General features: G+C 47.2%; 4 protein-coding genes and 1 long non-coding RNA gene across 11 annotated transcripts; 3 read left to right on the top strand and 2 right to left on the bottom strand.

Annotated features, from left to right (window-relative positions):
* The first annotated feature begins 7,750 nt into the window (after nucleotides 1–7,750).
* Nucleotides 7,751–10,176, top strand: LOC122380665 (cathepsin D-like). The gene is made up of 4 exons (XM_043364029.1): nucleotides 7,751–7,865; nucleotides 8,481–8,668; nucleotides 8,849–9,016; nucleotides 9,245–10,176. Exons 1-4 carry the CDS (start codon nucleotides 7,778–7,780, stop codon nucleotides 10,037–10,039), a joined length of 1,239 nt encoding a protein of 412 aa, XP_043219964.1. The 5' UTR covers nucleotides 7,751–7,777; the 3' UTR covers nucleotides 10,040–10,176.
* Nucleotides 10,177–30,686: 20,510 nt separating this feature from the next.
* Nucleotides 30,687–47,867, top strand: LOC122380674 (39S ribosomal protein L4, mitochondrial-like). Of its 6 annotated transcripts, none has more exons than XM_043364045.1 (9): nucleotides 30,687–30,749; nucleotides 34,441–34,574; nucleotides 35,987–36,038; nucleotides 38,344–38,435; nucleotides 39,511–39,648; nucleotides 40,226–40,339; nucleotides 40,572–40,792; nucleotides 45,916–45,989; nucleotides 47,351–47,867. In XM_043364045.1, exons 2-9 carry the CDS (start codon nucleotides 34,476–34,478, stop codon nucleotides 47,494–47,496), a joined length of 936 nt encoding a protein of 311 aa, XP_043219980.1. In that variant the 5' UTR covers nucleotides 30,687–30,749; nucleotides 34,441–34,475; the 3' UTR covers nucleotides 47,497–47,867. The 6 variants fall into 6 exon arrangements, with proteins under 6 accessions (XP_043219980.1, XP_043219978.1, XP_043219979.1 ...); XM_043364043.1 differs by lacking the exon at nucleotides 30,687–30,749 and adding an exon at nucleotides 30,846–30,878; XM_043364044.1 differs by lacking the exon at nucleotides 30,687–30,749 and adding an exon at nucleotides 30,875–31,021.
* Nucleotides 47,868–52,420: 4,553 nt separating this feature from the next.
* LOC122380672 (bone morphogenetic protein 7-like) lies at nucleotides 52,421–87,824 on the bottom strand. The gene is made up of 7 exons (XM_043364038.1): nucleotides 87,452–87,824; nucleotides 82,973–83,138; nucleotides 82,216–82,346; nucleotides 77,918–78,072; nucleotides 76,507–76,673; nucleotides 76,133–76,288; nucleotides 52,421–53,118 (listed from the first exon to the last, which is right to left on the bottom strand). Exons 1-7 carry the CDS (start codon nucleotides 87,714–87,716, stop codon nucleotides 52,881–52,883), a joined length of 1,278 nt encoding a protein of 425 aa, XP_043219973.1. The 5' UTR covers nucleotides 87,717–87,824; the 3' UTR covers nucleotides 52,421–52,880.
* On the top strand, nucleotides 59,270–61,702 carry LOC122380673. Its single transcript, XR_006256364.1, has 2 exons — nucleotides 59,270–59,756; nucleotides 60,252–61,702. It is a non-coding gene; the product is annotated as an uncharacterized LOC122380673 (long non-coding RNA).
* Nucleotides 87,825–90,548: 2,724 nt separating the features above from the next.
* Nucleotides 90,549–95,996, bottom strand: LOC122380691 (NF-X1-type zinc finger protein NFXL1-like). 2 transcript variants are annotated; one of them, XM_043364069.1, is made up of 11 exons: nucleotides 95,909–95,996; nucleotides 95,197–95,319; nucleotides 94,673–94,795; nucleotides 94,140–94,244; nucleotides 93,156–93,254; nucleotides 92,926–93,036; nucleotides 92,582–92,686; nucleotides 92,360–92,467; nucleotides 91,615–91,728; nucleotides 91,206–91,313; nucleotides 90,549–90,843 (listed from the first exon to the last, which is right to left on the bottom strand). In XM_043364069.1, the coding sequence occupies exons 1-11, from the start codon at nucleotides 95,961–95,963 to the stop codon at nucleotides 90,743–90,745; spliced, it is 1,152 nt and encodes a 383-aa protein (XP_043220004.1). In that variant the 5' UTR covers nucleotides 95,964–95,996; the 3' UTR covers nucleotides 90,549–90,742. The 2 variants fall into 2 exon arrangements, with proteins under 2 accessions (XP_043220004.1, XP_043220005.1); XM_043364070.1 differs by having other exon boundaries at nucleotides 94,673–94,789.
* Nucleotides 95,997–140,273: the final 44,277 nt, after the last annotated feature.

Below are 140,273 nucleotides of genomic sequence, written 5' to 3'. Positions count from 1 at the left end.
GAGAGAGAGAGAGGAAAACTTGCCCTTCGAGGTCGAACATGTCATGCTTCATGACCTCCTTTCATGGCAGTTGCATGCAGTGTCCCTTTGGTCGCCGAAATGCGCGTTCTGTTTATTTAGGGCAGCATCGAGCACAATCCATTTTCATCGATTTAAATTATCTCTTAGTATCTATATATTGATGACTAAACCGGTCGTATAATTCATAAATGGCGAATGCTTTTCGAATTAAGTTTTGATGGCGAGATCAATCAACATTCATTACACTGGCCTGCGTTTCAATACTTTTTTCAAAAGGTCGGAGGTTTCTCAGCTGTTTTTATACAAGTTTTGTGTGCTGAATCCGAAAAAGCTGTCCATTTTTCTCGATTAGCTCGAGTTTTCAAACTATGCCAAGGATAAAAGTTCACACACTGATGCATTAATATGCACATTGGAGTGGGCATGCTGATATATTTTCCCAAAGGTTGGATATTTCTCAACTATTCTAATACAAGTTCCGTGTGCTGAATTCAAAAAAGCTATCCATTTTTCTAGATGAGTTCGAGTTTTCACACTATGTCAATGATAAAAGCTCACACACTGATGTATTAATATGCATCTTGGAGTGGGCATACTGATACATTGTTCCCCAAAGTTGGATATTTCTCAGCTGTTCTATAATACAAGTTTCGTGTGCTGAATCCAAAAAAGCTATCCATTTTTTCTCGATTAGCTCCAGTTTACACACTATGTCAAGGATAACAGCTCACACACTGATATATTAATTATTAATATGTATATTGGAGTGGGCATGCTGACACATTTTCCCCAAGATTGAAGATTTCTCAACTGTTCTAATGCAAGTTTTGTGTGCCGAATTCGGAAAAGGTATCCATTTTTTCTCGATTAGCTCGAGTTTCCACACTATGTCAAGGATACACACCGATGCATTAATATGCACATTGGAGTGGGCATACTGATACACTTTGAACTTTTTTAGGTCCCATCTCGATTGTTTCCCAGAAAACTAGTGATTATAGTGAAGGGCAGGTAGAATGTTTCCACAAAGACATACGTTTGATGGAAAAAACGGTACGAGGGTCGGTGGGACGTCAACTTCCTGGCGGACTATTGCTGGTGCTTGAAGAGGGACGTCCCATGTGCTCAACACAGTTGGAAATCCGTGAAAAGCCCATTTGCGTCGCAGCAGTGCGTGTGTACTGTGATCGGAATTCACTTATAGTGGGTCAGTTTGCAGTTTAAACATATATATGTTTCTGTGTGATTAACTATACTAAGCCAATCAGCATGGCTTTGTTTATATGGGCAAAACAATATATCTTAAAAATCGAGCTAATCGAGCAAAACGGATTCCATTTCCGGAATCAGCGTGAAAAACTGACCTATAAACAGTTGAGAAACCATTGACCTTATAAATCACGCAGACCAGTGTTATGGGTTTCTACGCTGAATATTATAAACATTTTTACCCGTAATAGATATTAGATACCTCAATCATTTCAAACAAATTGAATCATCATAACTGGCATGCGTGTAGTTAGGGTCTACTTATAGACAATCTAAATAAATCATTTATTGTGAAACATCGGCTAAGGATCGGGTAACTATATAGGCATGTAATCTGGTTTCCTTGGAAGAATATTAGTGTTAATTGGCAATTGCTGCGGCTTGATGAGATGCTATTAATCCTGACTGGCCAATAGCCTTTATTTTGTGACCGCACACATGTTAGATGTCTGTCATTTATTTGCGGAATGGATAGCTCTCGGACATGTCAAAGCTTGTTTCTCGACGTCGATGTCATAAAAAACTCCGGTGATATAATTGTGGTGGACGAATTTGCAGTTTGTTAGTATAGCGTAGTTTTGTGCAAGTTCAACCACCAAGGGCAGCTTTGGCCCACGCCTGAAATATTATTTTGTTTTGCTGTAACTTTTAACACTTAGGAGAAAGTGGGTTAAGACGGTCAGGCTTAGCCTCCAAGAGGGTAAAAACTATCAAAATTAGGCATTTTTTGCGATAATCGTTTTCCGTAACAACTTCTCACACCTAGCTTGTATTACGTTGATTTTACCGGCATCGCGTTTCCCTCGTCGAGACGCATCGAATGAGCTATGATGGAAGATCGCGCATTCGATAGCACCGGGCCGTCGCGATTTAAAGACCGGTGTGGGGGCCCTCAGAGAATTTAGCGTCCCCCGCGCCCCACTGGGGTCTGCGTATAACGCGCCCTACTGTGGGGGGTGGGGGGCATTCATAGCTCCCCCTCCTAATTCCGAAAGTACTAGGCCGATCGTTAAAATTCAAACGGCGTCTGATAGCCCCGAAAAACTGTCGAGCGAAACCAAGTTTCATTGACCTCGGAGTCCCGATGACGTCACGGGTCAGGTCAAAGTAAAAAGCATCGAAAAATGGCTTTTTCACATTTTGGGCTCTGGCCTCCGTCTTACAAGTCAGATCGGGCTCATTTTACACACTCTTGAGCAGATGCTTTAGATACCCTGAGGGTACCAAACTTGTTCTTTGATTTTCAGGTCAGGGTCAGGTCATCACAGGTCAGGGAAATCTTATGTCATGCATCGGTCACGTGACACATGTTTTATGGTCCATTTAGGCCATATATTTCTAATTCGATGACGTTTATGTCATGCGAGGTCATTTTGAGTTGAATTTAGCTTAGGTCAGGCCATTTTCAGGTCAAAAAGGTCAAATTTTATAGTTGAAATTTTTGACAAAAAAATAGATGTCTATCGGAGGCAGTTTGAGCTCAGGAACACGATGGTGCTATTTATATTGGTGTATAGTCGACTACAGAATGATGTTCCACCCCTCAGAACCTATCAGTTGACCGGAGCGCTAAGTTGTGCCGTTTATGGCGCTATTAAGCGTGTCGATTGTGAGCATTGGGACAAAGCTATAATTTGTGAACTCAGCCCGTGTGATGCGGCACAGCCTACCAATCCAGGCAAATAATTGCCTGTGAAAAGTGGAACGTCATTCTGTAGTCGACTATACAATGTCAAATACGTACTGAAAAATTGGTTTGAAAAAAATTATAATAGTGAAATTCTTGCTATAATGCGTACCTATAACTTAGCCATTTTTAAAGATATCTGGCTAAAACTTGCTAGAGTAAGTCATAAGCATGTGTTCTATCACATATATTCCGGTTTTCTTCGAAAAGCCAAAAACGTTTTGAAAAAAAAAATGAAATATAAGTTTAAACTTTAACATAAATACTTTTCCAACTTTTCACAATTTTGAAATTCCGAGATGGCAGTTGGATAGCACAGTCTATTCTGAGTCCTCTCATGCAAAGAAATTGGATCTAGCTTAAAAACTGAGCTGTTGGGAGCGATTGCCGTGGTTCAATGTTTTGCGTCGATATGGGCCGAACAATGAACATGACGTCACTCTGACGTCATTTCCGGCCGACCTATGGTAGCTACGAAGTTCATATTTTGACACAAGGTGTCAAACTGATGCAGCCGAAAGTACTGAAACTTGAAAGCTTGGCGTCGATACGTCAAGCGGTTTAGAAGTTATTGCAGAAAAACGGGAGGGGTGCTATGAATAGCCCCCCCCCCCCGAGCGCGGCGCGGGTTAAAGGGCTCTAGCCATGGGAACATCACTGACCAATATGGGCATTCAGGGAACATCACGCCCCCTTTCCATTAAAAACATTAATTTTGCATGCCTAAAGGTCTGAACAATGACATGTTACTGCCGTTATTTAGGCAAGCACGGTATGTGGTTAGGGACTGTGTCTCTGGCTGATTTCATAGTGACGTGATTCCGGGATGTTTAATACAGGCTCGGTTTTACCGATAGGACGCGTAACAACATCACATCTCACTTATCTGCACTCCGCTACAGGCCGGACAGAACCACTTGTGTGTATATTTCTAGAGCATTATCAGTGTAGAGGATACCGTTATCTGACCTGTTTACGTAATTCAAGCTGTTTGACTTTTCCAATGACGTTAATAGCTCCTATGCTCTCTACAGCTGGCTAAGCCCGTAATGGCCATTTCCCAGCGTATCTAACTTATAGGGGGGGGGGACGTTGGACCCCACCCCTGCCTTTCGGCCCCCGATCGAGCTAGGGCTTCGCGGAAAAAACGAGCGCGTCGCCCATGACAAGAGGACGCCTGATACCAATTTCAAAGTCCTAGATCATTGGTTGACCATCCAGGTCAGGTCAACGACCCGAAGTCGGGAAGATCGGGTCCTGCTAGAACTTCGTAAAGTGAGGTTGCTTTAGGGTTTTTTCGGGATGCTAATCTCGAGTTCCACGAAGAAGTGCGATGGTTGATTACAGTAGCCATCGTGAAGCAGGCTATCAAAGCTGATGTGCATGGACGATGAGGAGTTTATAGAAATACCTAACCCGGTCGCTCGTCCACCGCCCGCGGGCCGGACCGAGCGGTTCCGCTGACCCTACCTGACCTGAGCCCGGCGCGATATGGGACAGGCATAGTTATATCTCTCCCAAAACCGGGGGCCATTTTTCGTCGGGGGGGGGGGGCGAATATAAGCCATAGCTCTCAAGCGTTGAGGGATAGGAAAGCAAAACTTCCAGAACCTTTTCTTCATCAATTTAGCATCTTCTGAAGTAAAAAAGGACCTAGCCTCTTTGATGACATCATAGGGTTGATTTTTCTTGATCCCTGCACTGCACAGCAAACTTTGGCGTCACAGACGTGAACTTCAAATAGTTGCCAAAAATAGAGTTTTGGGAATAAAAGCAAAGTTCTAGCACGTTGTAGCGTTTGGCATAGGGAAAAATACAAGGATAGTTTTGGCGACCTAAGGTCAGAGGTCAGGTCAATGGCCCTGAGCTGGGGTCTTAGTTTTTCGGAAATAACTTCAACAAAAGTGGTCCTAGAGCTACACGGCAGTTGTACCTACCAACGCTTTCTTCATGTCAAACCACGTCGAATGACATATATTTTGTTTGGAAACGGTCAAGTTTTATATTGACCTCATGCGACCTAGATTGACCTTTGATTGACCATGACACATGAAAAGTCGTATATGATGGATTCGTAGTTGCTGATATCACGAATCAGGCCTTTAGAGTCTCAGCTGATTGCGCAAAATTGTCTTCATTGCTATGACTGACTCGAATCAGTGAGATAGCCTCGAACAGGAATACGCTTCCATGACCTTGACCTTGCAGCAGCCTTGTGTCGTAAGATGAACACAAATACAGGGGTGTGCGCTAGAATCCGGAAAAAAAAACAAGGGAAAGAACTGAAGGGTTTATTTGGTATCGCAAGGCTTCATTTCAAAATTTTTACTTTTATAGCGAAGACTGATCCCTCCTGTATGTATGTATGTATGTATTGACGATCAAGAGCAATCCACAATCGGCGTGGCGATTACACCTGTACTATCGTTTGACTCAACTCCCTCCAGCTCCAATCACAGCCTCAACAGGACGCCGGAACCTGCCGCAGGCGCTGGTGACCTGCTCCCGGGTTAAGTTGGTCACGGCCTGGATAATAGCGGTCCTCAGGGAGTCGAAAGTGTTGTGAGTTCCTTTGTTGGACTCTCTCTCAAGGACGCCCCACAGCTAGTGGTCGACCGGACACAGAAGATCTTCTCGTAGAGAAAGAAGCGGATCCGGCCGGCAGCTCTGTGCTTCAAAGAAGTGATGAGCAGCTCACATCTCCGAGTCTCCTGGTCTTTATGACTTCTGAGAGGATCTGCCTCACCTCGAGAACGTAGCTCATGATATCGGAGATCCTCGTGAATGGCACGAAGAACTGTTGCCCTGCGCAGATTGAGCCTCGAAGTCACCTTCTGCATGGGCAGGCTCGGACCTTCTCCAATAATGGCCTCGGGCTGCTCCAAGAAGTACTTATTCCGCTTCCGAACCTCGAATTGGCCCTGTTCCTTCCTCTTGGGAGTCAGAGACTCACTCATCGTCTCTTCAGACTCTTTGAGCAACTTCGCAAAGTCGTACGCGGTCAATTTCGGGAACTGAAAGATGTCCAAAATTTCCTTGGGCGCGCGGCCGCAGCGGAGGGCCACAAAAATCGCGGTGCGGCGCTCTAACTCAGAGGACATTTCTACTTATTTTGCTTCCGATCGAAGGCGACTCAAGTCACAAAACTATGAGGAAAAGAAGAGTGATATATTTAAAAAAGTTTATATGATACACCAAGTTAAAGTTTTTCCGGATAGGTGCCTAGTGATTTTGAGCCGGTCCCGTAGCTCAGTTGGTTAGAGCGTTGGACTCCGCGTGGTGAGAGCACGCGTTCCCGGTTATGACAGTCCGGGTTCGAAGCGCGACGGGCGCTCGACATTTATGGGCCTCCTGACAGGTATGGTTGCGGTTGGTGGCAGGCCGTAGCCAGGCGAAGTCAGCGAGGGGACCGGCCGTGCGCGGCTTTGTGCGCACGTTAAACTTTGGACTCTAAATTCTGCCATAGAATCGGAATTGCGCGATCGGAGGGTAGAGGGCAGGGTCATCGCAACAAGCTTCGCTTAGCGGTGGCTCTGTCCTTGTGAATCCTTCCCATCAAAAGGTTCGGACTAAATTTATATAAAAAAGTGATAAAGCTCAAAACATTTCAAAGCATCTTGGAAGTTTTTTTCCCTGTTTGCTGTTTATTCATGATTATGGGCATGGACAATGGACAGAAATAAAGTTGAATTGGTGCAAAAGCATAAACTTATTACGAGGCACCTCTTCAACAAAACAAAACGAAACAGAGCATCACCGATATATACACACACACACACACCAGGTCCCACGCGCAACCCCGCCGCCCCGACAGACCTTCCGACCACTACAGCTGGACCACACGCGCTCCGCCAGCCTGCGGCCTCCTCCCTGACTTTGTACTACGGCGGCCCGTCTGGCCAGACCGAGACGGTGCCGTTACAGCTTGGAAGTTAGTATAAAAGACATACGCAAAAGGACAAAGCTTGAGTTCAATTTTGAGCATGACTTTGACGAATTGACCTCCAATAATATGCACATCGTTAAAATTTTCGGTTTTATGCATCTTACCGTCCTCTAGAACACACTATATCTACATGTGCCGTTGTTTACCTTAAACTTGACCTCTGACCTTAAAAATCGACCTGAGGTAAAAGAAAATTAGGTGCCTTATAATCGTCACGTAAAGGCGTTTCGTTTGGTACTACTTGTGTTTCCGTAGCTCCCTTATTTATGGAGTTAGACAACGGAGCGAAAAAAAAGACCCCCCCCCCCCCGCCCGGTCTGCGGTAGAAGGGATTAATTACCCCCGGATCGGGCCGGGATATCGCACCGGAAAATCAGACTGTCAATACCAAAAATTGTCTCAGAAACTGTAGAGGCCAACCCTGGCGGTTTCACATGACAGAAGAATGCATACCTACTACCGATGAGAAAATGATCAAAACCGGCTCAGGCACCCTTCCATGTAAGATTGGACACCATCACGCATGCGTCAAATCACACACGAGCCTGGTATGAGCACAAAATGATAACAGCTACAGGGATTGATGCTCATCGATACGCCAATCTGAATGAGATCGGTTATTTAAAGAGCTTAAAATTTCCTTCTTCAGTCTTCCAATCGATTTGACGTCATCTTGATTTCACGTGCTGCGTGGTATTTACGCCATTTGTGCTTGACGTGGTGCGTGGTATTTACGTCATTCATTCACATCTTTGTGGAACGAAGTCCTCACGCTGTGCCTAGTTTGAATTGAAGTGCCCTATTCAATTGCGTCACAAGGCTGTCGTTGACGTCGCCGATAAGAGACGTTTAAAATGGCGGGGCTCAGCATCGGCGACTATCAGTGTGCATCTGGTGCTCTTGGAGCGGACTTCGTTTTCGTGATACTCACTCACGAATCAGGTCAGTATATATACATCATCGGTGTGAACTGTGAACTAGCAATAGAAAGCAGCTGGCAGGATGGTGCTTTACAACGTGCCTAAAGCAGTGCATTTATTGATCTAGTGTCAAAAAGGAAACGTTGAACAAGCTTAGTCCGTTCTATTTAAGGTGGGTATAAGGAATAAGTATCATAGTTTAACATGATACTTACATAGTAAATGTAAGTATCATACATACCCTATCATAAGTATCATTACATACCCTACATAGTAAATGTAGGGACAATTACACATAAAAAAGACACTCAAATGGGTAGGGGGTATTTTGTCCGGGACCTTCCGGTGTAATAGGCCGTATTAATATCACAAGAATAATGCGTCCTTTGAATGCTACTTTATTTTAGAAACCGGTCTTGATTGATGTGAAATGTTTAAATCAGGTTTTCACCTTACTGACATCGGGTAGTGCATCTGAATAGCCACCAGGCAAATGGCGTAATCTGAGCGCGAAGCGCTGACTGAACATAACATTCCAGCTGCACAAATTTCTTGCGCTGCGCGTTGAAGACCAGTTGACATGTGGTGGCCTGATGGGACATCCATAGCTAACGATATCGCCGCCCCCTTTCTCCAGCCGAGATGCTGCGTCTTGTGACGGTGCTGGCCTGTCTAGGCGCCCTGGAGGCGGCCGTGGTGGCCGTGCCGCACGTGCAGCTGGACGTGCCGGCCCCCGTGCAGCCCGTGATCGGCGCCGTGCTGGCGCAGAGGAAGACCGCCGAGCCAGCCACCGTCTCCCTGCCGCTCACCAAGGTGGATGCAAACGTGAGTAGCCTGCCAATGCCGACAGGTGTCGTCATGTGAGATAAGATCGTTTGGTCACTCAGAACTTTGGCATGCTTGCAATTAATCATTTGAGACTGCTTTTCACTGTTACCGTTTTTACCTGAGCTGCACCATTTTGCGGATGTCACTCTTTACTTCATAACTGCGGTGTATTTGTAGGGCCAGCGATACTTCCTCGGGGAGATGTCGGTGGGCACGCCCGGCCAGGCCATGACAGTGACCGTGGACATCACCGGCCCGCTCTCGTACGTGCCCTCCGTCAACTGCAGCGACCCGTTCTGCACGAGCCACAAGCAGTACGACTCGGCCGCCTCCTCCACCTACGAGGTAAGCCACAAGAGGCTGGGGCCCTAAACAATGCATACACATTACACATACCACATTAATATCCAGAATAAGTTAACGATGCTTATCTGACAGGCACTTTCATGAAACTCTTCTCGTTATAATTACTCCTAAGTTTCAAGTAACCTATGTCAAACCTATGTCAAATTATGATCTGCCTCTCTTCATGTTTCCAACTAATGCCTTTCTGAAGTCGTTGTGCCTCCTCAGGCGGACGGCACTCCGTTCGAGCTGCCGTACGGACAGAACGCCAGCGGCGTGCTCTCCAAGGACGCGATCAGCGTGGCGGGCGCCACCGTGAGCGGCCAGACGTTCGGAGAGGCCACGGCCGTCTGGAACAGCTACTCGGTGCAGGCGCCCAACGACGGCGTGCTCGGACTGGGCTTCGGCTTCAACGCTGGTGAGCAGGGCGTGCCGACGATCGTGGAGTCGATGGTCGAGCAGGGCCTGATCGGACAGTGGCTGGCCGGACTCTGGCTGGGCCGCGGCGACGCCGGAGGTGAGCTGACCCTGGGCGGTCTCAACGACGCCCGTCACAGCGGCGAGCTGACCTGGGCGCCCATCGTGCTCAACCCAGAGGGCTGGGCGGCCTCCGTGGAGAGCCTCGCTGTCGGGGAGACCAGCATCTGCTCGGAGAACTGCTTAGTCACCGCGCTGAGCACCACGCCCTACTTCTTCATGTCCATGGATGCGGCCAAGGCGGTCAACGACGCCCTGGGCGGCTTCGACATCGGCCAGCCGGGCGTGGCCGGCCTGGACTGCAGCACTCTGTACACGCTGCCCACTCTGCAGGTCGATGTGGCCGGACGCATCCTGGAGATGAGCCCGCTCGAGTACACCTTCATCTACCCATTCGGAGGTGGCGTCGAGATGTGCCTCTCGGGCTTTGTCGGTATGCATGACTTTGACGAAAATGTGACCGTGCTGGGCTCCCTCTTCATGCAGAAGTTCTACACTGCCTACGACATGCAGAATATGCGCGTGGGCTTTGCTGACAGTGCCTGATACACCACTCTCCGTGTAATGGAAGCCTGCAAGAGGTCTATGACGAAATCTTCAAGTGATGATTGTTTAGGAAAGTAGCTTGTGTTGTGGAATTGATTTTTGATCATTCTTATCAAATAAAACTTATTGCAAAGTCACATTGCACTGACTAGTTTGTTGTATCAAGAGTAATTCGATGCAGCAGTCTATGGTCAATATCAACGCGCAAACCAAGGCACGAGCACAGTACACGAGAAACGCACTTCGGACACAATGGAAGCAGGCTAAAACGGTATGACGCGTTACGCTCGTAGCAAATGCACATGATAAAGTGGTAAAAATGACATTTTAGAGTGTACGAGTACATGGCTAAATGTGGTTACACTGTCTCGATGCGCCCCAATGTGGAAGCGTTGCACCGCAGGCCCATGTCCATCTATGACAATGGGATAAAGATACCGCTGCTGGCATCCGAATGTCGGTGCAGAAGGGATGAGGCTGAACAGCAAAGAAAATCGCTCGGCAAAGGTATGCATGGTTGGGAAGATATCGAACGGGCTCATTTTTGAGCTCGCTCGGATTTCACCCCGAGGCGTTTCACTGGTTTTGCTAGCGAGTGGGCGTTGCTATAAAGGTTTCCGAGTAGGATCTAGATCCGGACTGGACAGTGGGAAAGGACACGCTCAGGCGCATCCGAATCCTCTCCAGATGACGCACCTGCCCGTCAGCTGGATGGTCTTTCAATGTTGTGCTCAGGGCGTGTTCTTGATAAGCGACCTTCACTCTCCCGTCAGTGCCCGATGCCGACTCTCCGGCCAGCGATGGGTGGCTGCGGCTCTGGACGATTACATAGTTAGAGCCCTTGCTTCTTTTGCCATAGAATCCGCTCTCTCATTGTCATCTCTTTTCAAAGTGCACCAGGATTCTCTAGGTAGGTCGCCTCTTGCCAGGACCACTACCTACCTGTTACGAACTTGCTCTGCTAAGGGGGAGACCACGAGGGATCCAACGTCCAGCCGAATGGACAATGGTGATGCCGGCTGCCGGTGTTCCCAGAGCTGGGTGTCTCCGTGGCCAATATCGCCTCAACGACCGGAGATTGCCCCTGCTTGCGCCCACACGGCTCATCCAAGGCCTTTCACTTCACCCAAAGACCCACTTCATTCGTCTGGAGGCTATGGCCTCAGTATCTTCAGGCAGCGGGCTTTTCTTGGAAAGTGAGTGCGCGCTCTCTATCAGGTATTTTACCTTCGTCGCCAGTTATTGTATTGTATTGTATTGTATTGTATTGACAATTAAGACACTGTCCATATTAAAATGGCCATTCTGAGTGTCGCGTCTGAGTTAAAAGAGGAAAACGAGTTAAAATGCACCCAAATCACAGCACTCAGTAAACATTTCGAACCATTCACTCATCCCTAAAAACGTAAAAACAACTCGGAAACAGAGCGCTTAAAACTTCCCATAGACAGGCTCCTTAAATCATGGGGCAGGCGATTATATAATTGGGCGATGCTGTAGAGCAGACGGCGCCTCCCTGCTTCGGTCCTCACGCGTGGGAGAGCCGGATCAGTGTCCCGCCTTGTCGAGCGTGAGCGCAGGGAAGAGTTGGTCAGGATTTGAGAGGATATAGTCTCCGGCTCTCCAGTGCAGCGTATTTTGTGAAAGGAAATTGAGTGAGTGGATTTCGAACAGCTGACGGGCGGTGGGCCAACCAAGTTCCTCTCGCACGTCCGATATGTGGTCAAATTTTCTTCGGCCAGACACAACGCGCAGCGCAAAATTGATAACTTTTTGGAGACGTTGTATGTTTTTGTCCGAGCCGTTTCCGTAAACGGAGAGACAATATCGGACGTGTGAGAGGACCAAGGCGCTGACCACAGTAGGCAGATCACTAGGGATGTGGTGACGCACGTGGGACAGCCCGATGAGAATACCGTTGCATTTTTGGACGAGGGCCGATACGTGAGAGTCCAAGGTGAGGTGCTTGTCGAAAATCACGCCACTGGCCGTTTTCACGACGGAACTTTATCGGTGGAACCTGTTTGATACCTGGAAAGTACCAACCCTTTAAGGCCTTAGAATTCTTACAACTCAAGTCTTTTGCCTTCAAAATATTTTTAAGAGTTGTAATCCAAGCGATTTTGGCCATCAAATCGCTTATTTATTTACAAACAAGTCAATTTCCGGTTCTAGTAGCCCGCCTTTCAACTATGAGGGATCAAATCAGCCTGGCAACTAGATACCCGGCTTCTGTTTCACCGGCCCGACGCTGCGCGCGCCATGGTGGTGACCGGGCGCAACAAATCCGCCGCCACCTTAGCAGTGGCATTGACTTCCGTCGTCTGCTGGCAGTCTGCTGCGGTTCCAAAGTCAAGCCAGCGTGGAATTGGGAGAGCTCGGTCAGCCATGGTGGTGCACGGGCGCATCAAATCCGCCGCCGCCTGAGCAGTGACTTTGACTTCCGCCGTCTGCTGCGGCTCCAAAGCCAAGCCAGCGTGGAATTGGGAGAGCTCGGTCACCCGCAGCTGGCAGCTCAGTATATTTCCTTATCGTTGTACTCTTTATATAGATATGCTAATTTCATAAACGTGCTTACGGTTTAGGTTTACGTGAGGCATCAAAGGAAACTACTAAAATTCCTGAGGTAGGTATCAAAGGACCAAACAGGCATCTATTAGGTAGAAGGTACCCGCTATTCCGTCGTAAAAACGGCTACTATGCATCAAATATATATCAAATCAAATATGCCCTTTGGCCTTTTGTTCCATTCTCAACATGCAAAAACTATGTCCGACTGACAACCAGCTTGCCAAAAACCAAAGCACACACGAGCAGACATCGTGCAGAAAAGACCGTGATAAAAACTCTGGGAAAGGTTTGAAGCGAAATGTTAACACTGAATCATACGCTTGAAAGATCCACAGATCCAGTGCAATTTACCAAATTTACAAATCGAGCGTGCCTGTAACCTGTAAAACCTGTAACCTGTAAAAGACTCATGAATGTTTGGTCACAAATGTGACCAACGGGCTCTAATGGGATTTATTATGAACAAGGACGCAGCCCACCCTGTTACAGACTTTCCCTGTCTGGCCGCGATTATCGCCACTAACCACACAGATTAGGACTCCCGAAAACCAATAGCGTGAGCCGAAACAAAGTTGAACAGGGCTCGCGCCGTCTCCGGCTCTCTCAGGAGACAGAAACTCTCTCCAATGAGTTAAAAAAACTGTTGGCCAGTGCTATAATTTTACGAAAAACAAAGCAAAGTGCATCTTCAACTATTTTTAATGATCTCACTGGGGCCCACACGTGATAAATTTTGTTTAACTGAATGCAGACACATTTATTTGTATGATACAGATGACAAAACCGAATATTAAGAGGCCTAAAATCGATGAGGAAAACATATTTGAGGTAACTTACCTTGGCTTCCATTCCAGCTATAGCCGGCCTACTCGTGACCCGGCCTGTGATGTCCCCTAGTTAAAATTCCTTAGACGAGACCCTGACTCAAACCAATATGACCTTTGCGGGATCCTCAGAAGTCGGCGTAGGGCCATGAGAGGCTGGTTTTGGAGACGGACCTGAAGTTATTAGGGGGTTAGGGGGTGTTGCGTGGTGTGCGGGCGCTCAGCTAGGGGTCGTCTGAAACCACTTCGTCTTTCGAGCCTCTTGGGAATTCACAAAGGACCAGCCCATAAATCTACATTGGGGGGGGGGGGTGCATTACACATTTACTCACTGAATGAGCCTCGGTAGGAGACATCGCCCTGATGCCCTCTGTCCTGTGATTGCCAACGAAATTGATGTTGTATTTGACCATGGATTTTCTGTCATTTTGTGTCTATCTTTGTCGACACTCCGAATCGCTCGAACTGGGTCTCGGCAAGCCAGACAACAAATTTACCCTCACATGTGTGCGGCGTTTGCCAGCTTCTAACGTGTAGGGGGGAGGGGGTCGGTTGGACCCCCTTGCCGTTCGGACCCTGATCGAGCTAGAGCTTCGCGAAAAAAAAAACGAGCGCACTGCCCGTGATGACAGGAAGCCGATGATACACAATATTAAGGCCCTAGGCCATTGGTTGACCTTCGAGGTCAGGTCAATGACCCAAAAGTCGGAAAAATCGGAACCTGCTAGAACTTCATAAAATAAAGCTGTTATGGTTTTCGGGGTGCCGATCACGAATTTCATGTTAGTTTTGATATCAAAGATCATGAAGTCTTTATCCATTTAGGCCAGGTCGGGTCAGGACTCAGATCATGATCAGGTCAGGTCAACCATTAGGCGTCCTGCCGGCTATACATAGTAGGTGTCAACTACCACTGATGGCGTCGTAACATGTTACGAAGGCACTAAAACTACTTCGTAAATGTTCAAATGGATGTTAAATTCGAAATCAACCCGAAAAACTACCCCATGGAAACATGTAACACTCGAAAAAGTGACCCGAGGTCATCAAAGGTAAATGACCTGACCTGACCTTAGATGACCTTGACACCCACCGTAATGCATGAGACGAACATCATTTCACATGTTTGGACGTCTATAATCACAAAAACACTGAAAATGCGCGGATAATGTGAGCTGACATACGCTGAATCGCGATTGCGGGCAAACATGGCCTCGAGAAATAGGCCACAGGTCAAATTTCATTTGGTGTTCAGGGTCATGTAATTTTCAGAATATGTGTAAAATTGATCAACTCGAGGGAACTGAAAGTTTCGTCGCGATCGGCCGCTTTTTGCCCGAGTTATTCGCGAAAAACCATGGGGGGGGATCCATCCGACCCCCCTACACATGCGAGGGTTAATATGTTCTGGTAAAGGTCAGGTCAAGGTCAGGTCCAATTAGGTCAAATTTCAAGCTTGATATTTTTGCATAAAATGACTACCTATCAATTCGATGCAGCTCGTCACGGGGAGTCTGATGGTGGTCTTTGTTTTGAGCTACGTCTAGAATGGCTAAAATTTTGAGTTCAAAAATTTGATGTCTTAAATTTTGAAGTTTTTTCGCTATAACTTGGCCAAAAAAGAGGTATTGATCTAAAATTTGGTGTGTAGATTGAAGAGCGCAGGAACTATCATATAGGTATGTTCCGTTAATTTTTTGAAATTCGAAAAATTGGGACTTTTTGCTCTTTCATAAAAAGCATATATATTTTCGGGCCTGGGGGGTCAAAATCACAAAACTGTGAAAATCCGAGATAGCAGTTTTGTAGCGCTGTCTTTTCTCTACACGACCACATAAAGATCTTTGAAATTGCATGTGAATTGTAACTTTTGTGAGCGTTTAACGATTTCAAGTTTTTTGCTCATTTTTGCTCGAACATGATCTCAGTTTGACCTCAATAACTCCTGATCTAAGGCAACCTAACCCGCGCGGGCTGGGGGGGGTAAATTTTACCCCCCTCGCGAATTTTTGCAATATCTCAAAAACGGCGACGTGCAGCGCCGCCAAACTTTCAGCACCTTTTCTTACATCAATTTGACACGTTCCCTGAGAATTTGAGCGAAATCCTTCGGATTTTTTCTTTGAGAAAATGACGTTTTAGTGACGTCATGTTCGCCATTTCCGCCTCAAAAACGGCAAAATTTCAAACGCCGCTAACATCTTCATTTTTAAAGGAATCAAGACGTAGCAAAAAAGTTTATACGTGATTCTACTTTTTCTATCAAATGGCTATCTCGGTTTTTTGAAAATTCTTGATCTTAGCCCAATTTTTTTTTTTCAAAAAACTGACTTGTTTGGGAAAATAATTATGAAATCCAAAATTTTGCGTGTATCGAAAAAACCGGAATATATGTCAGAGAAGTGGTCCATGTGCACCTATGTACATACCAATTTTTAGAAGAATCGGTTCAAAAATGTGGGAGTTATTCAAAATTTTATGACGTCACGACAAACAATTTTTTGAAAAAAAAAATGATTTTTTTTTGAAGTTCTAGACCTCGTACGGAAACAAAAATAGCTCCATTCGATTCGCCGTGAAATACTGCATCACATAGACACCTTTTTAGGCCTTAACAACCAACTTCAAAATTTGACCTCACTTGACCTGACCTTGACCTGACCTCGACCTGAAATTCATCCAGATGTGTTCCATATCACCTATTGAGTGTGCCTATTGAATTCTATGAATAAAATGACCCATAAAACATGTGTCGCACATGCCCTTTTCTATATTTTGTTTTTGGTGACCTGACCTTGACCTTGACCTTTGAATGACATTGTATGCAACGAATATTGTCTTGGTAGTCTAAGAACACGTTTTGGGCAATCAGTCTCAGTCCATTCTTCGGCAACCACGGTGCAAGCTCGATATGGTAGGGTGGGGTAATTTGAACATGTGGGGCAATTTGAACATAGTGTGAATAATACAAAATTACGGAAAATCCATAAGTGGCATGACAATAAGACCAATGAGAGAAATTATCGTAACTAAAAGGGCTATCATATGAACGGGGTTTAAAGTTTCAGGGAATAAAGATGTTGACGCACAGTGTAAAAAATCAATTTCGCAAGGATAAACGCCTAACAACACGTCATTGCAACTTCATTGCAGCGCAAAATCTTGCATTGCTAGCGCCTAATACGCAACGGCTTTTGTTGTACAATGACCTAATCAGTGCCTTCAATCCAAGAAATTTGCTTTTGAACCCTGTTTTTAAGAATTGCAAAATAACTTTTAGCGTGGGGTAATTTGAACATAGTGTGATGAGAATTTCAATGAAGACAGGGATAGCTCCGAAAAAACAACGCTCCCAGTTTTTTTTTTGCCAATATTTTTGACCCAAAGCGGTAGCAGATAAGTGATGCCAGTTTTAGAAAATTTACGTCTAATTTCCGTCTAATGTCTGGCATTTTCGTTGATTTTCCGTCCAAAAATGTTAAAGTCAACTATTTGTCCAAATATGTCCGAAAATTATGCAGCTATCAACACTCAAAACCGTCATTTATATTGCTTATCATGTAATTTTACCAGCCGAAAAGTGTTCATTATATTGAGAGCTTAACAAGCTTTCCATTCGCCAATCAATGCTACGCCCGATTACTTGATAAAAATGCTTAAGTGTGGCAGGCCATCGTCCAACGTTGTCCAGACTTCTATACCTTTGTGCAATCAATTCTGAATTGGACATTATAAAGAATCGGAACTCCGAATGTCCAGGTTCCGATTGGCACCACTATAACAGATGAAGTAAGGTTTGGTAGAGTTTTTTATCGAACGGAGATGATAGACGTTCTGTTAAAGGAAAAGGGCCACCTTCGTGAAATATGAAGATATCGTTGTTTTTCATTTTGACATTATTATTTTTCATTTTCTTTTTAAAACTGGTGCCAGAAGTGCACAATTCGCGAAAAAGTATTTAAAACTATTTAACATATTGGTACTATGTTGATACTCTCTACGGCACCTACTGTATGATGGCATAGCGATGACGTCACACTCAAGCCAATCAGCGTTCAGAAGACAGACTCGTCGGATTGTGTCAGATAAGCTGATTGGTTAAAGCTGAGCTGGTTGGAGCTGATTGGTAAAAAACCAAAGCCTCGCCGCGGGTGGCTGTATTGTCGGATAAGAACGCATTCCTGGGATAAGAACGCATTCCTGGCGTATTTTCTTTTAAAATTGCCGATAACTACGAATGGAGGCCGAAATCGGCCGTAAGGAGGTAGACAGTTAGGTTTTCGGACACGGGCTACAAGATGGCTATCTCAGTTTCAATCCCCATGTTAAAGGTGGCCCTTTTCCTTTAATTGAAGAGAGGCGAATTCTGTCAACTGACCGGTATGCAGCGTGCAGATATTGATACTAATATAATTATTTGACAGATGTGTAAAAATACAACACATCTGTCAAACATAGTGCCGCGCTAACATAGTGCCGATATTCCAAAAAGGAGACAAAAAGTCGGCCGAAAACTACAGAAGTGTTCAGGGCGTATTTTAACATGTTAACTGGGTCGGCAATTGCCGACCCAGTCACGGAGAATGCCGACCCAGTGACAGCCGTTTGCCGACCCAGTTGCCGCCCCCTCTAGGATGCAGCACGCACATGCAGGCTAGGTGCCGTCATTCATAGTGAGGCTGCTGCCCTCCGAAATGATAATGCCGCCTCTTAAAGTGAAGCAGCCGTCTATAGAAAGTGATGATCCCGCAACTCAATGTGACAGTGCCGCCCCTAAACCTGTTAGTAACCCCACTCAATGTAATGGTGCCGCCCTTCTAAGCATCTATGGAGCCCCTCAATGTGATGATACCGCCCCACAAGAAGATGATGCCGCCCCTTTCAGTATCGGTGGCGCCCCTGAATGTGATGGTGCCGCCCTCAAAGTGCCGTTGGCGCCCCTGAATGTGATGGTGCTGCCCGCCAACGAGTCGGTGGCGCCCCTCAAAATGATGCTGCCGCCCCTTAAAGTGTTGGCGCCGCCCCTCTAGGTGTCCACATAGCCCCTCATTGTGATGGAGCCGCCCCTCAAGCAGATGATGCCGCCCCTCAAGAAGATGATGCCGCCCCTGAATGTGATGGTGCTGCCCGCCAACGAGTCGGTTGCGCCCCTGAAAATGATGCTGCCGCCCCTTAAAGTGTTAGTGCCGCCCCTTATAGTGTCAGTGACGCTCTTCGAAGTGTCAGAGGAACCCACCAATATAATGGTGCCGCCCCTCTAGGTATCCACATAGCCCCTCATTGTGATGGAGCTGCCCCTCAAGCAGATGATGCCGCCCCTTTCAGTATCGGTGGCGCCCCTCAATGTGATGATGCCTCCCTCAAAGTGCCAGTGACGCCCCTAAATGTGATGGTGTCTCCTGTCAACGAGTCGGTGGCGGCCTTCAAAATGATGCTGCCGCCCCTAAAAGTGCTGGTGCCGCCCCTGACAGTGTCAGTGGCTCCTTCAGAGTTTTGGAGAAACTCATCAATACAATGTTGCCGCCCTCTAACTTTCTGTAGCGTCCCTCCATATAAATACATAATGGTGCCGCTTCTCAAACCATCCGAGACGCCCCTCAAAGTGATGGTGCCGCCCCTTAGAGTGTCGGTGGTGATCTCCTCAAAAGTCAAGGCGCCGCCTCTCAAAGATATACTGGTGTCCCTCGAAGTGTCGGAGGCGCTCCTCAATGTCATGTTGCCGCCCCTCAAACCTTCCGTAACGCCCCTCCACGTCATGGTGCCGCCCCCCAATATGCTCACGGCGCCCTTAAATGTGATAGAAGCGCCGGTCAAAGTGATGACTGTGCTCCTGGCAGTGTCGGTGGCGCCCCTTATAGCGTCGATGGCGCCCCGAACAGTATCGGCGGTGCCCTTCAAAGTGATGATGTCACCCTCAAGGCTCAAACAAACGGTGGCGCCTTTCGAAGTATCGGAGTCCCTAAATATCATACCTATTGCCGCCCATTAACGATCTGTAGCGCCCCTCCATATGATGGAGCCGCCCCTTAACCCGGCAGTTGCTGGGGTATTTCGCCACCCACCGTTTGCTGGGGGGGGGGGGCGTTAAACGCCCCCAGCCGATAACTGGAGAACCAATAGGCGCAGCGAACTGCACGAGGCGGCAAACGACGAAAAAACGCGACGAGACGCTTCAGATGAGTACTTTAAAGTTGAATTTTGAAGTCACAGATCGGGTCAAGGTCAGGTCAAACACCTAAAATCGGGCTTTCAGTAGCATGGACTTCAGGACTTCGCAATGGGCGCCTCTCGTCATAAACTCTATCAAAACGGTGCACAAGCCATCAAATAAGGTCTACAAGAGTGTCAGCTCCATGTAGGGGTCAGTCAAGCATAGGTCAGGGTCAACGTCAGGTCAACCGGGTAGGCACATACCCCCGAAAATCTAAACTGATATTCGCAGCCTGTGACACATGTTTTATGGGTAATTTGGGGCGTAGAACACGATGGTGACATTCATTTTGTCATATGTGTACGTGTTTGGCTCAAAAAGTTCAATTTAAGAAATGCATGTATCATGGTCGTGAAGAAGTCACGAGAAATTGCCAAGGTTCAGTTCAAGATTTTGGAAAATGCGGAACGATAATCAATAATCGAAGATAGCTATTTCATTGTTCTAGGTATTGACAGTCTAATGGCGTTTACGACATGTCTGTATGTCTATTTTGTGATTTTATATGATTTTTTGAACATATGCCGTTTTTGGTCATAAACTCATAAATCATCGCGTCACTAAAACCTCGATATCTCAAAAATTTTCCAACCGAGTTTTTTTGAAACTTTTCAAAATGACCTTCAATCAATTCCCTACAGGTACCCAAAATTTGGCGCGCCTGCGACCCGCCGTTTTTATGCTATGCCCCGGCGAAAAAAGTGGGGGCGTTCAACGCCCCCCCCCCCCAGCAACTCGCGGGTTAAAGTATCCGCGGTGGTCCTTAAAGTTACAGTGCCGCCCCTTACAATGTGGTGGTGTCCTCAAAATAAAAGTGATGTTGCCCCCCGAGTAATGTTGGCGTCTCTTCTTTAAGTATCGGAGGCCCTCCTCATTGTCATTTTGCCCCACATCACTACGCACATGGCGCCCCCCAATGTAATGTTGCCACCCCCAACGCTCAAAGAGATAATTGCGCTTCTCACAGTGTCGGTGGTGCCCCTCAAAGTGGTTTAAGTGCCCTAAAAAAGTTGGTGGCGCGCCTCAAAATGATGCTGTCGTCCCTTAGCATATCTGCAGCGCCCCCAAAATGATGGTGCCCTTCCCTTAACCGGCGCCGGGCTGAGGCTGTTTGAACCCCCCTCCCGACCCCTATAACTTGGCTACTGGGCCACGTAGCGACACGCGGTAAGCGGCATTCGAAAGAGTGTCAAAAACTACTTCGGTTAGTTGGTTAACCGTACTTTGGTTAGGTCAAGTCAAATGTCAAATATCAGGTGACCAGAGGTCATCAAAGGTGAAATGTGGGTGAAATGTTGTCTGTTTCAACATTTATTGACAAACTGGCGTATAATTCGGGGAAGAATAGAACTACAGCACCGCGAAAAAAGCGCATTCGATAGCTCTTCAACGTTTCTATAAAGTCCTCAGAGTTGACCTAACATCAACGGCTTAACCTCCAGAGCACAACTAGTTTAACCCTCGCATGTGTGCGGCGTTTTCCAGCTTCTAATGTGTAGGGGGGGGGGGGTCGGTTGGACCCCCCTTGCCGTTTGGCCCCTGATCGAGCTAGAGCTTCGCGAAAAAAAAACGAGCGTGTTGCCCGTGACGAGAGGAAGCCGATGATACCCAATTTTAAGGTCCTAGGTCATTGGTTGACCTTCCAGGTCAGGTCAATGACCCAAAGTCGGGAAAATCGGGACCTATTAGAAAGTCGTAAAGTGTGGCTGCTAAGGGGTTTTTCGGGGTGCTGATCACGAATATCGTGTTAGTTTTGATCACAGATGATGTCTTTAAGCATTTAGACCAAGTCGGGTCAGGTCAGGTCAGGTCAACCAGTAGGCGGCGTGACGGGTATTCGTAGTACGTGTCAACCGCCTCTGACAGCTTCGTAACATGTTACAAAAGCACCAAAACTACTTTGTAAATGTTCAAATGGTTGCTAAATTCGAATTCAGTCCAAAAACTAGCCTAGAAACATGTAAAACTCGAAAAAGTGAACCGAGGTCACCCGAGGTCACCAAAGGTCAATGACCTGACCTGACCTTCAGGTGACCTTGACACCCACCCTAATGCATGGGAGCAACATCAAATCACTTGTTTGAACGTTTGAAACCACGAAAAGCTTGCAAACGCGCGGCTAATGCGAGCCGACCTACGCCGAATCGCGATTCCGGCCAAACATGGTCTCGGAAAAGAGGTCACAGGTCAAAGGTCATTTGGGTCAGGGTCATGAAATTTTCAGGGTAGGTGTAAAATTGATCATTGCGAGGGTACTGAAAGTTTCGTTGCGATCGGCCGCTTTTTACGCGAGTTATTCGCGAAAAACCATGGGGGGGTCCATCCGACCCCCCCTACACATGCGAGGGTTAACCCGTGCCGGGCCGGGGAGGGTTGGAGTGGACAGTGGACCCCCCTCCACCCCTCTGCTGAGCTGTTTTAACCCTATTAGTGGCAGGCTCCTGGCTACCCCCTATTAGTGGCAGGGGGGGGGGGCTGTTTACGACCCCCCCTTGATATCTCGAGATCTAACGGGCCGATTTTTAAAATTCAAACGGCATTCGATTTCGCTCAACGTAATCTACATTTCTAAAAAATAAAAATTTAAAAAATGTCAATAGGGGGGGTAGAGGGGGGTAAAAACGGGCAAATTGCAGATACATTTTAGACTGTTTATCACGGCCAGGTTTCTGAACCAATCTTAACGCAACTTTTGCCGATCGATAGAGAATGAACCAGGAATTCACATGGATCCTAAAAATATGCATTTTCAAAAATCATAGGCGGATACAGATCATTGAGATTGGGGGTACACAAAAAGTATAGTAAATAAGGTTTTTGTTGGTACTCTTTCTAAAAAGGGTGGTAATGGTCTTGTTATGTTATAATTTTCTTATGAGAGAACGACTAAAATTGTATTGGTAATGCATAGGCGGTGTCAGGGCACCTATGTTGGGAGGTAAAACATAACCCCCCTTTTTGGACGCCTGGATCCGCCTATTATAGCAAAAACGTGTCAAAAGAGGATGCACAATAACTGTATATGTTATCACATGATACCTTTTATTCAATGTTCGTAAAACTGGTGCAGCATCGTGATCTTCGCCCAAATGACTCGCTTCACGAATAGGACCCCCCAATTCCCAGTGCTCTGGAGCCGCCCCTGGTAAAGTTATGAACTTGAAATTATCAGGGAATGTGCCCAATTTAGTTTTAGGAAAAGTCAGACAATTTCAGCATCGTAGCTTCAGCGGTTTCGGAGATATTCCCGAAAAACCTGAGGGGTGGATAAAAACAACCCCCCCCCCCTGCCACTAATAGGGTTAATGAAGAACCTTTTTACTGTAATAATTATTACAGTAAATAATAATAATAATTATTATTATTATAATTATTGACTCACGAAAGTTATGACATTGTTTTTTTTTTCAGTACTGTGCTACTCTCGTCGAGATGCGTCGAATGAACTATAATTTGACATTCAAATGTCATTTGGGAAATTTGAGCTCAGGTCCAGGTCATGACCTGACTGGTAAAGGTCATGTTGCATATCAGTCGATTTGTATCGTCAAACTGAAATCATCTAAGGTGTTTTTCATCGCTCAGGCATGTCGCATGTCTCTATCAGAAGTTATTGAAAAAACTGCTGGAGGCCTTCCATGACCTGACATGACCTCAAGGACATAACGAGGGGTCGTGGTCGTGGGTGGCAATTTTCCGATTAAGTGTGTCATTTTTAATTGTTTTATGGTGTTTAAATTCGTTAACTTTGTCTTTGACATTTCTCTACCTATAAAAGAGGCACATGCCCTGATTTTCTCCCATTTCCTTATACCTAATGGAAGGGTCGCAAAATTGTCCTTACCTTTGGTCAAAGACATAGCAATTTCGAGACTTACATTTTATTACGGAGCGAGCGAGGCGAGCGTAGTCTTTCCTTAGATTAACGGAAATTTCTGAGTATGGCCGGCCGTGGTCACGCTTTTGCGAGGCTTATATCTCAGCAACCACTTGACCGATTTACACGCGGTAATTTTTGTAGGGTAGCTTCATTCCTTCTACCAAGTAATGGACTATTCCTGATGCATGTGGGTGACCCCTTATGCACGTGCCACGTGCAAAAAGAAGAGGTGTCTGTTTTGTAATTGTTGCAATATCTCGGTAACTACTTGGCCGATTGCGCTGAAAGTTGGCATGTAGGTAGGCACCCACTTGGCACTGCATATCCATGTGCCAGAGTTGGGGTGCTACTGCGCGTGCGCACGTGCAGGGGTCGTTTCCAGATCTCGAGAACGGCTCGACCGATTGCGCTCAAATGTGGTACGCAGTTAGGGACCGGTTAGTAGGGTGCCGTGCACAAGTCAGTTGGGACCCATTTTGCACGTGCGCACGTGCAGGGTGCCGCTTCCAGATCTCGAGAACGGCTGGGCCGATTGTGCCCAAATTTGGCACGTCGCTAGAGACCGGTTAGTAGGGTGCCGTGCACAAGTCAGTTGGAGGTACCCCCTTGCAATTTCGCACGTGCAAGGCCCACCCTCTCGCTCGCTCCGTTAGTCGCCCCAAAAGGCGTTATACTGGTATATACAGTTACACACTGTTTGTCTATCAATCGCTGACGTTATAAAGGGATCGTTCAGTCGGTGTATCTATGGTGAGCATTTGCCTGTTCCGTAGCTCAGTTGGTAGAGCACCGGACTCCCCGCATTGTCTTCGCTTGCGTTTTGTCCGCCGGCCGAGCCGGAGAGAAAGTTACCGAGTGAAGTTCATTCGAATTTCAAAAACTCAATGAAAATGTCACTGGGGTCACGAAAATATTTGAGTAGGTAGGCATACCATTCATTAACGTGGGGGGGGGGTGAACGTATCGTTGCAATACGCTGTTCATCACGCGAGTAACTAATAAATAAAAAATGTATGAGTGCATCCTTACTCCACCCGCTCTCCCTCTCCATAAAAAAGAGTTAATTGTGTTGCATTTTATTTATATGCAGAAACATAGATGCGTCAAAGGGTATGGCCGAATATCAGCGACCCTTGCTGTGTAAGCAATGGGGTATGATTAGTGGGGGTAATGGCCCCGTCCAGCGCCCATAAAGTGGACACCACTCGTGCGACCTGCCGACCACTGTTCTATGGATAGATAGAGCCATAAAACACCGTGAATGTTTTAAGCTTGACGATACGAATCGACTGGTATGCAACATGTTTTATTTCTGGTGAGGTCATGAACTTGACCTCAGGTAAAAATTTTAAATTAATATTTGTAAAGTCAAATTATAGTTCATTTATCGCATTATGACGAGAGAAATACTATATCCCGGAAAATAAACATAACACCGCTGAGCTTAGGTTGAATCTGAAATCGTTACTTAGAAAGAGCTATAAAAGAACCGTCGAACGTTTCTTTTTTGGTCATTAAATATCAGTAGGTATGCCGCCCCCCTCAGATGCCAAGTGCCGCCCCTATGAGTGCAAAATGCCGCCCCTAATTGTGATTGCCGACCCAGTGAAAATCCATTAAAATACGCCCTGGAAGTGTTGCTGCCTCTCTTCGCAAAGATTTTAGAAAAAGTGGTTTATGACCAGCTTTACCGGCACGTGGCACCGGCACTCTGCAACGAGCAGCACGGCTTTGTGCCGGGTAGATCATGTACCAGCAACTTGGCCGTCTTTCTGACCTCGGCGTGGGAGGCCATATCGGAGGGGTACCAGACAGACACGATATACACCGACTTCACAGCGGCCTTTCAAAGTGTAAATCATGGTTACTTGATCCACAAACTAAAAAATTCGTACCACGTTCACGGCTCGGCTCTCATGTGGTTTGTCTCGTACCTCTCCGATAGGCGCCAAAGAGTCACACTGAACGGCAAAACGTCGGAATGGACTAGTGTCATTTCGGGAACTCCAGAGGGGTCATTGATTGCTCCGATCCTATTTTCTATTTTTATCAATGACCTCCCTTCCGATCTAGACTCAGAATGTTTACTCTACGCAGACGATGCTAAAATCTTCAGGAAAATCACGACGCGCCAGGATGCTGCCACTCTGCAGACGGACATCGACCGGCTGAGCTCCTGGTCGGCCACATGGGGTCTGTCTCTAAACCCAGCCAAATGTAAAGCATTCAGTGTGACTCTGCGGCGCGCTCCCGTTCGGACCACCTACCGTATTGGCAGCGCTGTTCTGGAGAGCGTAGACGAGATCAAAGATCTTGGCGTCACAATTGACAGCAAGCTCTGTCATTTTCGGCGCACGTGTCCCGGATTGTATGCCAGGCAAACAGGGCCCTAGGCCTGATGATCAGAACCTTTCAGGCCGGGACTAAGAGATCGAAATTAAAAAAACATACGTTACTCGTTACTTACTATGCCAATGTTCGTTCAATTTTGGAATACGGTTGCGTGGTCTGGGCGGGAGCGGCCAAATCCCACACAGAGCGGGTTGATCGTGTGCAGCACAAATTCTTGTTGTGGTTGAATAGCCACACATCCTCGCCATGTTCCTCTCTGTCCTATCCTTCTCTTCTGCATCATTTTGGTATTACATCACTGTCTGTCCGTAGAAACCAACACGACCTGCTCTTCCTGAGGAATATCCTGGCCGGTAAAATCCGTTCTTCTAACCTCCTTGGTAGATTTCCGCTCCATGTGCCGCCGCGATCAACCCGCTCACAGCGGCTCTTCGCCGAGCTTCCCTGGCGCGTACGGACCGTCGGGGATGGTTTTCTGCGCCGACTACCGAGGGCCATGAACGTGTTTTTAACTAGAAGTCCCGCTGATGTTTTTAGCGATAGTTTCTACACTTTTAGAGGACACGTTTTAAACTATGTGAAAGGGCTGGAAGCGGCGTGATCGCATCCGCTGTGCTTTTAGTGTTTCTTGTTTACTAGGCTTTTTAGGCTATTATTTATTTATTTACATCTCCTGTGTTTATAACCCTACGTGTTTTTATCTTCAGTGTGTGTGTGTGTATGTAGGTGTGTGTGTGTTGTGTGTGTGGGTGTGTGCTGTTTTACTGTCTCTTTGACTTCGCCTTTTAAGTGGACTTATTGTCTGTTGGCGATTTTAAATATACAAATACAAATACAAATACAAATACAAGTGTCAGCAAGGCCGTTCCGTCGCTCACTACGTTGTAAAAAACACTTTAACTCCCGACGTTTCGCTGTTTACTGCTTAGTCATGGGAATGCAGAACACATAGCCAACAAAATAAGAAACACATTTTTGAATATTTTGTTACAATGCATATCACACTTTTTGGTCAAGACCACTTTTGTTCAGAACGAATCGAAAATCGCTCGAATGAGTTTCGTTACGTGATGCGTCGTCTCGTTATGCCTTCTTCTTTTATCTTCTGTGCTACCACCTTGTGCAGTTTGAAGAAGCCCGTTGATATGTTGGTAGCGTCTTCTGTTTGGATGTAGGCCGCCTCTAACATCCACCTCTGGGTCTTGCTCAAGTCGCTGTGTAGAACTTCTGCTGCGTTCCAGTTCGGAAGGTGGCCTTGTTCGTCGATGTGTATCACAAGAGCGTTCGTTGTTCGGTGATTTCGTACGTCGTTTCTATGTTCTCTGATTCTTGTTTGAAGTCCCCTACCCGTTTCTCCAAAATAGGCCTTGTCGCACCTGCCACATGGGATTTTGTATACGGCACTGTTCCTGTTTTCTGTCTTTTGATTTGACTTCTTTGTGTGCTGTCCGATCTTCTTTCCTGACGTCGTGACCAGACTTAGATGTGGTGTCATCTGCCTCCGTACTGTGTCCGTGTGTGTGCTGTATGGTACGACTAACACTGTTTTACTACGACGTGTATCTTGTGACTGCTCGCTGTCCATGGCTCTTCTTCTGATCTGTTTCGCCTTTCCTTGTAGAGTGAGCAGCAGTGCTTCTGGAAATTTAAGCTTTTTGAATGCCTCTCTTATATACAGTAGCTCTTGCTCCAAAAACTCTGCCGAGCAAATTCTGTACGCCCTAAGAAAAAAGCCAATGACCACTCCCCGTTTTGTTCGCTCGCTGTGGGCTGAGAGTAGTAATGAATAAAATCGTCCTTATTGGTCGGCTTGCGGTAGACTGAAAAGCGCAGTTCTCGTGCATTTTTAGATATTGATACTCTGCAACTCTTATTTTTGTTGTTGTGTTGATTTTTCAAATGATGGTATTTTTAGAATTGCTCTGCCTATTTGTTTATGGGTCAAACAACATCGGTGCTGGCGAGACTATCTTTTTTATGGCAGGTAAAGACAGTATGTTCAAATTACCCCACGGTGGGGCAATTTGAACACACCGTGACTTGGTGGAAAAGTGATGCTGTGCTATTCAAGGTATGCTCGGCTCGTCCAAAAATGAGGCTTGCATAGTGAAAGCAAGTGACACATGCGCTACTGAAACAGTTTTTCTTCATCCAGGGTTGAGCTGGAATTTGGTACAACGGAGAAGACGTAAAAATATGCTCAAATTACCCCACACTACCCTACTGTAGAAACTTGCATTTTGTACCCTTGACCTGACCTTGACCTGACCTCTGACCTACTTAAGCAAAAAAATGGGTTCTTAAGATCCGCCTTGTTGAGAGCTTTCGATTGCCGTTTTCCCCGTCTTTCTACGACCATCGGTTCGGAAGGTAGACAGGGGGGGCAGAATCTGCCCCCCCCCCCCAGCAGGGCGCGTATGGCTGAATAGCCCAGCGGGGCGCAGGTTAATAAAATGGGTAACATATGCAAGGAATATTGTCTTGGTAGCCTAAGAACACGTTTTGGGCAATCAGTCTCAGTCCATGACTCCATTCTTCGGCAACTACGGTGCAAGGCCGATACTGTAGAAACTTGCAATTTGTACCCTTGACCTGACCTTGACCTTGACCTAAAACTTTAAATTAAGTACATGTCTTTAGTTGTTCGTGATGAGATCTTTCGATTGGCGTTTGAATTTTCCAATTCAGACCATTGGTTCGGCCTTCGGGAGATAGCAGGGGGGGTAAAATTTACCCCCCCCCCCCAGCCCCGCGTGTTCGGCTGGAGACCCCAGACCCGCGCGGGCTAAGACTGGAAATTTTGTGTGAAGGCATTAGCGTCGCCACGGGGGGGCAAGCGGGGCAGCTTGCCCCCCCCCCCAACCTCGGACGGGGCACCCCCTGAGATCGATACAGATCCGATGAGATTTTGGAGTCGGGAAAAAATGGGGGTACCTTTCTGAGAATGCCTGTGAGGTCAGACTCGTTCAAGCCAGAGTCGGAGTCGCAGTCGCCAACATCGTCAAAACACCGACTCCAGACTCGGAAGTGTCAATACTGTGATTCATTTCATGTTCCTCGTTGGTTTTTTATTACATTTTATAGCTGATTTTCATAAGTTTTGAAGTGCTGATACAAAATTTGCGTTCAAAGCGTGTCACTGAATCTTCGGGCCTTTCTCAACTCTCGTCAAATGTCTGCGACAGACTCAAGTACCGTTCAAGTGCCACAGGGCTCATGACTGCTTGCTTTTCACACAGGCTCCGAAGGAGCTCCACTGAGCTCTAAGAAGCCTTCAGAGGGCCCAAACCGGCCTCTGAGAGTCCCACTGGTGTTCATATTCTCTGAGGGCCCATACAGGAATCTTTGAGGACCTTACACATGCGTAGACCTCTGAAGGGCCACACGGATCTTTGAGGATACTTTTAAATATTTCTGAGAACCTTAGGCCTCTGATAGCTCAGCCGAGCTTTTGAGGCGACAGATTTTGCTGAGCCTAAGCCTGCAGTTTAGGGGTCACGACTCGGGTGTGCCTCTGAGGGTCCCAGCACATGTTTCTTATGTCCCTATGTAGGGTCCTTAGGGATTCGACACAGACCTCCAGGGTTCACACTGCTATTTGATATCACACTGCTTCACTGCACACTGCCTGCTCACCCTGGGCCTGGTCTCTTAGCGCCCGCCGCCGGCGCCGCCCACACTGGCTTCTGAGGGTCCCACCTTGGGCTCGGAAAGCCCTAAAGCACCACATATGTACACGTAACTATTTGGGGTGACCAGCGCCGATTTTCAGGATCCTAAGCAGGCTTCTGAGAGCCCACACTGACCCTGAGTGGCCTAAAATGGCCTGGAAGTCCCAAGCCTATCGCTAAAGGATCCCTTGCCGCTATGCCGTGCGAAATTTTGGTTCCGTTAAACGTCTTTTCTTCGCGTTTGCAGCCCTTCCCTACACACGAAAAACGAGAAACTTTTTGTTCACACTACACCTCCTCTCACTGGAGCAAAGATGAATTACTTCCGATTCACACTTCCGACATTCACTCTCCGCTGAAAGCCCTACTTAGCTTCAATCGGCGGCTGGGATAAGCCCTATGCATTTTACGTAGAACCTCTGCATGCATGCGTGAATGAAAGTTTCGGCAAGGTGATTCGCTTAAGCTGAGCGTTTAACCTTTTTATGATCATGAGCGACGAGCGTCTGCACAGGGGCTCTCCAGAGTGCGTCGGCAAGCGCAGCCATTGTGATTCTACCGGTCGTTTTTTGTTCAAAAATTTAAAAAAATTAAATTTTCTGTAAAAAAATGGCAAGTCATAGCTACAAGGAAAACCTTGTCACCATCGTATTCCTCGCACCATTGCGCGTTGAATGATATGTAAAATGAATGAGTAACGACTGGAGGAAGGCAAGATTTAACACAAAAGTTGATTTTGCCCCCCCAACCGAAAATCTCTGGCGACGCCTATGTGTGAAGGTGTCAAATTGATGTCCGGGCTGGTATTGATAATTTGGCGCCGCTGCGCGCCACCGCGTTCCTACTATCCAGGAAAAACCACAGGGGAACATTTGGCCCCCCGCCCCCACCCCAAACGGCCAATGGTACGAGGCAGACCCTAAAGTATTCCGAATGTCTTTTGTGATGTTTTTTGACGTTTTGATTTTGATTTTAGCATAAAATCTAAATTTTCACAAGACCCTTTACTGACTCTTCATAGACAACTCCTTATAAAGGGAACAGTTTGTGTGGAGAATATGGAAGCTCAATATGGAACAAGAAAACTTACATGAGAACGGCGCATTTGATTCGAATGATCAACTCCGAAATTCTGTTCGGTGCAGGAAATTGTTGCGTCCACTAACAGCGTGCCCAAAGTGCGCCCCTGTAAAATAATACGGTACGAATGCGTTGCCATGGTAAGTTGGATGCAGACGCATTCAGCTTTTCACAATTTGAGCACCTTCTTAGACTTTTCCAAGATTCTTACAGACAAGGCCGTATAGTATAATTAGGTTACAGGTTACAGGTTACACGCTACACGATGGCTAACAGATAGACTTTTCAGCGTGTCGCTATTAGCTCGTGGGTGATAGGCCTTGGATAGGCGTTTTTTTACAATTATCTGGAAGTGTAATTTTTAATTGGGCTTGTCCAAGTTGGCGAGATAAGGTAACGTAGAAACCAAAAGCTTACTCATAGGTGTTCATAATACAATACCTATCATATGATTGTGCTTTTATCAAAGTCCGAAGATAGTGTAAACTGAAACTGCTGAGGTGTTTTGCCAGCAAATTTTGTAGTGATGCAACTGCTGTGCAGCTGTATTGTAGCATATATTAAAGGGACACTCCCACCTTAACATTAGTTTTGAGTTGAGATAGCCAAATTGGTGGCCATGGCCTGCAAATACCGGTTTGGGCACTCACAACATCGAAAAATGCTTTAATTCAAAGATATGGAATTTCAAACTTGCAGTTTTCGGATTCTAAGGGGCTAATGCATTGGAATGCCCCCTTAGAATATGTGACGTCAGCGGAGATCTAACGAGTATTAAATCTTAGACTAAATTCATCGTTAACACGTGGTGGTATACGCTGCTTTGCGTGCAACGTCTGCCGCACTTTAAGGCTGCCAAATTATTGCTTCCAAATAAAGTCGCTAGTAACAGGGGAGATCCCAAAAAGTAAACAAAAGTAAAAGCCTAATATCTTGAAAACCAGTGAATATTTTTCGGTGAAATTTGGTAGATATTTGTTTTCGCTCTTTCTGAACCAAGGGACATCACTTTCATGCCAATTCATTAACTTTTTTGAAGGTGGGAGGGTCCCTTTAAAGTCCAGTACCTATAAAAAGTTAGTCCACTGGAAAAAAAGGCCAAAGATGGTAAGCTGTAAGGCAATTAAGTAAGGTTAGGTTGGATTAGGTCTGGTCAGTTTTGGGCATTTTAAGGACCATGCCTGTCCCATAGCTCAGTTGATGGAGCGTTAGATTCCAGGTAGTGAGAGCCCAGGTTTGAGTCGCTCTGGCGCTTGTTATTTGAGGCTCCTGACGGGGAAGGCCTGCGGTTGGTGGGAGCAGCCGCAGCCAGTTGAAGCCAGTTGAGTGGGACAGGGCATGTCCGGTTTTGAAAGGCACATTCAACTTCAGCACCCAAATTCTCCTGTTACCCAGAATTGCGCAATCAGATGGTAGGGTTCAGGCCAGGGTCTATGCAACAAGCTCTGCTTAGCATAGGTTCCAGCTCTGCCAATCAGTCCATTCAAACATTCAATCTAATAAAATGAAAATGTTCCTTATGCCAGATTTCATTGTGCAAGTTTTGTGCTTTTCCATTGATGTTGCAACCAGTTTGTGGGCTTTCAAAATTAGGCTGATTTCATCCCAGCTTTCTTTTTCTTTATGTTCTAGAAATCTTAAAATTAGATATTAATGATTCAAAAGGGATGCCGGTGAAAACAGGGCGCCGGAGGCCCAGAGGGCATGTTTGGTCACGTGTGACGTGACTACTGAGAAGTTCTCCTGCTCTCGAAGCCTTCTACACAGTGATTGTCATGTGGTTTGTGCGAGTAATTTTCAAGAGCCTTGATGAAATCGCCCCAGGCGCCCTGTTTTCACCGTCGTCTTTCAAAAGTGATGTTTTGCTAATAAAAAGGGCAAATTAAACCATTACAATAGCTGTGCTGATTGCAGGAAAGTCACATTTTTTGGACAAAAAAAAAAAACTGCAGTAGGTGTTTGAATATAAATTAGATTGCATCTCCATTGGATAGACAGTCAATTTGATGTCACTCTTAAAAGTTTACACTTAACCCACTGGTGGATCCAGATCTAGTCTAGACTCTCAAGGCTGCAAAGCTTGGCATCTTGAATGTTGATGAGATTTCTTATGTGTAGGAACTGAAGGGACACCTGACCAGTGAATGGTGATATGGATTTACTGTGATGTGGTGCAGCTTTTGTGTGGAGTGCTGCAGCAGAACCCAACTTAGAATTTGGGACTGCAAACTGGCTGCTGCAGGACTGTCCAGGGAAATTATGCACATGAGATACCTGCAACAAATTGGCCAGGGAATGATTGCCCTTTAATTGTAGTTTTCTTCATCACAAATAAGGATTTCTCACTTGAATGGTAAAATGTATTGGCTTTCATCATTTGCACCCATGCTGGTGCACATTTCGAGCCTGGTGGGCATGGGCTGGTGCAGTCTGGCAGTCTATGCTGTCATTCTTTGCAGTCTGACCCAGACTTGCTATCAGAGTTTCAGAGTCAAGAGCTAGGACACCCATAGTTTGGGCAACGAGCCAGTATAAGGAGTCAGCTTCAGAATGAGTAAAGCTGTTAGCTGACTTAACTTTGTCTTCTTAACATTTGTTAGATTCTTGGACATCATTGCCAAATGCCAAATAGTCAAGGACGATGATACAGACACAGTTTTGGCGAACAGTCGACACTCGGCAGTCCTTTTGTGTGCGTTGTAATTTGCATGATTGTGTAGACTGTAGACTGTAGTGTGTAGTGCATACTATTCCCACTGGCAACAGGAGTTAATATTATGTCAACGACAGTGCATTCGCCCAGGTTCCGCAGTCGGAGTCGGAACAACGCCACCGCGAGTCCCAACCCCTGTGTGTATGCTGGGACCAAGGAAGGTGTGTTTTGTTGTTGACAAGTTTTGACGCAATTAAGGCCGTGCGTTTAGAGTTCTCCGAAATGACTGAACTTTGCCAACTACCACAATGCTCATTATGCCACCGACTTGTTGCGACCACATTGGTGATTTCAGTTGTGCGTAAACGGCTTATTATTGGAATGAAACGGAACCCTCTCAAACTCCTAATGAGCATAATTGTGAGGAAAGCTAGGCCCGTTTGGGAAAATGTTATGGATTTGACGAGCGCCTGATGCTTTGGCCGTTTTGTGCCCTATGTATCCGCGTGTCGGGCCCTCTCAGCGCGGTAGGTAATGGACGTCCGGCGCGGCGCGGCCGGCCGGAGAAGGTCGGGGGTCGGCTGCGTCCGGCGCCGTGTTCCGGGACGCTTCATTCTGCAGCGTGTAGCGCGGCCCGGCGCCGCGGAACCAGGAAGAACCGACCCGGAAATGGAGCGTCGCTGACACGCGGCCGTCATCCGGCCGAGCGGCACGAACACAGCGCCAGCTAGAAGAGGAAGAATTTAATTCAGTAGCATTTGCCTTGTTATTACCCGCGATAAACTAAGAAGAGAAAAAGATATGTTGGAGAAATGATAGGCTTTAGGCATATGCACTTGTTGCCTGTTGGTCGTGGGAAGCTTCAGTGACATTGATTCCGACCAATGCTCAATGCTCATTTGCGATTGAACTTCGGGCCGCAAACTGCACTGATCATGCTAATACATTCCGAGAATTCCCTGAGGTCCCGGGCCCACGCCATTTGTATAGTATCAATATCGTGCGTTATTACCGACAGAGCCATAGAAGTGGCTTTGCTCTGCACCATATGTTCCAAATGACGAGTAGAACATGTTTTATAGCATACCGCCAGTCAATATAATATTCCTTCCGTTTCTAGAAGCATTGTTCTCTAATATGTCTGACATTTTGTTTCCAGGGCTAATCCTGAGAAGACATCATAACTGCGGCAATATGACAACCAAAATGCACTTGCTATTGCGGTCTGCTTCGTTTCTTCAGCAAAATCTACGTCAGCCAGGAAGTCCGAAATGTCTCCTCCGAGCCACACAGGTAAATCAAATTTTCACCTTATGAGATGTGGGATTGCCATAAATGCAATTTTAACATGACAAAAATATGCCTGATAGGTCACAAAAAGCTATTTAGTTTATTTTTTGTGTGAAAGATTGAGAATATTTTGTCATGGTCGGATGTTGTGGGAGTGGACCCGCGGCAGTGCCGGACGTTGCGGGAATGCCCCAAATCACCCCCTCCCCTCCCCCTTGGATACACTTGTATGAAAGCTCACCCACACCTGTCGTAAAATGGACCACGTTCTCGTCCCCTCTCAAACTCTGCCGCCGTACTGGCAGCAATGATACAGTCAGCTTTCCGGAAATTTAATCTCACGAGCGAAAACGTTCATTGAGTTCTCGCACTGATTCCCCAGCTGGGACGTAACATTTGAGAGCGGTCTATCTGGGGTGACGGCGCCCTGACTCGACACAGCCCCTCACTTAGCCTCGGCCAGCGTCCCGTCGCCATGGACAGCCACAGCCAGCGACAGCGGCCATCGAAACGACCTGAGCTGTCCTGGGACTGCCCCGACAACTGGACAATGACCTAGTGGCCTGGCGACTGAACACTGAGTGGTCCTCGACCTGACTCTGAAATACCCACCAGCTAACACTGGCCAAACTCCTGTCGCGCCAGCCGCCGTCGAACTAACCGGACCAGCCTCCCTAGAGAGAGGATCCACTTCGCTTCCTGGTACTCTGCTGACAGCGGACACGGCCCCTCTCCTGGCAGTGTGTCCCAGCCTGTGCAGCTCCCCCCTCTCCGCCCCCCCCATATCTGTCATCCCCAGGGCCCAATTAGTTTGAATGCTGCGGCCGGCGGCGGATCCTCAGCCATTAGTCTGCACAAGTACGCTACGCAAGCGCATAACTTTGCGAATCTTAATGAGCGCCGAAAACTTTGCAGTGTTCTCCGCATGCAGGCTCTCAAGATTTGACTAGTTCCAGCGAACGTATCAAACCCACAGCGCAGGCTAGGTTTTATTCGTTCTGTAAATTGTCTGGTGTTCAATGGTTAGTAGCTTTTAATTCACATATGATGTCTCGTTTTTCCGTAAGATAATAAGACAAGTCCAGGCGTTTTGCCACCATTTTATGCCAGCCAATCGTGTCCGCGTCTCCTCAGGTCGTGCCTCCTGTGTACTACGATGGCACCATCTAGTCAAGCTTGCTGCGTGAAAATCAACCACACGATGGTCGCGTTTTATTTGCGGAAAAAATATTTATTCTTCCGTCGACAAGCACTTTTCAAAGTGACGTCTGATTTCCCGCATTTATGTGAATGACAAGAGCAATTTGGGGACCGTTCTTATATTGTTGCTTTTAAGTACATTTAGTTTCGTTTATTCTGAGTTGTTGACGCCATGTCGTAAACTGTTGACAATCGCTTTGATGTTTTTTCTTCAGATGGTTCGTCTTTGTAGTACTCAGGCCGGAAAGGTCCACGACACAGCACCAGGTGAGTACTGAGTAGTCACTAGTCTGTCCACGTGTCTGCCTGCCGCCATTCTGCCCGTGCTCCCTCCTTCCTTCCCTCCCTCCTTCCCTCCTTCCCTCCCTCCCTCCCTCCCTCCCTCACTCACTCACTCACTCACTCACTCACTCACTCACTCACTCACTCTCACCCACTCACTCACTCACTCACTCACTCACTCACTCACTCACTCACTCACTCACTCACTCACTCACTCACTCACTCTCACTCTCTCTCTCTCTCTCTCTCTCTCTCTCTCTCTCTCTCTCTCTCTCTCTCTCTCTCTCTCTCTCTCTCTCTCTCTCTCTCTCTCTCTCTCTCTCTCTCTCTCTCTCTCTCTCTGTCTCTCTGTCTCTCTGTCTCTCTGTCTCTGTCTCTGTCTCTGTCTCTGTCTGTCTCTCTCTGTCTCTCTCTGTCTCTCTGTCTCTCTCTCTCTCTCTCTCTCTCTCTCTCTCTCTCTCTCTCTCTCTCTCTCTCTCTCTCTCTCTCTCTCTCTCTCTCTCTCTCTCTCTCTCTCTCTCTCTCTCTCTCTCTCTCTCTCTCTCTCTCTCTCTCTCTCTCTTTCATATCCTGTAATCGTCTCCTAGTCCTGTCATTGTGCTCCGTTTTCCTCCCTAGACCCTAGACTCACGTCTGAGCCTCCGTAGTGCAATATTTCAACTCAGCGTAGTTGCAGAAGGGCACCTTTAAAGTTACTTGTTTCATATGTGCTGTAAATTGACTTACTCTTCACATTTGCTAGCTGCATTTCCAATTTGGATGGTCCATTCAGAAACCAGCACTGATTGCGAGACGATTGGCCGACGCATGCTTTCATCAATGTTACCAATATAGGATCTATATATTGTATAACGCAATGAAACATAGTCTTTATATATAGCGTTCATCGCTCCTTTTCGGATATTAAAAAGTCAAAGGAGGGTTTTTCTTAGCCCGCGCCCTGCTGGGGTGGGGGGTGTTTGAACACCCCCCTTGTGGTTTTTCGCGAATATCTCAAAAACGGCGGCGCGGAGCGCCGCCGTTTTTGGCACACCTTATCATACATCAATTTCTACACATGTTGTAAAAATTTCAGACCAAGGTCATTCAAGGTCAGGTCACCAGGTCACTTGAAGTGACCTCACCTCATAAAAAGTTTCAATGTCTGTCATAGCTACACCGAGTGACCGATCGCTTTGAAACTTTCAGCGATTGCTAAGAGCAATAGCATGTACAAAATGTATATCTCAGAATTTTGATATCGATGACCTAAGGTCAGGTCAATTTTGCGACCTCTCCATTATAAGTCAATGGGAGAAAATTGAAATGCGCCTCTTTTGGACGAAAGACATTATAAACACTCCCAAACACCGAATTACAAGTGGTTTAGAGTAGACACACTGAACATGAAAATGGTGTCCATGACCCTTGTTTATGCCCTGAGGTCATCTTAGATCACGAATGGTATCTAACAGTTTTTCGCAAATAACTTTTGATAGAGGCATGCTAGAGCGATTAAAACGCCTTAGATGTGTTCAGTTCGACGATACGGATCGACTGGTATGCAACATGACCCTTTCCGGTCAGGTCATGACCTTGACCTGAGGTCAAATTTTCAAGTTGACCTTTCAAGGTCAAGTTATAGTTCATTCGATGCGTCTTGACGAGAGGAACACGATGCCGGCAAAAGTAAGCTCGTACAAGGCTTGGGTCAAAAGTTATTGCAGAAAAACTGTTTCCGAAAAAATCGGCTATTTTTGCAGTTTTTGCCCCCTGCAGGCAAAACCGTTGACGTTAGGTCAAATCTGAGAAAATTTTCAGAAAGGGCGTTAATAGGGCTATCGAATGCGCTTTTCCGCGGCGCTGTAGCTCTATTGGTTCCCGAGTTATGCGTTGGCTTCTTGGAAATTGTCGACATTCGACCTGGAAATCGGCGAAATTTTGCCTTCAATGGCCTCTGGTGACCTGACCTTTGACCTGACCAAAAAATTGACCGAAGTGATTTCCTCATTATTTTTGACGCTATTTCGAACGCCGCCTTCCGCGTATCGCTACGTGGCCCAGGAGCCGAGTTAGAAGGGGGGGGGGGGTGTTCAGACACCCCCCCCCCCCAGCAGGGCGTGGAAATCCAGGACCCCCAGCCGGGCGCGTGTTAAACTTAATAGTGGGCTGCTACTGTGACAATCTGTGGCGTCGTGACACACTATAACTACATAGTAATCGTTTTACGTTATAGACCCTTGATATGCCTCTGTTCCATATCGCCTGCTGTTGTTTTTTATACAATTACAAACCACTACCTTTCTTCCAGCGTTGCCGGTGGCGGCGGCCGAGTCGGACGCTCCGGCTCTTCTGAGGCCACTGACAGAGACGGTGGCCCCCTCCGCCGCTGCGGTGAGGCAGGTGAGGACACCACAGTCTGGGTCAAAGTGCCATGGGTACCTAGTATGTAGGTAGTGTGCTCGCCGGGCGGAGTGACAGCGGCTCGGCTGTAGGCGCCCTGCCGATCGATACCTGACTGAAGTGTTGCCGGGCAGGTGATGGTAATTAGCGGAGAGTGGAGACACGCGATGACGAAGCTATGATGTGTCGCTCCACGAATATGGAATACTCGTCATTGAGCGAGGCGTTCATCAGAAGCGGTCGGCGCCCTCTCGAACTCCGGGTCATTGCTGTGTGCTGAGTGCAGTGAAAGCCTCCATATGCCATGCAGTGATGGCGACTGGGCTGTTCAAACAGCTAAGCTGTCCTTTCAGTCGGCTCGGCAGATCCGTGAGGGTTGAACGGTTCATTGATGGCACCCAGAGCTGTGCCAGATCATGGCAATTTTTCCACTTGCCCAGCGTTGCGCTAGTACGTAATGTTTTTGGGGCCGACTTTGGTAATGATAAGCCTCATCAAGTTCTCATGTGTGCGTCACTGGCACAGTGTGCGTAGTTTGTCGTAATCGGCGACCTTTAATGCGTAGGTAGGTATTATGTGTAGTATCGACCGTTTGTACAGCTTCCTGGAGCTGTTGAAAGGCGAGTCAAGAGCCAAAAGGCGGTGTGAGCGTATGTGATGCGTAGTTAGAAGCTATCGGTGACGAAGGCTGTCGATAGCTATATTATTTTCTCGTTCGTAACGCACATCTTGCCCTGCTTCTTGTACGTGAAACATGATTGTAAGGGCTGACGCTAACAGGCTACAATTAATTGTTCAACTGAATTGCTATTCCGATAATTTTTAAGTCTATTCGTATTAAACTGCTCTCACAGCTGAAGCGATATTCTGTTGTGGAGCTTCCTTCCGCCAGTGAAGGTGAACAAGTTTCTTATATTTTCATATGCCCTTGGTTGGTGTTTTGACATCTCCCATCCCTCTAGCCATGACCACGCTCCGTTCTTTTTTTTTTCGCGTCTAGTTGTAACTCAGTCTCCGCGTGCACCAGCCCTCCCGCCCGTGCCCTACCCTCACTGTTGTCTTCCTATACCGCCAGGTTTGGGTCGAGAACATGGACTCTGCCGATGAGCGTAAGCTCGGTCTGCTGGAGCTGCACCCGGAGGTGTTTGCCGCCTTCCCCAAGCTGCACCTGATCCACGACAACGTGCGCTGGCAGCGCATGTACCGCCAGGTGGTGAGTGCGGATCGTTGAGCGCGGACAGCGCGCTCGTCTTTGTCACTGACGGTGGGTAGGTGAATTAAAAACCGGTGCGCTCGGTCAGGTGGGAGGGTATTGTCGGGGAGCGGATGACAGTCTCTGATGCCTTGTGTAATGGACTGAGGAGACATGTAATGTTTCCTGTCAGCGGGGCTGGACCTGACGTTAGTCTGCTGGATGTCGGTGTACATTAGGTTGCATTTATGTGGGGTGTTTCTGAATGGAAAGCTCACAAGAACGGTAGTCGGTAAGGGAACGCCGCGCTCATCTTTTTTGATTGACGCGTTTGTTTAGTGTTACGCCTTTCGCCATTTCTATTATTTATACATTAATTCATATTTTCCTATTCATTCACGGCCAGACTTATCATTATTTCACGTCAGCACAACGGAGTGCTCAATTATTTGATACATTGTGATGCCTTTTCGTTATGCATATGAACTTTTCATTGCAAACCCAACAAGTAAGAATCCCGTTGTCAACTGTTGTCTGATGTGCACCGCCGTCCTGCCTGTGGGATTTGTGCCCACCACTCGTGTCCGCTCCTCCGCAGGACTACGCGGCCACGAAGACCCGAGCCGAGGTGCGGGGCGGCGGTCGGAAGCCCCACCCGCAGAAGGGAGGCGGCAGGGCGCGGGCCGGAAGCATCCGGTCACCCCTCTGGAAGGTGAGCAGCGACCGTGGATCGGGGCGAGGGTGGAGGTTTCTCGTGTGAAGGTGGATGGTTGCATGGTGTATGTGTGGAAAGACGCTGCTAAAATGGAGATTTTCTTGCTTAGTTCGTATACCTAGGTTTTAAAAACGTCAGAATGTGGCAATGTTTCGTTGGCAAATAATTCCGTTGTCAACTGTATCTGCCAGGTATCTGACCCGTCCGACACCCTCCCCTCTCTCGGCAGGGTGGCGGCGTGTCCCACGGGCCGCGCGGACCCAAGACACACTTCTACATGCTGTCTCACAGCGCCCGCGTCGGCGGCCTGTGCGCCACACTGAGCGTCAAGCTGGCGCAGAATGATCTGCACGTGGTGCGGGACCTGGAGCTGCCCTCTGCCGACCCGGGCCTCCTGCAGGAGCTGGTCGAGCGACGCTACTGGGGACCCAGCGTGCTCTTCGTTGATGAGTGAGTTCTGTGGTTTTATTGCTGCGTGTAGGAGATGCTCGTGGAGAGGAGGGGAGAGGAGGAAGATTTCGAACTCGTTTGATGCAAAGAGAGTAGAGTGTGATGGATACCTAAAATGATTTATCAGCGCCAGGATATAGAGCTATACACTACCAGCATACGCTCTTATGCTGTTAGACAAGCTATTGCTATTGTGGAAAGTGTAGTAGAGGTAATAAATAATAATGGACCTCATAGATTTACACAAGATATTTTTAATAACATAAGGTGGATGACTGATGGCCGTAGTAATAGAAAACAGACCTTCGGTCACTGATGAATGAAATTAGGAGCTGGGCTTAAACTTCATTTATTTCAAAGAAATAATTGGAGTAGGTGTTAAGAGTAAGGTAATCTTAGGTGTTAAGGTGAGGCTGGTGTATCAATGTCAGGCCTTCTTGGTCTTTCATCTTTAGCAGCACGTTCTAGTCTCCCCTGTAGACGTCCCCGACCTCTGCGAAAATTGGTGCCTGCTTCACTGGCTTAAGTTGTTGTGATAACAAAATGAGTAGACTGGAGTGTGCGGACTTTGTTCCGTCGTTTTTTGTTGCCAGTGTATTCACCGGTTTTATGCCTGTGAAGTTTGAAGGACTCAACTTCCTGAAAGCTAGTGTCGACTGTCGTATCCCGGGTAACGAAGGCCAAGCAGAAAACAGCCTTTGCTGTCGTCAAACTTTGTCGCCATCGATTTTAAGTCAAAGTATTGGGACTTGTATGAGACAGGATTTCAGCCCTGCGGTGGGGGGAGTGGAGGAGGGGGGGGGGGGGGTCGACCGTGTGAGTTGGCAGGTGGCTTCGATAGTCAGCTATAAAATACGCTCATATTTAAATGTGCTTTGTGTCCACACATTTTTAACTCGGCCTGTGCGTACAGAACCGAGTGATGGGCAGTAATGTAACGGCCCATTTGACCTGACTGAGGTTGAGGAGCAGCTGCAAGATTAAACTGATTAATGACTAAGCTTGGCGGTACGGAAATGGACGTTGAAAGCCATACATGTTAATTATTATTTGGATACTAATTGTACCCGCATCTACTATTGTGAGAGACTCAACATCTGCTCACTGTTTACAGATTAGTGTCACGGCTGCTTTATTATGCACTTTCCATGCATTTTTTAACTTTTGGTCTAATTTGACCTGGCTCACCGATTTTTTTTCATTCCTTTCTAAATACACTGGAGGAACAAATGAAGCTTAGGTATTCAACAATGTAAATTTGCTGAAACCCGATTTAGGTCTGTCAAATAGAGGCCTCATTCAGATCTCCTATTATTTTGGCGTACTTGTTTATTTTATATGGGACTTGAAACGTGCATTTTGTTATATTTTGTAGGTTTGAATTTCGATGTAGCGACTAGTTCAGGTCCCCTTTGATCGTTGTGTGCCGGTGAACCGACGGCGTTTCTGTTTTCCAGGAGCACTTCGCAAATGTCATCAGTTTATTTTATTTATTTACCTTTGTCCGGATGCTGATAAGATGAACTGTGACGCGAATCGCTAGAACAAAGCACTCGGCTCCTCAGCGGGCAACGCTCGGGATCTTTACGGCTCCCCCGGGGGTTCTCTGCACTGGAATAGCTGTTTGATCGCGGACCACTTTTTGTAACAGTTTGCCAATTCCTCAGAGCACCTCAGTGCTGCAGTTAGTGATTGCACAGTATCAAGGCCTCTGTTCTTGGTATTGTATCAGAGACAACTATAGTTCGCCGATTAGATTTGAGGCTTTTAAACCTGTTCCTGTGACGTATGAAATAACTTAAGTAGATGGTCTGTTGCCAGGCGAAGGTCGTTGGCGCTGGTAAGTTGTATTAGGTTCCATCAACTAATGAAGGCAACAACCAAGATTCTCCCTTTTTTGCACGGCTATGCTCTTGTTGCTCTTTCGGTAGTGCGCCGATCTATTGTTTGATTTGCCCTTATTTATGGATGCCAACTTGCCTTGAAGGTGTCGACTGCTTATTCGATATTCTATGGTAGATATTATTCGACCGTTTCTTGATTAACGTAGACAAATCTTTTACCTACTCAATGGAGGCTGTTGCATTATTGTTATGCTTTTTTTCGTTCGGTTTTCGAAATAATGCAAAGGTTGGGCACGCCACCAAACCCAATGATCATCATCATCATCGAAATAATGCAACCAGACAGACTAATTACGAAAAACTTTGCATTTGCTTGCATATGCTTTATGCATTTATTCGATCAAGCAGAAGCCTGTCGCCGTATTGACGACCTCCGGGCTGGCTTTGGGTGACCTCCTAGTCGTATTATGGGTGGACGAGTACGTCGGTTTGTCGCTGGCAGCTGTCCCGGTTCCTGCTGTTCCGTTGGGACAGGTCCTCTTCGATCGGATAAGTTTGGTCGGGGACAGGCAGTGCTGGCAGGAGCCGCGGTGGAACTTCCGTTGCCCGTATCGCGTTGTGACAAGGTTTCAGCTGCAAACGTGACGCTCACCACAGCACTCGCTTCTGAGGAGTGAGGAGTCAGGGTCGTGGTGGCACGCATGGGACTGAACTGGCAGATGGGGCACCAGAACAAGTAGCACTGGGACAAACTAGTACTAGCAAGTGCCTCGCGTGGCTCTTGACCATTCGGGCTGACGAAAGTTTGGTCGTAGGCCGCCCCGAGCGTTGGCTGTTGCCCGGCCCCTGTTTCAGCGTATTGACGCTACCTGACACTACCGCCATTGGCGCTCGGTTTTCACAGAAATGTAAGCAGAATTGGCCATTTTTGCTTACGTTTCCATAGAGACTGAGTGCCAATACCGGTAGCGTCATGCACTGGAACTGAGCCCTGGGGTCCCGGCGCTTGGACGACTACTTTGAAAGTTGTGAGTAGATTTTGATTCCGCTGATGCTTCCGTTGATTTCAGATTCCGTTTGTAGGCTCATCCTTCTTTGGAGTTTTAAATCCATACAAGACCAGCCCGGTGTTAAATCCCAATGCGCAATCTTCGTGGCAACACCGTGCTGCATTCCCACTTTAATGAGTGGTATGCCGGCTGACATCCCATTGTTATCTCCGAGGTCCTGACCGAACGTCAGACTGGTTGCGAGGCGACTGTACAGTGTACACTGTACAGTATGGTATTCACAATGTCAATGTGCAATGTGCATTGATTTCTCGATTTTTGGTACGCTTATCCGGACCGATGTTATAGGTCTGCCCTTAACGCAGCGGATACCTAAGTAGTGTTTTTGTAGCGGTAGGCAGATGATGGCTGGTTATTTTGTCATTGAGCGGTCACCAGCCATACCAGCACAGCTGTACATAGAAATCAGTGGACGCTTACCGTATGTAGTGTGGCACACACCTTGGCTAAAGTGGCCTTTTCTAATGGTTGTTTTCAACAGCTTATTTTCAGTAGCGGCAGAACACCTTCAATTAAGGGGGGGGGGGGGGCACTGCCGACTTTTGGTCCCATTCTTTCCATGCAACGCCCATAGAGCTAATGTTAAAGGGACAGTATCACCATTTTGATGAAATTTGACATTGCTTAGGCCCCACCTTTCTGGTTCGGGAACTGAAGACCGATCCTCGAAGCTCCACACCGTTATCCCGCTATCGCCGCTCAAAGTACGAAAGGTGTACCACACTTTGAATCGTGCTTCACTATCTTCACTGTTTAAATTAATGTTTGCGCCGTTTTGAATTGACCGCCAGTAATAAAACTTTTACCCTGGTCATTTCATCAAATTTTATAAAGCCAAAACGTTTTTCGCACTTATTCATCACCGTTAAATTCATTAAATAGTCGTAGGCAATTTCCGCTGTTTCCTTCGGATTCTAGCGGCTCAACAAAGGAATTCCTCCAGCTTGAATCACAATCTCCCTCCAATGTATGACGTTTATCACGTGATTGTCACGTGATATTTTCTCCCATTGTCAATTGTCACGTCCAATTGTCACTCCCTCCAATTGTCACGTTATATTTTTATAGGCAATACCTAAGGCTACCTCTCCCTAAGGACAACTCAATCAGAAGAACGACCGCGTAAGCGTAGCGTCAATAATGTATTATCTGCGCCAGTTCTGTAGTAATTTTGCATGCTTCCAAACTGGCGGCCATGCTTGTATAGTGGTGGTTCGCTCATGAAAATGAATCATGAAAATGAAATGTGGTTGCAATATTTTTCACCGAGTTCGTTCCTCAAACTATGTTTTTCTGATTCAGAAAAATAAGAAATGCTAGTAAAAAAAAATCAGCTCCATACATGGATTTTTTTTCGATGATACTGTCCCTTTAAAATGCCAAAATCAAAGGGGGCACGGTGCCCCGGTGCCCTCCCCGTTCCGCCGCCTATGCTTATTTTTATATTAGTTTTACTTGTGACATTTTTTTGTTGAGTTGGCAGCTAATGATACTTTTTAACTACGCTTTATGATATTAGGGCATGGAACTTTGAAGTGACAGAGCCAACTTCAGACAAACAAGATTCACGCGTATTTGATCTCGGTCGTAGGGAATTACTGCCGTCTACCGTATTTTATTTTCTTAATAAGAACGCTCTTTCTACAGAATCCTACATGTAATGTGGTCAGCGGCTTCTTGGTGTGAAAGCTTTGTTGCCTTGATAATTGTTCACGGGTATAGTATGCGACACTAATTGAAAACTCGTTCTCTACCCTTTTATTATTATATAACAATTCTATTTGTTTTTTTTTCTATCTCGTGACTGGTAGGTTTCCAGTATCGATGTGTTTGTTAGCATACGTACATATTTGGCGTATTTTGCTGTGTGAATGCATAATAAATGTTTCAATGATTGCTTCTTATGGACTTTTTGCCGACGTTCGCTACTTTTTGTTGACTGTTTATTGCTTACCGTGACCGTCCGTGACTATTCGCGATTCTGTGAGTTATCATCACGCCCTTCCTTCTTCTGTCAACGACTTGCTGTGGCCCGAATCACACTGACCTGAGATATAGAAGACGCTGACGCTAATATCTTGTTTCGTGATTTCGTTTCACCGTCTGTGGCTATCCTGTCACTTCCTGGCGTTCCATGACGATGGAACTCGCTGTCACTTACGATAAATGCCCGTAATTGACCGGCGTATGTTATATTTGTGTGTTTCAGCACTGACGAGATGCCCGAAAATCTGGTGAGAGCCGCTGACCAGGTGCCACACTACAACCTCCTACCGGTGTATGGTGAGTAGCCCTTCCTGTGTTTGGTGAGTGTCCCCTTTCTCACCGGTCTATGGCGACTGGTGAGAGCTCTTCAGAACCATCCAGTCTCCCCGCCACAGTCCTAGGAAATGGGCACACGACGGAGCGAATATGGCAGGCAGCATTATACATAGTAGGTACCCAAAAAAGACATTGTCCCTTCGGCTGTGAAAATGATAATTCATCACCCTTTCTATATATATATGAAATAATAATTATCCAGTGATAAAACTCATTCGCTACCCGGCAATCCGTTTATCTTTCACATGTGAAATCGAAATTATTGATTTAAATTCTGAAGACCTTCCAAGCACAGCGCTGCTCAGATGATGCTCATAGATGGAGATTGGAGGGGCTCAGTCGCCTCGGCATTTATAAGAAAATATGAACTTGGAGCTCATTGGCTTCCAATTCTCAAGGATTGGTCGATGCCGAATTTCGTGTTATCTGTAGACAAATGTTCCGCGTTGGCTTCATTGCTTTATGAAGCGTGTCGTGGACGCGTTAGATGATATTATTGTTACCGCCCCCTGTTGTCGGCCAATATTTCGCCCGGTGCATTCTAATGTAAGGTGCATCCGCAATGTGAGGGGCGAGGGCTATTCCAGACTGTCTCGTATCGTTACAAAACTCTTAAGACAAAGGTGTGGGAGTCGACTGCAATCATCGGACTGTCCAGCGCCCACAGTGCGTGGGTCGTGGTCCCACATACGCATACCAAAAAACAAATAATAAATAAGAATAAAATAATATGATAAAATAACTAACTTGCGAAGTTATTGGATTCCGAATCGCGAATCGCGATCACTTCTGCAGTCCGAGCGCCAAAAAGCCTTAATTATAGCCATCTTTATCATGGAATAAGTATGCTTTCGTCAGGTTTATAACGTAAAATGTAATTGTCATTGCAATCAGCATACAAATTGCTATCATTTGGCACGAACACCCAGAAGGTGTAATTAAGATGAAGGCTATTTGCCGGGATGAGAAAGGACTTTGCATGCTTATTCCGCTAGTTTTCTGGATTTAGTTTGGAGAATGGGTTATAAATGTTAATGAGGGGTGCTATGTGGCGTCTACGGGTGGAACAATGATCGATTTAGAACTAGGGATGGAACAATAATCGTCATGGGTCTCGGCAACCAGGTTTGAGCGTTGTCTCAAAGGTGGTGATTTCTTCCTTTTCCCGGTCTGTAAGATATCGATAATCCAGCAATCGCTGAGCTATGTCATGTGAGACGACACCTCTTTTATTGTTGGAAATTATTATTCGACGGCAGTTCGTTGTCCGGAAGTCCGCGGATCATAGGTTGTCTGGTTCTGACGATCGGCTTTCTCAACAGGTCTGAATGTGTTTACGATGCTGAAGCACGATACACTGGTTCTCACGGTTGCTGCTGTGGAAAGAGTACAGGAGCGGCTCCTCCGTGCACTCTCCATCCATAATTCTATGGCTGTCAAACACACGGACGCGTCATTACTTCGGTGAGCCCGCTGGCGCCGCCCGGTGGCGAATGCATAACGTGTGGTTGATAAATCTGCCGCTAGGTGGCAGATGAATAGTTGCTGGTGCGCGGCCTCCCGCAGTGCTTTTGGGTGATTCTGTCCGCGAAAGACGGTTGTGTTGTAACTTCAGCACGGTCTAGCTCGCCTGATAAATGTGGCCTGGATTGCAGACATAGGTCCTAAGAATTTGTTGCATTTTTTTTGTCCCCGAAGTGTGTGAGAAAGACTGTGGAGCGTATGGGGTGCTGACGTGTAAAATGTTGGTATTCGCTCCCCATTTGGCTAAAATACAAAGCTGTGTCTACATTTGAGTTATGTGGTGTTCATTTATTGAAATAGAAAATAATTTTAGAATAGTAATGTTTAATCATACCTGCCATTTTTGGAAAATATTTGTCTGTCCCAAGTCCCAACTCCCAACCTGTCCCAACAGTCTGTCTTCAACACTGAATACTGATCCAATGATGGAGCCTATCCACATCCAGTGCACTGTTCAGTGAGCAGTGACTGGTATCAAGCAAGACTGTAATGAACTTTTAAATGAGACTATGAGGATAGCAAGGTTATTTGCATTACAGCTGTTCTTGTGAACGAAGTCGATAGACGCCATTTCTGCTTACCATCACTGATTGTATTTGTGCTTATGTACACGCGAATTTCATCAATAGTGGCCGCGCAGGTCCTGGTTCGATGTTTTGCTTTGCCGTGTTTCTCATGTAACGAGCCCCACTATGAAAAGGTGGCCGGACCTGTACAACTGTACCTACATACTAGGAACCGGGACGGTCATATCGCTTTGTCGCTGGCGAACCATTCTGTGAGCCTTTATTCATCCCGTTCACTGCTCATTGAGTATTCTGAGAAATCGCCTTTGCAGTTATCCAATTGGTCTGGTCCTGTCGCCTTTTGACCCATTTATTCGGAGGTGTTACATACGAATGTTTTGAAGATTTCAGTGAGTTAGCTCACCATAAAACCTCGTTCGCTGCACAAATGGCTATTCAGCCCGCACTCGCGGATACAGTAGCCAGAAGTCACGGGCTTTGGTCAGCCATTCTTCTAACACAAACGTCAGCGGATCGGAAACTCGTGGCCAAACACGTGAGTGCCGACGTTCCGCGCTAATTTACCGTGTACTATGGCACAGGTTAGTTCCGGATAAGGGCTGTCATCACCTTTCTTGATAGGTCAAACGGTATCACATCGCTTCTATCGTGGGCGATGACGCAAAGCGAGTGGGTTATGCTCTTTCCTCTTGATGAGATACCGAGGTACCGTGGGAACAATAGGTAGGTTAAAAAGCTGGCGGACGGTAGTGTTTCGGTGAAGATGATGCCACTTTTCGCTGCCCCTTTTTAAGCAGGTAAGACTACACCATCGTTTCTTGACCGCTGTTTATTGGGGAGGAGTAAAAATTAAATAATGCTCATATTATCGGCGGTGTTTGTTCTGAGACTGGTCAATTTTACTCACCTGGTGCTCTTAGAAAACAATGATGATTAATGCAAAAATACACTAATAATAAATATAATTTGATGACTTCATGAAGGTAACCAAGGTCATGTATGATTTCTCGTCGACTTTCGAAGTTTGTTATGTTTTGGAGTGTTCTTGCGTTTCTGCATCCGCAACAGGGCCTTGGTTCTCACGGGACTCGGAGTGCGGCCCCAAATGCTGACATTCCATTCTAGTATATATTTCAATGGTGATCCGATTCGAGTGAAACCAGTGCTAGAACTAGAAAGCCCTGACAATTAGTCAGCGTCTTCAGTGTAGGCATTATCGGGCTGCTGACCGTCCATGTATTTTTTTTTTTCAACAAACTGCAGCGATGCCTATTGATGCCAGAGGACATAGCAGCATCCCTCCCGCCACGTGGCCCCGACCGTCGCTCATTCCAATCCATCGCGTGCTGATTTTCCTCACGCTCGCCAAAATAAGAGCCGACCAACGCTACAGCGGGGCGCATCACCAGGTGCCGGCTGAGGAAGGTGCGGCTTATGCCCCCCCCCCCCTCCCATCCCTCCCCGCCCGGCGCCGAGCCGTCTGCGGGTGCGGCTGACCTTCCCCCTCCCCACCCCTCCCCTCCGGGGATAGTGATGGGGCCTGGTGCTGGGTGAGAGACGAGACCGCCAGGCAGGCGCGTAACCACCACTGGGGACACTGGGGACCGGTCCCCAGTAGCTTTTGGGTTACTGGGGACCGTCCCCAGTAAAACCGACGACCTCCTCAATTTGCTTAAATAGCCAAATATTGTCTCTAAATCGACGTGAAGAGTAATATGTAGTCAACGGAAGACAAAGCTGGATGTTTTGTTTAGCCCTCGCCCGGGTGGGCCTTTCAGCCAGCTTCGCTATGGGGGGAGGGGGCTTTTTGGCCACACTGCAGATCATCTCGGAAAGTAAGCAGTTTAGAAAGACGCAGTAAAAAGCAATAGATAGCTCGCTGCGTATGTTTCAGAATTACACTTATTTTTGATTAGGTCATCGCTGAGGTCACTGGAGGTCACCAAAGGTAAAATTTTCACGATCTTTTGTTCCCAATTTTGACAGCTTTTCACAAATCGGCGCATAAGTCGGGAACCAATAGAGCTTCAATGCGGCGGGGAAGCGCATTCGATAGCTCTTTCAAAGGCCTTTCTGATCAATGTCCTCAGATTTGACCTAAGGTCAACGGTTTAGCCTCCAGGTTGGCGTTTTTGCGGAATAGGTTTTTGTATCATAACTTTAAACTTTTGCCTCCAAACTTGTATGACGCTGATTTTACGGCATCGCGTTCGTCTCGTTGAGACGCGTCGAATAAATTATAAGTCTGGAAATATTGAACTCTGGTCATGGTCACGGAAAAGGTCATGTTGCATGTCATTCGATTAGTATTGTTGAGCTGAACACATTCATCGTGTTTTCAGCGCTCTACTAGCATATTTCTACCTAAAGTTATGGTAAAAAACTCATGGAGATGTTTCATGACCTGAGATGACCTCAAGGGCATACAAGGGGTCACAGTTGCAATTAACCGGTTCAGTGTGCCATTTTTACCTGTGTCACGGTGTTTCAATGTGTTTTCGGCCTTAAGAAGATCATTTCAATTTTCTCCCATTGACTTATGGGAGAAAATTGGAAAATTGGAAAATGGAGGGTTCGCAAAATAGTGACCTGACTTTAGGCCACCGATGTGAAAACTTTAGAGATATGCGAATTGTTCACACTGATTTCCTCATGCAAAAGCTCGAGTTTCAAACTTTTGGGATGTTTACTGTAGGAATGACAGACGCATAGTTTTTTAGAGGCATGGTTACTTTACTTGACCTGGTGACCTGACCTCAGGTGACCTGGGGTCAAAATCTTAACACGTGATGCGAAATTGAGGTATAATAAGCTATTCCAAGTTTCGCGGCGGTGCGAGCGGCGGTTTCCCTTAAAGGGACCCTCCCACCTTAACATAAGATTTGAGTTGAGATAGCGAAAATGGGGTCCCTGGCTCACAATTACCGGTTTCGGCACTCACAACATCGAGAAATGCCTTAAATAGGAAATATTGAATTTCAAAATTGCAGCATTTTGATTCAGAGGGGCTAATGCATAGGAATACCCCTCTGAATGTGTGACGTCAGCGCAGATATCTAACGATTTTTAAATGTTTGACTAAAACGTTTTGTAGCACGCGGTGGTATATGCTGCTTTGCGCGCAACAAGTGCCGCACTTTCAGCTGCCAAACTATTGCTTCCAAATAAAGTTGCTAGGAACAGCGTAGATCCCAAAAAGTAAACAGAAGTAAAAGTCTAATATCTTGAAAACCGGTGAATATTTTTCGGTGAAATTTGGTAGATATTCGTTTTCGCTCTTTCTGAACCAAGCGACATCACTTTCATGCCAATTCATAAACTTTTTTGAAGGTGGGAGGGTCCCTTTAAACGCGCAAAAAATGGCAGGTGTGTCCAAAAACGCCCCCCCCCCCTCCCCCCACTCGGGCGAAGGCTGATCCTGAAATATGAAATTTGGTCTTCGCAGCCCTCCATGTGGTCCCCAGTGACTTCGGACTCGTGGTTACGTCCTGCGGTTTAGCGTCAGGTCAGACATTGGTCTTGTCAAGACTGTTTCGGTTGGCAACCAGTATTGGCCAACGACGTTGTGGATTGCTTGCATATGCCCGAAGTTTGAACTTACAGCCTTCTTTTGCTTACTCGGCCAGGCGGCTAGGACATGAGGTATCGACGCTCGGCATTTGAAAAATGATATGTGACACGTAGTCGCATGTCAAACAGGACATTTATTATCATCCGCAACACTGGTAAAGTCGTCACGAAAGCCCCACTTCGCTTTGTGACGGTTGATCAGCACGGCACGTTCGCACTCCTAGCGTTACTGGATTAATAGGCCTGTGGTCCATAGCGTCACTGGGACCGTATGCAGCAGTGCTTCGGACATATTGCAGGGTAGCAGCACACATTTTCACTGCCACATACCATAGGTAGATCTATCTTCAGCGACGGCAAACTGCATACGCCGGGTCCGGCACATACACTTGAACGCACATTTTACAATCGCTTAGCAGATGGCGACAATATGAAAGTGCCACCTGTAAAATACATTGACAGTGAAGATGGTTAAAATAGAGCAAATTGACGAATCCTGCACCTCATTGCTTCTGGTAAACAGCAGAACTGTTGTTTACCAGAAGCAATGAGGTGGGAACTTTCCCACCTTCTTGTTTGAAGTCTTGATAAAAGCGTCATCCAATATGGCGTTTCCGTACCGAGACTACTGCGTCTTGTTGCTAACTATGAACTAACATTATTTACCTTCAGGGCGGATGCTGTTTACATTTCATCCGATCGGGTGTGTCACCTTTTCACGGTATTCTACCACGATTGTCAGATGTCACACTTAAGGTCACATGGCACAGCTGAATAGACTGCCGTCTCGTGCATTTCACGCACGTGGCACTACAAACGGACAGCGCACACCTAACATAGCGCCCAATCGCCGGCAGAGCGATAAGGCGACGCACGCCAGAGTAACACAGAATGGCCACATTTGATCTCAATGCTCTCAATCGCCCAATATCTCTCTCCTATCGCTACTGAATGGGCTCAACCTAGCCACTTCCCCGAAGTCCAGTGGCCATCGCTTCCGCTACCAGCTTCTTTCATTCTCGTCCTTCTGCCATATTTGGCCACAGACAGAGTCGAATCGGGCCATCGAGCGGGCCATCCTTTTGATCAATCCGATCCACACCCCTCGAGCCCACCACATACCTCCAAGACACCTTGCGGGCTACCCAAGCCCGGCACCAGCGTCGGCCCCAGCGCGGTGGTCGCTGCGACTTCGACAGACTCTTCCACACGCTCTCCGTCTGTCTCAGTCTCAGTGGCATCCGCAGCTGGTGGCCACCATCTTGCTGTACTTGCGCAGGTTGACGTTCTGCTTGTCGTCGAAGTAGAGGACGCTGATGCTGTTGAGTTTGGTGGGCGCGCACGACGGCTTGGGGTAGAGGAAGGGCTCCAGCAGGTGCGTCAGCGTCTGCACGATGGCGTGGTTTGTGGCGTTCATCTGGGAGTTGATCGGGAACGAGCAGATGCCCATGCAGAAGAAGGCGGCGTACCTGCGGACAGCATGAGCGTGGTCAGGGTGATGTGAGGTGACTTTAGGTGGGGTGAGTTATAGTGAGTGTATACGAACTGAGGTGATGAGGTCAAGGTGAGTTAACCCGCGCCCCAGTGGCGGTCTCAGCCAACTTCGCCCTAGTGGGGGGGGGGGGGGCATATGTTACCACCCACCTCTAACTCAAAAACTAAGAGGGCTAGAAAGACACGGCAAAAAGCAATCGATAGCTCTCAATGCGTACGTTTGAAAGTATTTCAGTCGTTTTTCATCTTAGAGCAATATTGGGGTCACTGGAGGTCATCAAAGGTCAAAATTTGCCAAACGTCATTATATTTTTCAGAAAACATGCATTTATCTCAAGAACTATGATAGCTAGATAAATGCATGGAAAAGCAATCGGTAGCTCTTGAACTCTTCTTTCGATAAGGTCATCATCAAAATTGACCTCAGGTCAACGGTTTAGCCTCCAGAGGGCAAAAACTCGAAAAATAGCTGTTTCTACGAAAAGTGTTTTTTGTTTTGACAATAACTTTTGACTAAAAAAAGCCACGACCATAGACCTCTGTATACCTGGACTGGACACAGAAAATCTGGCCATGACCACAATGGCCCTAAAAGTAAACGCTTATAACTTGAGTGTCAGGTTACATACGACGTCCATTTTTTCACCGCCGCATAGCCCCATTCATTGAAAATGATGAGGACCATCCGCCGAACCGATGCGGTGTGACGGGGGAGGCCCTGCACGTGGCGCGTGAGAGATGTTTATGAAAATGGCAAGACGGTATCTCGGGAACGGCTGGGCCGAATGAGTCCAGATTCGGAACACAGCTAGGTATAACAAATTGGTCAATAACGTAGGGCCCAATTTTGAGGTACCAATGCACGTGCGCACGTGAGCACCCCTTTTCTGTATCTTAGAAACTACTCGTCCGATTTTGCTGAAATTTGATATATAGCCAGACACTCAGCAACCAATACTGGTGTACACCTCAAATATGAGGTGCAGCTGCACGTGCGCACGTGCACACCCATTTTCTGTATCTCAGAAACTACTCGTCCGATTTTGCTGAAATTTGATATTAGCCAGACACTCAGCAACCAATACTGGTGCACACCTCAAATATGAGGTGCAGCTGCACGTGCGCACGTGCACACCTCTTTTCTATATCTTGGAAACTAGCGGTTCGATTTTGCTGAAATTAACTATGCAGCAAGATACTAAGCAATATTGCTGGTGCATATCTCAAATATGATGCACAGCAGCATGTGTGCACGTGCATACCCCTCTTTTGTAGGTCAGAAGCTAGCTTTCCTATTTGGATACCTGTTGCAATAAGACGGTCTATGCGAAAAAAGAAACATCGGCGGCGCTTGGTGTTCGCTGTGTAAAAAGCGGTGCAATTTACGTTGCAGGTACAATTAATTATCCTAGGTCCTAGGTCAACGGTTGACCTTCCAGGTCAGGTCAATGACCCAAAAGTCGGGAAAATTGGGACCTGTTAGAAAGTCGTAAAGCGTGGCTGCTGTGGGGTTTTTCGGGGTGCTGATCACGAATATCATGTTAGTTTTGATCACAGATGATGTCTTCATGCATTTAGGCCAGGTCGGGTCAGCTCAGGTCAGGTCAACCAGTAAGGGTATTCGTAGTAGGTGGCAATCGCCTCTGACAGCTTCGTAACATGTTACGAAGGTGCCAAAACTACTTCGTAAATGTTCATATGGTTGCTAAATTCGAATTCAGCTCCAAAAACTGGCCTAGAAACATGCAAAACTCGAAAAAGTGAACCGAGTTCATCAAAGGTCAATGACCTGACCTGACCTTCCGGTGACCTTGACACCCACCCTAATGCATGGAAGCAACATCATATCCCATGTTTGAACGCTTAAAACCACGAAAAGACTGCAAACGCGCGGCTAATGCGAGCCGACATACGCCGAATCGCGATTCTGGCCAAACATGGTCTCGAAAAGTAGGTCACAGGCCAAAGGTCATTAGGGTCAGGGTCATGAAAATTTCAGGGTAGGTGTAAAATTGATAAACGCGAGGGTACTAAAAGTTTCGTCGCGATCGGCCGCTTTTTACGCGAGTTGTTCGCGAAAAACCGAGGGGGAGTCCGTTCGACCCCCCCCCCACCCCTATACGGGCGAGGGTTACGTTTTCAAACTAGGGTTACAGATCAAAAGTACCTACCTAATCATTTAAGACAACAGGTGTCATTTAATAGGGCATCACCTAAACTAACGGAAAATACAGTTCATTTGCTAAAGTTAGTCGTTTCCCGATCTGCTTTTTTGTTATTACAGGAATTTATTTTTGCTATTTCTGAGGTGAGTTCTGTTGTTTATTGTATACATTGACCAACTGATTGACAATTTCTCAATCTGTGTGCATCATCCTACATGTAGATTGGCTTCCCGGAGGCCTGAATCCTGATATGTCCTCGCCTGGTCAGTGAATTACTCGGGCTGGTCATAGTATGCTGGTATTCTTATGACTTAATTTAAAAATTGTTAACTGTCAATCTGAACTTATTTTTCCTTTTCACATCTTTTCTAGTTATCATGGCACCAACACAGAAAGAGCAGATAGAAAAACTAGCTGCTGAAAATTCTGAACTTAAAGGTCAAGTTGCGGCTCTCACTGAAAGGTTAGTCAAACTTGAGGGATGCTTTGAGGCACTGTCTCTAAATCAGACTGAGACAGTCACGAGGCTGGAGGGTGTCGAGGACAACCTCTGTCAAGTGACTGCAGAGCAGCTTGAACTCCAGAGAGACCAGGCGGACCTAGCCGTCAGACTTGAGGGACAACAAATGTACTCAAGGAAGCAAACGCTGCTGATTACTGGCCAAGCAGTGGATCTGCCAACCAGAGGTGAAAACGTCCGTCAATACGTGATCACCCTGCTCAAAGAGCACCTGGGGATCAGTAACATCGAGCAGAGAGATATCTGTGCCTGCCATAGGCTACGCAATCCAAAGGTGATCCTGGTTCGTTTTGCATCCCTGGATGATGCAGACAGGGTATACAGAGCAAGAACAAAACCAAAAAAGAGAGGGCTCCTGGTGTTTGAATCCCTGACGTCCGAAAGGCTGGCTACTATAGCAGTCCTCCGTGACCTCAAGCAGGCTGGAGACAATCCTGTCTTGTCGTACTTCACACAGGGTGGCAAGATGTTTGTCAAAATATCAGAAAACAAGGATGTTCGTCCGACTGAGATTCCCTTCGGGGCATCCAAGGACCAAATCAAGGATATTTGCAATGGCAAAAAGGTATCCATCTCTCATGTAGACATCCGTGACCACATTCGTCAGGTACACGGAACATCCAACAAGTCGGGTGCTGATGGAAAGCCTGAGGGCAGGTCCGGGGGTCCTTCTGGTAGCAACACTAACTGGCAGAGAGTGACTCACAAGAAGAAGACGGGTGCGGGCGGCTCTGCTGCTGGGGCGCAGGCAGCTGCCACAGTCAGTTCGGAGATTCCCAGCAGTGGCTAGTTCGGCTTTGCTGAACACTGTGTAGTGAGACTGAGCAATAATAACCATCTCGTGAACACTTGTGCTAATTACTTGCTGAACATGTTTTCTTTTCAAGAAAAATTGTTTGCTGGTATGCTTTGACTAGCCCAAACCAGCTTTGGTCTCTTGTTTCTGTATTTTTGTTTTCTTGTTCTTTCTTTTTTCATTCTCTTGTTTGTTCTCTCATCATTGCTGCAGATAATGGTCAGGTAAATTACTCGACTATTACTGAAGATGGAACTCTGAGACTGGTTCTAGATGAATCACCTATTATTGGATATGATAATTTTGCTATTCCTAACCTTGCTGATGTTGTTCAAAACTGTAAACTTTACCCACCTTCCGAATCAGGGAAGTTTTTTGGCTGTGACTTGTCCGTACTTCACATTAATGCTAGATCAATCCATCAAAGTCATCATGAGGTGGTGACCCTAGTGACCACCAACAATCATGCTGCAAACTTCGTGCTATTGTCGGAAACGTGGCTTCATCCTGACTTGATAAGCGGGTATGCAATCCCTGGGTACGAACTGCTTCATTCAATACCAGAGCATAATGTACTAGGCAAAGGATGTGCTATTTATATCAGGGATGATATATTTCCTCATTGTTCGAAACTTGACCATCTTTGTGCTAATGAAAATGAATTCCAAAGTATTATTGTGCAGGTTACTTGTCCAGGTACTGCGGGGTTTATCATAGGTGCCACATACAGATCTCCATCATACCCTTTGACGTCATTCCTACCATACCTTGAGGCCACACTGAATGATTTAAATAGGCGTCATCAACCTTGTTTTTGGGGCGGTGACTGGAATGTCAACCTTTTTGAATATAACAGTAAAAATGATGTTAAATCTTTCTTGGACTGCCCAAATGCATTTGGATTCTTTCCTACCATATCTATCCCAACTCGTGTAACCACTATCCCTCCATTCACAGAGACTCTTATTGATAATATATTCACTAATTCCTTAAGTACAGTTTTACATAGTGGCACGATCTGTTGTGGCATAGCAGATCACTTAGCGGTATTCTGCACGACTAATTTGCTGCAAAGTGGTCAACGTAATACTGGACCGCCAGGTGTCAAAAAGTTTAACTTTTCTAAACTAGATGAATTTAAGGTGAATATCTCGAATAGACTAGCTGAATTTAATAGGATTGATTGTCCAGAGCAAGCATGTGATGTATTTGTATCAACTCTTACAGATGAAATTGAACATTTTTCCTCATTTCCATCTAGAAGAAACACACCTATCCAGCCCTGGATAACTCCAGCTATCTTGCGAAGTATGGACAATAGGAGTAAATTGTTAAAGAACTTTTTGAGAAACCGCAGTGCGGAAAATGAACTAAAGTACAAAAAATACAGAAACACTCTCAGACTGACCATACGTCATTCTAAGAAGCATTACTTTCACAAGCAGTTTGCTAAAAATAAGCATAATCCAAAGTTACTGTGGAAAGATTTATTGGAGGCTGTTCAGAAACCTAAGGTAAAACCAAGACCCGCTTCAAAATTTGAAGTCAATGGTGCTTTCATTACTGACCAGCGGCCAATAGCCGAGTCTTTCAATGACTTTTTCAGTAAAGTTGCGCCTAATCTTGACTCCGCCCTAGGACCATGTGATACTGACCCACTTGCCCATATGGATGATTTAGCTGTCCCTGTGTCTCTGACCTTTAGTCCTGTCACCGAGGAACAAGTTCTGCCAATTGTACTCAGTCTGAAAGATGCCGGGGCGGGTTTTGATGGTCTTAACGCGAAGTTACTTAAGAAAATTATCCCTGCTGTAATATCACAGCTTACTCATTTGCTTAACCTGTGCATTAACAGCCATACGTTTCCTTCCCCTTTGAAGATGGCCGTGATCACGCCTGTCTTCAAAAGTGGTTCACGTACTCAATTTAGCAACTATAGACCCATCTCCGTTTTGCCAGTCATCTCAAAGGTTTTAGAAATTATAATGTTTAATCAACTTGTTGCATTCATTAAGGATCATAATATTCTGTATGATTTTCAGTTTGGATTTAGGTCTAACCACTCTACTTATATGCCCATTTCGATCTTACATGACCTTATTACAGATAATTTGATTTCAAATAAAATTACTGTGGGCATTTATTTGGATCTAGCTCGTGCATTTGATACTGTCAATACTGACATATTACTTAGTAAACTAAATATTTATGGCATATCTGGCAATGCCCTTAGTTTCTTGACCTCTTACTTAACTGATAGAACTCATCGAGTAAAATTTGATAATACCATATCTAGTCCCAAAAAGGTCACTTGTGGAGTCCCTCAGGGCTCTGTGCTAGGGCCAATTCTCTTTTTGCTTTATATTAATGATCTCCAAAAAGTCTGCCCCATTGCTAAGTTTTTGCTTTTTGCAGATGATACTGCAATTTTTTACTCGGCGTCTTCTAAAGATGAATTAGAAAGTATAATAAATCAATCGTTTCCAAAAATAGTCGTATGGTTGCATGCAAATAGGCTCTCCTTGTCTATTCATAAAACTACTTATCAAGTGTATTCAGGTAACAATGCTGATAAAAATATTTGCATCCCGGTATCTAATGGTACTATTTTGCATGCTGATACAGTTAAATATTTAGGCGTTTTGATAGACGAGAACCTCAAATTTAAGTCTCATATCAGCAAGGTTTCTGGTGTAATTAGTAGGCAGATTGGCATCATGGGCAGAGCTAGATATCTCCTCAACGCACAGTTATTAATGTTACTGTACAATTCCATGATCTTGCCATATCTCACTTACTGTGTGAGTATCTGGGGTTCCAATTATCCTACGACTATCCAACCGATCATTGTTGCCCAGAAGCGGGCAGCCCGCATGATTGCTGGCGCACCCGCTATGGCACACACCTCTCCTATATTCCGAGAACTGAGGATTCTTAAATTCAGTGACCTTGTAAAATACCAACTCCTAAATGTGCTTCACGACTTTCTACATGATAGGCTCCCCGAGCCCATTGCTGCCAAATTCACCCTTAGTAACCCGGTGCGTGTCACCAGAATTTCTCAGCATTTTAGTGAGCAAGCCCGATCCTCATCAGGTCGTGCGATTCCTAATTACAAGCTTCACAACTACCGTGAGTTCACCCTATTCGCTAGAGCCCCAAAGGTGTGGAATGCTGTAATAGCAAGCCGAATACCTGATATCCAGGACGTTCCATTTAGTAAATCATTTTTCAAAAAAGTTGTCAAAATTATTTTCCTCGACCAGTATTAATGTCTCATTAACTCATCCAAAAATCCACCATGCTCATTGCTATTAATCTTTTAACTTTCTGTTGGTGCTGGAGGGCGGGCCTCAGGAATCTCGTAGCCCTATACCCTGCCCTCCAGACACCAGAATGGCATAGTTTTATTCTGAACATTGCCTTGTTTAATTAAACGCTGTCTCATTTTCTTTCAACAAGTTTGTTTCTCTATGTTTATGTAGTTCAGTCTCGTTGTGAATTTGCACTTTGTCTCGTCACGTACTTCTTAAGTGGCCAATCGGTCTCGCTGCCCACCAATGCCCCCCTCGCGGCCCCCCCTCCGCCCATCGTACGGACCTAGTTAACCCTGCTCATTATCCGCAGCATATGCCGGCGCCACAGCTCTGACGTAGTCGCATCAACCGGGACCTGGCTTCTACTTGCACCAGAGCGTGCGCACAGCTCGAGCGCTGCGTGATGCCGCCTGGATTTCTGGCTGTGTCCTGTTCCACTGGAGGCATGGGCGCCGTACCTGAGGCAGGCGGTCCCGCTGGACTCGACCGCTGAGGATCTATCACTGGAGTGGATCGACGGTGTGATGGACGATCGGCGGGGCTGGACGTTGGCGCCTCCTGTCTGAACACCTCAGCGGCGCCGCTAATCAACCATGACAACAGCACCAAGATCTGGGTCATGCTTGCGCTGGAGCAGGTGCACGGCTCCTGCATCGAGAGGCGGACTGTGCACCTCATTCGCTGTCGATCGAACACCTCTAGCCGCGCTCCGCTGGGCGCGTGTGCTGTGGTCTCGGGGCGGACGGTCGCGTTGGTGGCTTGACGCTGGATGTCCCTGCGGCGGGGGGGGGGGGGGCGGCGGCGGTTGGGGGGTCGACTCAGCTGGCGCCCTCTGGCTGGACCCTGTATCACGCGTCTAAATCTGACAAGATCCGCTCCTACTGGCACCAGAGTGCACAAGGAGCTCAAACGCCGCGGACATGCGATGAGGACGTACGCGCCGTGCTCTCGGATGCGACTGATGAGGATGGTGATGAGGATGGAGGATCACTGATTGAATGGATGCGGACGATGCTGCTGGTGACTAGGACATCGGACCCGCCGTGTTCGGGTCATCGCTGCATCGGTGGTCATGTGATGAGCGGCGGGTGTGTGCTCGCTAGCGGCGATTGTGTAACAGTGAACGGCGAGGTTATGCCGGCGGGCGGCGTGTGCCGGTGGGTGGCATGTGCCGATGGTCGGCGAGTGGCGTGTGCCGGTGGGTGGCATGTGCCAGTGGACGGCGAGTGGCGTGTACCGATGGACGGCGAGTGGCAGATGTGCAACAGGTGCGTAACGGCAGCCTGCGGGTGAGAACTGGAGATGCTGCTTCGCCATCGGTGAGCCCGTGAAGCGGCGCTGCTCGCCGCCGGTCTGCCTCATCGCCGCTGCGTGTAGACGGCGACACCGGGCGCTGCTGCGGCCGAGGACGGTGTAATGTGAGGTCGTCAGCCCCGGACCTCAGCCGAGGGCTGACACATGTACTGCGAGACCGTGTCGTGGTGGTTGATGGTATGACGCGGTTTGTTGTTTGTTGGAACGCCAGCGGCGTGATCTGACGCGGGAGATTGATTTGTCGTCTTATATGTGCACTCGTTTACTTGTGTGGCGCTACCGAGACCCCTCCCTAACATTAACAACTAACAACGCTTAAACACACTAACATAACTAACTGTCGTTCATCCTACCATCCTAAAGTTCCCAGCCTGTCGGCAGCGCCATCTATTTTTATGCGTACGAATCTGATTTACTTCTGTTTGTCTATGCCATTTATTTATTAATTTATTTATTTTGTTATTCATCAGGAATACACCGCCGGTGGGAAACCGGACAGAGAGAAAAAAAATTGCTTTGGCACAGCAACTGAAGTAGATATTTACTGCAAATGAAGGTGAGCCTATTTATATACACTGTGGTGAGCCGAATAATTCTGCTTACTCTATATTGCTTATCAATGCAAGTATTTTGGAAATACTGCGTCAGGTATTTCGTTGTTTGTTATGATTTTATTGAATTTTACTGTGTACCTATAGATTCGAAAAAATGAAATCGTGTTTCCCGCAATGAAAGAGGGCAATTAGAAATTTAACTCCCACGTTACTTAGGACGTCGTATTTATACAAAACAGTAAAATCACGTGAGTTTCAGTAAAACAACAAAATTTAGCTGAAATAGACACAAATGTGGTTGTGTTTATTTTGAGAAAATGGTAATGCCTATACCTATAGGTAAAATGTAGTAGGTATAGGGACTTTAAACATTTTTGAAATTGAGTGAATATGTATTTTGTATCATTTATCGTGCATTTTCTTGTTGATTTACCTTTTTAAGTGCAGGATGGTTAAGTGTGCCGCTCCTTTATGTCGTTCAGGCTACGCGCTTACAAAGGCAGAGAAGGCAAACAAGCTAGTTCAGCGTACTATTTCTTTGTTTACCTTTCCGAATGACAAAGAGTTACGCGCTCGCTGGGTGCAGGCGATAGGACGTAATGACTCAGCTTGGAACCCAGATCACTGTGGTGTCTGTGAGCTCCATTTCCGTGAGGAAGACTTTCATCAAACAACCAGAAGAAAGAACGAACGTAAAAGAAAATCCTTGAAGAGCGGCGCCGTTCCGTCAGTCTTCGAATCACACGCATGGTGAGTAGGAGCCTTTAGGTACTCATAGCGTTTGTTTTAGAACATGTGCCGTGTGATATAATGATATAAAACATGTTTCTCACGACCTTTACATGTCACACATGCATCCCTTGGCGCCTCGCTCAGGCGCGTCGAATGATATACCTTGTTGTTTGGGTGAGGTCAACTTAGGGTGTTGACCTCGGAGGACGGGTAAACGGATGCGATGTTGACCTCGAATCGCATATCATGCGATTCGGCAGGTCTTCCTGAGTCCATTGGTGGCTTTCCCGACTCGCTAGCTTAATTTGATCGGGAGTTATTAACGAAAAACTGATATGACCCTAATGACGTCATAAATGACGTCATGCGACGTCGCGCGAGGTCCACATTGCAAAACTGACGCATCGAACCTTGCAAGCAGTGCATGAAATCACGATTCTGTGTGCTTGGGATAGTTGCAGATCGTTCCCGGCGCCAGAATAGCAGTTTTCATTTTTCCCCATTGATAATGTTGAGGTCAGTGGTCACGAAAATGACCTGACTTCAAATGACCTTTCATGTGACGTTCGATAGAGCGTCAAAAATAACAAAATTAATAAATAAATCGGTCAAGGCCAAGGTCAAGCCTCAGGTCAAGGTCATGACCTGACAGGAGTGGTTAACGGAAAGGTCACTTTTTACCTTAACGTGAGGTTAAGGTAAAAAGTGAGGTTAACATTTTTCACGTACTGTTGCCTTTATCAATTGCTGAAAATGTCAGCAATTAATTTTCAAACAGTTTTCAAACGGTGTTCAAACACCGTTGGCCTGAGGTTAATTATAGGTATTTTGAAATGGTGTCAAAATTTCATTACGGAATGCAATCTTATATGCTATGAGCTAGAGATAAAGTGAATTAAGTTACACCGAGTGGATGAGAAAACTGGTTTCTTCATTTCTGACTTATTTTCTCTTCATTTCTTTCAGTCCTGTCCCGCTCAACGATGCCCAGCGGCAGCGTACGACAGTGCTGGCAACAGCATCATCGAGACGCCAAGTTGCCGAGGAGCAGCTGCAACAACAGTGCGTCGACATGATGGAGGCGGAGAAGTTCTCCACTCTGAAGGAAATGTATGCCAAGCTTGAGAACGAAAAGCTTCCTTCAGGGTATACGGCAGTGAAGATGTCACACTCAGACGGAGTCGAGTTTGTACTGAGCGTCCGATTAGAGCAGCTTGATGAGAAGTCAGGGCACCCAGTCATCACCAGAACCCTAACGGTATATGAAGATCTTCACTTTCGGACGCACGTAACAGGAGTTGAAATTCCTGTCCACCAATTTGCTGGATTAACTGCGAGAGCTGGACTATTCCAAAGCACCACAGAGGTCCTGAACGTGCTTGCTCGCCTGAAGTCGTTCACCATCAGTGCTAAGGACTTGATGGCCTCTGCTGCCAGCGTTGTGGATCTAGCAGCGGAAGCCGACAGTGGTGATGAGTTCACCATCTGTCAGTTCGTCGCGGAGCAGCTGCGCTTGGCTTCGGTCCCAGCGAACAGACGGCGATATAGTCAAGCGCTGATGAGTTTGGCTGTGGTGTGGGACAGAACCAGCCCGAAGTTATACGAAGAGCTGTGTAGCTGCTCTGTTCTGTTCCTGCCGCACAAGAAAACCCTCCGACGCCTCACATCCGCGCTCAGCGTGAGAGAGGGTTTGGAGATCGGCACAGTTAAGTATCTCCAAATGAGGATCGAAAAACTGACCAAGAGAGAGAGAGACTAGTCAATCTGGCAATGGATGAAGTGTACACCGCACGAACAGTTGAAGTGGCTGGAGGGCGCGTCTTTGGCGAGAGCGGAGACGGTGTCGCCAGTACTATCTTCTGTACCCTCATCTCCTCTGTGGCTGGCACCTACGAGGACACCATCTCAATGTCACCGGTATGCAGCATCACCACTGAAGACATTCGCGCCATATTCTTCACGGTGCTGAAGACCCTGACGGAAGTAGGGTTTACGGTCGTATCATGCACCACCGACGGACACCGGACAAACCAAGCTTTCCACAACTCGCTCGGTGAAGACGGGCGTCATCCGGAGTTCATCGTGAATCCCTTCAACTCTCAAACAAGAGTTTACACGATGTACGACAGCGTGCACCTCTACAAGAACTTCTTTTTCAACCTAATGAACAAGAAGACTCTCGTCTGTACACTTCCAGGCCTCGAGACGACCGTGCAGGCCCAGTTCAAGCACCTGCAACAGCTGCACAAGCTGGAGATGGGAGAAGAGGTCAAAATGGCCTACAAACTGACAGACAGGGTGCTTAACCCCACGAGCATCGAGCGTGTCAACGTTCAGCTGGCTGTGGCAGCCACCCACGAGTCAACTGTGGCAGCACTGAGGTACTACAGCCAGAAGGACGCGTACCGCGACTTTGGACAGACGGCCGACTTCCTCGAGATGCTGAGGAGGTGGTTCAGTGTTGTGAATGTCAAGACGGCATTCACGCACGTGCGCCTGCGAGACCCTCTCAGGGCCCCACCCAGGAATGAGGAAAGCTGCATGGGTCTGGACTTCCTCACTGCCTTTGCAGCTATGCTTCGAGTCTGGCAGGGCAGGAAAGGAGGTGGAAAGATGTCGATCGACACATCGCAGGCCGCCATCTACACCTGCAGAGGTCTAGTCGGTGTGGCTAGGTACCTGCTGGAAGAGCACGGTGACATGATCGATTATGTCCTTCTAGGAAAAATACAGTCGGACAGAATCGAAGGCCGCTTCGGCTACCTAAGGAAGTTGGCTGGCGGAAACTTCTGGGCGAGCGTCAGACAGTTCTTCAAAGGAGAAGCAGTCATCCGGGTCAAAAGTCTTGTTTGGCTATCGGGCTACAGTCTCGGTACAGTGGCTGCTGTCATGGCAGAGGCGCGTCAACAGCGACAGCAGGACGACGCCGAGGTGGCTGAGACCCTGGTGGAGTACGCTGCCAGCGCGTAGCACGAGCCTCTATCCGAGGGAGCAGAACAGGCCATCACACACGTGGCTGGCTACCTTGCCCGCTCAGCGCTGAAGAGGAGGCAGTGTCATGCATGCCACGCTCTCTTGGTCAACAAGGAGCTGAACCAGGTTCAAGAAGTGCGAGTCGATGCGGAGGACAGCCAACCAGAAACAGCATCCGAACTAACAGAAGCCGTGAAGTCATTTACTGCTCTTCTGAACCGGGGAGGCCTGCTCTGCCCTTCAGAGCTCACCGTGGACTTGTCGATGAACATCTGCCACGCTTATAGGTAATCACCATCACCCAGTTCGTTTACATACCTAATTTGTTTGAATAAGTTCAACCTTTTGGTCACTTTCGTGTCAAATATTAGGGACTTTGTGTACTGGTTTGGCAGAAAGAACCCGTGTATTAGCTAGTTTCAGAACAAGTCTGTTGATTGGAGACAGCGCTTTGGTACGAAATTGTTATCTCAATTGAACTTGCAGTATTTGTAGCATTTAGTATAAACCTGCATTATGATTGCATTTCAGTGTTCATCGGATACGCTTCAATTTTGCTGTGCAAAGGCAAAAACGATTACGTCAGGTCAGAGGTCATTACGTCAGGTCAGAGGTCACCCGAACGTATATGGTTTTTGCCTTTGCACGGCAGAGTTATGAAAATCAATAATCATATGCATACGAGGTGTGGCTAGAAAGAAACCGGACTGCTCGTGCTGACCATAAAGTAGGGGGCCCGAAAACTAGCGAGACACTGGACATTAATTTTTATCATATTGTCGTGATGTGTGCCATACGGCACCTCGATATCGCTATTATTCTCCTTTCCACAGCTCTTTGTTTTATTGATGACGCTGACGCTGGTCACTCCGGTCTGGATGTCCTCGACTGATTGAAAATGGGTTTCCTTGACGACGTTTTTCATTTCAGGGAACAGCCAAAAGTCACAGGGAGGGAGGTTTGGCAAATAAGGGGGTGCTTGAGCACCGCGACCTGCTTTTCGGCAACGAACTGCTGGACGCTAATGGCAGATTGCGCGGGAGCGTTGTCGTGATGGAGCACCCAGTTCTTGGCTTCCCAGAAACTCCACTTGGTGCGCCTGACTCGTGAAATGAGGCGTCCCAGGTCTTCCTTGTAGAAGTGGCTGGTCGACTGTGTTACACCTCCAGCACGAACTGGCGGTGAACGAATCCCCGATGATCGAAAAAGACGATCAATGTCATCTCCACTCTCGACTTCGACATGCGCGCGGACGTTGATGGACCTCCAGACCTTGGGGTCATCACCGACATCCTCACGACCAGTGCTGAACCTCGTATGCCATTCAAACACTTGCATGTAACACATGACTTGCTCCCCATTAACAGCCTTGAACAGATTCAGCGTCTCTGTTGGACTTTTCTCCAGTCTGGCAAGGAACGTGATGTTCCCTCTTTTTTTCGAAGTTCATTGTAGAAGCCTGGCGATGACAAGGCCGCCGAACATCGATAAAACAAAGAGCTGTAGAAAAGAGAATAATTGCGACATCGAGATGCCGTTTGGCACACATCACGACAATATGCTGAAGATTAATGCCAAGTGTCTCGCTAGTCTTCGGGTCCCCTAGTTTATGGCCAGCACGAGCAGTCCGGTTTCTTTTTAGCCACACCTCGTAGACCCCTGTATACCACAGAATTCTCGGTATGCAGAGGTCTATGTAATATACCATATGTCAGTTCAATATTTTCTCTTGTATTTCACAGGTCGCTGATGCAGGATGAGGCATCGAGGCGCGCCCTTCTCGGCTGTTCTGAGCCGCGCTCAACTTTTGAGCAAGTCTCGATTTCCATCGCTCAGCAGGACAGCCGGCTGATAAGCCTCCAGTGCGCCAGAGGCCACAGCTTTCTTACATTATATGGACAGATGGCGCGCGCACTCTTCAACGTCTTCACGTCCAATTACGCTTCAGAAGTGAACAGCGCTATTCACTCAAGCAAAAGGCGTACGACAAGTCCAGTAGTGATGCGTCGACGTGATCAGACTGAAAACAAAGTGAGAAAGCTGAGCGGCGCAAAGTAACAGAAGTCTGTGGTGTGTGGTGCTCGAGAGAGGAGTCGCTATCGTACACTTACATATGTGTGTGTAAATTGTCCCGTCGTCAGCGGGCAGGTCATGTCAACCGCTTCCCGCTCTTGACAGAAGCTGCGACGCACGTGACTCCCACTGTCGCCGCCACCGCGCGTCGGCTCTTCGTGCGGATGCATTTGCAGTGCCCCTCATTAGTCGACCGGCGCGCGTCTGTCTTTAACGTCCGCCCCTCGCGAAGGCCGTTCCTGGGTCGAGTCGCGAGCGCTGCGGCCCTACCATGCGATGCCTCCAGGGGTGGGAAAAGGCGTATTGTGTGAAGTCTACTCGTGAATTATGGCCTATTGTCCCTAAGAGATGTTGTTCACATGTTACCTGTTATTGTTATATGATATTTGTTTCCACACCACGCCCCGATGACTGTACATCGCCGGGGGTCGCCTCTTATAAGGCTTTGTCCTGGTGCAGGACAGAGGCAGTCGTATGAGTGAGCACTTCTTTTGTCACCGGAACAGACATTTCGACAATACAGCTCTTCAACATTTACACTACAATCTTTACAACACTCGATGGAATTGAACTGAAATGGCGATACAAATTAAGAGCATATCACAAAATACAGTACCAGAAATATAGAACTCTGTTTTACAAACCTTCCATTAAACCTTAACCCGCGCCCCGCTGGGCTATTCAGCCATACGCGCCCTGCTGGGGGGGGGGCAGATTCTGCCCCCCCCCCCTGTGTAACTTCCGAACCGATGGTCGTAGAAAGACGGGGAAAACGGCAATCGAAAGCTCTCAACAAGGCGGATCTTAAGAGCCCAAATTTTTTTGCTTAAGTAGGTCAGAGGTCAGGTCAAGGTCAGGTCAAGGGTACAAAATGCAAGTTTCTACAGTATCGGCCTTGCACCGTAGTTGCCGAAGAATGGACTGAGACTGATTGCCCAAAACGTGTTCTTAGACTACCAAGACAATATTCGTTGCATAAAATGTCATTCAAAGGTCAAGGTCAAGGTCAGGTCAGGTCAGGTCACCAAAAACAAAATATAGAAAAGGGCATGTGCGACACATGTTTTATGGTTCATTTTACTCATAGAATTCAATAGGCACACTCCATAAGTGATATGGACCACCTCTGGATGAATTTCAGGTCGAGGTCAGGTCAAGGTCAGGTCAAGTGAGGTCAAATTTGTAAGTTGGTTGTTAAGGCCCAAAAAGGTGTCTATCTGATGCAGTTTTTCACGGCGAATCGAATGGTGCTATTTTTGTTTCCGTACGAGGTCTAGAACTTCCAAAAAAATCATTTTTCAAAAATTTTGTGTGTCGTGACGTCATAAAATTTTGAATAACTCCCACATTTTTGAACCGATTCTTCTGAAAATTGGTATGTAGATGCACATTGACCACTTCTCTGACATATATTCCGGTTTTTTCGATACACTCAAAATTTTGGATTTTATAACTATTTTAAAAAAAAATCAGTTTTTTGAAAAATTTTGGGCCAAAATCCAAAATTTTCAAAAAACCGAGATAGCCATTTGATAGACAACGTGGAATCACGTATAACCTTTTTGTTACGTCTTGATTCCTTTAAAAATGAAGATGTTAGCGGCGTTTGAAATTTTGCCGTTTTTGAGGCGAAAATGGCGAACATGACGTCACTAAAACGTCAATTTCTCAAAAATTTTCCGACGGATTTCGTTCAAATTTTCAGAGAACGTGTCAAATTGATGTATGATAAGGTACTGAAGGTGTGACGTCGCTGGCGTAACGCGTTTAGAAGTTATTGGCGAAAAACGGGTGGGGGGCAGATTCTGCCCCCCCCCCCCCAGCGGGGCGCGGGTTAACAACAAGAACCTGGCTTAAGGTGACTATTTTCCTGTGCTCCCGTGCCTCTAGCAGACCCGTTGAACGTAAAAAATAAGCGATCAGTGTCTCAGACTATCAATTAAGGCGACTAAAAGCATGAGCGAGGACGCTCAGTTTCCGAGGCACAACAAAGAGTGTGCACACTGCACATGCCCACGTGCTGCTGCATCCCAAATTTAAGATGTAGGGGAAGGAGGGTGAATTGCGCCACCTTAAGAAAAAACGCTAATTGTAAGAAAACCGCTGGAGATATAAGCATGCACTGGTAACCACTTCAAAGAGGAACTCATTAGCTACGATTTAAGAGCCTCCCGATCAATTAAGAATGTTTCGTTTGCTTCCGACAGCTGCTTTTTCAGAAACATGCAAAAGGGCGCATTTACCGACAACTGCTGTAAATTGCGCCAGGGGGATGGCGCAATTAGAATCCAATTGCGCCCTATACTTAAACATGGCTAAGCGAATGAGACGGAATGCATACACCCCGGCAGTGTAATGTCATTGCGGCTTACTTAAACATCTATAATGTTAATCAGGCTGGGTAAATAATAAATGTAGATATAAATCGCGATGTTTTTTTGCCCAGGTAAATAACTTTACATGTGTCCGTATGTTTGTAAAAGTGCAACGAAAACGTTTTATGTAACCGACGAGATATATGTGAAAGTATGCACCTATACGGTTAAATTTTCAATCGTTTCTCTCAAAATTATTCATTTTCATCGTTTCGACAACTTGTTGACATCAGTTTTTACTTTTTGATCATAGCTGTCACCCCTCACGCCCGAGTCAATGTTGAAAATGCCATATTTTGTCAATTATACCACAAGTTCGCAGCCTAAATGGCAGCTGCATTATAAGTTTGACGAGAGAAATAATTTGCGGACTGGCGACAGCGGGCTGCTCCCCTGCCTGGCATTAAACTTCTTCTTTATTGCAATCAGTTAATGATGCATTCATACTGTCGTGATACAATAGCTACACCATTATTCTATTTGCGCCCCCATGGCGCAATTGCCATGGACGCAATTAGAATTGAGGTACTTTTTAATAAAAGCGTAGAAGTTTTCATAAATATGCTGAAGGAAGTTTACTGTTTAAGTGAAATATAATGAAAAAATGGTCTTTCTTTCTAAATATCACTCTGAAAATCACACACGTATAACATATTTTTATAGCCAACGGTTCAAAATACTGCAAGAAAGCTAAGAAAACGCCGTAATATCTTTGATGGCGTAATTGAGCCCTGCTGATTGGCTTCGTCGGAGAGCTTGGGCCATAAAATGAACTATCAGGTGATGAAAATGTTGTTTTCGAACACAAAATTATAAACATGCCATTGAATTCGTGGGAATGTTGGTGGGCGCAATTGGTTAGGAGGGCGCAATACACCCACTTTCCCCTAGGTACACCTAACACCAGCATCATCATTGCTGAGCATTATTATTCCAGCGTCATTGCTTAGTATCTTGCTGCATAGTTAATTTCAGCAAAATTGAGCCGCTAGTTTCCGAGACATAGAAGAGTGGTGTGTACGTGCGCATGTGCTGCTGCACCTCATATTTGAGGTGTGCACCAGCAATATTGCTTAGTGCCTATCTTGCTGCATAGTTAATTTCAGCAAAATCGAACCGCTAGTTTCCAAGATATAGAAAAGGGGTGTGCACGTGCGCACGTGCAGCTGCACCTCATATTTGAGGTGTGCACCAGTATTGGTTGCTGAGTGTCTGGCTATATAGCAAATTTCAGCAATATCGGACGAGTAGTTTCTGAGATACAGAAAAGGGGTGTGCACGTGCGCACGTGCAGCTGCACCTCATATTTGAGGTGTGCACCCGTATTGGTTGCTGAGTGTCTGGCTATATATCAAATTTCAGCAAAATCGGACGAGTAGTTTCTAAGATACAGAAAAGGGGTGCTCACGTGCGCACGTGCATTGGTACCTCAAAATTGGGCCCTACGTTATTGACCAATTTGTTATACCTAGCTGTGTTCCAAATCTGGACTCATTCGGCCCAGCCGTTCCCGAGATACCGTCTTGCCATTTTCATAAACATCTCTCACGCGCCACGTGCAGGACCTCCCCCATCACACCGCATCGGTTCGGCGGATGGTCCTCATCATTTTCAATGAATGGGGCTATGCGACGGTGAAAAAATGGACGTCGTATGTAACCTGACACTCAAGTTATAAGCGTTTACTTTTAGGGCCATTGTGGTCATGGCCAGATTTTCTGTGTCCAGTCCAGGTATACAGAGGTCTATGCCACGACATATCTATTGCCAGAATCGTGTTCCTCTCGCCGATACGCATCGAATGAACTATAATTTGACCTTGAAAGGTCAACTTGAAAATTTGACCTCAGGTCAGGGTCATGACCTGACCGGAAAAGGTCATGTTGCATATCAGTCGATGCGTCTCGGCAATACAAACACAATGAGACCATCCCCAGCGTTCTATCTCTTTCCAATCGAGAGTTATTGGCAAACATCTGTTTGTAGCCTCAAATGACCTCGGATGACCTTTCTAGAGCTTATCAGCAAAAAAGACACATTGGTCGTCACGGGTGGTCCAAATCATTGTGATTCTGAAATATTTGGACTGTTCCTATGCGTACACACGGATCTAGAGGCTTTTTCATTTTTCTCCATTGACTTATAATGGTAAGGTCACGCCACTGGCCTGACCTTAGGGCACGGATATAAAAAATCCGAGATATACAAATTATAGGCGCCCATTACATCATGCAATCCACCAAGTTTAAAACCTTTCTGTCAAACACTGCAGGCTGGACATGTTTGCAAACTTTTTTAGGCTTGCTCAGTTAAATTGACCTGGTGACCTGACCTGACATGACCTGGGGTCAAAAATTTCACACATTGTCCAAAATTGATGTACAAAAGCTACCCCAAGCGGCGCGGCGCTACGCACTGCGGTTTTTTATTCACACGCAAAAAACGCGACAGGGTGGTAACATATGCCCCCCCCCCCCCACTGGGGTGAAGGTTAAAAGTCTGGTATGTTGTGGCATGTTGAGGGTGAAGTAACATCTCATGTGAGCGGCGTTCTACATAAATTTGTGCGCCACTGTGTTCCGGACAAGTTTAGTGTGCCGTGACATTGTCACTGTCTGTGTCGGTGGAAAGGTCAGTGATAGGTCAGCTGGGGACAAACTCGCTGGCACTGAGCTCCCAGGTGGGGTAGGGCTGAGCAATTACTGCTCCAGGGTGGTACTTCTGGCTAAGACGTCGCGCGAGATCAAAGACTTGTGAGTGAGGACGGGACTAGACGGGACTGCCCTCAGAGGTCAGGCGAAATGTCAGGCCAGATGATATATCGTCACGGAGCAGTCGGAAGCGGACGCGACATTTGTATGATAAGTAGAAAGCATGAGTAGTCTAGCACAGATTTCCGGTGTTGATGTCGCGCGTCATTGATGCGTATTTTGTAACGAACGGCGACGGAGTCGTGCGATAGTCAGCGTCGCAGAAGGCGACCTTTGTCACGTGTCTTGCTATTGAGAATGCAGTGGATGTGTTGCCTGAAGGTTGTTGTTGTTGTTGTAGTCCCTCCGCTCAGTCGAGCGTAGCCGAACGGCTCTGGAGGGACCTGGCAGCGGCCGCCAGGGCCGCCACCACGTCGTCGTCCCGCAGGTCCCTCAGATGTGGGTGTATAGTCCCCAGCACGCGCATGCGGGTTCCCATCAGGGCCGGGCAGCGCGCCAGGACATGTCTCGGTGTGTCCGCCTCTTCTTTGCAGATGATGCACCGCGCCGCCGGGCACCTGAGGCTACTGCATTGTTCGCAGCGCCCGCCAGGGTTTCTTCCAATCCTGTGTAGATATTGTGCCGACGCCGACCAGTGACCGGCTCGTAACTGGTGGACATCGGCCGCCCTCGTACGGTCCAGGCCGGCCACCGGCGGCGGGGGGCGCGAACCCATGAGGTCCCGGTACCATCCCTCGGGCCACCGCGCCGTCGCTCGCGCCCGCGCCGATCTTGCCGCCGCTCGGTGGACCGTCTGAACGTCCAGTGGGGCTGATTCCTGCGGCAGCTGTGCCGCCTCCTTAGCCAGGATGTCCGCGCGTTCGTTACCCTCCAGCCCGCAGTGGGAGGGAACCCACTGTAGATGGGCCCGGCGGCCCCGCTCCGCCAGCATAAGCAGGGCCTGCCATATTGTGGCACCCAGCCGTGATCGCTGGGCCGCCGGTCCCGCGCGCAGGGCCGATAGAGCCGACTGGCTGTCGGTGCACAGTATCACCGGGTCGCCCGGGTCCTCCTCTGGGTGGTCCAGCAGCCAGCTCAGCGCCGTGGCCAGAGCCACCATCTCGGCCCGGTAACTGGAACACAGCCGGCCCGCCGGAGCTCGCAGTTCCTGCTCCTCTCCTCCCGGGCGAACCACCAGCGCGCCAGCGCCTCCATTGTCCACTCCGCCCTCCGCCGAGCCGTCCGTCCAGATCCAGGTCGCGCACTGGGTTAGGCCTCCCAGGCACCTCTCCGCCGCCCGTCTTCTGTCCGCCGCCGACGCGCCCAGCGGCAGTTCGCCGACATCCAGGGCCAGCGAGACACCAGCCGCACCCGTCCACGGCGGGGGGCGGCGGGAGATCATCGGCTCGATGGGGCCCGCAACACCGGCCGCCGTCCAGACTTCCCGGCCCAGAGAGCGCCATCCCCCGGTACTCTTCAGGCGTACGGTGGGACAGGCCTCCGCTACTCTCCTCAGAGGGTCTTCCGGGGGTAGAGCCAGTGCTTTGGCCAGGAATCTCGCCGCTAGGGACTCCCTTCTAGCTGCGACTGGCACTAGGCCCGCTTCCGCCATCACCGCGTGGGCCGGAGTGGAGATTGGGCATGCGGCGATGATACGCGCCACCGCCCTCATCTCTCTCTCCAACAGCTCCACGTGCGAGGGGGGCGTCGCCGGGAGCCACGCTGCTGCCGCGTGCTCCATGGCCCCACGGATGTACCCCTGGGCCACCACACGGAGCTGGCGCTCTTCCAGGCCCCAGCTGCGGCCGGACAGCTTTTTGAGTTGCCTGAAGGTCGCAGACCCGGAGGTACGCAGCGTAATTAAATACCGACGACATGGTGATAATCTCAGGTACCCACAGTGCCTCAGGACTTTCATTAGATTACAAGTTTCGCCGGATGAGAAATTAAAGCGGCTAAACGCACGGCAACAAGGTTTACCCCTGACTTCGTATGTAAGTAGTCCAGTAACATGAACGCTAATTAAAATTACTAGCACGCTTAACCCGGCAGGCGGTGGGCCTACCAGCCAACTTCCGCGCGGTGTGGGGGGGGGGCACTTTTTTGCCCCCCCCCCGTATCTCCGAAACTACTGGACGGATCCGGAAAATTCAAACGGCGTTCGATAGCCCTGTCAAATTTGTTGAGGGAAACCAAATTTCATTGACCTCGGGGTCACCGATGACGTCACAGGTCAGGTCAAAGATAAAATGTTTCACCGTTCACGGGGCTTCTAGGGAAAGCGCTATAACACCGAGTAAAACGCATTTTGTCGAAAATCAGCGATAAGGCGTCAGTTGTCTAGTATATATGTTGCTATTAGAGGTCACTGTTCATACAAGGTCAGGTCACAGGTCAGGTCACCAAAGGTCACCAAGGGTCACCACATGAGCCCAACTTTACTAAGGTTATGCGATGCATGTTTTATGGCCAGTTTTTCATTTCCAACTCAATGGTGTTGGTTATAAGACCATCAGGTACGGTTTAGGTCACTTTCTGGTGGAGGTCAGGTCAAGGTCAGGTCAAAAAAGGTCAAATTTCAAAGTTGATATTTTTGCATAAAATGGGTATCGATTCGATGCAGCTTGCCACGGGGAGTCTAATGGTGGTCTTTGTTTTGCGCTACGAGGTCTAGAATTGCTAAAAATTGAGTTTGAAAATTTGACGTCATCAATTTTGAACAGTTTTTCGCTATAACTTGGCTAAAAAAAGAGGTATCGATCTCAAATTTGGTATGTAGGTAGAAGGCGGTAGGGGCTATCACATATATTCCGTTTTTTTTTTCGAAATTCAAAAAACTTTTTGGATTTTTTGGCTATTATATTCAAAAAATCTATTTTTTGATTTTTGGGGGTCAAAATCCAAAAAAATCGAAAAACCGAAATAGCAGTTTTGTAGCCCTTTTGATTCTACACCTTTTATGTCTGAAACATTTTTCTATACCTCTAAAGCTGTAGGCCCGACAGCTCTTCCCGCGAAACCTTTTTTTGGGTCGAAAATGGCAAAAATGACGTCACTCTGACGTCATTAGCGGCCAACCTATCATAGCCTTTGGAAAAATTTTTGGTCACCATGTGCGCTAGCTGCTCCCGGGAGGGTACCGAAAGTTTGGTGACGATCGGCGCAGCGGTTCTCGAGATATATCGAAAAAACTAAAGGGGGGCAAAAAAATGCCCCCCCCCCCACCGCCTGGAAGGTAAAACTGCCTAGGTATGGAAGAGCAGACCATGCATACAGTCCGTATCCGTTTAGCCCTACTGATAATTTTTACTTTGACAAGCTCAACGCGCAATAGTAATAAGAATGTTAGGTTTCAGCGACATTTTTTTCTTAGCAAGAATTCCGATGTATTGACTCGCTAAAATGTTTTCTGATAAAGATTAGGATGCATGTGAATATGTAAAATAAACTTTCATAGCCAACATGACCAATACCACTTACCCGTCGGGTGCAATGATCCAGTCCTGCCAGCCGAGGTCCCGGAAGCTGACGTACAGGTTGCGTTTCTGGCAGACGCTGAACTCCTGTTTTTGTATGTAGTCCTTCAGACTGGACGAACTCGTCTGGGAGTTGCTGCGATTGCGCTTCTTCTTGCCCCTGAAAAGCCGCAGACGGGGGTTGATGCATTGTTTGTTTATTGGGGTTTTTGGGCGTGCCGACTGCTGCACTAATCATACCAACATGCTGGCCTTACCTGAGCTGGTCAATGCTGGCCGGTCGCATTATTGAAAAGGGACTGGCCTGACGAGTGTTAATGGACCAATCAGCCCGTTTCTTCACCGCCTGACCGACTCAAGGGCGCTCCCAGTACTGACCGTTTTCCGTTCGGGGACCGTTTGAAGCGGGAGAGACGCGGCAGCGGACGCTTCAACTGCTGCTGCTTGAAGAACGCAGTCATGAACGGCTGGCGCGCCTGCTCTCCGTAGGCGTCCACCAGTCCGACCTGACCCGGTACCAGCTGCTCTCCGCCCTCGGAGGTCACCTGGGGACATCCGGGTCAACAGAGGTCGGATGAGAGGCGTTAGGGCCCTCGGAGGTTACCTGGGGACACATGGGTCACCAGAGGTCAGCTGAGGTCAGATGAGACACGTTAGAGTCCTTGGAGCTCGCCTGGGGACACCTAGGTCACCAGAGGCTAGCAAAGGTCAGATGAGAGGTGTTAGAGGCTAGGGCCCTCGGGGATCATCCGGAGACACCCAGCTCAACAGAGGTCACCAAAGGTCATAAAGCGAGACGGCTTTGCAGCTTTAAGTGTCTGTAAACATCTTCGTTCACGGACGATTGTGGAAGCTGGACACCGTATACAGAACAGCTAAGCTGTTGGTAAAGGTCAGCACTCAGCAACTTGCCTGTTTTAAAAACATGATAAGCATTTTGTAGAATTCAGCATAGCTGATGATCGTCACTGAAGTGATCTCTCTTCATCTTTTTTTTTTGTTTAATTCATTAGCATAAGGCTATGTTTTAGATTTTAGTGGGGACTAGTAATTACAGTTTTTTTTGCATTGCATATTACCTGTGCTTGGTTCAACGAAGCGTTTTGGGAGGATGAGGTCAAATTAATTATTTTAATTTTTAAAGGTCGCTGAGGTCGTTAGCCGGCAGGGTCTTATAATCGTTGGTGGAAGATTCAGAATTTTATGCTCGAATACCCGCACATTAATTCGTTCTCCTGCGTGGCCCATCTGGAATTTCCCCGAGTTCAGGCAGCAGCATCGTCACTGCCATTATCGAGGATCATCCAGCAGATCCTAGTTGTTCTCGCAATGGTAATACCATACCACCGCGAAAAAGCCACAAGCCGGCCTTAGCCGGATCGCTACAAAGAGCCCTCGATAAAAATACCATTCATCTTGTTTCTCATCTGTACGTCTTCTGCCATATTATTTGATTGACACTCAACTCAATTGCAGAGGCGCACTGAAGGGGCGTCAGCGTCAAGCTTCAGACTAAGGCGGTTCCGTGTGTCTTCTCAGAGGAGCCATTTTTGGCCAAGTCCCGGTTGTGCTATAGCTTCAGGCTGTGCCTGAGGCTAATCCGTACCATGGATCAGGCACTAAACGGACGGCGAGTCCTGCCAATCAACTAGCGACTGATCTGCTGTCGTCGGAAAGAGTCATATCAATACCCATTTATTGCTGAATAGCTATCCCTCAGCGAGACCCTTCCCAATCCACTTTGTGTACCTATATATTTGTAATTGTAAGATCGGCCTGCAGCACTGACCTCCATGAAGAGACCGAGGTTGGAGTGGGGGAACATGCGCCACAGGTCTGCGGCGCTGGACACGTTGAACGTCAGCCAGCCGACGTAGCCGGGCTCCAGCACCCTGGCGCCCACCTCCTTCAGCTGGATGTCGTCCGGGCGCGTCTCGCCCTCGCCTGGGCGGAGGTGCACGGCGTTAGACAGACATATACTGGGTGGAAGGTAGATAATCAGGTTATGTTCAACTAAATAAATACAGACAGCGGAGATAGACGGATGAAGTCAATCATTCAATTAGGCAGACAGGCAGAAAATCTGATAAATATAACCCGCGCGGTGAGAGGTCGATATATCGGCACCTCAAACATGCACTCAATGTAGAGCCTTATGAAATGTTGCATTACGCATACGAACCTAACAGGCCAGACAGACAGATGTGCCGATCACTTTGTCAGGAATAACGCTGCAAGTTGCACCTGTCGCCTACGGTATCTTGTGATTAAAAGCCAATGCGATTAAACAACAAAAATTGCTGTATTTGTGCCTGCACATAAAGTAATGTCAGAAGAAAATGTCATCAGAAACCGCAATTCGGAATTATTTCATCTAAAATTGTGCCGGTATTATTCCGTCCTTTGTTGATTTTAGCCATTGTTTGGTAAGTGTGCGTCAATAGACTAGAACCAGCAAGGTCAGAGGCGCTCAACTACCAGCGTGTTTGGTCTACTGCCGTGTCGGCAGAATTGGGCAAGTTGCAAGGCACATACTGAATATTATATGAGCTTTTGTGTAATGTACATACGTTCACAATTCCAAAGGCACTTTGAAACGACGCTAACAATAAGAAATGATAATGGATGACGCACAGTAGGTGATTCTAAAGCAAATATTATGTTTTACAGGGCAGAACATTTGTCCTTTGAATACGGTTCGCTTCAAGGATAAATGCTTTTAATCAAAGACACGTACGGCTCTCGCGAGGTTAAGCGGTAGGTTTTGCACCTTTACATTTTCGGTCATATCTCAGAAACTAATCGATCTACGATGAAGCCATTTTACGCGATCAAGGCCGGCTTATGAACCAACAAGTCGATCGCATCTTCAACACTTAAAAGCTTAAGACGAGAAGATACAGTCTGAAGTACGTACACTAAATTTTCTAGGTGCAAAACCTACCGCTAAAACCCGTGAGACCTGTGCCTTTGTACATGCTGGAGAAAAAAATGCAATGGTCTCCTAGTGGCTATTTTTTCTGAATTGTGTATCAGAAACTAAGTCTGAATAATTGAGCTGCTGGCTGTGGTTCTCGATGCCCGCCAAGGACCCGCCCAGCCAGCAATTCGTCCGGGATGCGGTTGGGGACGGTCGGGATAGGCTCCGGATGTCCCGACTTGTCCCTACAGGGTTGGGTAGGCTTGGGTTGTCCCAATCGATACCGGACCTCGATGGCCGGCGGTAGGGGCGACTCGGGATTTCCGGACCGCATGCTTAATCGGTTGGGACGCGGTACGGATAGCCCAATCGAATCCAATGTTTAGACAGGCTTGTGATTTACGTTGTTATCCCAACCGATCTGAGAAGGCGCTTCGGGCACCATATCCGGTGGCCCAGAAAGCCTGGAAAAGCAATCAGATGGGCCGCGTGCAGGCAGACGCGTCCTCTGAGCGCAGCGGCCAGTCTAGCTGCCGCGTTGGTCAAGTGTCGATCCCTCCTTTGAGCTGCTGCCTCAGGATATTGCTTTTGAACTGGCTCTAGCAAGCGGTCGGTTCAACTGTTGTCGTTGCAGAGAAATCAGTCCGTATTTGAGAACAGGGTGAGTATAGTGCACACTTCATCCGTGATGTAGGGAGCGGGAAAGCTATAGGTAATAGAAATTGTTATGTTCGTTGTGGTTGTACGGCATGTGAACTACACTCGTGCTGTCGCATGTTTGATCAGTTATCATGGACAGAAGATGTTTGGTCTCATTGTCAAGTGTCGTTAATGGTTGCATTGTAGGTTTGAAACCTGAATTACCAGGCATACCATGTGAAATGTCAGATGTGGGTTATTTCTTAGTGATTTTTAGTGTGTCCCAGACTTTGATTAATAACCTCTTGGTCATTTTCAGATGCTCTCTTCGCACAGTGGTGAACCGCCCGACCAGATGCCAACCGTCTAGTTTCGCGGTGGCTCTCTGAAGCTCGTGACGGCAGACGGACACACTGTCCGCAGAGGAGCCGACACGAACAAGGCGCAGGCCTGCTATAATGACTGTGAACACCGGAAGTGAGTCCGCTGTGCCAGCGCCTTGCAGCGGCGCTAAGATGATGGCCGACGCCACGAATGTGCTGGCCAGGCTGTGAATTTGTGAAAATTTGACCTGTGTGCAACCAGTAAATTTGTGAATATATTTCAGTGTCCAATGTAATTCATTTTGTCGTGCAGGCATTATAAAGGTTGAGTTGGAGAATAATGAAGAGGCGAGGGGGTTGCGGTGGCGCAAGCAAAGTGGTCGCATCTGCATAACAACAATCTGGGGTTATAAGACTGCGGTTAATATGTCAGATGCCTGCGGTATTCCCAAACCGGCCGTGCGGGCCGAGTTGGGACATCCCGATCGGGATCGGAGTTCATCGCTTGTTAACCCTCGCACGACCAGGCCATTTCTCATAACACGAACGACCAGGGGGGGGGGTTGTTACGACCCCCCCCCCCCCTGGCGTTTCGAAACGGAAGGTCGTAGAGCTTAGCGGAAAAAACCAACGGATTGCTCTCAACGAGATCTCGCGATTGGTGGTATATTTTTTGGTCCTAGGTCAACATTTGACCTACTTATGACCGGTCAAAGGTCAAATTTTCGGAAAAATCTAACTTTTTCAGATTTCCGCGCCGATTGCGGCAAAACGGTAAGAGATATCGACTTGAAACTTTCACTATCGTGATCCTTGATCAATTCTCTATCGTTTGGTGCGTATTTCGATGTCATAACTCTAAAAATGATGCGTTGGGAGCATCGGAAGTCTGCAAGGTCATTTGTGCATTGGGTCACGTCAGGCGTGTGACGTCACTGACCTGACCCTGACCCAAAATGAACTACAAGAAACAACCGACGATGCCTGAAATGGATAGCAAATTCGAATTCAGGGCATCAAAATACCCCGAAAAGGCATACAAGTGCAAGAAGTCATTACAGGTCAACCGAGGTCACTGACCTGACCTTGACCTTTAGTAACCTTGAAAAGGTCAACGGACATTGTGCCAATGTCAAATCAGCCAGTTATGGTTCTAAAACAATCCATCAGTGTGTCAGGTCAGTCGGCATTTATACCAATGTGAAGCAATCTCCAATTTAGCGTAAATCTGGCCGGAGGTTGTTCCCTTTATGACGTCATAACTCCGTGACCTGACATGACCCGATCAATTTTTTTTCGGCAAAAGATGCGCAAAGGTTGCCCCAGAGGGTATTGAAAATTTCAGCCCGCTACGACAAGCCGTTTAGCGTGCACTTCGAAAAAACCTCAGGGGGGGTTGATACAACCCCCCCCCCTAGGCGTTCTAGGGTTAAAATGCCATAAGGCGGTCCGGATGCGTGCGGGATTTTCGAACCGGTTGTACGGGGAGATTTGGGGAATCCCGATCGGGATCGGAGTTCAGCGCTTGTTAAAACGTCATAAGGCGGTCCGGATACGTGCGGGATCTCCCAACCGGCCGTGCGGGATAGGTTGGGATATCCGGACCGTTCCAGCCCGTACAAAGTGTCTCATTTCCCAATCCCGTCCCACTCCGGTCCCGATCGGGGTGGTGCGGGCTGAGTCCAAAAATCCCGATCGGGAACGGAGTGGGATTGCTGGCTGGGCGCCACCTACCATTCTTCGCCAGCTCCACTTTCAGTGGTAAGATTTTGTTGAACATAAATTTGAGTCGTTGAAAAATGGTGATATGGGATGTTGAGTACCGAGCAGCCTACACCCGGCAGGTGCTATGTCGCTAACCTAGCGAATACCGGCCGGCGGCCAAGACACTAGCATAGCACCCTTCCGCATCCTCGGAACGTACGTACCAACTGCTACTATAAATAGCCAATGCCATTGTACGGGTCGGGCATTTTGCCCTTCCTTCAGTTGTTAGCCTAACACATGTTTATTTTATGCAACCCGTTCCACGTCTACATGCCATCAACTAGGAGTGAGTGAAGAGTGAAGTGAAGAGTGAAGAGTTAGAGTTAAGAATAACGTATGCAAACACAACAGCAGCAGTAGCAACAACTACAAAGACAACAACAACAACGACGGCGGCGCCGACGACGACGACAACAACGACGACAATCGTCCGCTCACCTCCGATCAGCTGGAATATCCTGAGCGTCACCGATTGGTAGTCGAACAGGGCGTCCTCGGCGTACCCCTGGTACACCCGTAGACTGGTGTCCAGCTGGTTTTCGTCCATCGGTACCTCAGTTAGGTCGAACCTGGACAAAGACAAGCTGCGATCAGGGCCTCGTTTCATGAAGCGAGTCCGTAACTTACGCCGGTTTTTGGTCTTGTATTGCAAGTGCATGTGAAGCGAATATGACGACAGTTTGAATCGTTGAATTTATTTATCTTGCAAGCAAGAACAGAAGGGAGAAGGTGAAATAAGTTTATCGTTTAACATGCACTTGCAATACAAGCCCAAAAACTAGCGTAAGTTACGGACTCGCTTTATGAAACGAGGCCCAGGTCACACTGAGGGCTTGAGGGGTCGTTTGTTTAAAGGTGCGTACGGTACACATGAAGAGATATCTTTGCTCATCGAAATTCATATGCTTGAAAGTGATTCAAAAGTTTTACAAGTAAACCACCATGGATGGTTGAATCGTGCATCCGATCGATGGGCTGAACGTATGATTTTGGTGTACCTAAGCGTTATATCATGTCTGCGCTGAGTTCTGAACGCCGTATAATCCCAAACCATCGTAAGATGGTTGGTCCTGAGGATAGAACCGGATGCTCTCAGGTTCAAATTGATCTGAAGTGGAACAACGCTGTGCACTGAGCAGCCGTTCTGGAACGGCTGATTTGTTTTCTAAGGGCGTTGACCCGCCGACGGACTGACCAGAGCAGCTGGCTCCGCGGCAGCTCCAGCTCCTTGAACAGCTTGCTGCCGTGGTTGATGAAGCTCATGATGAGGTCGCTCTCGTCGATGACCTGTTTGTCGACAGTGGTGATGTTGAAGTCCTTCCAGGCACTGCCGACGCCCTCTGGGTCCAGCTTGAGGTCACCTGGCGGTCGGTGGGTGAACTGTTAGTTCGTGGCTCAGTCATGAGCGTCCTTAGTCTTGGCGAAGGGCCAGGCCTGGCCAGCACCACAACAAAAACTGACACATAATGGAACCGAGACAAACTCCTGGGTCCGAGACAATGGCGTGGGACGAGACGACAGTGTGACAGCGACATCGACGCCCATACAGAGACCGTGACCGATTCGAGACTGATTTCTGGTGCACTAACCAGGCAAACACAAACAGAAGTTCTGCACCTTTTTACGCCCAATTCAGGCGGCAGTGCACATATTTCAGTAATAGAGCAGGCGATTTCGACATTACGGCATAGTGCATTCGTATATTGAATCGCGGCACCATTTCGCGGTAGTGCAGGTAAAAGTGGCCCAAATTCAGGCATATTAGACATAGTGCACATTATTCGTCAGGTCGTTTCAATTTCGGGGTGCTGCATGTATGTAATTTAGGCACTGTTCGGTACGTCCGGCATTGCATTAATAAGCAATAACATTTTTAGACATTTCACGCTACCTAAGCCTCCAATGGCATTCGTAGACGGTCAGCGACGCAAAAAAAGTCACATAACCAGCTGCACTGTTCTTGATGCAAAAGGTAGAGGGTATTTGATGTTTCATATGGTTTCAAACATATAGGTAACACATAGTGCACATTATTGGTCGGGTGCTTTAAAGTTCGGCGTGAGCAATAGGTATTGTTTCGCAGGGTTTGGTGTTTGTATATTTGTTCATGAACAGTTCGTGAACAATGTTTGTTTGTTTATCTGATAGTTTACGAATTTTGGCATTCAAGGTCATATGTTCACCAACCATTCTCTGTTCACGAACAGTTCGTGAACGTTCGTGAACGTTCATGAACAAGTCATCATTTCTGATATCTTTCGAGCAATTGTTATCATACGGTGCAGACATGACTGCAGGCATGTTTTACATGCGAAAAATGCACCAGTCATATCTCAAGCACAGGGAATCGTGATTCATAATTATTCTTGCAACGCTGAGGCTTAAATTGTGCATTTCAGACCTTGCATGACGTCATATAGGACGCCAATAAGGTTGTTAGGTGCAGTAGGAGCTTTTCGCTAATAACTTCCGATCAAATTGAGCTAGCGAGTCGGTTGAGCCTTCAATGGACTCAGAAAGAACTGCCAAATCGATTGATATGCAGCATGACATCCTTCATGGAGCTTTGTGACCCGAGGGGCTTTGACCTGGCCTTGACCTGAGGGCAACATCCTAAAAAGACCTAATCCAAACAAAAAGTATATCATTCGAAGCGCCTGGCCACGACGAGCACGATGGTGCCACAATCGCGGCTCTGCCACTATTTGTGGAGAAGTTATTTACCAAAAACCAAACCCATACTTTGTGACACTTGACCTGACCTCAGGGGTCATCGGTTGGTGTAAGACCTTGAAATCGGATGCCAATCGCTGTGGTTCGTACTGACGCACACGCTGGCTTTTTCCGCAAGGTTCTATCTCAATTAGGAGCGAAATGGCTAAGGAGGGGGTCTTATCTACCCCCTCTTTACCGTGTTCGCGAACAGTTCATGAACGTTCGCGAACTGTTCGTTGTTTGTTTACCAAAATTTGACCGATGACGTCACTTGTTCGCGAACACATTTGTTCGTGAACAGTTTGTTTATGTTTGTTTATTTGAAAAATTAAACAAACACCAAACCCTGTGTTTCGGCTTCGCTCAGTTAAATTCCCCACGATACTGAAAGGCGATAACAAAAATCTATAGCATTCCTGATCTTTTTGAACCAGCAACGAAGTTATGGAGCCGATTCAGAAGCCCTGAATGCCACGTGACCGTGTCACCGAGTTCTTGAGTGAGATTTACGATAAGATAAATTCCTGAGAGCTTAGGCTGCATTTCGGCAGCTCTTTGACCAGGTTTCGTGCTGCTCTTGACACACCGATAGGGGGCTTTCAAAATATTTTCCCAATCCAGCAGAGAATTCACTTGAACATCGCCTAAATTGCTTTGCGGGACGCCAAATATCATGTCACATGACAAAACCGTGCACTCTGGCGAAATTGAGCCTACGGTCCACTGAATTTAAACGCACTATCTTCTAAATTGATTGCTCTGTTTGGAAACGTGTGCACTATTACTGAATATCATGCATTCGGCCGAATTAGCAGTGCACTATGCCCAACCGTCGAAATCGCTTGCACTGTTTCTGAACTGTGTGCACTAACTATATTTGGTTATTTCCATATTTGGCCGTGAAAAGGTGTATTTCTGAATGTAGCGTGATCGAGACCTGACACACTTTAACCCTCGCCCGTAATTGGTGTTTTTCCAGCCGCGAACGTATGGGGGGGGGGGGGTCCGTTGGACCCCCTTGCCGTTTCGCCCCTGATCGAGCTAGAGCTTTGCGGAAACAGCGAGCGTGTTGCCCGTGACGATGACGAATGACGAATTTTAAGGTCCTAGGTCATTGGCTGACCTTCTAGGTCAGGTCAATGACCCAAAAGTGGGAAAATCGGGACCTGTTAAAAGTTAGAACGTCGCAAAGTGTGGCTGCTATGGGGTATTTCGGGGTGCTGATCACGAATATCATATAAGTTTTGAGCACAGATGATGTATTCATGCATTTAGGCCAGGTCGGGTCAGGTCAGGTCAGGTCAACCAGTAGGGGTCCTGCCGGGTATTCGTAGTAGGTGTCAACCGCCTCTGAAGGCTTCGTAACATCTTACGAAGGCACCACAACTACTCGTAAATGTTCATAAATTCGAAATCAGCTCCAAAAACTGGCCTAGCAACATGTAAAACTCGAAAAATGAACCGAGGTCATCAAAGGTCACTGACCTGACCTGACCTTCAGGTGACCTTGACACCCACCCTAATGCATGGGACCAACATCATTTCACATGTTTCGTGGTTTCAAACCACGAAAAGACTGCAAAAGCGCGGCTAATGCGAGCCAACATACGCCCAATCGCGATTCCGGCCAAACATGGTCTCAAAAAGTAGGTCACAGGTCAAAGGTTATTTGGGTCAGGGTCATGAAATTTTCAGGGTGGGTGTAAAATTGATCATCTCGAGGGTACTGAAAAGTGTCGCGATCGGCCGCTTTTTACGCGAGTCATTCACGAAAAACCGAGGGGGTCCATTCAAACCCCCTATACGAGCGAGGGTTAACCTTCCAGGCGGTGGGGGGGGGGACATTTTTTTTGCCCCCCTTTAGTTTTTCCGATATATATCTCCAGAACCGCTGCGCCGATCGTCACCAAACTTTCGGTACCCCCCGTGAATAGCTTTTGCACATTGTGACCAAAAAGTTTCCAAAGGCTATGATAGGTTGGCCACTAATGACGTCAGAGTGACGTCATTTCTGTCATTTTCGACCCAAAAAAGGTTTCGCGGGAAGAGCTCTCAGGCCTACAGTTTTAGAGATACAGAAAAAATGTTTCAGCCATAAGATATGTAGAATCAAAGGGCTACAAACTGCTATTTCGGATTTTCGAAATTTTGGGATTTTGCCCCCAGAAATAAAAAAATAGATTGTATAAATATAATAGCCGAAAAATCCAAAAAAATTTGAATTTCGAAAAAACCGGAATATATGTGATCATGGGGGTAGGAGCGCCAAAAATATTGGTGAAGGTCTGTAGCGATTTCTAAAGCACGCGGCCTCTCCCAATGCTTTTGACTTTTAGTTCGATATGGGTTACTGGCCGTGCCGTTGAGCATAGGCTAGGAACAGGGGGACCGGGGGTCATACCCCCCTCCAGTTTTCAGCCATTTTTCTAAGAAAAATCTTTATTTTTGATTTAAATACAAAACTAAGAGCAGGAAACGGTTCAGCAAGGTGAGATGAGCGAAAAACTGCAACGAATTTCTTCATAGGGTATTGGGGCTTCCACGAAGTGACATTGAAGTTTCGCTGCCCTCCCTTCCCCCCCCCCCCCACACACACTTTTTGTGAGTTTCCTACGCCCATAGAAATGAGAATCGTCGTCCGGCATTTTCACGTGCTTGAGGGGTGACATTTCATGGAACTGACTGCTGGCAGGCCGCAGAAAGTGGATGTAGTTCAAGTTCGCGTGCTGCACTGACAGACCATCAGATCGAGTCACGCACAGGGTACCCACTACCTACTTCATGACCCCGCGTGGCCCTGGACCTGCCAGTGGCCACAGGACGGCTGTCGGCTGAGACCCGTCCTCACCACAGCATGGCTGCGAGTCCTCACCTGAGGAACGCTGAGAGTCTGAGACTCCTCTTCTGAGGACCGCTGAGAGTCTGAGACTCTTCACCTGAGGACCACTGGACTCCTCACCTGTGTCCTCGTCGTCGACCATGCTGTTGTAGATGTCCATGAGGAACTGGGGCGCCGAGCTCTGCACCTCCTGGAAGGCGGGCCGCGGCCGCCGGTGCAGCCCTAGCAGCAGCAGCAGGTCCTCCTGGATCTCCGCTCGGTCCACATCGGATATCTCTTCTCCAGCCACCGTCTGACCCTTGTGATTGTCCACGTAGATGGGCGAGTGTTCGGGGCACACCGCCCCCCACAGCGCACACAGCAGCCACAGCCACCGGGGCCGCATTTTTGCACCTCGCCCGCACCGCGGCTGCCCCACGGAGCCGGCTAGCGACCACTGTCGGCGTCGCAGTCTCCAGACGGCGCACCGGCCGGCACCGGCCCGCACCTGAGCCGCACACCTTGACCCATTGGCGGAGTCTAATGTTAGCGAGCGGCGCAGTGACAGGTCCGGCGGTGACGGACGGACAGGTCGGGACGTAATGACAGGGACGGTCGTCGGGGGCCGGCCAGGGGGATGGGGAGGGTCGAGAGGGGTCGGCCGGGGACCGGATGGGCTCTGGAATGTGGGAGGGGAAGCGACCCTAGGGACGGGGACGGGGCTCTCTCCATTATGGAGATACGGTGACATTGGATGGGTCAGGAGGCCGCTGAAGTCAGAGGCCGGTTTGGTAAAGACGGCGCCGCGCTGTCTCCGCCAGTGATTTTCTGCCTGTCTGATATACGGCCTTGGTTCTTACCGTCCTGTTCTCCGTGTATAAAACGTTATTTTGACACCAGCTTTATTATTTAAACGGAAACTTTCAAGAGCACTTCGGCTCCCTTCTTCAGCCAAGTCACACAACAAACACTTAAAAAACAGTAATACAAAACATCGAGGCATCGTTCGGTTCGAGGTCAAAATCGTATAGTTCGAATAAGCACATTTACAACTGCTCCCTTTATTCCTTCTGATTTCGGACGTTTTACTGGTAGGTATGTCACAACATGTCTTTTTGGAAAATTTGAACCTTCATTTATTCACTCATTCGTTCCCACACTAACTCACTTTCACTCAGGCACTCACTCACTCAATCTTTCACTCACTCACTCACTCACTCACTTACTCACTCACTAACTAACTCACTCACTCACTTACTCACTCATTAATTGATTCAGCCACTTATTCGCTCACTTGATGTCATCAGTTATTTTGCACACTCATTCGCCAGCTCCTTCTTTGACCTGCTCACTTATTCACCTAGCCAGTATTTCTCTCACCCCATTGCTTGTCATATATCCACCCTTTTCTCTGCGGTTCAGCTGAGGTTCAATTCGGCCACGCCTTCACTCAATCACTTATTTTCATCTAGGTATTCATATGCATACCCTCAACTAGCTTCACTTCGTTTTTTCATATATGTAATTGTTTTTTATGTTTTGTCCAGTGACCAAGGGTGAGCATTGAGCAACATCATCCGAAATATATGGACTTCTGCCAGTTAGATATTATTATCCCAGAGAATAATCCGAAAACTAATTATACTTCACTTCGTTCACGACATTCACTCTCACTTATTTATCGTTTTTTTTTTTACCCACTCGACAATCGTGTCTATCTGACGGCTTATTTTATACTCGAACCCATTTTTCACCTAGTTGCTGACCGTTCTGCATGCCAAACAAAATCAACTTCTTACCAGAACAAGTTTGACTTATTGCATGTTGAACAAGTTTATGATCTGGCCAGCGATCTGAGCCGCGCCGGGGCGTTGCTACTTGCTGCCAAGTCATGTTTACATCATACATGCATATACCCCAGGTGGCATGCCGTGCATTTTCTGCAAATTGCATCGCATTTCGAAGTCATTTTAACGCGCTCGGCTCGGTACATACAGCTGAAAGTTGGCAAACAGTTACCTATATGTACACCTTTTAACCGTTAACAGTTGGCAGTTATGTAGTTCTCACCGTCTTCTGTACATCTCCAATCAGTGGTTGATGTACACATATCACGTTTTTTACCTCATGTGGGCATTCACGTATTTGTATACAAGCAGTAAGGTGCTGCCGCTATTTTTTAAGTCTTCAACCATGGCAGATGGCTTTCTCCGAGCCGAGTGGACCCATTGGCCTCTGTCATCAAGATAATCTGATTTTTGATCTATAGCGTTTGGTAGCTGAGTTTTGTAGAATATGTAAAGCTACATCAGTTCCGCCCATAAAACCACCATCCACTCACTGACGTTTTCAGTTTGATTTTTATAAGCAAACGTGTAGATGGTCAATAGTTATTCATGGCGGCAGGGTAACTGGTAGTGTAGTGAACCACTGAAGTTCACTGCTAACTACATCTGATTGTTCGAGTTTCATCCTCTTCTAAAGCGAACCTGAAAACCATTCAGCTGTACCGAGTTGAAATGCTGGGCGTGCAGGGTGCTAAAACAAAACATGCCATCGCATTCCACAAGACCAACCATAACCTGTTTTGTAGAGGGTCAGCACAGGGGCAGTGCTTGGCTTGTGCTGTCATCTGTACTGGAACTGTGCTATTTTTGCAGTTATAGATGTCGCCAGTGCCACAGTGTGGAGTTATCAGAACGGGTCGGCGGTCGAGCTTTGTGTAATAGCCTTGTTTGTGTGACTGTCACTGAAATATTGAGCACTGAGCAAACGCCTCACAATTCACATACTTGCGCTTTGTTATATGTTTTAAAGAACATCAGCTGGCCAGGCTTCTCTAAGTGGTGGCTGACAGGTCAAGGTTATATGATGCGTATACGAGGTTATATGATGCTTGTAATGTAAGTGATTTTTATTTCGACTCAATCGTGCATTGCATGTAATGATGCATGTATATCACCTACTACTTCTCATGCGCCTTTGATTGGGTTTCGGTTTCCTGTGATCCTGATCCATTTCACCTTTTTCGAGGAAGCTGCGCTGCTTCACGTTGTAGCTTAATCAAGTAGTACTCGTTGAAATAACATTGCGGTTTGGCCTTATGCTCCTTCGTTACACCCATATCTAAATCCTTATGTTCACTGGTTTAGTAACGATATGTTACGTATCTTGGGTATTTTTTAAACGAAAAACATGGTGATTTGATGGAACACCAAACAGAAAAACTCTTGCGTGCCTTGCTTTGCTCATGTATTGCCGTATGTATTTCAAAAGAACTTCGCAATTTATGACGATGGAAAGTACCTTTTTTAACACACTTTCAATTAAAAGCACGTCGGACGGCTCCTTTTTGCATCATCATCGAGGTTTGTCGGACACCTCCCTGGATATCCGGCCTTCGATGAGCTGGTGGTGCTGTTAACGGTGACTTTAGCCCTTGTAGTACTTGGGCACACAGCAGTAGCCCCTGATGTGCTTAGGGCATTTAGTCGTGCAGTAGCTTCCAGCTCTGCAGGTCTTCTGGCACTCATCTGGAATCGAGAAGAGGGAATCAGAAAGGTGGAACATAACATCTATGACATCCATCACGCATGTGGATAAGCCAAGCAGACGAGAATGTCAGAGGAAAGGTACATACTGTGTGCATCGTCTTCTAAGATCCAGCTCGGCTAATGGCTGTTTATTGTTTAGGATCGGCGATCGCACAGCTTAGGATTTTGTTCAAAAGGAAATAAATCTTAGCGATATATGTATTGACACATGAGTTAGTTGAAAGCTGATAAAATTTTCCGGCTGGCTTTTATATGCATCTTTAATGCACTCCAAGAATGTGTTTGGTAAAAAATAATAAGGTCAATAGACAATAGGTAGGTATATGTTTAAAAAGACTCACGGATGGAGATGTTGCGACGCGTGCGGCAGCAGTAGCCCTTGTAGCCCTTCCTGCATCCGGACGTGCTGCAGTACTGGTAGCGGCCCCGACACCTAGCCTTGCATTGCTCTGAGGCGGGAGACAACAAACGTCAGAAAGGACGAAAAGTGAACTGTCTGGGAGAAACGAGCTGAAGGTGACCTGTAAAGAGGTCTTTGGTTCGGTCTCAGCAATAAGTGCATTCAATTAGCAGGATACATTCCTCGCAGTGATCTTTCATGCTTATACGTTTTCTTTTAGCACACTGCCTCCAATGTTTTGACCTAGATTAAACATCATGATAAGAATGGCATCAATAGCGTTGTGATTTTTTAGAGCCTCTTTAAGTTAGTCAATGGTGGTGCACAGTGTGGACCACTATGTCACTCACTCAGTGTGCTGGGACGGACCCGCCGGCGGCAGCAGTAGCCGCCCTTGTACCCTCTGGGACACCCGCGACGGGTGCAGTACCTGTCGTAACCTCTACATCTCTTCTTGCACTGGGCTGAAACCAGAACCGGTGGCTTAGTTTGGTTTTGGATCCATTCAGCAGTGTTCATTGGTAGCAGTTGTTGCACTACCTATATGGGCACAAACGCTGGATGGGAGGAGCTATTATGATTAAATATTAATAATATTATGTTTTATCATTGACTTTTAAATTGGTTTTGTATTTAGCCTTTTATTTTATTTCATCGCACGTTATATTAGCATGTCAACACTTCAACAGTAATGCCTACATAGTACCTACACTGCACACGATTTATACATATTGTCCATGAGGTGGCCTTCAACTGACAGCAAACCTCAACGGAACATAGACAGCTCAGCTACAGTGCGGAAATGTGTGGCGTTACAGACACATCGACGTTTAGTGTGATCCGCTCTACCACGACACTATTTATCGATTTATCGATTTATCGCCGAGCTACCACTTGATTAGTACAATATAAAAACTCACTGATTGCTTTTGTTTCTTTGAAGGAGTGCGCTCTTTAGTTACGTATTTCTTAACATAATTTTATGTTGTTTTTTATTTTATTTTATTTTATTTTATTTTATTTTATTATATTTTATTTTATTTTATTTTTTATCCCATTTTTATTTTTTAGAGGAGCTAGGTCATTGTGTTTTACCGAGTGACCTCCGTCGCCGGCGGCGCTGACAGCAGATCCGTTTGGGGTTGTTCTTGCACCGGACGCAGACTCCGTGTCTGCAGGTCTGACCGATCCGCTTGCACTGGACTGAAACGAATAGAACATTTTCAATCCACCTGATGGAGAACACATTTTGATTTAAAGGAAGAGTCGAATAAAAAAGTTTTCTTTTTCAACCGGTTCGCCTATGCATGTCCTTACCGGGCCTAGGCCTCCTGCGGATACAGCAGAGTTGTTTGGGGTTTTTCCGGCACCTGGCACAGACTCCATAGGCGCATTTCCGACCAACCTGCTTGCACTTTACAACTGCAAGAAAAGAATGGTCAGTTTTAAAAAGCAACTTTGTGTCCAATGGTATTCAAGTGAAATAGATTATCACAAATTTGTTTGTTTTTTTGTAAAAAAAAAATACTGTGTCGCAAAAAGACTTCCAACTTATAACTATTTCAGCAGCAGTTCAAAGCGAGAACTGTGCCTGTTTGTGGTTTTACGGGATAAATAAAGGCTATGTCCATAAGGCTATGTCATAGGCTGGGCTCATTTACTGGGCGATCTGCGTGGCCGGCGCCTGCGGATACAGCAGAGCTTCTTGGGGTTTTTCGGGCACCTTCCGCAGACACCGCGTCGGCATTTGTGGCCTTTCTTCAAGCACTTAACTGAAACATAACAATGAGCGGTTAATTAACAGAGCAAGGTAGTTTTGTAGCTGACGCTTCGGTATATTTTGCCTATTTTCAAATACAAGGCGTTTGTTGTATTGTTTTTCTTTGCGTACCGGGCCTCCTCCTGCGAACACAGCAGAGCCGTTTGGGGTTCTTCCGACACCTTTTGCACACACCTCGGCGGCATTTCTTGCCAACTTGCGTGCACTTCACTGAAACAAAACAGTGTCCGTCAAATGCGAGTTTCATTCTTGTCGTATACATATGGTTCGCTAGAAAGGAAGAAATGTATTCGAATGTAACCCATCGTTTTTACACCGGCATTTGACGGTATGAATAAATGACAACATGATCCAAAGCCTCAAATTTACTTCGTGCACTCTAATTGATTAATGATGCATATTTTCCGCATTGGTTTCTGATTATACGCCCCATTCCCTGTTGTTTTTCGTTTGTACGAAATGGGCAGCGGTCGATCTCATTAGTTCATCCAACTGTGCATGTATCACTTGTAAGCTCTCTGCCAAGGCCCTAAAACATACTCTCTGCTAGGATACCAGTTGAGCGCATGGGTGGAGAACCTGCCCCGGCCACCCCGGCCGTGGCCGGGGTAACTTTCAGCCGACCCCGGCGCGGCCGGGGTAACTTTTTCCACTTTTGGTTGAGCGAGTTGTGTCTCTGCTGTCGAAGAGCTGTTCGAGATTATTTTTATTGAAATTTGAAATAGTGACTGGATCCTCTTTATGCACTTTGTGGAAGGGCGTATACTTATTAAGGTTAATTGATATCTATGTTCACATTAGCCGTTTTCACGACGGGCTATCCGGCGAGTGCACCTAATTTGACCAAATCTGCACCTAATCTCTTTTACAGCAAATGTCTTTATTTTATGAATTTATTTCAGTGTTTTAATCGATGATGCTCTCTGATAATATGACAAAGCAGGCATATAAGCAATTAGTGCAACCCTAGCTGATAGCTACTAAGAGATACACTGAACCTAATTTGACCAAATCTGCACCTAATCTGCACCAGATGTGAACCAAATGTGTACCAGATGGCCGTCGTGAAAACGACTATTTTGTCTGGGTACTTACCGGGCCTAGGCCTCCTGCGGATACAGCAGAGTTGCTTGGGGTTTTTCCGACACCTGCGACAAACTCCATAGGCGCATTTCTGATTAATGCGCGTGCACTTTTCAACTGTAACGAATGATATGTACGTGTCAGTATTCAGCATACCGTCCAGAAAAAAGCTTGAATAGATTCGTAGTTTAACTATGAGAGTGCACCCTTTCGCTTCTTTTTGTTACGTGAAGTGAACTGCTGTGTTTATTTTGTTTTTCATTATTATTGACAGAAGCGGACTCTCAGTGGAATACGGCGCTAATATTTGGTCATCGAAGCTGCAACTCGAAGAAGGACTTGGAGCTCGCATATTTAACATGCGCGGGGATGCCGCCTTACTGATCGAAAATGAGTTGTCCCCCCCCCCCACCCCCCACCCACACTGGCCGAGCGTGACAGGTCACTGTTCCTGCTAACATCCCGTCAATGCAGGCTGCTGTCATACGTGTGCTGCGTTTGAAACTTGACCTAAGCAATAAAAATTCGGACTGATGCATGCTTACTAATGGGTCTGGGCCTCGGTCGGATTCGGGGGTTGCAGCAGAGCTGCTTGGGGTTCCTCTTGCACCTGCCGCAGACTCCAGTGCCGCATTTCTGACCGGGATGTTTGCAGTGGTAGACTGGAATTGTGACAACAATGCGCGGTTAGACTGTGATGGTGCAATAACGAAATTAGGCGCAAAGCTGCATGATGTAGATTTCACACTGTGAATAGTCAAACTCACCCAACCTGTCGTGCACAGTTAACATATGCGTTTACACTTACAGGAATTTTGTGTACCTATACCTACTTTGCATGACGTCGAATGACGTAAAAGGTCTTCATGTCTGATGTCCATCACATAGTGATTAAGAAGTGATTAGTCTGGTCGCTGGTCGGTAACAAAAACGCTAACAATTTGATGGAAAGAAGACTGTCAGGTAAAATTTCGAAGGGATCCAGGAAGAGCAAGGAGTGAGTCACCATACTGAGTGGGGCTGTGTGTGAGACCGCCGGGGAGGCTGTGAAGTGGACGTCATCACGTACCGGGCACTGGTCGGGCGACACAGCACAGTCCCACGCCCTTGGGACACCGCACGCAGACGTTCTTATTGTACGATCCGCAGGACTGGCCGACGTGCTTGCATGGCCGGTACTTGACGATGTCCGCTGAAACAGATCACACTCTTAGCTAAGATGTCCTCACGAATCAGCGCTGGCAAGTAGCTGTACATAAGTCACTGGATGACGGCATCTGAGGACTACATAGAAGGATGAGATATTTTCGACAGACCTAATAACGTTCACAAAACTTTTATATCAGTGCGGCTAGCTATCAATGCACTCAATACCTAACAAGCTATCCTTGAAGAACAATATCGTTTAGGATTTTTGTTATCATTAGCCCGGAGAAAGTTCCTTTCCCCCTCAATAAAAAAAAAAAATCGGGACGCATATTACGATAATGCCGGACTCATGTGCTTCAATATAGCATCAGCTGTAAACTAGTTGTGGTATCGCAACAATAAGGCTACTTGCCACGAGCAGCTCGTCCGGATCACATTTGGGATTCACGAACTTTCAACTTCGGTAGGCTGCTGTTGATTGCCATATCCCTACCGAAATACAGAGCCTCTGCACAATCAAACGCAAGTCCAATCCAAATCACACCAAGTCCGCCGCACAGTATGGCGTGTCCAATCTCCTAAAAAAAAAACGCCGAACTCCGCCCTATAGGTACCCGTCCTTACACCCCTACCTTGTGCGGCGAGTACCGCCGCGCAGAGCAGCAGGAGAATCGACAGGAGACGCATCCTGATAGCGCTCAGAGAGCTCTGCCGTGGCTGCGCCAGCTCACCGCTATATACTCACCCGAATCCGGAGGGTGTGTCAATCAGAAGCCGCCCACGCCACGTCAGAGGCCCGGCCATTACGCAGCACTAGGCATGCGCCACTAACTGACAGACGAATTGACATTTAGGGGTGAGTAGGGCGAGGTCCTTATACACGCGCCGCGCCCCCAGCATCGCACGTGCAGGCCGAAACAAAATGTGAAAAGTGACCGGCACATGTGCTGTGACTTTGACGTTTGTCCATTTCATAACGTGGTTGCATAATTTGTGAAGATTACGATTGATAAAAAGTATGACGCATAAAAATGACTTATAGTGGTAACATTAATGCTTATCCAGTTTTCTACATCCATTTGATTAGATAGTTCAAAGATCGTTTTTTTCCATTTTGGCTGAATTGCGGACCTCAATTACAGAACATAAAGCTGTATGGTATGTAACATAACATAACATCAAATAGCATATAACCCAGTTAGGGACTAAGCATATGTTGTAAGCTAGAATGATTTCCACTTTATGTAAAACAAGCATATCTTTCCCAGTATATGTGCTTATAGGGACGCCTTGCAGTCCTAAGAAGACTACAAGGTGATATGAATCACTTAAGATTAGAAGAAAATATAACAAGAGATGTGCGAGATCATTTCGCTCCGTGCATTAGGCATAAAAGTTCCGATTGCTCATTTTTAAAGTACATCTTTTCGAAAGTTTTTAAGTGTGAATTGTACATATGCGGATGTTCATGTGAAGTTCATGTGTGCCTCAATCTAACCGGAAAAATCAGGAATAACATTTTGTTGGCCGTCACTCTTCCGTGAATTAAATGTCACTGCAGGGTGGACTTTGACAAATGTTGCACCGACATTTAAAAGCCAGTATCATATGTGTCCGGATGCATGTATTTCACTGTATGTATGTCTGACTGGATTTAAAAGAATTGCTTATTCGCCAATGGTTGTGATTAAATTATTATAACAAATAAATGTGTTTCACCTAGTTATCTGCCTATCTCCTACTTCAAAGATGTGATGCTTTAACCCTCGCCCCGTTGGGGGGTGCAATTTGGCCCCCCTGTGGTTTTTCCTAAATAGCAAGAAAACGGCGGCGCGCAGCGCCGCCAAATTTTTAGTACCTTCCCGGGCATCAATGTGACACCTTCACACCAAATTTCAAGTCTTAGGTCACCTTAGGTCAGGAGTTATTGAGGTCAAACTGAGGTCATGTTCGAGCAAAAATGAGCAAAAAACATGCAATCTTGAAACGCTCACCAAATCTACAGTTACCAAGCAATTTCAAAGTTCTTTATATGGTCCAGTAAAAAAAGCGGCGCTACAAAACTGCTCTCTCGGATTTTCAAAATTTTTGGTTTTTGACCCCTAAAAATTCAAAAAAGTTGATTTTTTTTAGAAAAACTAAAAAAACAATTTTTTCCGAATTTCGTAGAAACCGGAATATATGTGATAGTCCCTGCGCTCTTCTATATACATACCAAATTTCAGATGGATATCTCGTTTTTGGCCAAGTTATAGCGAAAAAACTTCAAAAATGATGACGTCAAATTTTTGAACTCAATTTTTAGCGATTCTAGACCACGTAGGGCAACACAAAGACCACCATTGAATTCCCCGTGACGAGCTGCATCGAATCGATACCCATTTTATGCAAAAATATCAACTTTGAAATTTGACCTAATTTGACCTGACCTTGACCTGACCTTCACCAGAACATAATCTTAACTGACCCCAAAGGCTGCCTGACCCACATAATCGTATTTGACATAAAATGGACCATAATACATGCATCACATGATATTTTCATATTGTGGCCCTCAGTGACCTGACCTCTGTGACCTGACCTGGTATCAGTGACCTCAAATAGCAAAATATGTGTTTGAAGAACGTTTCCCCATCGATGATTTTCATTGAAATGCATTTTACTCGATTTTACAACGTATTCCTTGAAATGCCTGTAAACGGTGAAAATTCGACCTTTGACCTGACCTGTGACGTCATCTGTTTGACCTAGGTCAATAAAATTGGGTCACAAGGTAGTTCCCTGATCACCGTTTGCCGCTTGTCGCTAGGTTGCGTGGTTCTCGAGATCTTAGGGGGGGGGGGGGGGCAAATTGCCCCCCCCCCCAACAGGGCGCTGCTCTGCAGAGCCCAACGGGGCGCGGGTTAATATTATTGCTTGACCTACCTCTTGTAAACCTGCGCACTATCCTCCTGAGTCCTGAGGTCTTCGAAAATATCGAAAAAAGCTCTGAAATTTGTCACGACTATTCCCGCATCAATTTCAACATAGTGTGCAAGTTATAGCTTCCTGTCTTTTAAGGTCAGATCGCCGCCAGGTCACTTTGAATGACCCGACTTCAAATCACTTTTTCAGAAGTGATTTCAAGTAGCACACAACACAGAGGAAATGTCCGTCAAGACAGCCCATATTCAGCCCAGATTCAGCCCGGATTCAGCCCAGATTCGGGACACCTCCGATCAAGCTGAAACTCGCACACAATGTAGGCAATGACATGCCCAATCCACAGTCCGAGTCATTCGGCGGCACATACAGCCGTTTGACCTACAGAGGTCAGCAAAGGTCACGTGGCCCAAATTTGCACAGCAGATTGTGGCCCACCCAGTAGAGCTACAACGCTAAAAATGGCACCAATCGACTCGCCAGCATCTAATCTTACACGTACTTTCCCAACACTCATTTGACCTCGAAAACTGCTGTGCAATTGTATTTTCGACATAGCCCACAAATGACCTTAGGTCATCGCATGACCTTGAGAGGTCAAATGAGTGTGGGGAAAGTAAGACTAGATGATGGTGAGTCGATTGGTGCAATTTTTAGTGCTCTAGCTCTACTGGGTGGGCCACAATCTGCTGTGAAAATTTGGGCCACACGACCTTTGCTGACATCTGTAGGTCAAACGGCTGGGAGTGCCGCCGAATGACTCGGACTGTGGATTGGGCATGTCAGGGCCTACATTGTGTGCGAGTTTCAGCTTGATCGGAGATGTCCCGAATCTGGGCTGAATCCGCGCTGCGACGTATGGAGTGTCGTTTATTTGTACATTTTGACCTGCCGAGGTCAAACGGGGTCACATATCGAGAAGCGGTTTCTAAGGAAAGTTACTACGGCCTGTGGGCTACCCAATGATGTGCTTTGATTTGGAATTCGGTCAATTCCTCTACTCGAAAACTGCTGTGCAAGTGTATTTTCGACATAGCCCACCAATGACCTTAGGTCATCGCATGACCTTGAGAGGTCAAATGAGTGTTGAGAAAGTAAGATTAGATGCTGGCGAGTCGATTGGTGCCATTTTTAGCGCTGTAGCTCTACTGGGTGGGCCACAATCTGCTGTGCAAATTTGGGCCACGTGACCTTTGCTGACCTCTGTAGGTCAAACGGCTGGGAGTGCCGCCAAATGACTCGGACTGTGGATTGGGCATGTCAGGCTCTACATTGTGTGCGAGTTTCAGCTTGATCGGAGATGTCCCGAATCTGGGCTGAATCCGGGCTGCGACGTATGGAGTGTCGTTTATTTGTACATTTTGACCTGCCGAGGTCAAACGGGGTCACATACCGAGAAGCGGTTTTTAAGGAAAGTTACTACGGCCTATGGACTACCCGATGATGTGCTTTGATTTGGAATTCGGTCAATTCCTCTACTCGAAAACTGCTGTGCAATTTTGTATTTTCGACATAGCCCACCAATGACCTTAGGTCATCGCATGACCTTGAGAGGTCAAATAAGTGTTGGGAAAGTAAGATTAGATGCTGGCGAGTCGATTGGTGCCATTTTTAGCGCTCTAGCTCTACTGGGTGGGCCACAATCTGCTGTGCAAATTTGGGCTTCGTGACCTTTGCTGACTTCTGTAGGTCAAACAACTGGGAGTGCCGCCGAATTACTTTGACTGTGGATTGGGCCTGTCATGGCCTACATTGTGTGCGAGTTTCAGCTTGATCGGAGATGTCCCGAATCTGGGCTGAATCCGGACTGAGACGTATGGAGTGTCGTTTATTTGTACATTTTGACCTAACGAGGTCAAACGGGGTCACATATCGAGAAGCAGTTTTCAAGGAAAGTTACTACGGCCTATTGTCTACCCGATGATGTGCTTTGATTTGGAATTCGGTCAATTCCTCTACTCGAAAACTGCTGTGCAACTGTATTTTCGACACAGCCCACAAATGACCTTAGGTCATCGCATGACCTTGAGAGGTCAAATGAGTGTTGGGAAAGTAAGATTAGATGCCGGCGAGTCGATTGGTGCCATTTTTAGCGCTCTAGCTCTACTGGGTGGGCCACAATCTGCTGTGCAAATTTGGACCACGTGACGCAAATTTGGACCACGTGACCTTTGCTGACCTCTGTAGGTCAAACGGCTGTGAGTGTCACCTGCCGAGGTCAAACGGGGTCACATATCGAGAAGCGGTTTTTAAGGAAAGTTACTACGGCCTGTGGGCTACCCAATGATGTGCTTTGATTTGGCATTCGGTCAATTCCTCTACTCGAAAACTGCTGTGCAAGTGTATTTTCGACATAGCCCACCAATGACCTTGGGTCATCGCATGACCTTGAGAGGTCAAATGAGTGTTGAGAAAGTAAGATTAGATGCTGGCGAGTCGATTGGTGCCATTTTTAGCGCTCTAGCTCTACTGGGTGGGCCACAATCTGCTGTGCAAATTTGGGCCACGTGACCTTTGCTGACCTCTGTAGGTCAAACGGCTGGGAGTGCCGCCAAATGACTCGGACTGTGGATTGGGCATGTCAGGACCTACATTGTGTGCGAGTTTCAACTTGATCGGAGATGTCCCGAATCTGGGCTGAATCCGGGCTGAATCTGGGCTGAATATGGGCTGTCTTGATCAACATCACAGAGGAATCACTATAATTCAGAAGACCCTGTCACGCTTTTAAAAGCGGCATCTGTAGTTACGTCGGTAGCCTCTATGTAGACACTAGCCTGATCTACATATTTTCTGGCCTCGACATTTTGCCCTTTTTCCACTAATATATTCATGGGAGAAGACTTTAATGATTTTATGTCAAATGTGGGACATTGCTATGGAATTGGAACCAACGTTCTTCTTTGGAATTTGTAAGAGCTCATCCGCATTTTTCTTTATGACCTATTTTTTTATTTATAAAAAGTGATATAAAGTGCATCGGCAGAAGGCGACCTACAGCCCTGTCATGACCCCCTCAATCGGCCCCTGACTCATATGGCAAACGTTTTCCGTGAAGCCAGACTATCGCGGACAAATGACAGTGCAAGTGCTGACTGAGCGCTCTTGTCAGTCAACTGATATTTGAAAACTATACTTTTTACTCAAATCAAACAATAAGCAATATATTTTTTCTGATTCTCCCCCATTTCTTGTCTGTTATCATCTTTCCCAAAAATGATAAACGACGTCTTCGTCATGTTTGTTGCGTCCACCGTGGCTCGTGATCTAATATCTTTATTTGTTTTTTTAACATTCTATGAGTGGTTTGAAAGCGGTTTCCCAGAATCAAACTCATTCTAAGCAGTTTTGCACAGGCCCTGAATTCCGTGTAGGTATAGCTATATCTCAGATCTGGAAATATAGATTTGATATCAAAATATCAGCATATTCTGGTCATATTATATATTATGGATCAGGATATTCATAGATCAGGAAATTTCAGGTACGCGGGCCACCAGCAGAAATTAGTCGATTTCAGAATAGAGTCGAAGCAAGTCAGCCACTTCCGTCGTGGAGTCTACTTTCTCTCACCGATTTCATCTGTTCTGTACCGTTGTCGCTGATTGCAGGCCATGTCTATCGGGCGCTAATGGCAAGCGCCGCTCCGGGGCGGCTCGAGCCATTATGTCGTCACCGCTCAGGGCAGGGACATGACGATCACTCTTCCATTGGGCACCTACATACTATAAGCTGTTTTGCAGGCTAATTCCTCAGTGATAAATATGCTCCTGCAATGTGTCTCACTGACTGGCTATGCGTTGAGTCTGAACTGAGAGTGACTTTTCTAATGTTGCTTTATTCGCGTAACCTGACCATAACGAGCATAGGCGGTCGCCCCACTTGCGACCGAAGACAGATCCTCTTGGCTCTCTGTCGGATGCGCTTCGACGAGTTCTTCCTCAATCAGCCAAGGACACGCCCCTCACATGTACTGTGGTACACGCTCCTGAGTATGAGGTGCGACAAGCATGCTTGTGCCATGGTGCTGCTATGTGCGAACGTAGGTTTTCAGCTGTCGCAATGTCGAAAGAAGGCGTTGGCACCACCGAAGAAAACTCAGGAGCAGTCGTCAGTCAGTACAGTTTAGGTTAAGCTACACTATCAGTGATCGTCCAGGAAATTACGGGCGTGATCTACAGACCCGTGATTGCGAGACTCCCTTGATATCGGTTTCTGCGATTTTCCAGAATTTCCTTGAATTATTGTACGTTGACGTAATAATAACACCTAATGCATGGTTTCGTGGAGTTCTATAGCCTTGGGTTTCGTAACAAACGCTTAAAGGGACTATCCCACCTTCTAAAATGTTGTTAAAACCAGTTAAATTGTGCCCGACTTTATAGATTGGATGACCAGGAACACGGTTCTGGCATCTATTTTTCATTAAACATCTTAGGCTTCCCATATTCCAAACACAAACTTTCAAATATGTGACGTCACAGCCCAAAATTACCTCTTTCCCCAGGCCACATTACTGTCATAAAGCTGATTCTTTTTACTCTGTAGGCACCACAACAAAGTTCAGACCAAGTTTTAAGCGATTTTTCAACGAACAAACCCATTTAAATCAGAATGACTAAACGAGGTGACGTCACACTAACGGTCGCTCCATGTTGAAGATAGGGCCTTGCACAAGGCCCATTTTCAAATGAAGGGAACGAATTTCTTCAACACCAAGAGGCCGCGGGGGTTGCAACCAGGGGGGCGACACGGCTATTCGCGCAATGTATTAATTTATGGGCCGCGCGGGGCCTCGCGATGACGCGGCTGGAGGCAACTGCTCAGCGCGCTAGGATACTTCTGGCGGGGCCGGGCGCTGAACGGTGTGCAATGAATGAGTTATGGTCGGGCAGACAGAGATGAGGTATTGAATTTGAATTGACATCAGCAATCGGGTGGGGAAGGAGAACGTTTCTAATCGAGCTTGGGATGGGGAAAGCCGAAAATATCACGATCGGCTCTGGTCAGACAGGGGTACCATGTGTTGTATATTTAGGCGGGCAGACAGAGATGAGTTATTGGATTTAAATTCACCTTACCATCGGTTTCTGGTGGGGTTTGAAGACGTTTTTAGTCAAGCTCGGAATGGGGCAACCCACTGGCGGATCCAGGGGAAGGCATTTGGGGCAAATGTCTTCCCCCACATTGGCAGCGCCCGAAATCGCTTTTCGAGAATAAAAGAAAACTTCAGAACTCTTCTGAGGAAATGTTGGTTAATCACACTGCACAGCAGTGCGCAAGGAATCGAAATCCGAGTTTTTAAATTAATTCCGAGAAACCTTTTTGGGGTAAGTCCCAGCAGTGTCCAAGACCGCTTCCTGGATCCGCCAGTTGTGAATAAGTCACGGTCGATAACGAGCTTCGGCGGGACCAGGCGCTGTATACGTTGTTCTTTCAATGAAGAGGTGGACAGACACCTAGCCCCACATCCTACTGCTATGCCCGTGCTTCTGTGGGTGAAGCACTAAAGCATCACGGAATCCCACAGGACCTGCGAGTCGACGTGGCCGCTTTGGCCGCCGGGTACTGCAGCTCCCTGGAGTTGCCTGGGACCGATGGCAAAACAACAGCTCCGGCGGTGCCCCTATGGGCCGTAGTAATTAGTGAATTCCCGTAATGTAGAGATCATATCCTCAATGATCTCCATTACCATTTTATATTCCTAAACAGCATGACAGAATAATTATGCTTGCCTACGTTCAGGCATTACCTCTGATGGTCATACGCCCGGTACAACTATTTATAGTCACCGTGGGTACAACATGTGTTGTCTGTCAAACAACAATCGACGACGGGATCCCTTCTCATCATCTCTTAAGCCATCGGTTGTCAATTCACCCACCCCGTTTCCCTAAAAATAGACGGTCAGATTCGGCCTGGGTCCTTACGACCAGGGCTGCGGAGTCGGAGTCGGAGTCGGAGTCGGTCGGAGTCGACAGTTGTGACCGGAGTCGGAGTCGGAGTCGGAGTCGATTTTAGAAACCCGAGCCGGAGTCGGAGTCGGAGTCACCGAAAATCTGTCGACTCCGCAGCCCTGCTAGGTCTGCGGAGTCGGAGTCGGGAGTTGGAGTCGGTCGGAGTCGACAATTCTGCCCGGAGTCGGAGTCGGAGTCGGAGCTGGTTTTTGAAAGCCGGAGTCGGAGTCGGAGTCGGAGTCGCCGAAAATCCATCGACTCCGCAGCCCTGCTTACGACCCCTCTAGATTCGCCAGAGACGGGATCGGATCGCCGTTATTGCACCCGTCTTAGTGTCTTTAATACTATGACAGCTTCGACCACGGACGTCGGACGGGGTGATCGTTCCACGAATGTAGGTACGCACCATCCACGCCTAGGATGCATCGAGGTTTAAAAGAATGCAGTCTGTTGATCAATCAACATAACAATGGTGGTATGCAACCACAATATCTCCCCGGCTCCCGCAACGTTCCAACGCCCCTCCGTTACGCATTCGCCTTCTGTGTCCGCCGAGCCGGCTTGCCTCCAATGACGTCATCGGCCGGCCGGCGGCGTTCAAGGTCAAACGGCTGGTGTCCTTACCTGGAGTTCTATAGCCTTGGTTGCAACCTAGATAGATAGTGCCAGTGGTTTCTGAGCCTCGCCGCAAACTTGGCTATCTCAACTCAAAACCCATGTTAAAGGTGGGATAGTTCCTTTAAGTTTGCCATTTTCTATATTATTTTATTCATAAGTGTGCTCTGCTAGGAATCGTTTGAAATTGTTTGTTCTGATCATGTGTGAGTGGCAGGTTGAGGGGTTGATCGTCTCAAATCTGTAGTCTAACATTTGCTTAGCTATCTTTCTCATGACCGTATTACATTAAATTCATACTAGAGGTGGCAAAAGGTGAAAATTTTGGAAACCAGACTCCAACCAGCCCCGACTGGACATTTCTGGAACCAGTCGGACCCGGTCTAAGTTGGAATCGAAACCAGTTGGACCCGTTCCCCAAAAGCCAATTAATTCAAACTATTTGTAGGTAGTAGGAAATAGTAGGCAGTAGGTACCATTAGTGGCATCATGGATACCAGCCTTTTCCCATTGGAAATACTCAATGAGTTACAGTGTGGAAAGAAACATACATAAGCAAACGATTTTTTCCATTCACTTCATACTTTGCAATCATGTGTAGTGTGCAAGGTGCATGGTTTATGGTAGGACCCGGTTGGACCCGTCAGACAAATTTCCAGGAACCGGTCTGGACCCATATGGGTCCGAACTGGTTCTTTGTACCGGGTCATCGGGTCCACATTTTGCCACCTCTGAGTCATACCATGTGAAGCATCAGCGAACTTCATAGAGTCATAGACCATTACAGATGGCAGGAGAGGAGTGTCGTTTGTCCAGAGGTTGTTGTTATTGTTGTTGTTGCTGTTGTTGTTGTTGTTGTTGTTGTTGTTGTTGTTGTTGTTGTTGGTCTCCCTCCAGCCCTAGGGCGCAGTCAGTCGGCTCTGGAGGGAGGGTCGCTGATGGGCACAGGTAACCGTCGACTTCGTGAGCGGGGCCTAGTGTCATGACGTATGAAAGCCTCTATCCGGGATGGAAAAACAGTTAACATTACGAGTCAATGGCAAGTGCCATAAATATTTGAGTGACAACAGTCGGGCGCACTGTTGTATCTTCGATTCATTTATGGAGACGTTTCTATTATTGGAAACGTTTCCAATTTTGACTACTCATTTGTTCCAAAAATGGAAACGTTCGATCCATAAATAGAAGCGCTAACATATCTGCACAATTTTTTTTTTGCCAAGTGAGGCTGGATTTGATGCATAACTGATGTTTCGCTTTAAGGGTGCGTTTCACGCGTAACGCTATGAGAAACGTTTTTCGTGAATATCTAGAGCATCGTTGCTTCGATTGCCTTCGTTTTTGGATATGTTATGAAGGACGTTAACCTCGTCATCACAGAGTGGTTACCGTTGTTCTGCAATCCACATATACTGAGCAATTGAGACAAACATATTGCAAAATCAAAATTTCAAACGAATAGAACTCAATAACGGATTGTCCTACGACTGTGCTGTTTGCAGTTTTGGACTGACGAAGTCAAGGAAAACATTTCCTAGCAAGCCTTTTTTTAAATTTTGTACTATGTTTTGCATGATACAATTTTCATCTTGCAGTGCATTGCATGAAAGCCATGACAACAATTTCAAAAATGTGGCTGCTAGGAATCATAAAGACATCGATTCTCTACACAATCCTGTAGAGTGAATCATCATTGCATGCATCCATTAGCGTCGCCACGGGGGGGCAAGCGGGGCAGCTTGCCCCCCCAACCTCGGACCGGGCACCCCCTGAGATCGATACAGATCCGATGAGATTTTGGAGTCGGGAAAAAATGGGGGTACCTTGCTGAGAATGCCTGTGAGGTCATACTCGGTTGGAGCGTGCAGTTCAAACGAGTCTGACTCGCAGTCGCCAAAATCTTCAAGACTCCGAGTCCAGATTCGGAAATGTCAATGCTGTGATTCATTCCATGTTCCTAGTTCGTTCTTTATTACATTTTACAGCTGATTTTAATAAGTTTTGGAGTGCTGACATAATTTTCGTTCAAAGCGTGAAACGAAATCTTCGGGGCCTTTCTCAACTCTCGTCAAATGTCTGCGAAAGGCTCAAGTACCGTACAAGTGTCGCAGGGCTCATGAGCTTGCTTTAAACAAAGGCTCCTAAGGAGCTCCACTGAGCCCTAACGAAGCTTTCAGAGGGCCCAAACCGGCCTCTGAAAGTCCCACTGGTGTCCATGTTCTCTGAGGGCCCAAGCCCATACAGGGATCTCTGAGCCTTCGAACATTTCTGAGAACCTTAACTGGCCTCTGATAGTTCAGCCAAACTTTTGAGGCGGCAGACTTTGCTAACCCCAAGCCGGCATCTGAGGGGTCACAGCTCACGTGTCCCTCTGAGGTCCGCAACACATGTTTATTATGTCCCTACGTAGGGTCCTTACTGGGATTCGACACAGACCCCGAGGGTTCACACTGTTATCCGAGGGCTCCAGGCTCACCCTGGGCCTAGTCTCTCAGCGCCCGCCGCCCACACTGGCTTCTGAGGGCCCCACCTTGGGCTCGGAAAGCCCTAAAGCACCACGTACACGTAAATATTTGAGGTGACCCACGCCGATCTCCGGGATCCTAAGCATGCTTCTGAGAGTCAGCACTGACCCTGAGTGGCCTGAAATGGCCTGGAAGTCCCAAACCTATCTCTAAGGGATCCCTTGCCGCTATGCCGTGCGTAACTTTTTGTTCCGTTAAACAGTGTTTTGTTCGCGTTTGCAGCGCTTTCCTTCACCCGGAAAACGAGAAACTTTTGTTCACACTCGAGTGAACAAAACACTTCCTCTCACTGGAGCAAAGATGAATTACTTCCGATTCACACTTCCGACACTCACTCTCCGCCGAATGCCCAACTTAGCTACGATCGGCGGCTGGGATAAGATGCATTTCACGTAAAACCTCTGCATGCGCCATGCATGCGTGAATGGAGGTTTTAGCAGGGTGATCCGATTAAATGGAGCGTTTTTCACCTTTTTCTGGGTAATGATCATGAGCGTCGAGCGTCTGCACAGGGGCCCTCTGCAGTGCGTCGGCAATCGCAGCCACTATATACTATAATTCTACCAGTCGTTTTTGTCATGAAATTTCAAAATTTCGAATTTTTCTGTAAAAAATTACATGTCATAGCTAGAAGGAAACCTTTGTCACCATCGGATTCCTCGCACCATTGCGCGTCGAATGATATGTAAAACGAGTGAGTAAAGACTGGGGAAAGGCAAGTTTTAACACAAAAGTTTATTTTGCCCCCCCCCCAACCGAAAATCTCTGGCGACGCCTATGCATGCATCACTATGGAGTTCTATTCATTTGAAAGTCATTGCACGGCTAGTTCATAAAATCGCCGAGAGATGTCTCTGGCTGTATGGCCCGCGCGTTTCGACGGTCCCCTCGGCTCGTCACTCAGCGACGTTTGTTGACACAGTGTCACACCCATTAGTTACGGCGCTCCGCTAGCGTTCGGCTGCCTTCGAGGTGCTCGGAACCCTCCCTGCTAAGTTTCGCCGTGACCAGACGGGTCGGAGACTCATCCCACGATCTATCCATGAGCGGCGCCCAGCCAGGCGTCTGCTATCGCGCGCCTCTCACTCTTGATCGGGAGTACGCCGGGAAGAGCTTGTGAGAAACTGACAACTTTGAAAGAAGTCACAAGTTTGTGTGAGTGGTATTACGAACAGCGAACAGGTATATTTTGACAATTTAGGTATTTGACCTGACCTGGGCAGTCGGTACTGAACCTAAATAATGAAAATAACCAGCAATACCTACAAATTCAATGGAGACATAGATTCTACGTGACGTGAGACCAAATATCAGTTCGACTGTTATGTCGAAACCCTCGCCCTGGCAGGGTATTTTTCATACCCCTCCCTCGGCGTCTCGAAACTAAGCGTCGTAGCTCGCTTCGCAACAAAGAGCAGTCGAATGCTCTCAACGAGTACCTACTCGCGATTGGTGGTATATTTTTTTACCCTAATTCAATATTTGACCCAGTTATGGCAGGTCAAAGGTCAAATTTCGGGAAAGCTGCAATTATCCAAATTACTTAGCCAATATTGGCGAATCATGAAAGATAGCGGCATGAAACCTTCATGACCGTGTTTCTCAACGAATTAGCAACAAAATATGAGGTATAATTGATTGCATTTCAGTCAAAATAGCGTCTCTAGAGATAGTTTTTCACGTATCACTTTTGAACTAATAAAGCTAGGCAAAAACTGCATAACAGCAATTAGCAGCATCCGTAGTAGAGATGTCAATCGGATACCAACTTTTTGGTATACCGATACCAAACCGATACCAACTTGGTATTTGGTATTTCAACCGTAATGTGTTTGGTATTTTGTTGGTATCATAAGCCCTCACTAATGTATAAGAGGCTAAGAAATCGGTAAAAAGTTGGTATTTCCCTCAGTTTCCCAAGTTGGTTTGGTTTCGGTATTTTCCCGTGGTTTTGGTTGGTATTTGGTTTGGTATCGGTATTCCGATTTTCCGTAATTGGCATCACTAATCCGTAGTCCTCTCGTAATCGCCTCGTAGCATAGGTATATGTGTTGACTTCGAAAGGTCAAGGTCAAAGGTTGACCTCGGATCACATAACCATAAGCCTCACACTGGTGGGGGCTATTTTTGCCCCCCACCCCCGTATCTCCGAAACTATTGGACGAATTCGCATAATTCAAAAGGCGTTCGATAGCCCTGTTGCCTTGAGAAAATTGATTTCATTGACCTCAGGGTCACTGATGTCGTCACAGGTCAAGTCAAAGTTAAAATGTTTCACCATTCATGGGCCTTCTAGAAAATGCGTTATAACATTGATTAAAAGGCATTTTATCGAAAATCATCGATAAAGCGTCGGTTGCCTAGTACATACAGGAGGAGGAGTACATAAAGGAGGAGATGTATGTTGCTATTGGAGGTCACTAAAAATACCAGGTCAGGTCACCAAGAGTCAACACATGAGCCCAACTTTATTAGGGCCGTGTGATGCATCTTTTGTGACCAATTTTTCATTTCCAACTCAATGGTTTTGGTTATACGACCATGAGGGACGGTTTAGGTTACTTTCTGGTGGAGGTTGGGTCAAGGTCTGGTAAAAAAGATCAAATTTCAAAGTTGATACTTTTGCATAAAAAGGTACCTATTTCGATGTACATACCTCATCACGGGGAATCCAATCGGTCGCAAAACGCCCTCAATTTTGCGACCGATACCCCCGAACCCGATTGCGACACGCTGACGAAGTTTTGTGATACAATTGTATTGTATTGTATTGTATTTAACATCTGGGGGGCATCCACAGGTAGTTGTGGCTATTACGCTCCCGCGTCATATGAGAAGGGAACAAAAAGACATCACACTCAACATATCACACAAAACTCACCAAAACGCATGGCTATGCATGAATATATACAGCTGATATACATGTAACCAATATGCATAAGCCTAAATCAGTGTTGAAAGCGACGTTTGAGCGATGATTTGAACTTGTTTGTTGACATGTCCGGAAAATCACTGGGCAGAGCGTTGTACTGCATGGCTGCACGGTAGCTGAACCTTCGCCGCCCCGCCTCTGTGTGGATGCCAGGTAGCCACAGCCTGCTATCCCGTCTAGTCGCTCGCTCGCGCATCTCCTCATTTCGGCGAAACATAGCGGCAATGTCTGCTGGCTCGCCCGTTCGGATAACCTTGTGCAGTAGCACCAGCGTATCGTACGACGATAGGTCACCAGCCGAGAGCCACCCCAGCGCGTCCCTTACATCAGCCACGTGTTCATACTTGCGACGGCCAGACACAACCCTTGCGGCAAAATTAATGACCTTATCAAGTCGTGCGAGGTTCCCTTTCGAGCAGTTCCCGTAAACGGGCAGGCAGTACCGCACATGTGAGAGAACAAGGGCAGTCACAAGCGTCACAATCGTATCCTCGGGTATGTAGTGGCGCACCTGGCTCAATCCTATCAGCGCTCCGAAACATTTACCCACAATGGCAGCAACATGGTCATCCCAGGAGAGGTAAGAATCGAAGGTCACGCCCAGATTCTTGACCTTTTGACACGGTTTCAAGACGGCATCTCTAAATCTTACATTTATGTCAGGCAGGTTACGCATGCTCTGCCGGCTGCCAAACGCAATCAATTCAGTCTTGGTGGCATTGACTTTCAACCCATTGGCCGCAAACCAGTCACTGAGGGCTGCCAGGGTCGTCTCCATTCTAGTCACTGTGTCGCTCATCGCTGTCCTACGTCCACTGACGAGCACCTGCGTATCGTCAGCGTACTGAACGATACGCGCATCAAGGGCATGCAGGCTCATGTCGTTCGCAAAGCAAGTGAACAACAAAGGCCCGAGGGCCGAGCCTTGGAACACACCAACATGGTTTGGCAGTGACTTGGAGAGTACGCGGTGACCCCTACCATCACTGATACATACACTATGTGTGTGGCCCTCAAGATATGAGCGGAACCACCCAGCGTCAATCCCAAGTAGTTGGAGCTTGTCAAGTAATTTAGAATGGTTGATGATATCAAAGCATTTACTTAGGTCAATGAGACACAGGAGAGAAATTTCGCTGTTGTCCATGGCTGAGAGTATACTATCGGAGACGTTAATAAGAGCGGAAGCAGTCGAATGGTTGGGCCGAAATCCATGTTGACTGTCCGAGAGAAGAAAGTTGCTAGAGAGGTAATAATGGAGCTGACGCTGGACGATCCGCTCAGTGATCTTGGCGATGACGGGCACAAGCGATATCGGCCTATAATTGGCCGGCAAAGTCGGGTCACCTGACTTGAAAATGGGTCGCACCACAGAATGCTTCCAAGAGCCAGGGAAGTCGTTTCGGGTCAGACAGTTGTTAATAACATGTTGTAAGATCGGACCAATCACATCAAAACACAGCTTAACTATCTTGATCGACACCCCGTCGAGTCCACATGCAGAGGTGCCTCGCATGGAGAACACCACCCTGCGCAGCATATCGATGTCCACAGGCCGGACCGCGAACCCGCACGAGCCCACACGCGGCAGCCGGCACGGTACTACGCGGTCACCGTCTCGCTCCCGCACCTCACGCGCCACCCGCGGCCCGACCTGGACAAAGTACGAGTTCATCTCGTCCGCCCCAACAGACGGGAGCACTGCCTGTGATTTCTTGCCAGCGACCACTGACCGTAAGTTGCGCCACGTAGAGCGGGGGCCTTGTTCCCTGATCTTGTTGCTGATGTGCTCTCGACTGTCACGGCGGATTGACGCCTTGACTTGCCGATTCACCTCGCGGTAGAGCTCGGTGTCGCCGTCACGCAGCGCACGCCGCCGAGTAGCCATGAGCTGCTTCGTGTCATCAGACACTGGCGGCGCGGTCGGGTTGTGGATCTTGACCCTTTTCATCGGTGCGTGACTGAATTCGAAAGCTTCGACCCGAACGATTTCTTGGGGGGGGGGGGGATTTAAGTCCGGATGAACTTAAAAGATTCCGAGACATACAAGTTGTAGCTACCAATGGCCTTAGTACATCGTGCACTGCAACTTTCAAAGGACTCGGGCATCTACTGTAGCTCTGAAGCGGTGACAAAATTGCAAAAAAGTGTTGTATAAAGCATATTCTTCTGTGCCTTCTGATGCGATAGTCCGGCTGCGGCACTATACAGTGCATAGCTCAAGCTGATAGCTCATGCAATAACCCGAGTTTCGAGCATCCGAGCATTCGAGCATATGTATGTCTGCACTGGGTGATCTAAACTTCTGAGACCGGGGTTCCACAATTTCACACACGATGAGAAATTGAGGTATGATAAGCTATGCCAAGTTTCGTGGCGCTTATACGGGCAAAAAAAAACTTGCAAGTTTGACCAAAAAACGACCCACTTCCCCAAGCGAGGATTAATGAAGCTAAAGCTATGAATGTGACTGAAGCTGCTTTCCTGTACCCCATTCTGTTAGGACAGTTAGCCCTTTCATTTTCCGGTCTTTCCCTATCCGTGTGTGTCGGCGCGGGTTCGGCCCAATGTGGTTCGACTGAGAGCATGACATCTGGTCCTTTCCGCCCGGCCTGACCGGCGCGGCGGACCCGTGCCACTCCTCCCCGAACTCCCGGGGCGCGGATGGGGAGGGGCGGCCCGGCAGTCCAACCCCTCCCCGCTAACAGATGGATGGACAGGGGAAATGTGATACTTGTCCTATGACAACAAACCGGCGTTCAGCGCTAGGGCCATCTACTGGTCTAGAAACGTATCTCTATGTCGGCAAGATCCAGGGGCGCCGCCACGGATTTTTGACTGGGGGGGACGGACTGACCGACTGAAAACCCAAAAGTAGACATTCTTACCGTGGCTTTTTCGGTCGGATGCATTCAACGTTTAAAGCAAATATGCCACTTTTAACATAGGGTTTTGAACTGAAGTAACAGTTTTGTAGCTTGAGCCGAGACGAAAACAAATCAGGAGCTTTTATGGCCCAACGATCACCCTAACCAAATATATCGGTATCGATTTTAGGTTTGAAGACTGAAGTCATTCCCATAGATTACACTTTGTCATTCTCTTACCGAGGAATCCATTCCCTTACGGAAAAATACTAGCCAATCAGCATTCAGCTGGTTTGAACTACGTACTATGCTTGGTCAACGCGTAATCAGCTTCCTCTGCAATATTGGTAAGTAGCCTCTACGAAAGATGGAAAATACCTACCTAGTGATGTAAAAATAAATATAAAATCCTTTTGCAAATATTCATTATTTCCTGACCATTTTATGTTGAAAAACTCATAAAACTGTGGCAAAACAACTGGTTTGAGGAAAGTAGTTTAGGTCGTCGTCGATAGGTGTCGATTTCTACCGAGTTGGGGGTGCCCGGGCGCAGCAAATCCGCCGCCGCCCTAGCGGTGACCTTGACCCGCGCGGTCTGTTGAGGCTCCAAAGCCAAGCCGGCCGAGCCGGCGGGGAATTTGGAGAGCTCGGGCATCCCTGACTTGGCGGAAATGGACACCCATGTTTAGGTATTTCCTTAAAATAATGGCTATAGACCGCACTCCCACCGAGTACCTACCTATATACACATCTGATGTCCGATTCAGTTTGACACGGCAAAGCATCGTGTTCTATCACGGTATAATTGCTGATGTATGCCACTAATATGATCGATAATGCATATTGCATAGGTAATGCATATTGCATACCCGCGTGGGGGAGGGGGCGTTGTATAGTCACAAATCTCTCTTTTTGGTCTGTGCACGAATCGGCGCGAAGCGCCGCGAAAATTGGCAAAAAAAAAAACATTAGGCAAAACTGCTCCAAAATACGAATTTTGCAGCCCGTGTAACAAGCTTGATACCAGAAAACCTTAGAGGTCAGGAAGACCAAGTCAAGTAGTCAAGTCGCCCCAAAGTTTTGTGGTCCTGTCAACCGTATAGCTTATTTCTTAGAAGCTGGAAATTTAGTGTAGCGTGACTGCAGAAGTGTGGGGTCGGAGCCGGAATCAGTCGGAGTTGACTGTTTTGGCCAGTTTTGGCCAGAGTCGGAGTTGAAGTCTTCGAAAATGTTCGGATTTTGACTTCGAGGTCGGATTGGTGTAAAGTCATGTTCTTGGCTGGTTAGACGAAATATATTAGGCCCGTGTTCGGCCAGTCGTGTTATACGACACACGTTGATCACGATATCAAAAATCGGCAGTTCCGCGATGACAGATCGGATAAGAGCTGGAGATTTTGTTGGCCGAGGTGGCAGGGGTCAGACCAATGCATCTAGGCCCACACCCCATATACTGAGTATCTAAACCTCCTGGACCCTCTCAGATTCGGCACCGGCCGTTCCATCTCTTCCATCCTCAGGACAGTCAAATCCTTCTCCTCCACGCCGCAACCCCCTGCTCCGGGCTGGACGGGCAACTCTATCCCATGCGGGAATGGCTCCACTGGAGCTATAGTCCTTTGCCGGGTGCAGTGAGTGCCAGTGGGCTGGGCTGCCTGTTCAATTGGTCGGGTTCATCCCAAGTGGCTCACTGGGGTGGCTGCCCCGACCAATGTCTCCCACTAATTCTTTCATACTTGCGGCTCTGAAATGGTCTCATTGGACCGAAGGGCCTCATCAAATTTCGAGTAGGATAACAACCAGTGAAACGCCTTTTGGGGCGACCAACGGAGCGAGCGAGAGGGTGGGGTGGGCCTTGCACGTGCGAAATTGCGAGGGGATACCTCCAACTAACTTGTGCACTGCACCCTTCTAACCGGTCCCTAACGATGTGCCAAATTTGAGCGCAATCGGCCTAGCCGTTCTCGAGATCTGGAAGCGGCACCCTGCACGTGCGCACGTGCAAAATGGGTCCCAACTGACTTATGCACGGCACCCTACTAACCGGTCCCCAACCATGTATCAGATTGAATTCAGCACAATCGGTTCAGCCGTTCTCGAGATATGGAATCGACCCCTGCATGTGCGCACGTGCAGCAGCACCCCAACTGTGGCACATGGATATGCATTGCCTAGTGGGTATACCTACCTACATGCCAACTTTCAGCGCAATCGGCCCAGTAGTTGCCGAGATATTGAAATTGTTACAAAACTCAAAACTGACACCTCTTCGTTTTTCACGTGGCACGTGCATTGCATATGGGGTCACTAACATGCATCGGGAATAGTCCGATGCTCGTTAGAAGGAATGAATCTAGTGCTACCCTACAAAAATTACCGCATGTAAATCTGTCAAGTGGTTGCTGAGATATAAGCCTAGCAAAAGCGTGACCACGGCATACTCAGAAATTTCCGTTAACCTACGAAAGACTACGCTCGCTTCGCTCGCTCCGTAATGAGTTTGAGGGGGACGTCCCCCTTCCATTCTGAGAGTGGGGGGACGCGTCCCCCCCGTCCCCCCCGGTGGCGGCGCCCATGGCAAGATCCTCGCCAGGTGGTGTAAAGGTCGCGTGAAACGCACCCTTAAGCAAGCGCGGATACACCAAAAGCACGTCTTTTTGCACGAAAAGCTGTCGTATACATTCGAATTCACCACTTTACCATGCACCTGAATCATATCAATTTATGGAGACTCTTTCCAAAAATGGAGACGCCGCTGTTCCAAAGATGGAAAAGCATAAGCCTGGTACAGTATCCATTAACCCTCGCCCGCACATGCCATTTTCCCATCCTAGAACGCACTTGGGGGGGGGGGGGGTTGCCACCCCCCGCGCCATTTCGTTCCTGTTGGAGATAGAGCTTAGCGGTAAAGACCAAAAAGATTCTTTGGGAAGAGACGAATCCAATGTTACCTAGTTTTACCTTCTCAGGTCAGTCATTGACCTTCCAGGTCAGGTCAAACTAAAAAATGTTGCTGTTTTTGGTCACCGTTGGATATCAAGCGCGCTGCTTATCATATACCGATGACGATACCGTTTTCTGGTGCCAAGCCAGCTAGAACCTCTTTGTCACACTACCCGACCAGGTTTTTGCTGCTGAGGTCATTTCAGGTCAAGTTAGGTCAAGGTCAATTATAATATGTGTTTGTATGTCTGTGTGTGTCTGTGTGTATACTGATGTGTGCACCGATTGTTTATGTGTCCATATTACATGAAATCATGATCTGAGAAGCTTTTACCAAAAATACAGTCAAAAAACTTCACAAAAAGTAAATTCCGCTTGCCTAAAACGCAATTATCTTAGATGACCTAGGTTGACCTTGACCTTGACCTTGACATCTGTACATCGTCGAACAACATGTTCCATGATAGGTGGGAGGTAAGACTGGCAAAAAAGGCCGAAATCAAGGTGTTAAAAGCTCACAAGGCCCATAGCCAACGCAAGATGTTGAGAATTGGCCATTTGGGTCATGACATGACCTGAAAAAGAAGGTCATATCTCCGAAACCAAAAACCACAGAAACTTGAAATTTTCAGTGGACATCAAGAAAGGATAGAGGAGCAGCTATACGAAAAATCAGCCTTCTAGCTCTAAAAATGCTGAGTGCAGAGCAGAAAGACTACCTGGGGGGGGGGGGGGTGGCACCCCCCATGTGCGGGCGAGGGTTAATTGAAGCGTTGGTATGAGCATTTTAGCGTAGGAAGTTCGTTCGCACTATTAATTTATTCAAACGCTCAAATGAGCGTTTTTATCGTAGTTCGGATTTCGGAACTACATAGGATAGTTTAACCCGCGCCCCGCTGGGGGGGGGGGCAGAATCTGCCCCCCTCCCGTTTTTCGCCAATAACTTCTAAACGCGTTAAGCCAGCGACGTCAAACTTTCAGTACCTTATCATACATCAATTTGACACGTTCCCTGAAAATTTGAACGAAATCCGTCGGAAATTTTTTGAGAAATTGACGTTTTAGTGACGTCATGTTCGCCATTTTCGCCTCAAAAACGGCAAAATTTCAAACGCCGCTAACATCTTCATTTTTAAAGGAATCAAGACGTAACAAAAAAGGTTATACGTGATTCCACGTTGTCTATCAAATGGCTATCTCGGTTTTTTGAAAATTTTGGATTTTGGCCCAAAATTTTTCAAAAAATTGATTTTTTTTGGGAAAATAGTTATAAAATCCAAAATTTTGAGTGTATCGAAAAAACCGGAATATATGTCAGAGAAGTGGTCAATGTGCATCTACATACCAATTTTCAGAAGAATCGGTTCAAAAATGTGGGAGTTATTCAAAATTTTATGACCTCACGACACACAAAATTTTTGAAAAATAATTTTTTGGAAGTTCTAGACCTTGTACGGAAACAAAAATAGCACCATTCGATTCGCCATGAAAAACTGCATCAGATAGACACCTTTTTGGGCCTTAACAACCAACTTCAAAATTTGACCTCACTTGACCTGACCTTGACCTGACCTCGACCTGAAATTCATCCAGAGGTGGTCCATATCACTTATTGAGTGTGCCTATTGAATTCTATGAGTAAAATGAACCCTAAAACATGTGTCGCACATGCCCTTTTCTATATTTTGTTTTTGGTGACCTGACCTGACCTGACCTGACCTTGACCTTGACCTTTGAATGACATTGTATGCAACGAATATTGTCTTGGTAGTCTAAGAACACGTTTTTGGCAATCAGTCTCAGTCCATTCTTCGGCAACTACGGTGCAAGGCCGATACTGTAGAAACTTGCATTTTGTACCCTTGACCTGACCTTGACCTGACCTCTGACCTACTTAAGCAAAAAATTTTGGGCTCTTAAGATCCGCCTTGTTGAGAGCTTTCGATTGCCGTTTTCCCCGTCTTTCTACGACCATCGGTTCGGAAGTTAGACAGGGGGGGGCAGAATCTGCCCCCCCCCCCCAGCAGGGCGCGTATGGCTGAATAGCCCAGCGGGGCGCGGGTTAAACTGATAGTTCAACTGATTTAACTTTATTTCTGTGGGAAAGTGAACTTCGTTTGGTGCATGTCGCATGCAATTAAATGACTATGGCTAAATGACAAAAACTTTAACAAAGTAGCATACTTGTGATGAATCTAAGCAGGGACTATTTTAACATATCACACACACACACCCACGCACACGCACACACGCACACGCACACCCCCCCCCCCCACACACAAAACGTTTATTAAGGAACCAAAGGTACACGAGAAATAAAGCATGATCAATGAAATATGTGGCACAATGTAGCAAGATAAAAGTGATGGCAGAGTGGTGCAAAAGCGCAATCGCTTAACATATAACTAGGGTGGCAAACTAGCAAGTGCCACCCTAGTCGCCTGGAACCGTAGCTGCCAGTATTTGCCACCCTCCCTCCCCACACGCACACTGCAACGTCTGGTCATTAAGGGTGATGGAAGGGTTTATTCCATAGATATACAGACTAGATAGGGCAGCTGTTTAGCGACGGCATGCAGAGGGCGCCGCCATGTTGGGGCAGCCCTCGGCGGGGCGGCTCTGTGTAAGTGAACGGGAAAATGGGAAAGTTTACGGCAAATTTTTTGGTATTTTTAGAGTGAATAGTGTTTGTCTCTGGAGTTCAGCTCATAGATTGAAGCTTGGAGAATGTCAAATGGAGGTTGAATGGTGCTCAACTAGTTTTGATTTAGATATATGAAGATAGAAAGGAGGGAGTGTTACCCGGATGGCGCCATTGTCTGACAGGTATGCTGCTTTGCATTTGAGGGTATTTAAGGGGTTGATAGTACATTTTGTTGGAAAAACATTATGTGGAAGCACAGTAGGATCTCATACCTTTATTTTCTTCCTTATTTACTATATAAACAACAAAAGATCTAGGCATTGAAAAATGTAGTTTGTGATGCAAAATGCTGGTGCTAAAATGAGTTTTATTGTAGGCCTATGGTAGGTTAAATTATAGCACTATGTCAAATATATCCTCATTTCATATTTAAAAACACTTCAGCTTTTGAAAAGTTACTGTGCGCCAGACTTCAAAGCGCGTCAACACAGTCGGCAAGCCGCACAAGCTGGGGCGACATGTCTGCTTCATTCCTCTGAAAATCTGCAACAGATATTAGCTGCACTGACTAGCAAGGCCTACATTTTTACCACAAGCTTATATATCTTCGCTGTTGATAGGAAATGCTGCAATATTAGACTTGAAATTAAAGTCACATGCTGACTTGCAGTCGGTGACTACGTTATGTCTCTGAAGACTGACTATCTGTTCACCATTTTCTTGGAGTAGATTTGATATGCTAGTGCAGCAGATCTGCATTGTATGATGTTATGGCCAGCAATGCTCAACACAAAAATGTTTACCTTTCTGCTGCAAATCTAAGCCACCCTGTGCAGCTGATGAGCACCTCTGCACTGGCAATATGTTATCGGCATTGCCGTCTGGGCTGTGGTTGGCGCCTTAAAAACGATGGTCTACATGTGAAATTCCAAAATTGTGAACCATTTTATAGCCTTACAGATATTGCAATATTTCTCTTGCCATCTAAATGGTTTGAAATACCTAAGTCTTCATTGACCTGGATTTTATGAGCAAAGTTGGTAAATGCATATTTCAAACTGAGTACAGCGGTGAGCGAGTAGGAAAATCCTTTCCTGATGCGTAGTTACTTGGTAATGTAGCCCAGGTAATTGACTCAAGAAAATAATCAATTATTGTATCTATCTTGCAGGTTCAGTTATATGTGCAACTCACAAGACTGTGCTCAAAAAGGCTGCAAGATGCCTAGCTAGCAACTGCTCCAACCAGTTTGAAGGAAGAAGGGGTGTGTTTCTCCACAGGTAAATAGAAGATTTCTTTTTCAGTTAAGTCTGAGAGGATGCTTTAGAAATGGATATAAATTGCAGTTAGTATTGTTTTTATGTGTTTTGTGAGATAGTCTCTGTTCATGTTTTAATGTGGATACATCACAATCCATAACAACAGTTGGCCATAAGGACAATTGATTATACAATGGTCTGTTAAGAGCTCAGTAGCATCAAGATGCAGTGAATATAAATGTATAGTTACAAAGGGTATTTCATTTGAACTAACCTCCACCAAGCCCCTTGTTACTAGTTATTCAACACATTAACAGATGCCTGTCATTTTTCACTTTCTAGGTTTCCTCAAGACCCAGGTGTGTACAGCAAAAGGACTGGCGCATTCAGGTGAAGATGGACTGGTGGCAACATGTGTCGGAAGGGGGCAAGCTTGGTCATGCGGCACACTTCATGATGAGGGCTCCTTCGATTGCACAGACCAGTTTGGCTGTGCTATGGTGCAGTCCCATCAGGTCTTTCTTCCCTGCTCACCTGCAGGTGAGTGGCATGTTGTGCAAGGTGAGCAGAGTCCACTGCTGTGTCATTGCTAACATGTGAAAGCAGCCTATGATCTGTTTATACTGTTACAACATGCCATACCAACTTTGAGCACAATCATTCCAGATGTTTGTGAGAAATAGATATGTGCTCTGCACATGTACAATTGTACACATACAATAGTATGCCTCAAGTGATTGCTTAATTATAAGCCACTCATCAGATTGGTCTCCAACCAGTGTCCCAATTTTGTATGCAATGCATCCTGCCATTCTGGAGTCATGAAAATACCCAGCACGTGCTTGCACCCAAACCACATTTCTCATTGCATTGCCAAGGGAAGTGGGTGCCCAACAACACACAAAGTTTCATCAAAATGTGTCCAGGCATTAAATAGGAGTTATTGCAAACAGAACAGATTTGGCACCGATGATTTAGTAAGTGCCTGGTGGAACGTGCCGAGTTGACTCCCCAAATGCTTCAACAATGCGTAATTTCAAGGAAGAATGGATAATCTACACAACATGATAACTGTTTGCTAAACAGCATGTATGGCTGCAAATATATGGGCCTCTCTAGAATGTTTGATACCAAGTTTGACAGTTCATACTCATTTAACCCGATATTTTTTGAAGTTATATCAATATTTTTCGATAATCAATCTCATTTCTTTCTCGCTCATAAATATTTGTATTCCATGGACCACGATTGATCGTCTCATGTGTGAATGTGTGTGAACATGGCAGTGTGTGCATGTCAGTGTCGAGTCCGCTCATCGCTATATCCCTATAGGAGAACTAAGAAGTAGGCATGATTGGTTGTTTTTATTTTCCTCAGGACCATTTCGATAGCTGCCAGAGCAGCGGGGGCTGAAGCAAAGGCTAGAGAAAGCTGCGACTAGGACGTTGGCCTGTTCCAAGCAGTCTCGAAACGCACACAAGAACGGCAAAATGTCGATCCGGACAGCACGCCCCAGGGAGCGTCACTCGTCAGAGGTGGTCTCGACGGGCAGGCCGGGCGGTGCCCAGGGAGCAGCGTCACCCGTCTGTGGCTGCCCCGATGGGCAGGCCGGGCGGCACTCCGGCAGCAGCTGCATCCGTCTGTAGCGGCCCCGACAGCAGGCCGGGCGGCACCTTGGGAGCAGTGGCACACGTTTATGTGTGGGGTGGCCCCGACGGCAGACCGGGCAACAGAGGCAGTCTACAGGGAATAGCGGCACCCGGTTATGGTGGCCCCGACGGCAGGTCGGACACCGAGGCGGCTCCCAGGGAGCAGCGGCACCCGTCTGTGGCGGCATCGACGGCAGGACGGGCGTTGCTGATGTAGTAGCGTCTAGTTTGCTGATAGACGTTAGCGATATAGGCATTATCCTAGTCACCATGCTCAGGCGCGTCGATGATATGCTTGTGCTAGGATAAGTTCAACCTAGAATTCTGACCTTACGTCACGTTGATCTAAGAGGGCCGTATAACTTATTTCGATTTTGACGGCCTTCAGTCCATTGGTGACTGTCCCGACTCGCCAGCTCAATTTAATCGAATGATTTACCTAAAACTCCGACTCTGGCTTTGTGACGTAATCTATGTCGCTAAAGTAAACGGTGCAAAAGTTAAAAATTGGTTTACAAGATGTGTATTATCTCATGGTTTCGTGCGTTTGCATAATCTTCAATCATTTTCGGCACCAAAATAGCAGTTACCACCTTTCCCCATTGACTTGTGATGGCGATGTGACGTGACTGACCTGACCTTAGGTGACCATCAGGAAAAATATTAGATATACAAGCTATAAGGCCTCTGGAGGGTACAAGGTTCTGTTAGTTTGATCTCCCTATGAAAGCTCCTCTGGCACTGAAGGCATTGCGAAGTTACGGCATGTCATGACCGCGCGGTGGCTCTAATATGACGTCATAGGTCAGTGACCGGGCATGACCTGAAAGAGTGATTAGTGTCATAAGATCCGGATTTAATGAAAGGTCAATTGTACCAACTTTCAGCTCTCTGAGGCCAGCGTGTACCGAACAAGCACGAGTAAACCGTCTGGGAACAAGGGGTGACTAATCCCTCGCTGCGATACGGTACGATGATAAAAAATTGATTTCAAATACATTTGGTGAGGCTATAGGCTCTAACTAATCATTTCATAACCATACTGGCCATCTGCAGCCTCCCAATAACTCAAAAATCGGTTTGGAAAACGGGCTCGAAACCGCTCCACCCCCATTCACTTTACGTGTTGTAGCAAATGCGAGTCTATGTAGACGGCTGCCCCAACATGGCCGCCTGACCTACATGTTCGCTAGTATGGGGAGCCAATGGGCGTGTCCTATCTAGTCTGTATATCTATGGTTTATTCCCCCTTGATGCAGCGTGCTATGAATACCCAACATCCCCCAGTCCGCGACGCCTTTGTGTTACTAAATAAAACACATGATCGGATAGTGATACATTACTTCACCATCACGGCCCTGACATCAAAGAGCAAACAATTCAGCCAATCTGTGTTCGAAAACTGCGGGGCTTTCGGAGGTGGACGACGGGTGCAGGGTCACATCCATAACAGCAACGCATGTCCTTGCTGTCAGCAGACGAGAACGAGCGTCGACGTCACCTGCAAATGTAAGAAATGTATAAATGGTTAGATAATAATAGCCGATGAGAGCGAAATTGGTTATTATAAACATGCCTGAAGCACGGGTTTATTGACATGTCACATTGCATTAAGATAATGATAAAATCGTATTACAACTTAGGCAAACCAGCTTATCTTCGAAAAGTTTCGAAATCATGCCGTAAGGCAGGGCTGCCCGTCGCAGCCGATGGGCACCCATTTCCTTCTCACTCCGATACCCGCCTGCATGGGTGGAGCTTTTCAATTCAAATTGGTGGGACAAAAATGAAAAATGAACAGTATATAATGTATATTGCATATATAGTATATACTGTAGGTATACATATGAGACATTTTCTGCAGTGTAATCAGTTCCGTGACGTTTCCCAGAAACTCGGTAAAAGGTGTTAGTTTTAACAAAAGGGTCATTCAACGTCAAATCGATCAGAATTTGGTACTTTCGACCCCTACCCCTTTCGATTTCGATGAAATTTGGTATGCTCGGAGTGCCCATGGAAGGTAATCTTCAGCAAGTTTTAGTCCTGGATGACCTCTGAGGTCAGAGTTATGGGTCATGAAAGGTCAACGGTTTTTGCCGACATTGCGGGATTTAAATGCCCATTGCTCTGTAAGTAAGAGTGCGGGGAAGCTGCGGTAAGCGCTATTAGAGAGGCAATGGATGTAGGTTTTATAAAAAAAAAATTATATATGTCGATGACCTTTCAATGACCTTTGACCTGACTAGGTCAAACTGGGTATTTTGAAATTTGACCATGTTCTGTACCTCAGATGTTTACGAAAAATTAGCAGAAGATGCATCATAGTATTGACAGTAAGTAAGGCAAAAAATATTTCTGGTTTCTGGGGAAATTCTAACTTGTAAAGAAACCAGTATAGCGCCTTATGGGGCGACTAACGGAGCGAGCGAGAGGGTGGGCCTTGCACGTGCGAAATTGCGAGGGGGTACCTCCAACTGACTTGTGCACGGCACCCTACTAACCGGTCTCTAGCGATGTGCCGAATTTGAGCACAATCGGCCCAGCCGTTCTCGAGATCTGGAAGCGGCACCCTGCACGTGCGCACGTGCAAAATGGGTCCCAACTGACTTGTGCACGGCACCCTACTAACTGCTCCGTAACCGTGTACCAAATTTGAGCGCAATCGGTCCAGCCGTTCTCGAGATCTGGAATCGACCCCTGCACGTGCGCACGTGCAGCAGCACCCCAACTCTGGCACATGGATATGCATTGCCTAGTAGGTGCCTACCTACATGCCAACTTTCAGCGCAATCGGCTAAGTAGTTACCGAGATATTGCAACAATTACAAAAGTGACACCTCTTCGTTTTGCACGTGGCACGTGCATAAGGGGTCACCTACATGCATCGTGAATAGTCCAATACTTGGTAGAAGGAATGAAGCTACCCTACAAAAATTACCGCGTGTAAATCGGTCAAGTGGTTGCTGAGATATAAGCGTCACAAAACCGTGACCACGGCCGGCCGGCCGGCCGGCCGGCCGCTCATACTCAGAAATTTCCGTTAATCTAAGGAAAGACTCCGCTCGCTTCGCTCGCTCCGTAATAAATCATCAATCAAGCCAAACGCGATATACGAAATATGCCCTGAGGCTATTTGACGAATCCCGGCTAGTTTCCCGCCTCTCGTTGGCCCGATTGGGCTACAATTTGGTATGCACAATACACCGATACCCGACCCGAGGTTGATACCCGATTTTAAGGTCCTAGGTCAACCGGTGACCTGAGGTCAGGTCAAGTGCCCCAAGGCACGTTTCGGTTTTGGGTGAATAACTTCGCAAAAAACGGCCGCAGAGCCGCGATTTTGGCAGCATCGTGTTCGCCTTGCTCAGGCGCGTCGAATGATATACTTTTTGTTTGGGTGAGGTCAACTTAGAGTGTTGGCCTCGGGTCACGGTCAGGTCAGCGCCCCCAGGTCACGAAGATGGTCGAAGGAGGTCATATCGCATATCATTCGATTCGGCTGGTCTTCCTGAGTCCATTGCTGGCTTTCCCAACTCGTTAGCTCAATTTGATCGGGAGTTATTGACGAAAAACTAATATGGCCTTGACGACGTCATAAATGACGTCACGCAAGGTGGCAACATTGCAAAAGTGACGCATCTAACCTTGCAAGGAGTGTATGAAATCACGATTCTGTGTGCTTGAGATAGTTGGAGATCGTTCCCGGCGCCAGAATAGCAGTTTTTATTTGAACCCCATGACTTATAATGGTGAGGCCACGAAAATGACCTGACCTCATATGACCTTTAGGAAAAATCCGAGACATACAAGTTGTGACACTCCTAATGGATACTAAGTCCTGCAAGTTTCATTTCCCTGTGAAAGCTCCTCTGGCAGTGAGGGCGTTGCGAAGTTGCGACATCTGAAGACCGTGCAGTAGAGGTCTGCACCGGCCGGCTGCAGCCGCGGCTGGCTGCAGCCCCACGGCTGTGGGCCGGGGCGGCTGCAAATATCTCCAAGAACACGGCTACGGCTGTGGCCACGGCTGTGAGATTTCAAGCTCAATCTTAAGTACTCAAATATAAAATTTTAAATCCTTAAATCTTACATTCTGATAAGCAGTCTACCCTGTAAAAATCATGCAAAGGATGCCCAGCAGCATTGAAAGTGGTGAAGCCTTTGAAAACCTGTAATGGTTTTACCATTTGCTGTAGGGGAGTTAGCACTCTGGTACAGAATACTAATTATAGGTACCAATTGTTCCTTCATCATCAAGAGCTTGACAGTTTCAGAAAATGCAACATGTTGCATTGTCACATCCCTCTCAAACCAATCTCACCTGGTCATTAGGAGAGCACCTTACAGCTATTGAAGACGAGTGTTCAATAATTCTTTCAGGTAATAGAAAAAGAAATCACGCCTAGGTAAAGGCAGGTAAAGGCTTCATAAAATATTATCTAAAATAACTCTTAGATGTATTTCTGGATTTTCGGCAAGTCCAATTACATAATATAAAACTGGCGCTTTATGTTCTAACTGGTGTGTGAGTGACCGCTAACAGAAAATGCTGATCAACGAAGCCAATGGAATTAGATTATAAGTGAGCATGAACCTTACTTACGGTTAATTCACATGATGGTGAAAACCCTGAACACGTAATTCACATGACGGTGAAAACCCTGAACACAATATTTCTTACGCGAGCTGTTGACTTTACTAATAAAATGACGTCTTCTTCTGAAAATGTAAAAAATTTGATACTTATTCTTTGTTTGAGAGCAAGTTTTTAACTGTTTAGCATTATTATTTATTAATTATATTTTTTTGGCTGTTTATATTGACACAAGACAATTAATTACCACTTCTTTGCTATTGACGTCATTAAAAACTAAAGTAAAATTTTTGATTGAAAGAGGCAATTGTGGCTCGCACGTCCTTGGGGATTTGAGCGAAGATCATTATGGCTCTCTCTATCGTCTGGATAAAAATAGGCCCCGCCCATCCCAATCAGCTGCTGCATGACGAGTTGATGACGACAACCACTTACTTACCAGCAACCAATCTAGGGATAGCGTACGTGACAGTAATGGTGCAGCGGTTGCAAAATATTACAGTTATTCAATCACTGTCTGCCACACTGCTCCAATCCTGGTCATGCAATTAATGTTCATGGGTGGTGTTTCACGGCAGAGCACTGCAGTGCGCTGCGTGTGTCAGAGCATTGGATTTCCATGGTAGTGTCAACAAACTTCACTCTGATGCTAAGCTATGACAGCATCCCAGAATGCTAGCACGCTGCGGCGCCAGTGCCAGCAGCATGCTAGCAGTATTTGAACTCAAACCTCTGTTCTTGGTAGGTACTTAGTTTTTCAGGACCTCTCTCACTCTGTTCCAGACGCGATTCATCATAAACTAAGAGATAACATGCAACGTCATTTGAGTGACGCTATGGTATGCCGTAGCAACCAGCGCACACAGTGTCTGGGTGGTGAAACAGGGGCAGGGCCATTATTAATCACATTTGCTTTACTTTGTTTCAGTGGAAACCTGTCTGCACATGGGAGGAGCGCAACAAAAGCCCATCATGGCAGTGGATCTCAACAGGAGAAAACCAGAAAGAGCACAGATGCTTAAAGATTGCAGTTGTACGTACTGCTGTTATCACCTGATGTGAGTGGCTGGCATTGCTCCTGGCAAGAACCACCTGCAAGTGATGAGATGGCGCCTTAGTCGTTGAGTGTGCTGCAGTGTGAGAGGCGCCCTGATCTCTACTTCGTGATGGGTTTCCATTGGAGGTTCAACTGAGAAGTGAGAACTGACTGTGGCCATGCTGGAGCATGCCAGTGGAGCTTCACATGCTTAGGGCAGCTTTTGAACAGATGCTGGCCATGGCCTGTCCCATCCAGTTATCACGTGCGCAGAATGGTGGGCGAGGGCAACTATGGGCTCTTGAGTCAGCCCTACTGCACAGGGGGTACAGATGGCCGCTTACATTTGGTGTGTCCTGCACCGCATTATCAAGCCCAGTCTGCTGCCACAGGCAATGGGTCGGGCTGCACTATATTAAAGGCAGACTATCTTGCAAAGGAGGCTGGCATCCTCTCCCATAATGACACACCAATTGGCAATCATCGCTGCGATGATCACGAGGGTGTCCGCTTATCTGCCATGGTGAGGTGGAGAGGCAGCTGGTCTGAGGGATGGTTTTACCTCATCTGAGGCCCCCTTTCCCCGCCTGCCAGGCCCGGTCAAACGACCGCTTCACAGTGAACGACTTGCAGTGGATGCCGTCCCACAGCGCAACGAGCGCGCCGACCAGAGGCGGCGGCCGCGCTCCCCCAGTCGACGGTCCCGGTGGACGTCGGCAACGCCCACCGCGCGACCATCAGATCGGATAAGAAGGGGCGCGAAGCGGCGCCAGGCGACGGGGAGCCGCCAGCAGGACCCTCTCGTAGAGGGCAGTTTGGGTCCGTTTGGTTTCCTCCGCTGGTCGCCCCAGCGGGGGCGGGCTCGAGGCCCACACCTCCCACCGCGTGAAGGCGGACCCATCCGAGTGGGCGAGGAGACATGGAGAGCGGCGGGCATCTGCCCTCCGATCGAGCCCATCCTCCCCCTGCCGGATCCACCGTGGGAACCGTCACCAACGGTTTCCTTCGGTTTAGACATCGGAGCCGTCATCCCAACCGCGGCTAGCGACACCTGGAAGAGGAATGCGGCATCCCAGCACCTGGCGGCGCTACCGCAGTGCGCCACCTGGGTGTGGACCGACGGCTCGGCCACCGACGGCGTCCTGAACGGTGGCGCCGGAGCCCTGATCGTGTGGCCGGACGGAGAGGAACGCTCGGTCCGCGCCCCGGCGGGCCGCCTGTGTTCAAGCTTCCGGGCTGAAATGGTCGCCCTCCAGACCGCTCTCTCGTTCCTACTGGAGAACCCTCTTCACGCCGATGACCCCGTAGTAATCTGCACGGACTAACAGTCCGCCCTCGCCGCACTCCGAGAGGGCCCGGCCGCCCAGCACTCCCCGCTGGGAGGGGCCATCTGGAGAGCCCTCCGGGGCCTGACGGCGGGAGACCGGCAGGTCCACCTGCAATGGGTGCCCTCGCACTGCGGACTGGAGCGGAATGAGAGAGCGGACTCGATCGCCAAGGAGGCCAGCAATCTCGCCCAGGACCAAGCCCCCATCGACGTCCAGACGGCCCACCGGGCCGCCGCCAGAGTGGCGAGGGCCCGGACCATCCGAACCTGGCCGGCCGGCTGGTTCCGCCGACGAACCGGGGACCGCCTCCCGCCGGCCGTGGCCGGCGGAGACCGGTCGGCGGCGGTGGACGTACACCAGCTCCGCGCCGGCCACTGGACCAGCTCTACGCAGTGGCGCCACAGAGTCGGGCTGGCGCCCTCCCGGCTGGCGGGGTGCGAGCAGTGTGACGATCAACACTGCAGGGCTGCGCTCTGCCCCGTCTGCCGGGAGGAGGTGGGCACCCCCAGCATGTCCTCCTGCGCTGCCCGGCCCTGATGGCCACCCGACACCGACTGCTGGGATCCATCAACCCCGACCTGGAAGAGGTGCGGAGCGGCGCCATCGTGGCGGCCCTGGGGGCCGCCCACAGGTCCCTACAGAGCCTGACGGCTACGTCTCAGCTGTGAGACGGAGGGACCAACAACAACAACAACCATCAGATCGGCTCGCGACCGCGCCGTCGCCGACCTACCGCATGACTGGTATCTGTTCTTGATGTGGGACCGACTGCCACCGCCGGTCGCGGAAGGGCATCGCTCATCGGCCATATTCGACGTCCACCAGCTTTGCGTGGGTCACTGTTCGGGCTGCCACCAATACACCGAATCGGATGGAACCCTGTCGGCGAATGCCGGCGGTGCCCCGACATCGACTGTGCGGCTGCCAGTGCATCGCGTGCCGGGAGGAGGCTGGCACCCCCGATCGGTCATCGGTCACAAACCGTGTCCCAGCTCATGATTGCATCCAGCGCAGCTCTGTGAGATGTTCTGCTGCAGTCTGCCGCGTGTGTTGAAAGAAGAATGAACATGAGAAAACCTCAAAACTTTATGCCTATTAGTATTTGACCAGTATTGGAATAAGTTTGGATTTTGAGAATTTTGTGTGTCTGTGCTTGTGCCTGTGTGGAAAGGCATGCTTTACGGTGTACCATCTCAATTTGTGCGGCTGCTGACAGGCCACCTGGGTGCCAACGTATGTGCGAATCTGCGAATATGTTGTGTTTCGTCAGTCGGTATCGTTTTAAAAATATTGACCCCAGCAGTAATAACTGACCATTGATTGGGCGAATTTTGTGTGGTGGTTCGCTAATACATAACCTAAATAGTGTTTTGCCGGAATCGTTTAGTAGCAGAACTGACCGGAATATAAGTAGAATGCAACGGTTTGAATCGTGAATTTGTTGAAACGATTGTTCTCTGAGACCACTGTGTAGCTTTTGACCTGAGAACCACCAATTATAACGACAATGGTGGAAGCAGTAGGCACTATAGGCACTGTAGGCAGCACTAGTTGGCACACTTACGCAAGCACACGACTTACGCAGTGGACATCTGCATCATGCATGTTAAGGTTTACTGGGAAGAGTGAGAAATTAGTCAGAATATAACTGCCACTAAGGAAAATAGGCGATATTCTGAGTTGGGGCGGCAAGGGGGAGGTGACGTATGGTCAGCTATGCCAATAATTCATTCTTGTTATGCAGCTGTGTAAAGGGGCGTCCGTTTTTTTTTGGATGAGACCTTCCCCATGCCATTTCCAAGCTAAATCGTGGTGGAGAGTCTGGAGACCTCAGCCTCGCTACCCTGCGCGCTGCGCCACCTTGCGAAACATAAAGCAGCAGTCCTGACATCTACAGGCGTTACTTTTCATGAAAGCGCGGATGTGTTCGCGCTTATACGAAGAAAATTCTTTCGAGTATGGTTGATAATGAGATTAATTGTTGTCATTGATTTGATAATTCATTGGCAAAAGTACCCTAATAAATAGGTAAAGTAGCTAAAACTGTATCGTATTTCCTTAAGAAAAAAATGACGAACTCATCCTAAGACATCCAGATTATTGGATGCGTTCGTCAGCTGTGAGTAGTTCAAGTTTCTGGAAAAAGTTGCTTGTGGAAAATCATAATACTTCAAAGATATGCCTATTCTCGAATCATTCATGCATTTATGTGCATTGAAAAATGATTGTAAAGCAAAAGTGTAAAAGATTATTGTCAAATTATTTTCTTAAATCACAATTTACGAACGCACAAAACTCCAGCTTTTAATTTAGTGCGTGTGCGAATTGAGGTCAAGAAAAAATATTAAAACTGTCTATATTCCTCTTAAAACAATGAAGGATGAATGAGGAAAACGTTTCTTTGAATAATTGAATATTGCTTTTTCTGAATAAAGCAAAGGTACCAAATTTTAAACTATTATTACATTTGCTCTCACAAAACCCATCACTTTTAAGCATGACGTCATGGCAGCCAAACTTACTAGCGCCATCTCTGGAGAGCATCTTTCAAAACGTCCAGACGATAGAGAGAGCCATCATTATTTGGAAAAATCAAAATAGATTAATGTTTTTCTTTCTTGGATGCTCACTAGTGTTTTGATGCCTTGCATATCAAATTAGTTTGAGACTTGCTCAGAAGGCTGCTTCAAGCCTGGCATATCACACCCCAGAAAATATGCAAGGTAAGAAAGAAGCAAGAGTTTTGACTAGACAATCACTGTTTGACAGTCCATCAACTTCAGTTTCATTTTCCATACCTAACATTGATAATGAAAAGCATCAGGGTCTGTTGTTCTGTCCCACAACCATGCTTCAGGATTTGGCATTAGATATCTACACTGCTAGTGCTTCTATTCTGGTTCGTTGTTTGTTTTCTGTTGATGTAGGTACCTACCCCCCTTGCAAGGGCTTGTGTAGGCATGCGTTGCGCATCAGGCTTCAGGCCTTTGGCCTAAAGCCAGATACACAACCACTTAACCTATGATGCTTCATGAGCTTGAGAATCTATAGCCCATTGCAATGTGCTTTTGGCTATATGTTTCAACTAAAAACAACTTATTATATACTATTTGGTTGCATTTCATTGAAAGTATCCACGGCCGGCTGACGGCTGGCTGCCCACAGTTTGCCACGGCTGTGGGCGGCTGTGGCTGTGGAGCCACGGCTGCGGGGCGGCTAGGCTGTGGAAAATTGCAGCCGTGCAGAACTCTACCGTGCAGAGGTTCACTTATGACGTCATAGGTCAGTGACTTGACCTGACCCGAAAATGCGGTTGGTTTCAAAAGATCCGGCTTGAATCAAAGGTCAGGTATGCCAAGTGTCAGCTCTCTATCGCCGGCGTGTTCGGAGCTATCGTGAAAAACCTATGGGGGGCGGCATCCGCCCCCCCCCCTCGGCCGGGGAGGGTTAAAAATTAAAAAAAATATATATATATAGAATGACCTCAGGTGAAATTCAAGTAGTCCCGATAGACGGATGGTAGTATTTCATCAGTTTTATGGACCAACAACATCAGATGAATTTCCTTTCGATAGACACTGGATAAATCTCGTATGCAGAAAATTTAGATGGTATGACGTAAATTGGTGATGATTTCTGACCTTTGACCTATAACGTCAAACATTTTTTAATACACTGATGTGCTGCATACCAACAGGGTATTCCGCATACCAAGTTTTAACCCAATCGGGCTAACAAGAAGCACGAAACTAGCCGCGATTCGTCAAATCGCCTCAGGGCAAATTTCGTATACGGCGCATAACTTTACATAATGATTTATTTCTTTTGAAACAACAATTTCCCTAAAAATATGTTTTACGCCACTTATTGTCGATACTATGATACATCCTCTGCTAAATTTTCGTCAGCACCCGAGGTACAGAACATGGTGAAAAAACACTCAGTTTGACCTAGTCAGGTCAAAGGTCGTTGAAATGTCATCGACGAATACAAAATTATTTATAGAACCTGGATCAATTGCCTCTCTAATGGGGCTTATCGCAGCTTCCCCGCACTCTTAATTACAGAGCAATGGGCATTTCAAACCTGCAATGTCGGCAAAAATCGTTGACCTTTCATGACCTATAACTTTGACCCTAGAGGTCACCCAGGTCTAAAACTTGTAGGATGTATTTGTTTTCACAGGTGCTAAGAGCCTACCAAATTTCATCCAAATCGAAGGGGGTCGGGTACATTCGTGATCGATTTGACGTGGAATGACCCAAAAGTAGTTTTAACAATGTCCCCATTCTTGTGCCAGTTAGGAAAGTAGCTGTTCAAATAATCCGGTTGGAATAAGTGTCTCAAGTGTTTCACCGACAGCATCGGATAAAAAAATCATGTAGGTATTCAACACGAATTAAGCGTCATCCCGTTACCAGCCTCCACAAATGCATCTGGGCTCTGGCAGCTTTCAGATTCTACAGAGGGCGCCAACGTCTACGAGACCAGCCCCATGGACTCACGAAGGAACGAAATTATGCCCCCCCCCCCCCATACGGTCTGCTCTCACTGATCACCACCCAGGGGGATGTCGTCCCGGTTATCCCATTGTATTCTTCGCCAATCAGCTTAACACTACTAGTGACGTCACTGGTGGACTGCCAATCGGGGCCGGCCGGCCGGCCGGGCCCGTGGAAGGCCAAACGCAGAAGTTTTCAGAAAAGCGTAAGCCGTATAGATACAGTCGTGGATGGAGTTTTGCTGTAATTCGGCTATCCAAGAGTGCGTCAGGGTACCAGGACCCGGATAAAGGTCATAGTGAACCGGCATCTGATAAAACCCGCTCACGGCTTAGCAGCCGACTTCGACCCTTCGCCCTCGTAAAGCACAAAGGCTTGCCGGTCATCAATCCACCTGCACCTCCTCATCTGCTTACTGCCTATATCGACCAGTTACTGCAGCCGTTTTGGAGCGGCTCACGGCCGATAACACGCCGGGCGTGCGCTAGCCGCCGGTGCTAAGCGCTAACCATTGAGCGCGCGTGGCCGACTGCCGCCCCGATGGCGCTGGCCCCCGGCACCGACACCGGCGCGGCGCCGCTGACCCATGAGGGGGGGGGGGGCTGCTAATTAGTTGAGCCGGAATTGGGATAGAAGCCGGTATGGGATTGGGATAGCAACTCAGCGAGACTAAGGGATTGTGTTGTGCCTTCGGTAGACCCCCAAAATCACCGGTGTAGTGCCCTCAGGGCCGCCGGTTATGAAGCCTTTGGAGGCACTGGTGTGGGCACTCACAGGTTGAGGTACCGGTGTGAGGCCCTCAGAGGCATTGGTGCGGGGCCCCCGAGGTGCCGCTGTAGGCCCTCTGAGGTGCTAGTGTGTGGCCCTCAGAGGCGCCGGTGAGGGTCCTCACAGTTGCCATTGTGGGCCCTCAGAGACACTGCAGTGTGGGGTTATTACAATCGGGCGTGGGACCCTTAGAGCTGCTTGCTGGAACCCTTTATAAGCCGACAGGGGCTCTCAGAGACCGACAAGGGGCTCTCAAGAGGTCTGCTGTGTCTTTAGGAGCCCTGTGGAGTCCTCAGAGACCAGCAAGGTACTCTCAGACGCCGGTGGAGGCCCTCAGAGTCGTCGGTGTGGGGCCCTCAAAAGTCACCGGTGAGTGGCCACTGGCCGTCCGATGCGAAGGTCCCGTCTGGGGCCGTCAGAGGCTCCGGAGTTGAGCCCTCAGAGCCGCCGATATATGGCCTTAAGAAGCACTGGTTTGGGCCTTTTGGGACTTCATTCAGGGGTGCCGGTTGAACTCAGAGGTGGCAGTGTGGGGCCCTCAGCTGGGCACCGGTTTGGGGCTTTCACAGCCGCCGGTGAGGGCCCTCGCAGGCGCCGTTGTGGGGGCCTTGCCTTCAACCATTGGTTTATGGGGTCATCACAGGCGTGTGTGGAACCCTTAGAGCTGCTGGTCCCTGATTACAGAGAGCACTACAAAGACGGTACGAGATTTCCACCTACTCGACGCAGATATGCTCACAAACGAACTTTTACAAACTGACTGGGATAATATTATTAATCAAAACACTGACCAGGCCACCGTGGAGTTTACACATGCAATTTTGAGCGCAGCAGACAAAGCAATACCGACTAGAATAATACGCACTAGACCAAATAGCAAGCCATGGTACAATAATGAACTAAAACGGGAAGCCCGAAAACGAGACAGACTATTCAGAAAGGCGCTCAAACTACAGACAGACGAGTGCTGGGCTAGATGGAGACGGCAGAGAAACGTAGCTACTGAACTAAATAAAAAATTAAAAGAAGCGTATAGGATAAATCAAGTACAGCAACTTTTATCTACGAAAAACAATCCGCACAAATACCATAATATTTTAAGGCAAATGACCGGAAGATCCAAAGCGCACGCATTACCACCACTCATCAAACCAGACGGTGAGACAGCAACTGATGATAACGATAAAGCCAATTTACTTTGTAATTACTTTGCTTATCAGTCAATATTAGAGACCAGTGACAAACAAATACCAGTTTTAACGCCAGAATCCCCGGTTCCGATCTTAAATACAATAACTATTACGGAGAGAGAAGTACTTAATCTTTTAAACTCACTTGACGTAAATAAATCATGTGGTCCCGATAATCTCCCACCAAAAATTCTAAAACTAGTAGCACTTTTAATAGTGACACCACTGACTAAACTTTTTAATCAATCGATAAATCAAGGTCTTTTTCCGTCAATTTGGAAAGAAGCAAAGGTTCACGCTATTTTTAAGAGAAAAGGTTCAGCATCAGATCCATCAAACTACCGACCCATCAGTCTTTTACCCTGCATTTCTAAAATCTTTGAAAAAATCATTTTTAACCGCATTTACAGTCACATAACCGAAAATAATCTTCTTACCGACAAACAAAGCGGCTACAGGCCACATCATAGTACTCACCTTCAACTTGTTTACCTCACACACAAACTGTACAGCGCACTCGATACTGGCAACGATTTTACAACAATATTTTTAGATATAAGTAAATATTTTGACAAAATTTGGCACGCAGGTCTTTTATATAAATGCAAGACACTATTCGGAATTACAGGTACACTTCATGCATGGCTTAAGTCTTATTTAGCTGACCGAAGTATCCGAGTGTGTGTTAACGACAATTTTTCTCAGCCCCGTCTTATTAATACCGGATGCCCGCAAGGTAGCGTCCTGGGTCCATTACTTGCCCTCATTTATCTTAATGACCTCGCTGACATCACTCATAACGAATCTCTATTTTACGCAGATGACACATCACTATACGCATCATACTCACGAAAACCCTCACAGCTCATTGCGCTTCCCGGGCAGCGACCCGTAGCCGACTCAAACCGAGACGAAGTTTTTAAATCCTTACAAACTGACCTTAATATAATTTCTAACTTTGGTACAGATTGGCTCATCAGATTTAGTGCGGCTAAAACCAAACAGGTAATTTTTAGTCACGTGACGTCTTCCCACTCACCATCGTTGTCATTCGATGACAGTTGCATACCTCTGTCAAGTAGTCACACTCACCTCGGTCTTACACTATCGACGGATCTGAGATTTCACAACCACATCAATATTATAATTAAAAAGGTTAATACTGCGCTAAGTCCCCTATATCCAATCGCTAAATATTTACCACGTGACATCCTAAACCAGATATACAGCACCTACATACTTCCAATATTTGACTACAGTGACATTGTATACGACGGACTAATAACGACCAAAGACAAACTACGACTAGAACGACTACACGCAAGGGCAGCACGTCTAGTGACGGGTGCGTTATTTAACACATCTCATAACAAGCTCCTTTTAGACCTAGGCTGGGACACTTAAGAAACACGACGAAAAAAACACCGACTGATATTTTACAACAAGCTGATAAATCATTTCGCTGACTTGCCGCAATACATAAGGGACATACTACCACAAACCAGACAAGACAACACGGGTCGTGCTCTTCGCAATGCCACCAATCTCACACTCCCAAACAACAGAACATCACTTTTTAAACAATCTTTTATTCCTAAAACGACCAGAGATTGGAACATTTTACCAGAATCCATCAGAACCGATCCCAGCCTCAAATCCTTCCAACGAGCGATAGAGACCAGACTTTGTGCAGGGACCGTCCCACCATATAATAATACTGGATCAAAGTTTGGAAACATTCAGCATGCAAGACTTAGGTTGAACGCAACTGTCCTAAAAGCTCATCTCTACCAAATCCAAAAATCTTCTTCTCCCTGCTGTGAGTGTGGGAGCCCAAAAGAGACTGTAGCACATTTCGTTCTAAATTGTCCCCGTTTCCAAGTGCTACGCTCTGAACTTTTCGGACAAGTTTCAACAATTATACCCATATTTAACAACTGTAACAGCGTATCTAAACTTAACTTATTGCTGTATGGTAGAGGCCTGAACAAAAACGATCAGATTAAAGTAGCGAAATTATTCCAAAATTATATTATCAAAACTAAAAGATTCCAGAACCAATAGCATCCAGCGGCGGACGGCGGGCCGGACGGTTCGTCGTGTCGCCTGGGGGTAGCAACTTTAATTTCAACCAGCGAGCGGTGGGTGTGGCGCGGCTTGGCGGTGGTCAAACAGACTTGTTTTCATATTATGTTGTGTTTTTTATGTAATACTCATGTTTATTTTATACTGATTGATTAAGAGAGGTGCTTTAATTTAAGAATTTTTATTCTTTTGCACCAATCTTATAATATTTTTGTGTATGTTTTGCTCATTTGTAATGTTGAAAATAAATGTGTATGTGTATGTATGTATAGGCCGGTAAGGGCCCTCAGAGGTCGCCAATGGGCCCTGGGAGGCCGGCAAGGGGCCCTCAAATGCCGACAAGGGACAATAAAAAGCCGGTGTGTGACTCTTATGGAGAGAAGTGTGGCTATTCGGAGCACATAAGGTGTTCTTTCGAGCCCTGTGGGGCCCTTTTGAGTCGGAAATGCCAGCGTGGACCCTCAGCCGCCAATTGGCGTCGCAGGGCCCCTCGGGCCCGAGAGGCCCCCTGATCCGATGGGGGCACGTGCCCCCTGCCCCCCCCCCTCCGGGTGCAGATAGAGAATGCAATCGGCGGTGCGGGACACAACAATTGCAATCGTTCCTCCTCCCCTCCCGTCGCGAGGTCGCCCATCCGACCCATATCCCAAGATTGTCAACCCTGGAGCTCGGGTCGGCAATGTATCGGCAAGGAAATCAGCTTTAGGTGGGTAGAAAAGTTATTAAGAGTCATTAGTTGTCGTTACATTCAATAATAACAACGATAAAGTGCCAAATGTACCCGACATACGGCTTGGAGCCGGGCGCCGCGCGGTCTCCACCAGTGACGTCACGCCAATGCTTAGCGACCGGTCCATTGGAAATTGCGGGATGATTCTACCTCTCTTATACGGCCTTGATCACCACCGTCGTCGTCCGACTCGAGGCGCTCCTGCGTCATGGTGGTCCTCAGCCACGACTTAGACGCCTCAACATGCTGAAGCTACGTTCAGCAGTGTAAGTCGTGGCTGGGACCACCAGAGCCAAGCGCAGAAGCTTGCCCGCCTCTGGGACTAGGGGTGCGATGCAGAGCGACTTATTACGCATAAGAGCGACGACGTCACTTACGGTATTTAGGGTGTCCCATTGGCCCTGGCGGCCTTGGCCCTGGCTTAGATTCTTACAGATAAGGTTGGGACACTAGTCACGTGATCCTTCTTCCTGCTTTTCCCAACCCTCCTCACGATTTTCATAAGCCTTGATTTATTCTTGAAACACTTTGCACAGATGCGTTTGTAGTTAATTTGTCTACAAAAACTAATTCAATGATATTTGAAATTGACAAACTCAGTTTTACTCGCAATCTCAAACAAAAGTTGAATTTATTCGCGTTTCATTAAATTAATCAGCTGGCAACCATCACCCATCGTCCTCGATGTAGTCGAACTTGGCGCACTCGGACAGTGCTCGAAATTTGTGACGCTTCCTTGTTGCTATGGCGACCGGGCAGTACCTACGCTTTTCATTCGTCAACAAGTGCTTGCGGTCGCACCTTTGAACAGTCTTTATGCGTCAGTTTGTGTGACGCGTCATATCTGAAACATAACTATTTCGTGAGGCTCCAAAACCCTCCAATTCATCTCCTTCAAAAGAAATGTTTTGTAACATGTTCGATATCTTTTTTGGCTTAATTGCTAGCCCCATTCATCCTTTCTTGCGTGAGGATAGTCATCACTCGGGGACCAGTCGTTGAAAGCAAGAAACAACGACGAGGAAAAGGTCTTGTAAAAAGTCGCAGCGATTGCATTGAGCATTAAATGACAAAAATATTTTCCCCCCACCGCCTCAGGCGATTACGTGCCGTCACCCACCTGGCCCTGGCCACGTCAGTCATCATGCTCACATGGAGCTGCAGGCGATCTTGGTCAAGCCCGTACAGCTCCGCGCACTCAACCACGGCGGACTCACCCAAGATACCTATAAGAAACAGGTAGGTCCGATGTTTTGAGTAAAGCCCTGGTGACGTCACAGACGTTTCTTATATGTAGAATTTCGCCTATAAGGAAAATATTTTACAAACGAAAATTTGTATTTTATTAGGAAAAAATACAATCTTTCAATTTCATTATGAAACTTATATAATTTAATTACAAAACTTGAAATCCTGTGAGTGTTTGTCCCAACCCCCTGCTATACCTTTGGTCACGTGACTGCCATGATAAACTTTGCGTTTTGCAATGTTATGACTAAAACAGAAGAAATTAATGTTACACGTGTATTATTTATAATGTTTCAGGCAGCAATCGTGTAATTATATTCCTAAAATACATACAATCTGTTGAAAAGAGGTCACGTGATGTTACCAAATTGTGCTCGGACAGCATCTTCTTGAACTTCGATTTTGAGTACTTTGTACCTTCATTGAGGCCTAATAACGGACGTTTTTAGTTATGAAATGAAGCAATGAAGCTAATGAGGGCAAAATTTAATCATTTTTGCACTTTCAGGCCGGGCTATCCTGGCATGAACTTCAGCCAGTTTGTGTGTTAAGCCTATGGTGAAGGGAAAACTTCACGCCCGGCTGACGTCACAGACCTCGGCTACCAAATCGTGTCCGGTGGGGGTCGGACTCACCACCGGTGGTGAGCGCCGACCCTCGCCGAAGTTAGTTGGTACTTGGTAGCACTGCTGCTCCACGGCGTGCATTTCCTACCAGCCCATAGGGTTTACATGTTAAATGGCCTGTTTTCGGCCATTTAACCGTGTTCGTTAGTTGGTAGCACTGCTGCTCCACGGCGTACATTTCCTACCAGCCCATAGGGTTAACACAGGGGGCGTCGAAGTCTAGTTCCTACCAACCTGGCACTCCCATGCCTACGTCACCACGAGGACGCCCGAGGGCATTTACATGTTGAAGATAGGGAAAATGCCATAGTTTAGAGCCGCCTGAAGGGCAACCTTGAGATAGATGATAATGTAAATGTGTGCTAATATGATCATCAACATGTTATTTATCCAAATCCAGGGCCAATTAATCGATAACTTGTCACGCTTTCCAGTGGTGATGCGCTAACTTTCGTGGTTCTTGCAACCAATAAGGGTGTTTCATTGTGCGATTCAGCCGCATTATCGACTTTAATGTCATAAACCGCCACGGGACATATGATTTGCAGCTCCCTGGCGTTATAGCTGCCAGTAGGGCTCC

Source organism: Amphibalanus amphitrite, unplaced genomic scaffold (genome assembly GCF_019059575.1).
Source record: "Amphibalanus amphitrite isolate SeventyFive unplaced genomic scaffold, NRLGWU_Aamphi_draft 000104F_arrow, whole genome shotgun sequence".
NCBI classification, from domain to species: domain Eukaryota; kingdom Metazoa; phylum Arthropoda; class Thecostraca; order Balanomorpha; family Balanidae; genus Amphibalanus; species Amphibalanus amphitrite.
Note: the sequence above shows the minus strand (reverse complement) of the source record. Positions and strands in the feature narration are given on the sequence as shown.

Bases quoted from the DNA above. Each gene is read 5' to 3' on its own strand.
- LOC122380665 (XM_043364029.1), top strand. From the start codon at position 7,778: ATGGCGGGGCTCAGCATCGGCGACTATCAGTGTGCATCTGGTGCTCTT. The intron at 7,866-8,480 runs GTCAGTATATAT...CCCTTTCTCCAG, and splicing joins GATACTCACTCACGAATCAG to CCGAGATGCTGCGTCTTGTG. The intron at 9,017-9,244 runs GTAAGCCACAAG...GTGCCTCCTCAG, and splicing joins CCGCCTCCTCCACCTACGAG to GCGGACGGCACTCCGTTCGA.
- LOC122380674 (XM_043364039.1), top strand. The intron at 38,436-39,510 runs GTGAGGACACCA...CTATACCGCCAG, and splicing joins CCGCCGCTGCGGTGAGGCAG to GTTTGGGTCGAGAACATGGA. The intron at 45,990-47,350 runs GTGAGTAGCCCT...CTTTCTCAACAG, and splicing joins CAACCTCCTACCGGTGTATG to GTCTGAATGTGTTTACGATG.
- LOC122380672 (XM_043364038.1), bottom strand. From the start codon at position 87,716: ATGCGGCCCCGGTGGCTGTGGCTGCTGTGTGCGCTGTGGGGGGCGGTG. The intron at 82,347-82,972 runs GTCAGTCCGTCG...GTCTTTGTCCAG, and splicing joins CCGCGGAGCCAGCTGCTCTG to GTTCGACCTAACTGAGGTAC. The intron at 76,289-76,506 runs GTCAGTACTGGG...GCGGCTTTTCAG, and splicing joins CGGTCCCCGAACGGAAAACG to GGGCAAGAAGAAGCGCAATC.
- LOC122380691 (XM_043364069.1), bottom strand. From the start codon at position 95,963: ATGCGTCTCCTGTCGATTCTCCTGCTGCTCTGCGCGGCGGTACTCGCC. The intron at 92,468-92,581 runs GTAAGGACATGC...TATTCGTTTCAG, and splicing joins CCGCAGGAGGCCTAGGCCCG to TCCAGTGCAAGCGGATCGGT. The intron at 91,729-92,359 runs GTAAAACACAAT...TTCTGGTTTCAG, and splicing joins CCGGCGACGGAGGTCACTCG to CCCAGTGCAAGAAGAGATGT.